The following is a 144,179-nucleotide window of genomic DNA, read 5'->3' as shown; positions in this document are numbered from 1 at the left end:
TCAACCGACTGAAGCTGTCCACGGCAGAGACACCATTGTCATAGTACGATAAGATAAGCTCTCTTTCCATCCAGCAGCATCTCGCTCCACGCCAGTGCTTTGTTTCGACAGTAGTTTTGTATTCAAATGTGAATTGTTCCCCCTGCTATGAAACAGACTTAGAATGGCTTAAACTTGTGTTTATCCTTACCCAAACCTTGGCCTAATTTGAAGCATACGCAGCAAACAAATCGACTATTGTTCACCACTAAAGCTTCTTCTCGCCTTTATGTTCTATGTCAGAATCAAAGATTACGTACAGCTTTGGAGGTGATATTGCCATTCTTTGTTTAGACAATGAATGCACTAAACCAATAACTGTGTTTTGTGTGCCGACAGCGTCATTTCAAATGGCAGTTTTAGCTGCACTGTGACGGGGAGATATGTGTTTTGGGGAGTTTCCAATGGCCCTGAAATAAGGTTTTCAGCTGCTTAAACATGGATCTGCAACTGTTACCAAGACTACACAGAGGCATTTGTACCAAGACATTAACTTTCTCTAAAACGCACACACAACAAACACAAAGATGGCACTGCCAAGGACACCCCTATAAATGATGAGAAAAAAGGTGTATCTCCTCATCCCTGGCATTCTGCTGTCCAGCCTCGCACCCTCTGTCATCCAGTTGGTAACCAGGGGAACACCTGTAAGTTCTCCTTTCACACAAAGTGCTGACATTAACAGTTAATTGCGCAAAGAGAGATGCAGAATGAACACACGTTTCACCTGCTTTTCTTAAAAGCGTGTAAAACGTGCAGCATCAACAACGAGACGAGTTCTGAAATGTCTACACTTACATGAACTTGACTTCAGGATACATATAAACCGTGAAGGCCAACTTCTCCAGCTGACAAATGTGAGATGCTGTGACAGATCAAGTGATACAAGGCAGGAGAAATGACGACAATCTTGCATTGTGTGTGTTCAACTTAAACCACTTTGCAGTTTTCACTATCTTGCCATATTTATCTGTTGTTAAGTAATCTTCTTTTCAACAAGAACTCATATAGATCAACGTCACATTTTAAGAGTGACAAACTTGCATCAGGTTTACTGCACAGACTGGATGCTTTCTGCTAATGTGGTCTGAATGAAAGTCTTACAAAAGACATAGTTAGGAATATTTTAAATGTTTCTCTCAGATCACAAACTTTGGACACTTTGTCCTTTTTCTGTTCTGCATTTCATTTAGCCTCTGTCTAATGATCACGTCTTGCATCACATGTTCAAACTCGGTGTCCAACATTTGTCGTGTTCGGTGCGCAACCCAGATCTCCTCATACAGTTATGGATTAAATGACACTTTAACGCACCTTTTTGCTATTCAGTGATGAAGTTTTTCGATTCCTTCAGGTAATCGTTACAGCAGTTAAGTGTCCGTTTTATCCCGGTGTGTGAAGGATGCTGACCACTTAAGACATAGGTTCCCTCTCTTCTTAAAGCTGAAATGAATCGCGCACGCTTGACTTCAATGACCATAAATTTAAATCCGTATTCTATTATTCTAATATGAGGGACTTTAAAAAGGATATGGAAATCAAATTAAGGCATGTTATCTTGCCTTTTTCCTATGAATGTGAATGAGGGGCTAAATGTCCACCTGTGGTTCTCTGACCTTTGTGGCTCCTCTGCTGACTCGGCCCAGGTGAGAGCATGTTGTGTGATGCAGTGGTATCAATAATGGAAGAAAGGCAGCCGCCTCTCTTTGGCTGCTATGTGGGTCAGAGGAGGCTCTCTGTGGATGGGGGAGATTGATGAAGAGCACCAGGGAGAGCGGCAGAACTCCTACCTCACAGCGGTTGCAAACCAAACTGCTCCCCTGCACTCGTTCAGTGGCCCCCCTCCTGTGCCGCACTGCCTGCCGCTCTTTAAATGACCTTCAAATTAGCCTTATTTTTCAGGGCCCCAAACCCTTCAGGGTCTCATGGAGCACGGTGTGTCTTTTTCTCACTCTTTTTTCCTCTTGCTTTATCTTTTGTTATCCTCCTGTTGACCACAGATGGAGCAGAAAACAACAGTGGAGAAGAGCTTATGTAGCAAAGGTGACAGATTTTCACTCCTTTTGTGTATCTGATGTAATCAGAAAAAGAGAGCTGTTATGTGTGCTCGATTATGCAACAACACATTTTTTTTTACCCTTTTATTACACCTTCTCTTTCCAAAAAATCCCTTTGTCGTGCATCCTCATTTACACATCTGCAGACAGAGACATGTGTTGTTTTGAGAGGTTTGTGAGCGGGGTGGTGGATGAGGGTCACAGTGGGAGTTTCTTCCACTACATCACAGAACAACAGTCTGTCAAGCCAGCCATCCATCACTACAGCTGAGGTTTATGTACACACAGCAGGTCGTGCTGGTCCGCTGTCCAGGCCTGATGCAGAGCCCTTTATTATCCATTTGCATTAAGAGAAACACCTCCCTCTAATGGATCTACATGACCCACACAGCTGAGATTTGTGTGGTTATGTTTTGCTTTCTAAGGATGCCTATCTGCAAGTTTTGAATTATGAACCTTTGCTCCAAATGTAGGTACATTATGAAAAGACAAATGAACTTACTCCGTCTCTCACTACACCTGCACAGTGCAGCCTTAAAGGTCTCTTTATAGGGTACAGGCATATGTTGGATCCTTTAGGGGAAAGCTTCGAAATAAGTTTTCATCACACTGGGATGAAGCCTGATCCCCCATACACCTCCACATACAGGCATAATACACTTTATTAGCACAAGTAGTATTTGTCCTTTTTAACAGACCTTGTGCTGTAAGTTTAACTTACCAAGGGACGATAATGCACTGACTGCACAAGTTGCCCTAAGTTTCTCGTTGTTTACTGTTCTTTATACGTTACAATAACGCCCACTGGACTTTAAAAATGTATCTTCCTTACACCTTGCACTCTGTGAGTTGTTACACACATGAATATTTTTTTCTCATAGTCCACTGCACAGCTCCTACAGTACACCTTTTGTACATTTTTTAGTTTTTTATATTTTTATATTTTACATTTTTAAATTCTATTTTATATATTGTAAAAGCTTCTTATACTGTATTATTTAAGTTGTTGCTAGTTCTGCTTTATTTCCTTGTTAATTGTTTAGCACCAATACACCAAGTCAAATTCCTTGTATGTGTAAATGTACTTGGCAATAAAACCCGATTCTGATTCTGATTCTGATTAAGACCATACATATGACAATTTACAAAAAAAAAGAACCTTCTTTGGTACCTGAGTTATACAATAATTTTTTGTCTTCTGAGCGATTCTTGTAATAGCATATTCCATAACGCCCTTGCTCTAACATATCATTACATTGGATTAATAATTAAATTGATATAATAATGTTTATTATTCGGCAGCTTGAAGCAACAAGCCCAAATTGGCCACTCTGAAGCTGGTGAAAATCAGGAGGACAAGAGAGAGGCTTAAGGTGAACGACTAGCAGTTCATTCTAGTTTATAATAAGGCAGCAAAGTGAGGATACAGATGTCACTTCTGTCTGTCGATCAATGTTTACAGAGACTCCAATTGGGCTCAAAAAAAGCTTTTATAGGCTCCTGGATGATGTAACTACTGCTTGCCACTCTCCACCAAGGGCCTGTTTCAGTTGCAATATAGATATTATTGATTAAGATAAATAGATGGAATATATGAGGATACGAATAATAAACATATCTCTTTCCTGGTTTCCCCTTCTTATTCTTGAATATCCACCGAATATATGGAGCTAATTCTTCAGCTAGCCTGATGGAAAAAATCGTCAGATGGGATTATAACTCACAGGCACCAGGAGAGTTGGAGAGCAAACATCAAGGGGAATCAAGTTGGAAAACATAATAAGTCATGGTGTTAGCTGCGGAGTGAAAGAAATGGTGTGAAAATAGGAAAGAGGACATTCAAAGGTGGGGCATGACTGATGGAGGAGTAGTATGGGGGCTTGTTTCTCCAGAAGGGCAAACCTGCTCTGATTGATTGGATGTATTTCAGAGAGGCCCTCATGCCCATTTGCTTATGATGCTGGAATGCTTTGGTAGCATTTTGTAAAAGGAGTAAAGAAATGATAAAAAAAACAGACTATTTTGGATGAAAAAACATTAAGAGGGGATTAGGAAAAAGGTCAAGTTGGGCAATGGGATGAGGATCATGATATTATTATATTTAAGCAGAGTGCTTTTTAACCTGCATTCTGGTTATTTTAGTCTTTAATGTTCTAGAGGTAAATATAATTTTTTTTGTAATTTGGGTGCATGCAGTATACGATGAAGATTAAGGCCACGTGAAAGAAAATAAATATGAGGTTTTGAGAATAAAGTCGTAACTTGGCCAGAATAAAAACTTAATGTTTTACGTAGTGAAGTCATGAGAAAAAGTTGTAAGAGAATACGGCTGTTTATTTTCCAAGTACAAAATAAAAAAAGTATGAGAAAAAAGTCAAAACTTTACCAGAATCCTCAGGTTGCTGATTACACTTCCTCTCTCAGGAACAGACTCAGTGTCTTGCATAATCTTTTCAGAGTCAGGATACCTTTTGAAAATGTGAAAAAAAAGATGTGCCAAAAGTATTCAGTTATTTGTGAAACCTCTTCTAAAGTATTAACTTTGCAAGATGCTCCACATTCCTCAATTTAACACATGTTACAATCTTTCCTTTATACTCAAAATAGTAAGATATAATTGTTGTTGTTGTTGTTATTCTACTAATGTTACATTTTTATTAAATAAAAAAAAAAAGATTATGACGTCTACTTACAATATTACGATTTTGTTGCCCATGTCCCTGATTTTTTCTCCTTACTGTGGCCTTTATGCGTCATTGTAGTAAATAGAGTTAATGCAGCAGTAATGAAAAAAACTCTATTTGGACAAGTTACTGCAACGTTTCAAACAACGTGTCTACACATGGACAACAACACTATGATCATAAAGAATAACAAGCTGCTCTGTGAGGCTGAACACAAGTGAAAGTGTATTAATATGCCTCGTATTATTTGATCACTATTGTATTGTTCTTGCTTTATTTAATTAGTGTGGGACTATGTATCTTTGTTTTTTAACTTTTTGCTATTTTTGCTAATTATACTCCTGTTTTTGAGCTGTTGTAACAACAAAATGTCCTCCAATGGGGATCAATAAAGTTTATCTTTATGTTTATCTTTACAACATAATTCTAACACTAACATGCTAATGATGTTCCCTCACATCCTGGTGTTTTATGTTAAACGGTTATATCTATTTTTGCAGGTTTTAGGTCATCAGCCAAAGTGTTGGTCATGTTCAAATTTTGTGAAAGGGCAGGAAGGGGGGATGACGTGAATGTCTGAAGCAAATTTGAATGGTTTCATCTGTTAACTCTTCTCTTGTGGCAGTTCTTCATTACAGTATTATTATGAGAGGCTCGTGTACTTGGAGTGTTTCACTGCACTAAACTTCCTATCTAATCTCTCCAGTCCCTCCTGAGCAGTGTATGGCTCTGTTCCACAAACTACACCAGAAAGAAACACTTACTTCAGGAATGTGCTTCACTGAAGAGCTTTTCTCCATCTGGATTGAAGGGTTTCTGTTTCCTGACTGTCTAATATCTATCCTGAGAGGTTATTACACAGAGAGGGATATCATTCTGTATTATCCACAGCCATGATATAAAAACAATCATGGAAATGTACTGAGCACTTTGCAGGAATAAGACCAGCTGTTTGGCTGTTTTATTGGAGGAAAAGAGGATACATGCTGCTTCCACGTTGCACTCTCCTCTTTGAACTTACTTCAAACATTAGTCAGTGTGTGTGTTTAGTGTCATGCCAGCCATGTGGATGGCATATGCTAACATTGCAGTTGGGTTGCCTGGCTGGAGGTGTGTGTTGTGACCAGTAGCTCTCGGTTTTTGTCCCTGAGCTGTTACTTTGATGTGAGGTGGGTGGAAAGGTGATGACTGGGGGTGAATGTGTGTAAGGAAACAATTCAGATGTACGACAGAAGCTGCATGAAAGGCCCCCTTTTCTGGGCCCCGGCGACTACCTTACAGATGGCCAACGTCCCTCGTCCATTTAATAATAACAGTGCTCCGATCTCTCCCCGGGCCAGATGTGTTGAACCTCTGTGATGCTAAACGGAAACAAATCCGCCCGGCTTTACTCTTTAATTGAGCGCTGGAGTGTTTATTTTCTTGAGACTGTCATAATCGACTCCAAAAAAAACCTCAACTGTGAGGGCAGATTAGCCCATTTAGCACCTCTAGACACTGTTTTCCACATGAGACGAGTCTTAAGTGCAGTTATGCTGGTGGCAAGACTTCCACACGGGACCGGCCGCATCTTTAGTCACTCCTTATTCCTGTTCTGTGATCTTGCACTTAGAGGCACCCCTTGTAAAAGCAGCAGTCGCAGGGAGGTCGCCCTGACATCTTTATCATAATTGCCCTAAATACCCCCATTAGGGAGGCTAGCCAGTATCCTCAATAACACTAGTCATCCCTGGTAGCACTGGTGCATCTAATTGCCTGGGCCCTTTTTTGAAAGATTGCCTGACATCAGCACGGTTCCCTGTGGGCCGGCCCTCTTCATTCTGTGTCCAGCAAAGCATATCGTTATCGCAGCCAGCAAAGAGACCCGGCCTCCCTGCTCCTGGATAATTAACTGTCTGGCTTAACTGCATAATGGAGAAAAGGAACATTGGAGGTACGGTAGTTATTCACGCAGGCCTTGGAGAGGAGAAGTATAAGACAATACTGGGGTCATCCATGTTCACCATTTTTCAGAGGGATGGGCGATAACGTAGAAGGCAGAGGAAGTCATATCAAGTACAGGCTGGTTATGGAGGATTGGTTTCATATGATAATTAGGCCCATATGCTAATTGCTCAGGAAGCTTGATGAATTTCTCCACTTCAGTGCTGGCTCTCCTATCAGCCATCCCAAACGTCCCCCACTTCAAAGGCTCAAACCATCTTTGCATAGCACTTCATTCACTCTGTGTCTTTCTGCTGCACAACAACAGTCCCTATCAGTGTGCACACCCTCCTCCCAAAAAAATAAAAATTAAAAAAACACAACAACATCAGGAGGCGGGGGGAGTAAAGGGGGCGTCTGCCTTTGTTTGACATTTACAAGTCTCTTAGTGAAACGAACGATGCACACCCTTGCCGAGGTGTGCGCATACGAGTGTAATTAGAACACGGGCAGGCATGTGTTTGTCTTTGTGTTGTTGTATGCTGGAGGTATCAAGGACACGTGCATTAATGAGCACCTGGAGAGGAACAGCTTGTGTCTCCTGGTTAGTGTGACCGCGAGCAGGGCGCAGACTCCTTCACTGACTCAGATGACGTGACTGATGGAGGGGGAGGCTTCTGTCAGATCTGGGGCGCTCCCAGGAGCGGCAGTTTGTCTCGGCTGACAACCGCGGCTCACCAAAGGGGCCCCTCATCCCACACATCAGCTGGGAAAGGTGAGAGAAGGTGTCGTCCTTCCCTCTATATCTCGAGCGCTGCATCTTCATCTTTTCCTTTTTCGAAAAATTCTTATACTTTTTTAAAAATGTGCATTTTCTTTTTCAGTGTATTTCCTGAACCTTACACGGGGAAACACAGCCATATATACTCTCTATATATCTATATCTATATCTATTTGAACCTACACCTCTCAGGTGTCCATAAACTCCTCTAATCTCTGACTCAGAAGACAACATGTTTGTTCTGGCTCACCAACTAGTCAAAGACATTTTTTCTATTAGCGTAAGTCAGACCATATTATCATCTTAACTTCGGTCAAATGAGGATGAAATATCACACAAATGTCACATTGATATTTTGTAAGTGGCAAAAGAACAAAGAGGCAGAGTCTTATCCTCAGTTACATATGGATTGAACATGATACATGTGGGAGCATGCAGAGATATGAAACAGCAGCTGCTTTTTTAGAGTTTGGCATTGCTTGAAAGTGATGGAAAAGTAATAATGGAAGCAGGAGCTCATAGACGCAGAGAAATCCGTACCACTTCACAATCATAACACTGTGTTTGTGCTGTGACATTCATAATAACTGTCTTATTAGATTTGCTTTCGTGGCATTACATTGCACTACTAATAGAATTACATTTGCACCGCTAATAGCATTACATTCACTCGAGCATCTCACAACCTCATCAGTACACAACAACAAAACCCGGTCTTGTTCCCTGAAGAAGCTCTGACAGAAAACACAGAAATATACCAACACGTGGAGTGATATGTAAACATGGAAACTAACAGCTCTAATCTTGATTTGTGACATCTACAGAATGAACATACTCATTTAAAGTCCTCACTATGATTACAACAACAGCATCACATTCAACCAGGATATTAGATACAGATTAAAGCAACAATATGTAACTTTCCCACCTTAACATAGGAGCATTTAAGTCGATCGTATAGTACAATGGCTTTCAACAGGGAGACTAGTGTCTGCTATTAGTACTATGTTTCACTTTACCGTGGTTATCTCATGAAATGTAGGAAAAATAGTCACCAGAAGCTGCTCCAATTAAATTCAAATAAAAGGAAAAATGACCACCTGTAACGTTTCAGGCCCTCGCCCTTCATCAGACATCCACACAGGTTTCACACAGCAGCCTTCAGCCGTCTCTGTACTGTTTGATACTGTGGCTGAAGCTAAGAGACAGAAGAGGATGATGACGGATGAAGCTAAGAGGAGAAAAAAAAAAGGGATCTCCAGAACAAGAAACCCAGAGAGGAAATATTGGACAGGCATTGATTCATGTGGGTGAGAGCTTTGTGTAACAGCAGCTTAAACAGAACGTTCAGACTTAGCATACTACATATGCATATACTTGTTACACTAACCCAGCGAGTAGGTATTATGATCATTTTCACGGCTAATTGGAAAGCAACAGTCTGACAGCAGAGTGTACATCCCTGCAGATATTATTCATAACAGATTGCGATGTAACATTAGACTGTACTGTTATCGGTGTCATTGTTGTCTCTTGTTTGGCAGCTTTACTGGGTGCAGAAAATCATCAAACGCAAGTTATGTCTCATGCTTGCAAACGAATAGATACTGTATATAAATCCATGTTGTGTCAAAAAGTTCTCTCTTTTCTTGTCGATCCTGAAGTTAACTTTATAAGACAAAGTGTGTAAATATAATCCTTACAACCTTATCTAAACTAGAATTCAACAAATTAGCTTCTGCAGCCATCAGTGTTGGGCACGTTACTGAAAATGAGTTACTGGTTACTACTATCAAAAAGTAATTAACGGTGTTAATGCATTATAAAAGTAACTAGTTACTTGGGAAAGCATAACTTTTTTTTGCTTCAATACTCACATAAATGTTCACATCATTTAGTGTTGCTGTGGCAGAATTGTGCTGTGACAACTCGCACATTTCAAATAACAATGGTAGTCTTTGTCAATATGTAGGTATTATACCGATCAGAACTCTGAAGGCCACGGACTCAACAGTTGATGTGAAGCACGTTACCGACAACATACCCATCAGTCTATAAGCAGGGGCCATATTTGAGATACTGACTCCAACTAACCTTAAAAAGAGGCAAATTTGGAAGTTAAGGCGGCCTTAAAACTCCTGGCAAACAAACACTAGGTACCTGTCAGTCAACTCAGCCGTGGTCTAATTATGAAAATATGTGCAGAACTATCAGCCTTAAGATAATCACACCAGATGCACCCCATTCAGTTTTTACCCCCCAAAAAAATCTGCTGAAGAAATTCACATTTTAATATGGAATCTAAGGGAATATCTTTGCTTTTGGAGGCAGCCTCTAGTGGACACTCAGGGAACTGCAGGTGTTCTTCTTTTTTTTTGACAATTCCGCATTGGCTTCATTTTTCAACAACTATGGTTGCCGCTTGATTGATGTTTGTGAATTCTTGGAAAACTGTCTCCTGATGAAGATAATGGTATATGATTGGTCCTAAACCACTTCTAAATGGGCTTTGTCCTGGTATTGAAGGCATTCTGTCACAAAACAAACAGAGTGCTCTTACTTTGAAGGTGGCATAAAAACAAAACTTTTCTTTACTTCAATTGAAGTTTTACAAGTTGTAGTCAGTGATGTGTTCCCCAGATTTCAGTCTGCTGGTGTCAGAGCTGTTGGTTTTATAGGTACACTGGCCAGCTTGAAACACGTAATACTCATAGAGACTGGAGCAGAACATCTCTGTATTTGAAGATTGGAAAATTGGAGCAGCACCCCAACAAAGTCTTCTCTTGTTCTCTCTTTGACTTCTTTTTGCCTGCTTTTGTTCAGCCCCCTTGGCTTTGGAGAGTAAAACACTTGAGTCTGAAGAAAAGGCCCCATCCAGAGACTATGCTCTGTTTTAGCCTGAATGAGGCCTTTGAGAAAGAGTTCTCCAACCAGTCGGACTTACATCGCTGGTTGAATCTACTTTGACTTGACTGTGTTCAAAGTAAAATGTTTAAAATCTGCTAATCCGACTCCTAAATGCTCGAACCTCTACAGATTTTCACAGGGTTATTGATAAGGTTCTTTTTTTTTTCTCGCAGTTCCTCCTCAGACAAGTCGTTGGGGACATTTGTGCTTGTGTTACAGCTGCCCATGTTTACCATCCTCCACCTCAGGCTCTTTCCACTGAGAGAAAGATGCTGGCAAGGGTGCAACTCTGCAAATCCCACCTGGATGTGGCATTTGTAATAAACAACCTAGGGGCATGGCTGCCACCCTTTCTCTTTCCAATCCCAGGACTCCTCCTCGAGCCCCTTCAACAGTGCTCATAAGCTCCCCAAACAGCCTCGTATTTGTGCCTTGATTAGTGCCATAGAAATTGTGGTGTGTTATTTCACAGGTTTCATTTGACATGGCTTTTTTTTTGCTGCTTGCTCTCTTTTACTTTCTCTTTCACACACACTCTCTTCATTACTGTGATAGCACATGAGGGGGAAGATAGAGTTATTCAGGGAATTATCTGCCTCATTGGTGCCATATCTCATCCCATGCTTTTCTGCCAAATGGCCGTGTTTCCATGGAGCCTGGCTGTGTTTACTGTGACGTGCCATGGCAGAGCCCTTTCTGGTACAGAGGGACTTAGCACACAGCAGTGGAGGGTATTTCAGTCCCCGTTTGGAGTTTTGGGGCTTACTTCTGCAGCTCTCCCCTCTCCGCCCACCTGCTCGCCTCGCTGTTCCGTCACTGGGTGCCCGTGTCGTTCGTGCGGGCCCTCCTGGCCCTGTTCTTAGACAGACATGGCTAATTGAAAGGGAAGGCTGCTCTCTGGTGATCAGCTCCGACAGCAGCGTCTTGCCAGAGGTGGGTGTGCCACCCCATGCTGAGAGTTTTCACAGCAAAATAACAGCGCTGTCGTGAAAAACACAGACCGTGCCACGATTACCCGGGCAGTCAGCCAAAGGAGCCAGATGAATTTTTACGGACAGAGAAGAAAGAAGGGGAAACCCACTTTGTCTGCTTTACGACTTTAGGGAGGGGAGCTGTGCCAGCATTTAGTGAGGAATCTAACGAGAACTTCTGTTTCATTCAGGGTTAATATAAAATGAGACTACATTTTTTTTTTTTTTTTAAGGAACGCAACAATTAATGATCCTGTTTAATCACAGATGTACAGTCTGACAGTTTCTTTTGCTTTCCAACAGTTCAGAAAAAAAAGGACTGTTCATTGTTAATATTCAGTAGTCAACAACACATCCCTTTGTCATTTAAAGCATACTGAACTAACATTAACAAAGTTGGTGACTTTTAAGAATGATATGATTGCATAGACTCTGACGTTTATCCATCACGAGTTACGACTAGATTGTTATTTTCAGGTGATCTGTTCCTTTAAATCAGAGTTCTTTTCTGTTATCCAGCAGATCATTTACATTCGCTTTAGGTTCTTGGACAAACAGCACCTCGCAAAAACTTTTTCTTGTGGTCTCTTTGGCCGCTCGCAGGTCTTGCCCTCTGCCCATGTTAGAGGTGCCGTGATCCAGAGTGACATGATGCACCCAGACAAGCGGGGACCCTTCAGCAGGCCCGCTGTAGACAGCTGTGATTACTGCTGACAATAATTTATGGTCCCCTCAGATTGGAAACATGAGAGCTGGAGATAGAAAGGAAGCACCTTAAGATATAAGGCTGAGGCCACAGCTGCTGTCAGAAGCAGGACTCCTGCCAAGCTCTGCAGGCCTTCTGCCCGTCCAGACTAACACCAGCTCTTATTTGACTGTCTTTTCTCTTTCTTCATCAGCTTCTTCCTCCTTTTATTTGCCTTCTTAAAGCCCTCCTCCTACATTGCGTCTCTTGTAATTTCAATCTTGCAATCACTTCTCTGCATCACTTTCTATTTTCAATCAAGATCAACCTAAACGTCCATTATAACACCGAGGTTCCCCGTTTGTAACGATTGTCTGGAATGAAAAAGAACCACATTCATCCACCCTGGCCGATCAGGTGTCTCTATAGTAAGCTTTTCCAGCCCTGAGATTACCATGCTAATCCTAACAAAAGCAATGTGCAGCTGGTTTGAACAACTATCGGTACCATTGTTTGTGTTGTCATCCCTGCTGGATTGCACTCATGAGGAGGAACCATTTGACTGGATTTGCCTTCACTCTTCCATTGCCATATCCAAGGATGAGGAGCTCTTTCTCCAAAATGCCGTTTGTTCTGGGTATTATGTTCTATTTCTAAAAGAGGTCTTAAACTAAAGAGAAGGGGTAGCAAAGCTCTCGCAGATATGAAACTGAAATTAAACAATCCCTAAATGGAATTGAAAAGATTGAAATTGAAGTAGATGGGATAAAAGCTTTAATACATTTAAATAAAATAGATTTGCTTAAAAAAAGGGTTACCTCAAATCTTTTGAATGTCCTCTGTGATTATTGTTCATGCTTAAAACTAAAAGGGACCATGTTTAAAAAATATTCATTTTGAATGAAGTCTGAAGGAACTTTACACTTCTAAATGCTTTGCAATGCGATTACATAATAGTTATATATATACTACTCTAGAAACACAGTATTGTGGTTTAATGCACAGTGTGTCATCGACAACTATTTTCCTGTGAGAGTCCTTTTTTAAATATATATATATGAATTAAAACTATGTTGTTAATGATTATACTTTGAACTTTGAAAAAAGACTAGGTCAAAATACTTCAGATTTTGAATTTTACAAATGTGATCTTTGATCTTTCCAATTTCTCTTCAAGAAGAGGGAGTGATTTTGGAACGGCCTCGACAAGAGCGGGGATGGAATACTCTGCTGATGACAAAAAAAGCACGTTATGAAAAATGCATTGATAACAAAGAAGCCCTTATAGACCATGAAGGCTATGTTTCCCTTTTGTCCAGTGTGTGCTGGGACGGGCTACCACCCTGAACAGAATTAACACTCCGAACCTAGATTGGTAATTAATTTTTTTTTTTTTAAACAGTCGACTCTGAAGAATAATCAATTTTATTATCTGAGTTTGTGTTGTAAAACCAGCCACATTAAACTAACTTTTCAAGATATCAGGACCAAACATTAAAATGCAAGTATCTGAAGATGCTGTGCCCTCCTCCTGTAGGATTGATGTGTTGAAATTAAAAGTGTGAATCATACATGAAGACTGAAGGGTGGGTGGTTTTATATAGGCCTGCATACCAAACTGAATTAATTGGCTCCATGATGAGATGCATAGAGAATGTATGTAATACAGTAACTGCACGGCTTCATCCTGTGGGTTTATTAATGTAACATCATGAATCTCTATAAACATCCATGAACACGGTCCTTAAACTGAAGATCTATAACGTCTGCAGAAAACATCTCCAGGTAAAACAAATGAAAATGTCGGCACTTCACAGCTGCTTTAAAGCCGTAACTCTGCAGCGTAACCAACCAGGTTATGAGTTTGGATTAAGTTACCATGGTGATCTAACCAGGTTAAAGAGAGCCCGCTTCATGACATGGAAAACTCTGACTTTAGGCTTAACCTCTTATCTTGCCCCCCCAGCTTAGACTGATCTCTGTGGAGTGGGTTGAAAGCGTGTGACTGTAACCCTGATGAACACAGGAACTCTAAACACAGAAAACAAGGGTTCACTGAAAGGACTTTGTAGCACCAGTGCCAGTTTGTGACCACTTAATAAAATATTTCTGATGGTCAAAAACTGATAAGTTTCACACAAATTCAAAAAATTTATTATTTTGACAACTTACTAGCTTTTCCAAGTGTTTCCAGTGTTCATGTCTTTGGTCCTGTGGCTGATACATAGACAGGTTAGCGCTAGTAGTCCGTCACTTTGAATGCAACGCTGAATTTATGAAAGTAGTTTGCATGCAAACCAAGGTAAAGTATACAGAAGCATGCAATTATGATAAATGTGCATTTTAATGTGTCTTTGATTATGGCATTGGTTGAGTTTGAATGGTTTAAAGTGCAAGTATTTCTGTTTTTGTAGCCAGGCTCATAGACATCAACCAACAAATATATGCATTGCTGTGACAATCAACATTTTTATTGTTTTAAGAGCCATAGTGAAGACAGTTATTAATTACTGTGTCACCTCTCAGGAGAGACTCGAGGGTATCTTGCCATTGAAAAACAAATCAGACTATTCTTTGTACACACTCTAGAGCTTTGAAAACTGATATAAAAGACAACAAAACAACAAAGCATGTAGATCTGTTAACACGGTTTAAGATAACTTTTCAATGATATTTATTGTGTCTATTATTTTATTAGAGGATACAGAGACTGAAGCCAACATTATGGCAGAGTTTCAGTTTCTTTTCCTGCTGGTTGTTACCTTCAGCTTGATGTTTTTTAGCTCACAGAAGGCTGATGCTATCAGACCTGCTATCTCTCTTTCTCTCTCTCATCTCCTCCTCTCCCCCTTCCGTCTTTCTCGCTCACATTCGCTCTCTGCCACCTGCACACCCTCACATACGCACACATCGATGACATAAAAAGACTGCTTTCTGATGAATAAATTTGTATATTTTAGAACCCTATCCCTGTTTCAGCAAGTATTCTCCAGAGGCCGTGCCTTCTTCTCTCCTGAGTTCCCCTGCAACCCAGTGGAGTCATTAGTCTGCTTGCTGTGTTGAACTCTTTAATCATCTGTGTGTTACATAAAAAGAGGACTATTCCTCAGTGACACACAGCGGCATGCTTGGCTTGGTCGGGGCTTGCTTTGATGTGTATAGGCTGTTGTGTTGTGTCTGCACTATAGGCTTCTTCAGGCTCAGTTTTTCTATTTCTCTGTGGAGGTGAGATAAGATGTCAGTCTTGTTGCAGTAAAGATGTAACTGTGGGTGTATAGTTTTCCACTAAATAGGAGCATTGAGCCTTTGTAGACCTACATCCTACAACAGTGTAGTCACAGGTTTGTTCCTCTGCTTATGGTGCTGCCTGCATCATCTTCATTTGTCCTGTGTGAAAGTAAAGATACATGTTCCGGCTACTCTGTTGCCCTTGATTTTAATTCACATGTTTACAAGACTTAAAGGCAGAACCAGTAGCTTTTTCCTAAAAAAAAATTAAATAATACATACCTGTGACATATATATATTCATATATATATTCTATATACTATAAATGTGACTTGTGTACCTAACAAGTACACAAGTTTGTAAGGTGCCCTTACTTCAAATTTACAGATACACATGTGACTATTTTCTTCAAGTAAAAATTCCACTGTCACAGGTGCTAAGGAGTTTTACTCCAAAAATAGCTTCATAAATAAAAGTTCATCAATGAAAATACGAGAAAAAATAGCTCAATTTGCATTTTGGACCATTTCTTTATACTGTGTGGGTGTGGCTTATCACATTTTGATTGACATCTCCCTGGCTCTGCTGTCAGTAAACAGTCATTTCAATTTGTCAATGAATGGTGAATTCTTTGATATACATATCATAGTTAGTAGTTAGCATATTCAACATTAGCTGAAATGCCCCTTTTTGTTCTCAAAGCTGAATGCATTGCAAAGTGATAGCTTTGTAGTATTAGAAGTGCCTTAAAATAACAGAGCTTAACCCATGGGTTCTACATTTCTGTTCATATAGGAGTCTGATTACATAAAAACTTGAAATAAACTTAAATGGTTATTTTTCTGCTTTGGATTCTGAGTCTGTTAAGATTCCAACTCTTATTTAAACAACATTTAAACAGTATAGTTACAAGGATTTGTAGTGAGACTTCAGGGGAAGGGACCTTTGGAAGCTGCGGGAAGAAATGGGGCAGTTTGAAGCCAGATTTAGAGTAATATCTCATTTTAAATTAACATTATAGGATTAGACTGTTGTGATGTCATTATTTAGTCGTAACCATCAATATTTGCTCATTTTCTCACTAACCTCCATGCCAGCTACTCTCCCTTCCCTGTTGGTCTCCGTGTGCTCTCTCCCTCTCTGTCTTTACTCTAAATATAACCAGTGAACATGCAAGAAACATTTCATTAAATTAGTGACTCGAAAGAATGTTCATACACCGAGTTAACATTAAGATTAGACTGATGTGATGTCATTATTCAGGCAGTCCCCCTCCCAGTTATTTTTGCAACTTAAAAAATTGTTTCCTGCTATTTTACATATTGTTCATAATGCGCCAACATAAGAAGAATTGAAAATATTTCTGAAATCTCATAGAAAATTCAGACAAATAAAATAAATAGTTTTATTTATAAACTCAAGGAAATTCTTTTTGCGCAAGTTTCCTTCTCCTGAGATTGTGACGGCAGGACCCGCCCTACTCCGCCTCTGATTGGTTTGTACTTGTTGCCTTTCGTTGGGTTGGTTAGAGTTAGGCATGAGGACAGATGATTGGTCAGAGGCGGGCGTCAAGTACAGCAAGCAGCAAGTAAGGAAACATATTAGAGGGGGGAAAAATAAAGAGGGGCAATTTATGATTCTCATTGTGTGAAATGTGAAAGGAGCAGCGTGTGACCGTGTGAACGTGATTAATTGCGTGACTCTCACGGTCAATGCATGAGACTTGGCAGCTCTGTAGTTAGTTCTGGATTTGGCTGTCAAAAGGGCTAAAAACTAAAACTAAAACATGCAAAAGATGTAAATAAGATTTGTGGTTAAGTCTTAGTTTTTTTTAAAATTTTGTTCAAATTCAAGGTAATCTCATACAAGCACACATATGCATACTCACCAACATGTACACGCTGCATCCATGCTCCACTGGGATGGAGGCAGGCGCCTGCTGCCATGGTATCAGGTTGCAGGTCTGTCAGACACAATAGTGAGGAATTGCCCTGCAGCTCGGTCTGTGAGGGCAGAACAATGGAACCGCAGTGCAGACGGAGCAGCAGAGGGCACGACCAGCCGATCTGTCAGCCTGGCAGGGCTGCACGGGCTACTCAGGCCCCAGACCCTCTCCTCGCCCATACAATGGAGAGCGAGAGGTCAAGAGCAGAAGGAAATGGAGGGGAATTCCCAGCATGCTATAATAAAATGGAGTCGTCTATTTTAGCGACCGAAGAAAGAGGACAAAGTCGGGCTACACCCAAAATACATCATAAACTTTGAACGATTACAGTGAAATCATTTCAGTGGGTCAGTGTGCAGCTGGAAATAATCAATTTATGGGTCAGCGGTTCACTCTTCGGACCACTGCTTGTAACTTTTGCGTGAATGTAAAAAGGCTTTTCTGTCCAGCAGCTGAACTTGTATCACGAGACCATAACCGTACTCTCGTCATGGTTTTCAGAACTTGTTACTGTAAAATCTGTTTTATGACATTTATAAGTGAGAAAATGTTTTCAACACAAGCCACTCTGAACTTTATTGGAATAATGTTAAGGATTTTGTGGCATGCATCTAAATAGTCAGAATTGAATCACGTCAAGCCATGACATCCAATAAAGCTGAGTGTGACTGATCTCCTACACCACTTACAGAAAGAAGCATATCTCTTAAACCACTTCTGCTCTGAGTTTTATGCAGCACAACCTTAATATCTTCCGTCCTGGCCTTTTATCTATCCAGCACATGTACACTGGCTCGATCTGTTAAGGCGTTTAGAGGAGGCCGTGTACAAACCAGGTCCTGAAGACGGCTGCCCTCACATTGGTGGTTGAAGGGGGGCTAGTGAAAGCCAGATTTTGTTAAAGCTCTTAATAAGGCACAGTGTGATATAAGCCCGCAGGCGGCAAAGCTCTGTGTGCAAACACTTCAACAACTCATGAGATAGGGCAATCTGTGTACGGAGCAGTGGATGGTCTAACATCTCTGTTATTTCACACACGACCCTATTTGGCCTCTCTGATATCCTTAATTTGGTAGCAGAATTTGATATAGTGCTGCAAATATTTGCTCATGCACACATTAAGTCTGTTTGCCTGGTATGTTACGATAAACAAACCGCAATGGTGTACCCAATGTCATAAATGTTAAACAGTGTGTGCAATTATATACTTCACATATCTGGCCGTGCACACTGAAAGCACGCTTTGTGGAAGCAAGCTCTATTTTGACAGATCGTTATTCCCCTTCCTGACCACCGAGGGATACATTTAGAAATTAACTGTTTATGAGATGCCCAGGGTGCAGGGCAAACTTGAGCCTGTATTTCAGTGTGAAGAAAATAAAGATTTTGATGGGAGATTTTCACAGTTTCAGGGAGCGGAGAACATATTAAAATGCACTGAGAAAACAGATGAAAGTGTCATTGATATCTCAGATGCTATAGATTTGAGTGTGTGCTGTATATGATGTTCTCCTATCTGCATTGTTTCTTTTCTGAATATATCTGTGTAAGGACTTTTGATCTACTTTCTGTGTAGTTTTCTTGTCATCACTCTCTGCCTCATAAAAAAAAAAATCCTAGACCCTGTGTCACATATCATTCATCATGAAAAATAAGTTATAGTATTGTTTACATGTCACTCATTACCAACCATCTAGTTGTTTGTTTGTTTGTTTGAAAGGTATCTAGCAGAAGGGCAAAAGACAAAAAATAAAGACAATGTAGGAGTGACAAAAACTGCAGTTCCTCTAGTGGCCACTTGAGGCTAACTATACAAAAGGGAGTCAATGCCCATTAAGACATCAGTTAGTCATTAAACTTCTGTTTATGGGTCGTGCCTTTTGGGATTTTTCATGCAAATATGGAACATGTGGTTTGCTGTGTGGTTTGTCGTGCTGACAGACTCTGCTCCAGCTTTTTCCAAGACTGAAAATCCAGTATAATATTCTTTAAAAGTTAGAACCAATTAGCAGGAATCCGTGTCTGCCCTCCCTGTGCCTATTGGAAACTTGTTAGCACAGTCAGTGTTTATTGTACATTGATTTAATTGTGACAGCCTGTGTGTATGAGTCAGGATTAAAGATGGCTGGCAGAGGCCGTTTGAAGACTGGTTATTTTTCTTACCCAGTTTATTTTGTCAAGCTAGCGCTTGTTTCTTACCAAAGATGTTTGAGAGCTGGTGTTACTCGCACAAGCTCTCCAAGCTTCCTAAGTTCTGACAACTCTAATTTGTGGTTAGCTAATGCCCCAAATAGAATCTCATTCTGAGGGAAGCACTTCTGTTAACTAGCTAATTAGCAAGCTAATAAATTAGCCGTGGGCTTTCACTTTGTAATATAGCATTTGCCAACATCTCAAATGTTGTTCCACCTTCTTTTTTCAAATAAAGTCTCTTTAAGCTCCAGGAAACCAACATGGCAAAGGTCAAAATGCTGTAGTTGGGGCGAATATGAATACATAAACAAATGAGTAAAAATCCAGGTGGCTACTTCCACTGTTTATGCAGTCAATGAAAGAGATGACTTTTTAAAAGTTTGATAACATCTACAGTACCTCTTGTTCCTTTGGAGGGTTGAATGCACTCTATGCAACGAGTATCAGACAAAAGTATATCACATGGTTTAATGTATTGTCAATATTTCTTCCTGATATTCTACTTCAGGACAAAAATCACCCAATATTTCATTGGAGAAGAATTTTAATTTCAAACTGTCGCAGTGATTAAAGACCTCAAATTCAAGCTGCAAGTTGAAGGAGCGAGTGTGCAGGATCAGTAGAAAGAGTAGCATCAGCGCTCCGCTGTATTTGGATTATAAGTCAACATGCTTTTAGCAGTGCTGCTTGCTGAATCAGCTGTTTCTTAGTGAGGATAGTGAACGATCTTAATCCTATATATAGGTAACCTTCTGAAGGAGGAAGAGTACAGAATCATAGTGTAGTCTTTATAGTCGGGCAATGTTTAGACAAAAAACAGAACATATACATACAGGAGGTTAAAATCTTTTGGTTTTGAAGCTTTTTTTCTTTCTTAAGTTACTTGCAGACATACTGACAACCACTTCTGTACTGTGAGGAGAAAATGAGTCCCATTTTCTGCTGTGACTTTATAGCTTTCTCTGTAGAAATACATACAGTATATACCCAGCAGATTTTAGAAGGCAGCCGAAGTGTTTCCTACTTCTTGATAGTTATTCTGAAGTAAGCTTTTCTCAGACTGGTGACAGCTTGCAGTACATAAGTGAGAGCAGGAGAAGACAAAGCACTCTGTACTCTGAGGCTGTGTGTGATTAATGACAGAGGTGTGTGTTGCAGTGGGCACCCTCGGAGCAGCTACAGATCAGTCTTCCTGTAAGACAAATCTGACACTCACCAACTCACCGCCCCACCTGCTACCCCCTCACCGCCATCAAACCATGGGCTCCTCACAGCCAAGTGCACCCAGCACGACATCGTGCTCATAAATCATCCCAAACAAAGCATGTTTAATCTGTGACGCGCAGGCCTGACACGCAAATTTATTACCTGTTGTAGGAAAAACTGCATGTGCCCCTCTGAGTCAAGCCTCTATTTACCTTTGAGAAACCGGTAAAATACTGGAAAGACAAAGTCTGCAACAAAGCAAGCTGATGATGGCAGTGTCTTTCAGGCTGAATTCGGGAGACAAAGCCCAGCTTTACTCAACCATCCTGCCGCCTTTTCACGCCGGATGACATGCTTGCACGACTTTTTCTCGACTGCACTTGCCAAAAAGATTTAGGGATTTTTCTCAAGCACATTTGTAAAACATGAATACCAAATTATCTCATGTGGATTAGAGTTGGATAGCTGCTCTATGCCTGGTGTGAGTCATAATGCTTAAGAAGAACTGGGCACCTACTACCTACAATTGTGTGATAGGGATTTTTTTTTTTTTTTTTTAGAAATCTGCCGTGCAGTAATGGAGCATTGTGAGGGAATATGCATGGAATATTGTACTCTGTGTTTGAAGGCAGTGATACAGAGAATGTAACCGCAAAACAAAACTCTTTGTGAGAAGAAAATGTTATTTCTTATGTTTCCAAAAAATGTATATACCTACAGCATTGTATATTATGGTATATTACAGCATTAAGTGTCTGAAATAATCTGGAACACTGTGTCTTGTCTAAATGCTGCCTACAGGTAAACAGTGACATTACATTCAGATATCTTTAGCTTGTCTGCTATACAGCCTGACAAACTGAATTACAGCAGCGCTAGCTTGACGTGGAATCGTAGCTAAAATGCCTTGAAGAAGAACTGGCTGAAAGGCAGAAATTTAGAGCGGTCTCTCCCACACGTTCCTTTTGGCAGATTCTCCTGATCCTGCTCGTCCTCAACATGTCTTTACACTGTACATGGTGGGAATGAGAAGTGATGGCACCTGCTGACTGGCTCTGGCGATGTCAGAAACTCACACGTACAAATACACATACACACAGAACAAGGTTTTTTTTTTTTGTTTTTTTTTTGTGCCTATGATGCAATCAACCAGTCAGAAAATCTGACAGTGAGCTGCTTAAGAACAAAATGATCTTTACGCCTAAAAAAAAACAAAACACATAAAAGTTTTACCCCATCAAAGTGCGTTGGAAATAAAATAAAACCAAAAACAATTACAACAGGCTCTGATTTAGAAAAAGGAAGACATTAGAAGGTGTCTTGTTCCATTTAGCGTACAAAAGATGTACGTTTATAAGTATTAAATTGGCTAATATCCCCCGGAAACTTATGACATTGTAAATTACTCGAGTCATTCCAGGTGATTAATGGAATAATACTTGAAATTAGGGACAAAATGAATAATGGTAAGAGCAGTTTCATTCCTGACCTTGTTCAATTTTTAATGAGCTCAGTACAATGGAGACTACATTTTATAAATGGAGCTATAGGCTCATGTGAATATTGGAGATAATTAAACAATGCCTTTATTATCTGGATCTTTGTACAATTGCAAGAAGAAAAAAAAAAAAAGGCAGTGCGTCAAGTAAACAAGACAGGATGGATGTTCAGGTCTACTCCGTCTCACAGTTGATAAGCATTCAGCAATGTGATAAACAGAGAGGAATACTTGAAGGAACCCAGGAGACGGAAACTCCCAAGAGAGATCATCAGCTCATCAGAGGGACCTTTGTGTGCTGTTGTTCTCTGCCTCGGGAAGAGCACAGCCGCTCCGCAAAACCTACTGCGACGTGTCAAAGTTGTACAGCAGTGAGACATAAAGAAGAGGAGGAAACATCACAGAGCGGTGGGAGAAGTCGTTCCTATCATTAAACCTGTATAACAAATACACTGAATCTGCATTGAGTTGAACAGTTTGACTACATTTTGACCACAAAACATTTCAGGCCCCTTCTCTACTGACCCACATTCACTAGATCTCGTGGCTCTGTTATCTGCTCCACTTTCCCAGATGAAAGTGACACCATGAAGGTTGCCACTCCTAATGTCAGTCCTTCACATTAACAGTTGTGCGCTCACCTGCACTATTCGGAGCTTTAATTACAGTGGGTAATGAGAGAAGAGATCTAGACTGTGACACAAGGAGTATTTTTAGATGTTGATCTTTATTATCTAACACGTCGTTGCGGTCTCCTCAGATGTGACTTTGTTGGAAGAGTGAGAGAGTAAGCGTTGGAAGAGAGAGAGTTGTAATCACTTTGAAACCATCAATTAAACAAATCAAAACATTCTGAATGTAATCTAGGCTATTTGAGTAATTAATGATGGCAGCTAATGTGTACATTTCTTTAGTTGGTTTCGTAAGGAACTACAGAGCATGAAACCGTATATTTCAGAGTCATGAGAGACTCCAAAGTTGTACAGTGAGTGGAGGACGAGGGATTGGCGAGAGCTTTTCAGAAAGTCTGTTTTAATGAGCCTCAGATAATTAAATGTTATTTCAGAGCTCTGTGGTCAGATTGATGTCTCAGAAAACTGAGGCTCAGTGATCTGTCTTTTGCTTTTCTTATTTACAAAATAAACATCTATTTTTTTTCTCTCTTCGCTATCGTAATGTACATCAAACCTGACTTGCATAGCCTAATAAAGCTTGCCGCATGCGACGTGGTGTTTTAGTCCCTTTTTTTTTTAATTGGAGAAAAGAGTGTCTGGGTCTATTTGTGGTCTGGTGCAATGTTGGAAATGCCAGCTGTCGTGCATCAAAGCCTCGACGGAAAAAACCCGTCATTTGAGCACATCCCTGCAACTTGTTGAAATAAATCACTGACTATGTTATGATAAAAACACAAATTTTCCCCTTAATTTAAAACCAACCCTGCATGGACATTTAATCAATAATGTTAAAAAGTATGCTTTAATCTCCATGAAAGCCCGACGTGACCAGACCACAGTGAGGACTCACACCTAACAGATGCACATTTTTCTCTAAAACAGTTCACTTTGTTGTGGAAAAAATATGTTGAAGATCTTTTTGCAATTATTTCCAGCCTTCTTGTGAGAGCAAGAAGAAATCCTCAACACCTTCCAGAGTTGTGACTGACAGCTGTGGCTGGTTAAGAGAGCCGCTGGCCAAGCCCCATCACGTAACACATGCCCGACATGTCTATGTCCATCTGGGGTCCTACCCTTCAAACCCCAGCACCCTCGCTCTCTGCCGGCAGAGAGACCGAGGGACAAGAGGAGGAAGAGGGTGTGAAGAAGACAGGCCTCTCAGGGCTCGGAGGGGAAGCATCCAAAGCCAGCTGGTCTGGCTTTGAGGTAAATCGAAAGGCGGAGTGAAAACAAAGGCGTCTGAGAGAAGATAGAGAAAGTCAAGACTTGCAGAGGGAAGAGAAAGAGATTGGAACAGCAGGATCTTTGAAAGCAACAACAAACAGGTGAGACCCAGGTGTCAGGAAAGGTCTACATTATGACACCTACAACTAGAGTAATTTCATGATTGCTTAGATGAGTCTTATACATTATTGTGTCTTTTGTGTGATTGTGTGACCAAATGTAAAATCACTTCAGGTGAAACTTAATTAGCAGATGCTAAATAAATGAAGTTGCATATTAACTCACACAACTGTTTTTGTGTTGCTGGCATCACTGTGGGAGGATGGGAGGGATGCATGCCGACACAAAAGTGCTGCTAAAGGAGATGCTGAGAGCAATTTGGAGCCTCTCTGTTGTCAGTTGGCATCAGCCTGAACTCACTAGGAACCAGTGCACAGCAGAAACTTTCCTGACTGAGAAACACTTCAAGAAAACAGCTGGGGACTGTTTCTGTCTGATTCTTTATTGTCACGACTATTGTCACTAACACAGAAGGAAATAACACGCATGTGTGTGATGATAAACAGTGAACAGCAGTCAAGTTGTTTTCACTGGGAACAAAAAAGTTTCACGCTGAACCACTTTTCCTTACTGCAAAAGGCTTTCACTTACAAATAGAAAAAAAAAAAGAAAAACCTTGCTTAATTACTAAGATACTTTTCTCAAGTGATGATACAGCAGTTTGAATGGGCCTATGTGTTTGTGTAGCATGTTTCCCAATAACAGTCAGTTGCAATTACTCCTCTGAGTTACAGTAATAAGATTCTGAAATGAAAAACTTAATTCAATTTTAAAAAATTTAAAAAATCAACTCAATTCGATGGACAATGTCTTCCCTGTGTATAACATGAAAAGATGAACGAGTGCTGAGTTTGTACAAAGCAATTTTTTTTTCTGATAATCTCAGAAAGCAGATTTTTTTGGGGGGCAATGGAATGTACATTTAAAGGAGCGTACATGCATGAGGTGCTGGGCTTTGAAGAGAAGTTATAATAGCTGCTGTTGCTCTACATTTTTGTCACATGTTGCGGAAAGAAATGTACATTTTGTGGTAGTTATTTTTGTACCACAGAAGCACATTTGGTCTCAAATTTTTTATTTTTTTTCCCCCCCATGAAAGTTTTCAAACTAATCTTCTAACTAAAGATTGCAGTTATGTTTACAAGTGAAAACTTTTCTAAATTCCCTCTTATTTAATCATGAATGGAAAGAAAGATACATAAAATTGAACTTAAAGAACATAGGGCAACAAATAACATTCAAAAGCTACTGTACATGTAGCTAAATAATAATAATACGTTGCCCTACAATTTATCTGCATTCTTAGGTGTGTGTGTGTGTGTGTTTGTGTGACAACTGTAAATCAAGCATTACTGTGACTACAATAAAGACAATAACAGTAGTTTTGTATTTACACTATGGGTTGTTTTTCTTTTCCTTTGTGTGCACATCACGTGTGACTCTCTCATGATTTCTCTTTACCATGCAGATACTATAATGGACAATGGCCTTTATGTCTCTCCTGACCTGTTAAAACCTGGCAGGTGGAACTCTTGGGTGCTATAACCGTATTTGCTGGAGCAGTTTACACAGTCAAACAAACAGGGTCACCAATGCTCAAGTTAACTGCGGAGAGTCCACCCACATAGCCTCATGTGGCTGTTAAGTGTGCACTTTTTTTTAACCTGGACAGAACATGGCCAAGAGACAGGAGCCTGATAATGGACACTAACTTTAATAACTTTAAGCCCATATTGTTGAAACTCAACCAGTTTGTAGCAAAAACCATTACACAGAATGGAATAAGACCATTGTGAATTTGACTTATATTTAATGGATTGGTTGTCAATGCAGAAGCAGCCTTCAGTTGCCAGTATTCACAGTTGTTTCTTCCTCGGCATAGAGCACTTGAGAATACTCAAGAATGAGGACTGAAGTCTGAGTGACTGGTATAAAAGGACAGTGTTGTACTAGATTGATAAAAATGAGCTACATACTGCAGCAGACAAACACAATTTAGGCCTAATAAACAGGATCTAATTAGGAGAGGAGGTCTTTGTCTTGTTTTACTATTCAGCCAGGGATATTGTGCCATCAAATTACTGATTCAAGATACCAGATTGCTCCGACTACTCAACATAGACAGAGATGTGTGTGTGTGTATATTTAGGCACAAGGTTAGTCTGCTATGCTTTGTACTATCACATTTTAAATGAAAGTATTTAAAGTTTCAATTAAGTACTGTAAGTTTTTGTAAGGACATCTCAACCCAGATGCACCTCAGCTACCCCAAAATGAATGGTTTAGGTTTGCTAGAGCTAAAAAAGGAGAAACCCTGATCTTCAGCAACTAGGCTATGTTTAAAAAAAAAAAAAAGAAATCACCCACTAATAGTTTTTTGCTGCTCCAAATGAAAAATAATCTTACTGTTCAAACGGGGGATAACAGATGTATCTTTAATGGTGAGTAGCCTACTTTAAGAGCATGAGTCGCTGGTTGTGAAACTACTCTCACTGCCTGATTAAAAGTTATGTAGCCTACACTACTGCAGTAGTAAGTAGTCTACAGGAAGCAACATTACAAAGTAAAGTTCATCATGTATAATCTTACTGACGAAAAACTAGAATTACCAACAAAAATTACTAAAATATCAACAGAATAGAATAGAATAGATGTTTATTGCCATTTGCACAGGTACAGGACAGTACAGGTACATTGGAATTTTTTGTGCTTTTCTCCCTGAGTCAGCTTCTACAAAAAAGTTAAAATTATATATAAAATAGAATAGCAACATTTAAACAGTACTCACTCATTAAGGGTGTAAATTTGTCAAGTTGGAACTGTACTTATCGCTTTCAATGGTTTTTCTATCAATTTATAAGCCTTACTTTAGAGATCCTTATTTAACTTACTTGAGACTAATATGTATTTTTAAACATTGTTTTATATTAGGATAATGTTTCCCTGCTCAGTGTTGTGGAGTAGAGGAACAAAAGTGCAGAAAATAGAACTTTAGTAAACCGTAGTTTATTTGGCCTACCTCGATGAACCTCTACGAACTTGTGTAAACAAACCATGTTCAATAAAAACAGGTAACCCTGGCCTGTATTTGTAGTTTTATACTACTGATTGGATTTCTTCGAAATAGTCTGATTGCTCATGTGCTCGTAGTAGACCATATCTTAACCTGACCTCACCATCATCCAATCCAAATATAAAACTGAAACAGCAGCTGATAATTGTGCGAAATAGCTCTCGCCCTTGCTTCCAGAAGACGGTAAAGCCTGTCCAGTAGGCTCCACCAGTTACCACACCTCCTCCTGTGATCCTTGCATGTACACGTGACCATCTCATATGTGGGTGACACGAGTCCCCGCCTTCTTCCTCTAATTGGCAGCTCAACAGACGCTGCAGCTTTTGATTGGCCCAGGGAGACGTCCTTCAAATCAAATTCCTTTTTGCCGTTGTCTTAGAGATATGACGTCAAATGTAGCTAATGTGATGAGGCCGAGCGGAGTAATTTGGACAAGTAGCTATTTTGTCCAGATGTAGTCTGTCTTGAAGAAACAGATTTTTAAAAAAATGACAATTATTTCTTTTTTTTAGATGGTTGTATTTGCATTAGTCGTTCCTATCCGTAAGCTCTGCCAAAGTTTCTAGAAGTTTGGTTTGTTTATATCCTATATTCCCCCATTTAAAGTGAGTTGTTATTCTAAGGACTATGACACGAATCAGCAGTTTATGGAAAGCAACTAAGCAATGTTACAATAACAGGCATGCTGTAAAGCGGGCTACCTACTGTATATGAAGCCATTCTCACTATTTGCGTTTTTCCAATATAGGCTACTCCTGGGACTTTCACTACTTTTGTAATGTTTTGACGGCGGAGTGTGCGCTTGTGTCTCTCTCTCTCTCTGTGTGTGTGTGTGTGTGTGTGTGTGTGTGTGTTCCTGACAGAGTTAGGGAGAGAGAGGGAGGGAGGGAGGGAGCAGCTCGTCAGATAAGGGGAGGAGTCTTTCACTGACAAGAGGGAGAAGGCTTTTTCTGAGTTTGTCAGCTCCCCCTAAAATAGCAGTCAGCGTGTAAATGTGAACTGAAATTACGTTTATCCACTGGAGCCACCGATATAGAGTTGTCTATAGGCTTCTCGGCGTCTGACTCGGGAGTAAAGGTGAGTAACGGAAATAGAAACAATGTTACGGAGAGTGTGGCAGCGCGGCATTGTAGCGACAGAGAGAGTGAGAGTAGAAAAGCGCAAGAGGGAGACGTAGAGTGGATTTGGGAGACGGGAGACATTAACTGTATATCTCCTAATCTGTTTGTTCTTTCTATTTACCGGGGTACATGTAGAAAATACGACACAGCACGACTGCGAAAAGCCGTTTAGTGTCACTTCATAGGCTATGTTTGAGTTATTAGGCAAGCCTTTGATGTCGCACTACGTTTGATCATTTTAAAGGGCGCTGTTGATATCAGAGAATCAGGCAGAAACTTTTTTAAAAAGGAATCTTCCTGAACCTAACGCGTCGCTTAAATGCCTTTAGTGTTGCTCTTAAGTGATGGTTTATCTGTGAAATTATGTGATTCTTAAAACTCCCAAAAGATTTCAACGTGGGACTGAAAGAGGGGACTTGTTAAACAAACGCATCGTGCGGAGCAAAAATAGTAATCAATGTGTTGATACTGTTGAGCTATTACAACAGCAGCAGGCTGTACAGTTCTCAAAGTGAATGTAATTGAAGTTTTATGTCTGATTCTGGGTCTACAGGCAAAGTTTTATGTTTACATGCAACTTTTAAAAACGTGTAAAACAGCCTGAGGTGTTTTAACTTACCACAAATGCTAAATAAAATAGATTAAATCAATCTTAAATTAAGGACTTTGGCAAGAAAGGGTTGCCAGTTTTCATAATTGCGTGAAGTTAATTATAGTGGAAATCTAAATGGTGTTGGACAGTTACTGCACATTAACACCATCGTAGTTGTTTATCACTGTACATGTTGTTGCAAGTGTTGCAACTATGTCATACAATGATATAATCAACTATAAAGGGAGTCCACTTTCTAAGCACAAGTAATGACTTGATATTTTACCAGCTATTTGAATGCTATCCTGTGCTTAGCCTCTAATCTCCTTATTTTAAAGTAAACCAGTCTTTACTTTAGTTAAGAGAGGTTGGATGATGGTGGTTTATGAGTGGTTCATGATGTTTGTGAAATAGTAGTTATTTTGATACTTTCTCCATAAAAAATGAATAAAAACTACTTTTAAAATCTCATAAAGTGATATGCTATGGAACAATGTACAATATGTTTGTAATAATCTGTATCGGTAGCTTGACATGAGAGCTTTTGAGAGAGAGAGAGGGGATCTGTGCTGTGTGACAGTTCTTTGAATCTCCGCGACTCCTGTGACCTTAAGCCTTGGCCGGTGAAGGCAACAGCCAGCAGTAACCTGACCTTCTCAAATGTTTTCGAGTGAATGTGTACAACACACGTCTCGTTAATATTGTACCGAAGGAGTCATTTTTTTATGATTGAAGTTGTATTTTGTGACCTCCTTTTTTTTTTTTTAACAACTTAAATTTGGATTATAGGTTTATTTGAGAAAAGATTACATCATTGCATCTATGTGGTGGTTTGGTGTTATTCTACGGGTAAAAATCACATTTGATGAATTTTGCCAAATTCAAACTCACCTCAAAAGGTTTTTGTACTCTGCCTTAACCCTGACATTTAGTATTTTATCACTTACAGTATGTTCTAAGTCCAGTTAATGACATATATTGTTAAAGTAGTCCTTCAGGGATCAGTTGTTTCAGACGTATTACTTGTATTTTTCACTGCACATGTTCATGTTATGGCGGCATGTACATTAGCAGCTGGTTGCCAGTGATTTCTAAAGCAAAGGCAGTAAAGCACCCTCCAATCTGCAGTCATTAGCTTCTGTGCTGCTCGGGGCCTGGCCTGTAATGGGCCTTGTTGCTCATGATCCACATCACGTGAGCTCTTATGTCTAATGTGTGGATGAGGGCTTCTTTCAGTGCCGCTCAAATGAATATCATTTTAACAATTTATGTTGTCTATTAGTCAGAGGAATGAATATGATGTCTGTGAAGGCACAGCTAGAGCCAGTATTAACGTCTCTCTTATGCATGTGTTGAACTGTTGCTCTAACCTCAGAGACCCCAAATGTTCTACTTTCGTATTACTCAAGCACACACACACACACACACACACACACAGAGGTTTGATTATTTATCTATTAGATCTCCCTCTGCATCATCTCATCAACAATATTTTGATGAAGGATGGCAAGCTAAATGGATGATTTTCCCGCGATGACTACCTCTGTTTACGCAACGTTTTAGCCTTGTTACATGTTGTGTTTGTGTGCCCCCCTGCATGTCTCTGTAAATGTGCGTGAGTGCTTGTTAGTGTCTTAGCACAAGTTCTCAGCGGAAAGGGAGAAATATGAGGTGGTGACGGTGTGAGGAACGGGCAGCTGCAGCATCTTTTACTGCACTTCTCATCCCACTTCAATCTCAGTGTCTCAGCTTCTCCTTCCAGGAGAAATGTGGAGTGTGTGGGCGAGTCGGATCTGCAATTAACGCTGGTTGTCAGAAAGAGAATGCTGGCGTTTACTCGATGCCTCTGAATCACTGAGTGAAAGTCTTTCTCCTCCACCCTCCTCCTCCCAGGACATTTCTGATTTCCAAGAAGGACAAAACACCAGAAAACTGAAAGCCAAGGATGTGTTGAATTCAAAAACAAGACAGATTCTGAATATTCTTGGTCTGATAAAGAGGATAGTGTATCTTTGATTGTTTGGTAAGCCAATATATTCTTTGTTTTTAACTATAAATTTACTTATAAAATGACTGCAGTTTTGCATTTTACGTTTTTTAAAGTTGTTTCAATGTGATTGCGACTATTTAAAAAATCCCTTTTGCCTTACCTTTTGTTCTAACATTGACTTGCTGTTGTCTAAGAGCTGAAGTTCAGTCGTCTGACAATGAGTGTGTCCTGGCCGGTTTCGTTAATGAAACTTATAAAATGGTTCTTAAACGTCAGAGTTTGCGTCAGGGAGGCAGTTTATGAATTTAATATTCATAATATTTACTATTTTTTTCCAACATCACTCAGAAACAAAGTGAGTGTCAGTTTCACATTGAAACTATTCAACCTCTCTTTAACTAACAAACGCATCTTAGCAACATGATTCATTGTTTATTGGAGCGCTATCATCAATATGGAGATTCCAGCGTTTTCCTGTGAGACCTGGAGGTTGGATGCAGAATTTGGAGCCTTGCAGATAATGTTTTAGACCGCAGTTAACTGTAGACTGTCCCCTGTAGACTAAAGGGAAAAGTCTTGTGCTGCCCTTTTTGTGCAAACCTGTACTGAAATTTATGGCTTAGACTTTTTGAGTTTTGATCAAGGCAAGAGACAAGTTGTTTGAGTTTTCTTTTGGTTTGGTTAATGCTTTAAAAAAACGTCATGTTGGGCCTTTGATTTTACCTGCTACATGGCTTTGGTTTTGGGTGGTGTTCCTTTGCTGTCTCAGTTTGGTACAAGTGTGTGCGGTGTGTATTAGACCAGACGTACACGTGCTGTGATCATGAGCCATTGATATGAGTGTGAACTGTGGGTGTCAAGGCAGCCTCAACTTGCTTTATAATGTTCACTGTTTGAAGTGTTTAACTCAAAGTTTATGGAATTCATTTTTAAAACATTGAGATCCAGTCAGTACAAAACAGTTTCAAAAATCTTTGAGTCAATTAAAAAAAAACAACATATTTTAAGGTTATAACATGTCAAAGTATTTATCTTTAACAAAAGCCCTAATTACTTTGTAAAATGATGAAGCGCCAACCTTAATAAATCGCCATGACTTGATTTGACACTTGTAATAATAGCCCGCTGTAAGCTTATAGAGGGTAAATGTATTACTCGCTGAGCCCTGTTTGTATAGCAGCACAGCTAATAGTGACCTTTCAACTGTCCTGCCCTTGACTGAGACCTCTGCTGGTAAGCCACCTCTTTGGCTCACTCAGCACATGTGCTGCTGAGCGGGGCAGAGCAGCTTATGGCCGTGCCGTCTTTTCCTGTCCCCCCCCCCCCCCCCCCCCCCCCCCCCCCTCCGCTCTTCCAAACGAGGCCTGACTGGATGGAGGTCTCTTCAACTCTGCAGCCTGGACCACAGCGGAGAATCAGCAGGAAGAACCTGGAGCAGAGCACTGTATGGCTAATCTGCTTTCACACCACTTCTGATTGTGACTGTGATTAGAAACGAACATATAGAGTCGCCAAAGTAGTGTCCTTAAAGAACAGAATAGTTACTCCATATCATGTATTTACTATTTAAAAAACAAACAAAGATAACGCTACCAGCTACTTTGATGAGTCTTGACAACAGGCTGCTGTGTTGTAGCATTTGCACAATTTGTAGTTTGGGGATGGCAGACTGTGAAGCATGCAGCGGAATTAAGGTGATGACTTTGAGAATACAAGTCATTTAGCACCTTTCTATGATACCTCCTCCTCCTTGTTTGTTTTTCTAGACTGCAAAAGAAAAACCACAGTTTCACACCGTTCATCATCTTAAAAGTGAGTGGGCTCTACACTTGGAGGCCGTGTAACCCCAAGGTGTGTTTTCCTGTGGTTTGGTTTGTCAATTTTAATCATCTCTTTTTTTTTTTTTTTTAAACACATTTGTCCGTATAAGATACAAAATGGTGAGGGACTTGGTTCCTCCGTGCTGGTGTTAAGTTGGTTCTTGTAGAAAGCAAAACTATAAAGGAAGTTAAGAAAGACATCTCTTTGCTGAGTTGCATTTTAACTGAATTTTAATGAGACTTTGAAAAAACATAAATCAAAGGAATACATTATAATCTAATTTACTAGATCAAAAGATCTCCCATGATTGCTAATATACCCCACTGTATAGAGTTCCTGATGTTCTGCTGTAGATCTTAAAAAGCGTCTCTCACTGGAGATTTCACCGCTCTGCCTTTGCACAGACTCGTCTGAGTGGAAGCAAACAGACAAACAATTGAATTATGTGCAAAGTTAACTTTCTTCAAAATCTGGTTCACTCTGTGCCATGAAGCTGTTTCTTGTTATGATACCAAGTGCTAGAGTAGTTTATTTGAATCTAGATTTAATATAATGCTGATACCAGTATCTGCACATCTGTGACATCTTGAAAGCTATCAACTTAAGGCACTACATCATAATGTATTAGCCCCAAATCTCGACCCATTCGACCCATTCTCCTTTAAGAAATCATTTATTTCATGGCTTCCACAAGCAACTCCTGTTTTAGAGCCCAAATAAAGAACAGTGATAATGTAGAGTGTTACTGTCGAGAGTCTATAAGGCTGTATTTTCCAAAAATTGGTCAAAACACATATCTTTTATTATTATTTTTTTGGTTTAAAATCAAGGTTTCACTGATGCTGGACGTCATGGAGACCCCTTAGGTGCTCCTGGTTTCTTTGTGTAAAAACTTTCTTTTAGTTTAGCTTTTCTTATGTTCTGAGTTGTGCCATAGAATAGTGATATCAATCTTACAGGTTATTAAAGCCTCTAGCTGTTAAATATTACCCATAATACGTTTTTTTTTTTTTACAAAGTCTGGGGTATCGGAGGGTTTCTCTGTATCAATTCTGGAGCCAAGGCATCAATATTAGGATTAAAAAATGGATTCACAACTTCTCTATATGAAACAAGAGTTTCAGCCTTTTCTACCCTAATCTAGCCCCCTTTTATTTAACCCAAGTGTTTGTCAATGACTGGTGTTGTTAATCCAGCTGTGAGAGCTGCGTGTCAGCTCCTGCAGCGAGCACATTGACTGAAAGTCCAGTAGCTGCTGGAAGGAAGACTTAGATCTCCTGCAGCTGCCGGACTGGCCCCTGTGGCCTCCCGTGCTGCAGGAAGGAGGCCATGCCTGCGATATTGTTGTTTTTCTGTTTGTCTGAGGAGACCATGTGAACCAGGACAGCTGGGGGGGATGTGATTCCTCCCATTATTCCTGCAATCACACATCATCCTTACGAACTGGGAAGGGGAAGTGACCCAGGTCCCCTCTCTGCTCTCTGGATGCTGCTCCAGTCCACCGCAGGGCTCTGACTGCTGGTTCAAAGTTGCCTTCCTCTCTGCTGTGAGGGCTGAACTCTCGCAGCATGAACACTGCAATGCCTTATGGGTGTACTTTTTAGCCAACTTGTTATACACGAGGTACCATTTGGTGTGTTCTTGGTCTGTGTGTAGATACATTTTGATAGGAATGTGTTTTGACTCGCTCATTTTTGGGGGAATTTTAACTCTCATCACTACCCCTTTTACAATACATGTTGTGAAACCATCTTTTCAAGACAGAAATGATACCAATATCTAGCCTTTCGTTTGGCCGATACGATACAGTGAGGGCTTAAGGTTTTGTAAGCGTTGACCTACATTACACCCTCTTCTAGCATAATGTGGTTTTTTGTTTGTATTTGTTTATTTTTGGGGTGAATAAAGTTTTTGGTATTGGATCTGTATATAGACTGGGATCTTGCCAATACCCAGTAGTGATACTGCTTTCTAGGCTGCATCACCATGGCCTGTAATGATGCTGGTTTCATTATCAAAGCAACTTACAAAGTGTTTTGTTTAGAGATGGACAATTCTCATTTGTTCCCCATTATTAGTGGAAACAATTTAAAATGTTGCACCCTTTTTTTCTACTTCTGTCAGTATCTAGGTTTTTTTTTAAATCAAGGGCATTCAGAGAGTATTGTCATTGAATCTCCAGTCTCTAGATCCCAGCTCTCTATAGTGTGACTGTGATTGTGAGCGAGGTGTTGAGTCTGCCCGCTGTTTGTGCGTCTGCCCGTCTGTCCTCTCCCTCTCCCTCTCTCCCAGTCCACTTTCCATCTGTGTGCTGTGGGTTTGCAAATCTAGTTGAAAATGGTGTAGTGTTTCCACCTGTGAGCTGTTGCCAGCCTGTGTTCATGCTCAGACTGGTGTTCTTGATTTTGTTTCCCTCCTCCCCTCCATCCTTAAGTTGCTGGCCTGACTGTGAGGGGGTTGTTCAGAACGTATGTAGGGGTGTAGGAGAAGGCGGGGAGTGTACCAGCAGCTGACCCAGAGACTTGGGACCAGAGGCGATCAACAAACAGTTTGACTGAAAAGATTCCTAAAGAGGCGAGCAGCAGCAGCAGCGCCTTTAGGGGTCTCTCTTTCTTTTACTTTCTCAGTCCGCCTCCCTCTCTCTCCATCACACTGCTTGCACACAGTGTTCATGTGACAGCTAGCACACATCATCTGATTTGGGAGTAACTGTTGGCTGCAGCTGCAGAAAACCCCCTTTAGTAAATGCTGCTCATTGATGTTAGCAGAGTTTCTAATTGAGATCGACATAAAGATGGAAAGGCTTTCTGTTAAAACATATTGTTAACATTAAAGACTCTTGATTATTCACCATTAAAACTATCTCTCAGTATGACATAACCAAAGTGTGTCACATTTTTCTCTACGACATATCTAAACTATTGCTTTATCTGAAATAAAATCTTACTTTTCGAAGTGAAGGAGCTCCTTTACAGACTTATTCTATAACAAAAATTCTAAGAAAAAAAAAAAAATCAATGCTACTTTAGCCAGCCCCTTTCACTGTAGTTATGACTCATGGCCATCCTCACTGCTCAGATTGCATAAACCTTTTATGTAATGGAACACTGTGGGAAAGAGGCATCGAGTGGAAGACAAAAATGGGAAGACAAAATCAAATATTTATCTTTGTGTTTTTCATTTTTTTACCATTAAAAAAGCACATATTCTCTGAAGACGGAGTAAGCCTAAACAATATGGACTATGGGAAGAAAACGGTTTTTATTTACTCAAATCTTACCGCTGATCATTCAACTCCAGGGGAGGAGTGAATATCTAAAATCTTGTTGTCTAATCTGGGTCCACAGTACGTTCAAAGACGTGTTGAGATCCTGTAAAATGTGCTGCTTGCTGAGACACATTATGCATGACGTCCCTAATATCCTTACACTGTGGATTCCCCCTGGAGGAAGATCTTGGTTCATCTTCTCTGTTTACCATTTCTGAGTTGCGGCGGTCTGTGAAACATCAAAAGGCTGCCATGGCACTTAACAAAGCTTGCAGGGTTCCTTGGAGGGTGGGGGACTGTTGCTCCCCATGGCGTTGGCATTATTATTGCTCCCTAGTGAGAAGTCCATCTGATATAGACAACCATGCAAATCACCACATGCCATCGCACACAAGGAAGACCACAGTACCACCCGAAAATGCCATACACATTTTTAAACCTCAAGGACCATGCAGGCACTAGATTTACACTATTTGTGCATTTGTGTTTGGGTGTCTTTCTCAAATTGTTTTATGAAGGAGAAGAGATTTCTGATTTATTTCTACTCCAGATGTTTATAACAAATATATAGCAATTGAAAATGAAACTAAAATGTCACCCAGAGGTGTAACTTTTCTTTTTATCCGAGCAGTGAAATTGTGACACAGGAAGTGTTCGTCCATAAAGAGTCCTGAATACTGATGTTGGTCCATGTCAAGACACTGACTTGTTAAAGTGACATCCTGTCGTAAGGACTGTGGCTGATGGAGGGCTTAGCTCAGAGATATAGTGTTAAACCAACGGCGTTAATATGAAGTGAGTAGCTAGTCATTAGTGTGTGAATTGCATTTTACAGATACAGCATGACATACAGTAGATTGCTTGATTAGGAGTTATTTGCAATGGTCAGGAGTTAAGTTAATAAAACTTGAATGAGGCACAATCGAGCTTCACTTTGTGGCACTGTGAGAAAAACTGTAGCCGTAGCAGTTTGAAACTCTAGTAGAAGATGACCATTCATGATGATCCTACAGTAAACTCACAGAGCTTAGCCTCCAAGTTTACAAAATAGAATTAATCACCCAGCGATCGTTGAAATCCAAAAAAGTATTTCAAATGAAATTAGTTCTGAAGGTATTTTAACTCTCAAACCACCAGCATAGATAAATAATGTAACCTCTTTTATAAGTTGCAACAATATTTCCAAATCCATATGACCAGAAATGACATGTGTGTAGTTATGACCTCAGATGCCCTCTAAAGGCATTCCTAAACCAAAGCAGACGAAAACAACTATCTTAAAAACTGTGTTTCTACAGTGTTTATACATTAGCAGTAGAATGTAAAATAACAAAAAAGATATCTTCTAAAAGGCATTAAATGATCACCTAGTCTAAAAGAGATACTCGTACTAGTCCCAACGCTTTATAACTCGAATAATAAGCTAATATTATGTGTGAAAACGCAGAATTCTAGAAAAAAAGCAATAGTCAAAGTATTTGAGAATTTCCTGATTTTCTTACTTTGAAAAAAAAAGTGTAAATGGGGCCATTCGGATTGAAAATACAAAAATGAATTTGGCATAGTTTAATATTTTCTTTTAACGTCGTACACAATTTTGGACACAACTTTACTGTTAAATGACCTTCAGGGCTTTTCAATGACCGCCGGATTGATTTTTTTTCCGATGCGAAGCTCTATAGCTCAAATGTAATGATAATACTTTCGAGGCACCAGCTATAGGGCTACAGTCTGACACTTAAGTAACTGTAATGCATGTCTATGAATCCTCAGTTGTCAAGCACATTCATTTTTAATGAGACATAATTCATCACCCCGCCCTCAGCATCAAGGAAGTTATCATAATTTTCTTTGTTCATAAAAGTTTCACTCAAATGTACATCTGGGGATTTACCTTGAGAAGGAGAGTAGCTTTTCCACATGAAATGGATATAACTGTTCAGAGAGGGTCATCTCTTTATCCTTGAGAAACTGAGATTCCACTCATTGGCTGCGCTCGGAAACCTGACTGACGCAAATGGATCATTGGGAATAGAAGTGTCCCAGCAGTAATTATGTTACAACGCTGCTGCCGCACACTACCACAGAGGTGGGATGGGATGGGTATGGGGCGCTTCTTTGAGCCTTGTTTCTCTTATACCCTTCTGCACAGTTAACACAGTCATACAGCCTTCCACTATCTCTCACTCTCTTGTTTACGTTCCGCTTCTTTTTCACCAACACTCACCTGCTGTTAAACCCAAACTCGTATAAGTTCAGTGGAAAGTTTATGACTTACATCTTCCTGTAATGTCTCACATATGTCTCATCTGTCTGTTGAATGACTCCTATACTAAGCCAAAAGTGACTAGCTGATAATTTCATACCATATTTGTCACTCTGTTGTCTTCCTGGTCTTTATTTCTCTGCCGCAAAAAAAAAAGTCTACTTCTTATTTCCCTCCTATCCAGGACTCTAGGCGCCTAAGTCAGTTAGAAAAGAGACATAAAATTAATGTAATGTCAATGGAGTTTTCTCATGAAACCCCAAGGCACTTAGTCAAAGTCACCTTGCATAGTCCTCTCATCCCCTGACAGTACAGTGAGAGTGAGATGGAGGATGTCTGTCTGCTAATGCTGTCAGTATGTGATGTCCTTTGCTTATTGGTTGTAATAACCACTCGTTCAGATTTCGTAGATTAGATACTTGTCTGGTGTTTATCTGAAGAGCGACATCATTTCCATTCAGTCGTCTGTGTAGCGCCGCCTATACCACGAAAAACAGTCTCATTCAGTGAGAGCAGGTTCATCCTGTGGGGTTTTCTTTCCTTTTGATGTCATTTTGGAGGTGATAAGTAGCTTTCCGTCTCCCGGTCCCTGTCTTACAACACCATCCCCCCCCAGCCCAGGCAAGGTGCTAGCAGCGTGGAGGATTGTTTGAACTTGCATTGATCCAATGTGGGATTACAGCTGGGTCATTGGAGAGTTGGACTGAGCTACCAGTCATCAGGGCAGATTAACCACTCGCTGTCTGCCTGGCTGCCATTTCAGTGCAGCCTCTCAGTATACTGGCTTTGTGCGTGTCCCCACCACACAGGTCACTGTCTCCTTTTGAACAATGCCTATTTATGTCTTACTTGATTGAGTCAGTTTTAGGCTGATTTAATAAGTAGAGCAAATATATTGCTTAATGAAACAAGACCAGTAAGATGACCTTACAAGGGTTTAAATCTGTAAGAAACATTTACCAAATTCAATTTTACAATGTCAAGATGTTGGCCTGCAGGTTTTTATTTAGCGGGCATATGTATTAAATTTTCTTTCAACAGCTTCCATATTCTAATTATTTTAACTTCTCCTTTAAATGTTATTCAAGTCATACCTCAGGAGGAAAAGTGTCACCCTAAAGCACGGCTTTACAGGGGTAGGTGAAGTGCTGCAGAAAGTCTGAGTTTTGCACACTGCCCCACCTCTCTACATTTTTCAAAGCCTCCTTTTTCACTTTTTTTTTTTGTTCGAATGCCCTTGCAATAGCTCTTATTAATTATATCTCATTAGTTGCCTTGGAAACTGAGGTGAGGAAATGTATAACATGAGTTCAAAGAAAAAGAGAAGAAACGGGAAGACAGAAATTATGAGAAAGACGAAGAAAGAGCTAAAGAAAGGGAGAAAGAAAGAAGGGGGAGGGTTTAAAAGAGGGACTGGAGAAAGTGGTTGTTGAGGGATCAGCCGTGTGTCAGATTAGCATCAGGAGACATTAACACTAGTGATGCTGCTGGGGCCACAATCCTGCCTTTCACTGCTGGAGAGGGAGATAAGCGTGCTCGCACAAAAGGGAGCTGGAGAGGGAGCGTGAGAGGGCTGGCTTGCCTCCACTCCCCTCAGGCCAACAGCCCCCCATTTACAGGTGCAGCACCTCCTGATGAAAGCAAGAACAAAGAGGTGGATGTTCATTTCCTGCTGCGCCGGTGTCAAGGCTCCATTGAAACAAAATCGGTAAAACTGTGGATTTAGGCTGCCTTGCTTTTGTGTCTTCAGCCTGCCAGGAGCTAATCGTAACTGAGCCTCAGTGTTGACACTTTGAGTTCGATACACTTTAAAACGTTGTCATGGATTATTTCACAGAATCCCTGTTCCAGTGCGCATCAGATTACCGCGCTGTTGCATCGTATCAGACATGTAGTTCTATGATAGTTTTCACTCCTCCAATGTATATGAACATGTGTTTGGAGAGCCGTTAACCACTCTTGTGTAACAAGTGCATGATGGAATAACAAGAAAAGGTCTGTGCCTGCTCATTTTTAAAGTAAGTGACTAATGTGCATGGCGTCCAGCCTGTGTAATGATCCTTCCAGTAAACATAATAAGCACACAGAGCCAAGTCACAAGAGATGAGCCTCTCTGTTGTTGTTTAGTCTCGAACTTACAGTCAGGAAGGTAATAAGGGAAGGGATCAGAGGGGAAGGGTGTCCCCAAGGTGGTCCCTCCCTTTCTTCCTTCTCTCCGTCGCTCCCTCTTACTACCCCTGCAGAGGGCATGTAGAGGGGGGGGGGGGGGGGGGGGGGGGGTCCTGAATAACAGGAAGTGGAGGGGGCAGGAAGTTGAGTCTTGTCTTGAGATATCCTACCGCAGGCCTGTGGTACGATACTGAGACTGACGCTGGCCTGCACAGGAAGCACAACTGTCATGGCTCCGCTCCAGACTTTGGCTGTTGTCCATCACCTTCAAGTGGGTGCTAGCGTAACATTTTCAATAACCTTTATTATACTTGATTTTATTTGGATTTGCATTTTGTTAAACTTTAAAGTGCTTTAAAGTCGGTTGATATGCAGTTTAATTATGTTACAGACGTACAGACTGGCCTCATTTCTTACTCATTAGCTCAACCCTGCACATAGATCCACTCTATAATTGTATGTTACCTTTAAAATGGGACAACAGTTAAGGGAGGAATGACTCAACTTAGTGCTTACAACAAGAGAAGGAGGAGGCCGTGCTGCTGGATCCAGTAATTACACTGGGAATTGAGCATGTTTTATTGATTGTGAAAGGGCCGGGCCTGTCACCGAGCCTCCCAGTGTCTCCATGCTCTGTCTTCAGGGGGGAAGAGGAGGCAGACTGGCCCTCCTTTCACCTGGCCAGTCTCACACCTCGTCACAGAGGATCAAAGTGGTCCTGTTCAGAAAACAGATGCGATGCTGAGTTACTTTTATAATGTGTTTCTTGAACTGCCCGTGTATTCAACAGAAGGCACAGTGTAAGACGGGGACTCGTTCGGTCAGACATGTCATATTGACTTTCTGTCGGGGCCGATGTGGTCGTTCCTATGGCGACGTGTTCTATGAACATTGATTTATGTGCTGCAAACCTTTTGGTAAGCAACTTTCAGAAGTGCTGGACTGGTTAGCATTAAATATGACCAGGTGTATCATATCAAGGTCTTTTAAATGTACATGATAAGAAGCTGTGCTGCATATATCCCACCATACAAACAAGAAAAGTTCTGCTACTGTAAACCTTGTAGTTGTAGTGGAAATAACCAATTTCTTAAAGTATTTTTTTTGAATTGGCTTGATTATGATTTGCTGTGGAACTTATCCACTGCGACAGAGAAACTATTTATGAGCTAAAACATCCGTCATGTTTTCTCGAGCAATTTAAACCTTGTTAGATACATTGCAAATTTATATCATCCTTGAGTAAATCAATTGTTGAATAAGCAAAATGTAGTAAATCGCCAGCCTGGTCAGTTCCTTTTTTTTTTTTTTTTTTTTCTCTGTTTAGAAATGTATATTAACATTCAAGTGTTGTGCAGCACAAACAAAAAGTAATTCTAGTAGTTTTGCTAGCTGACTGTTGTAGGGGTTAAATAGAAGCAACTTAGAACAAACAAGCTTACTGACCCAAACTAATATTTACAGAATTATGTTTATAGAGGTGCGACATGTAGACATGTATATCTGTTTGTCTCTGTTCCTTACCAAAAAAAGACACACACACACACACACACACACACACACACACACACACACAAGAAGAGAAGCACATGATTAAGGCCACAAACAGATGCTCAGTGCCACTCTTAACACTCTGCAAGTGTCAACCACTAACATATCTGCCACAATACTCACATTATTTTATTATACTCTGACCATCTCCTGACATGTCACTCTGCTGAGAGGTGCCAGCTGAAGGTGTCAACTTAGTTCCGGTGATAAAATTTGTATTATTTGATCTACAGTGATGTATGATGTGATATGATGAACCGCAGTATTAGATTACAGTAATTACTAAAAAAAAAAAAAAAAAGAGGTCTAGACAGAAAGATGTTTTAGCTTTCGAATAACCTGTGATGAATGTGGATTCTGAGTTTGTAGAGCAGCACACCTGCAGTCTGAAGGCCCTCTCAGCCTGTCATTTTGTATAGATGTAAAAGTCATGACACGGCCTCTTGTGCCTCAAGAGTTCAACTGTCCCGTTGTGACAGCTCGTCTGTGTATAGAAAGGACAAGATGTGTGTATTTGGAAGAGTGTCTGGATTCTTTGTGATGTTCAATTTATGATGTGTAAACTTTTTTTTTTTTTACCAATGAGCAAGACCAAATAGTGGAGTAGGTGATTGTAAATTCAGATGTATTGTATCTGATACACTGCTCGCTCACCTTCCTTTTTGAAAACCCTTTCACATGCTCTCAATGAACAGAACTTGTTGTGGTCAGATCCAGTTTAAACTGATGATTACAGATTTGTCCTCCTCAGATAAAATCCTCTATGCACCAAATTGATAGAGAGACACATTCATGTAAATTCAACAAAGTTTTCAGTGTGATTTAAAAGCATGAAGTTTGCAGCTTGCTCTACCACTCTGAGGATGTTTCAGGTAGGAACCCCCCCTCTGACCTCCTTCTTATCTGACTGCTGCTTTGTCAGTGTTTAGAAAATGGTGAACAAACAAATGTCTCCCTGGCCTGTTGTGATGTGGTTTGGGGAAATTCATTGCGGGGGATCGGGCGGTTTCTTCCCTGGCTCAGACAGCCGTGCGTGGGTAGTTAGCGAGGTGATCTCAGTCGAGTTTTCTCTACAGCGGAGCCCCGATTCAGACAGCCAGACACCATAATGCCAGTCCATCTGTAACCCATAATGACTGTGTGCCACTGGAACTGGTCATTTTCGTTTTCACTGCCAATTCGGCCCCTGGCTTCCTCCCTTCACAACTGCTGACTGCATCTAATGGCCCGGGTTGTTAACCTTTCTACATTTATACTCAAGGGAAATGTAGTTGTTTAGACATTTTCTATTTGCTGGGTCTAAGTGATGGATGTGCCTCCAGGGAGGGGGGGCTATATCTCTTCTTGTAGAGAAGCAGAGACAGGACAGAGTTAGATGTTCCCTGGGGCCCAGCATGGTCCAAACACTGGCCAAGTTACACGCTCATGTGGGAATACACCCCCACCCACCGTGCCTCCTCCTCCTCTCCCTCCATGGCTTCTCGTCCAGCCCAGGAGATTTCAAGAACTGTCTGCCCAGACTGGGTGCTCTCTTAATCATCTTAAGGGCAAAGCTGGCATGAAGGTGTGTCAGCTCAGGAAGAGTGAGGATTGGTTGCTATGTTGTCACGGGCAGGGTTAGGTAGAAAAACTTTCTGTGAAGGTTAACGTAACTTCATTAAAATATCACAATATATTAAGGGTGCGACGATACACTCCGCTCACGAGACAAAACGATACACATTATTGGGTTCACAAGAACGACACAAGGAGATATTTAAACACTTTTTTAAAAAAAGGCTTAAAATATTTGACTGGAAAATGTCTTTTATCGGCTCTAAAGTCAAAAAATGCAAAACATTGCAGGTCCATTTTTAAATGTTTTCGCTAACAAAGATATTTAATGTTCAGTTTTCTGGATCGACAAAAAAAAAGAAAGATATGTACAGTAAAACTTTTCTTCTCCTCAGCTGGCCATTAGTCAAACTGTGCATTTAAACAGCAGTAAAAATCTAAATGCATCTCCATGTGTTTTAATGTGTCAATTTTCTTCACTTTATTCTGAATGCTACAATTCCAATAATAATAAAAATACAAGCTGTTAAATACACCTGAACTCTCTTTTTTCATTTAGAAAGTGCTTTTAAAAATCTGAGAACAACAGACTGTGATAATATATAATAACAGTATTTATTACCAGCCATCAGGGACAACTTAGCAAACAAAGAAACATTTCTGTTAATAACAAGTTTGCTGTAATACAGAAATCTTTTTAAAAATCACTTTTTTTATACTTACATGAGCTTTGACAGTTTTGTAACCCACACACACACGCACCTCATTCATGTAGTGGATGTGTGTGTGTCTGCACAGGCTGCACAAGAGCCAGACAAAACAAACAGGGAGAGTTTGTTAGGAACTATATCTTCAGTTTTTAAGAGCAAACACAGCGCTTTGTAACAGATATTGTTTTTCTAAGTTTACAGCTGCAGTGTACAACAGGCTGTAACGTTACTAACATGAAGTTTCTGATTGATGTTATATGCAGCCACAAGCTGATACTTGTATGATAAGTTTACACCATGTGGATCTATTTCTGAATGTGCTATAGAACAGAAAACAAGCGCTGAGTGCACGAGGAGTCGTTGGGTGTCAAGTTAACTTTCTAACCCATCTCTGTCTTTCTTTCTGTTTTGTCCACCTGCAGATTGTGGTGTCGAGAAGAAAGAAGAAAGAGTGTGAACCAGAAGAGCGACTGTTGCACAATGTGCTAGGAGAGTGGGGGAAGAAATTGTGTTGTTTTTCTGATATTGTCGAGGTGTCAGAGAGAACAGAAAGGACCCAGCCATGGGGCGGAAGAAGATACAGATCACCAGGATCATGGATGAGAGGAACAGGCAGGTGAGTGTCACAATGCTACATGTCTCTCTATCTGTCTGTCTGTCTTCTCTGAGTGTCTATATCCATCCATCTAGATACATGGAGAGTTATTTAGCACTTATGTAAATGTTTGAATACAGTTAACCAAAGAACATTGAATCAAATCAGTTGGAACCTTAAATCATTGAATTTCTTGTATCCTTCTTTTGTGTTTGACAAATCAGTCCACTCGGTACCTGTCTGAACGTTACAGTCGTTTTCTGTTTTCCTTCCTGCCTTGCCTGAGTTCAGCAGCTGTCATGGTGTGCATGGATCTAAACAGACATACCTCCCTCCCTAAAGTCCCCGCCAGCTGAACAGGGACCATGACATTTCTTTGTCAGTGCGGTCATATTTACAGACATGATTCCCCTGCCACCCTGCAATTTCAGCCAGAGAAGTTGATGAGGCAGCAGGAGCGCCGGGCTACAGCGGGGGCCTCATGGCGTGGGAGTGAGCTGAGGGTAGCGAGGAGCACAGCGGGCTGCCTGTGGCCTCCCCACACTGTAGGGCTTGTCCCCTGGCCTGGCAGGGGACAAGCCCTCTTGGGGCCTCTTTTCGCTGTAGCCCTATGTGTTTGCAGCTGTTTGGTAGTAATTAGACACAGCCACTGCACCACAGCACCCTCTCATTTGCAGGGTGGGTCAGCAGGACACACAGCACCCTTCTCTGCCTTGGCTTCACTGGTCCCGGCTAGCCGCAGAGAGGGAGAGAGCTGGAATTCACTCTGTCTGCTCATGTTAAATATAAACTCCTAAACAGCAAAACACTTTCAAAACAGCCTGGGACTGTTAGAAACAAGAATAACAGGCACGGTTATTTATAGAGAAGGATGGTTTCGTCCAGAGGATACATAAGAATCTTCCTCTTGGTAATTTTGACCAATTTCTAAAGATGTATGGTTTCCCATAGCTAAATATAACAAGTCATGAAAAAGCTAAAGACCCAGCTCTTTCATGAACACCTACTAACTTAATGATGATGGTCTCCATATTATTGATGATGATGATGGTTGTGACAATGGTTTTTTGTTTGATAACGACGACTTATAAGATGGTTTCTATACTGATTAGAGCTCTCAAGAACTGCCCTCAATGTTGTGCTTTGCCTCTGGTCACTTCCTGTCAGCACCTGTGTGTCCAGTCAGACTCAAAGCTGATCGTTTGCTCTTACTGACATTGTTCCCTTTTTTCTAGATCCTTGCTTGTGCTGTACTTACTCTCTGATGTACGTCACTTTGGATGAAAGCGTCTGCTAAGTGAATTGTAAAATTGTAGAAGTAATGGATTATTTACAGTAAAATGTAACCTGCTAAATGTATCTTATCCTGTGAATTGCACTGCAACGTAATAAATCAACTTCTTGACACAAAATCTAGATTTGGATATGATTTAACTAATTAATTAATTCCACCATAAAGTCCCTTAGAATCTTCTGTTGTTACTTGACTTTTTCTGCTGGTTAATATTTCTATTGATCAGAGTTCTTGTCCCTCGCAGAAGTTGGATCTTCATAGCAGCTTTGCGCTATAGAAAAATGGTAGTACTAAGAATGCTACAATTCACCAATAAGAATTGAGTTCTTAATATAGCAGTGTAATACAGTTACTTAACAATCCTTTCAAACACAAGTTGCATCCTTCCACGCTTGGAGCAACTTTAATTTTGCTGTGCACTCTGTAGCGACTGAACTTCCTCTTGCTACGATATGGCACTAGCTGTCTGCATCTACCTGTAACTGTCAGACTAACACTTGTGCCATGTGCAATACAACAATCCACACTGTGGGCAATTATCAGTGTAACACCTTGCTCTTGTTGGTCTCCAAACTGGAGGGCAGCGGAAGACCCTCACTTCTTACTGCTGGTATCTACACAGGATGCAAATACCCTTTGACATCAGAGGGGAAAAAGAGAGGACATTTTTATGAAAACAGGTTGTCAACTGTTTCAAGTGTGATCAAGTTAACCTTCAGATGATCCGTTCTCTATTCATCAAGGGGGGGGGGGGGGGGGGGGGGGGGGAGAGAGTGAATAGATTTGACTCTATTGTTTCACAGAAAAGCGTAGCCGCCAGAGAAAGACGTTGCCTGTTATTAATGTGCTTCCCGAAGCCTCAGTGTTTGCATCAGATTTTAAATGTCTCACTGAATAATTTGTGAGAAAGTTTATCGGCGGAGCACAGGCTTTTCTGCTCGCATTTTGTTTGGTTATAGCTGGCTCAGCACAAAAATCGGTTCTGACAGTAGGCCACCATGCTAAAATAATGCTTTGGTGTAAAGTGATGCCTGTGTGTATCATCCTCTGTTTTTTTTTTTTTCCTGGGCCATGAAGCGCGTAGTGCCATCTCTCCCTGGGGCGCGCTCCTAACCAAGGGGGAATATCCATTAGCATACGCTCCCCGTTGTTGGGAGACAATTTGAATCTTTATCTGCACACGCTCTGCTGCTAGCTACCAATATTCATAGCATTAGAATAAGAGAACTCCTTAAGTGGACTAATTAGATGGATTGCTATAAAGGATGTTGTGTGGGGACAACTGGGGCTCCCTTGCATTACCACTGCATGTTCTTTAGGCGGGCTGTTAACCTTTGAGGATTTATAATACACAGTGTGCCAAAGGCCGAGGGGGTCTGTAATTGCACACTCTATCAGGACCTGTGAGTGCACAGAAGAGACAGGCAGTGAGCTTAGCTGATAGTTTTATAAAATGTAGCTCTAAGTCATTAGTGCAGTGTGTTATTGACACATTCTCACAATTTAGACTAATAAAGTGCACGAGGAAAAATTGCATAAAATGTGTCCGAAACTGTTGATACATCAGCATTAAGTGCAGCTTTATGCTTGCACAGAAGTGTGTGTCTCTGCTTTGTGAAAGTGTACAGAATGAGACATGAAGGCAGCAGAGGTCCTGTCATGCATACTGTAGGATGGTGAAGAGAGTGTTCCTTTGCGATGCCCTGCATTAGTTATGATGGTTCTACAACACAGCCGAACAGTCATCAGGACTGACATGCCGATAGCAAACGGGCGCCTGAGAAAAAAAAAAAAAACAGACAGCCCAGCCCAGTTAGATCTTCCTTATTCAAAGCTTTAGAGGCAATGGCATTATCTTTTGATGCAAAATCTTGTCCGTTTGCGGTCACACATGCAGCTCGCCCCGAAATTTTCAGGAAGTTTTCAGGAGTTTTTGCAAAGCGTCAAAACTTGTCAGACGAACTGTCATGCTGTGCAAAGATCTACTAGGAGAAATATGGTGGAAAGGGGAGCGTACACATTAGCCCCTGTAAGTTATTGTATGAAGCAGCTGTTGTAGCCCAGTGAGCAGTGTCTAGTGACGTCCCCTGGATGCCATTAGGCGGGCACACTGGGGGTAATTGCCCAAGTCATTAAAAGTTTGATGATTTTGCTGCTTGGTGGAGGGTTGCCTGCCCTTGCTGTGGCTCATTTTTGGATTTTTTTTTAAGCGCTGGCACTTGAGTTGCCTGTAGGCACGGAGCAGCTCTCTGTCTCGCCTTCTCTCCAGGGAGCGACACCTTCCCATAATTCAGCCTTCACCCAATCCTGAAGATTTGAGCGGTTGTCATTATTTTTTTTTTGACAGGTAAAGAGCTCGTTTATAGACCATGAACAGAACAGAGGAACATTGTTCGATGTGACAGAATGTGGCATGTGTTATGATTGTTCAGTATGATATGTAGTTGGCATAAAACTGAGCTGAAGCAGCTAAACATGAAGTTAAAGTTTGAATCTTTGTTACAGAAAAGGTGTTCAGCTTAATGCCACACTACAATTTGCCTTACCTTGCCTTTTGGAGTTTTTACACTGTTGTCAACACAACAGTCTCCTGTGGTAATTACAGTTTTCATACAGCTGAACAAGTCCTTAGTTTGGATCATTGTTGTTTTTGAAAACACAGATTTCAACGGAGACGTAGCTTTGTTTTCCTAACTAGCATGTCACTCTCTCCACTAAACAGGATCAGTCACGGGCTACTGAAGGTTTCAAGGTCAATCCCACTCAGTGGATGAGGCCTCTGCGTCCTCAGTTGTCCAAATAGGGATCCTGGGGCCGTCCTCTCTCCCAGTGAGAACTGATCCACGCAGACAGTCGTGCTGGCCTCGGCCTGTCTCCCAGGCCTGCACACTCTGGCACTACATAGCCAGGGCAGCAGCCACAGGGCCTGGGTCACTCTGCCAGCTGGTGCCAGACCTCTGTGACTGTCCATCCCGCTCTCATGTCTGCCACGGGGGTCGTCTGAGGTGACATGAGGTTCTAATAAGGCCGCCAGCTCCTCACCCCTCTGAAGGTGTTAGTGACTCAGGCATCTCCTGCCATGAACCAGTCACAGCTGCACTCTGAGTCCCAGATGTCTTGTTTGTCATCTTGGCACCTCTGCCTGCGGACAGACATTGATAGACCTCGTGATTGACACTTCTGCTCGTTGTGCGAGTGTGAGTGGGGGTTTGTCGAGGAGTGTGTGTTATTATACTCTGTGGGTCTTTCTATGGCAGACACACTGAATAACAGGTAATGTCAGCGAGGCCTTTGAGAAGAAGTTGGAAATACAGCAGGTGTGAATTGAGAGTGACATTGTGAGGGCTTCCTAGAGGGTCAGGCTTTTCAGCATGGCACAGTCTAAATGAAATTCTAGTCACTGATTTATCTGGCTTCGTGCGAGCTGTTATCAAAAGCAGAGAAAGCTGGAAGACCTCACGTCTCTGGAAGTTTTGTAGGTTTTCTCTCTTTTAGCCCTAACAGTTGATTTTCTTATATGTGCCACTAAAAGATCTTGAACCTGGTACAACATAGCTTTACAATCCTGATGCTAATCCTTACATTTGGGTAATACATGAACTAATAATGGACCTAGACTACATGTGTACCACATTTTCTATAGGAGGGGCTGACATTTTTAAGACCACATTGAGTGTCTTTATGGGTGTTTTTGACTTGGAAAGCTCTGTCACTGAAACCTCCCACTTGACCTCAAGGATGTCTGTGGTTTTCCACTGTCTCACCATCAACCAGAGAAGATATCTTTGTATATATTGGGCTTCATGCTCTGAAATGTTTGTGTCGTGATTTTTCCTAGTGAACTAAGCTGAACTCTTCACTTTTCAAATAAAAGGAAAAAAAAAATGCACAAAATAGCCTAGTTCTTTCCCTTTAAAAGTGACTTTGCAGATTAAGAAAAATAATATAGTTGTCACCGTTATTGTAAGTGTGAGCAGCAGCTGGCTATCGTAGAGTTACTGTGTTCAGGAGCCAGGGCAAGAAGCGAGTCTCGGTGCTGCAGCTGAGGCTGAAATGAAGCTGTGGCTGGGTCAGCAGCCCCGCACTCAGCACTCTGCCATGCATCCAGCTGGAACAAAAACCTCGCTCAGCGTCTCATCCAGCGGGCTTCCTGCTGTAAGGTGACATCTACATGGCTTAACAACCACATTCATCTGCTAAAGAGCACACAATTTGTTAATCATTTTCCCCCTCGTGATTGTTCCTGCTTTCCGGTTGGTTAGGCAAACAAACAAAATTTGCATGCAGGTAAACGGAGGGATTCTGCAGGTGCTTACAGTGGGTAGGAATGGGCATTATGAAGACCTGCCTTTTAGAAACTCACCAAAATGACACCCATTAAACCACACGATTCTTTAACTGTTTCACCTAAGAATGTCTGTGTGTGGATGGGAACAGATTCTCCTGCATTTAAACCTTGTCATTTCAATAAAGGACATTTCATGTTTTGGTTTGTTATCTGGGCTCGAGTAACACAGCTGCGTTGAATAGAAAACGACATGACAGCAGGCTCCTTAGTGTCTACCGTAGGAATAATGGTTCTGCGTAATTACCTGTAGTTTGAAGCATTTGAAATGTATTTATCATAGCTGGAGTAACCCGACTTGCCTCGGCGGCTTCATTGACACTATGGAACACATAGAATTATGCTGCATTATAGCAGTCAAACGAGGGTATAGCCGCAAGCTGTGACCAATTAAAGTTGAACAAAGCCAGCTCATCTGCTCGACTCCTCTCTTAGTAGGTCAGAGAAACTGATGAAGAATACAGGCTCATGCACTCCTTTGGGGCTCTGAGCATAGCTTTTACTCGCAGCCACGTTGTTTAACACACATTTGACAAGACACATGCACTTAAGGACCGCATGAATCTGAAGCCACGATTTACTATTCTAGGCAAACAATCATTAGAAAGCCAAAGGAGAAAACACCTTTATTTCTGTCCTTCCTTCTTGTGACTGATGTTTTCGGCTTGAGAAATGACCGTATAGCGTGTGCTGTAAAGAGGTGGTGTAACATAATGACATGTGTGTGTGCATGAGTCTAAAGCAACCACAGAGACAGAGCTGCAGAGATACAGGACAGAAAGTCACTTTGCAGAGAGGGGTTGCGTTACCATCGGAGTGATGTATGACCCTAAGTCCCATCTGAGGGCTCATGTTACAAGGCTTATGCTGCAATACACAGATAGCTTTTCCGTATATGGAGTCAGGGGCTACAGTAATGTATGGACCCCTGTTGTTGCCAAAGCTCTGACTCAGCTGGCTGACTCGTGCCTTTTAACCCTGACCTCTGTCCTGATAACTAGACATTTCAGACGTGCACAATGTCATTGCGATCATTCCTAAAGGAGGGATGATCTCGTTATCTGTCACCTTGGTTACAGTGACAGTGTTCTCAATTAATGAGACTGTTAACACTGCTTTTATCCCTTGCTTAACCTACATTGCACTCACCAGATGGAACTATTTCTAAATACTTCATCCACTGACTACTATGATTGTACAATAAACATAGGCCTAGTGGAGAAATAAACTACCAAAGGCTTACCTAGAGTTTACTGTTTTGCAAATTGCATGTTGATGTACAGTTTCTCATTTACCTTACTTGTCTTTGATCCTGTCTTTAATTAAAAAAATAAACTTTTTCCTGTGTAATGCATGGTTTTTGTTGCCTGTGTGTCCCCCTCAGGTTACCTTCACAAAGAGGAAGTTCGGCCTGATGAAAAAGGCCTACGAGCTGAGCGTGCTATGCGACTGCGAGATAGCCCTCATCATTTTCAACAGCTCTAACAAACTGTTCCAGTACGCCAGCACAGACATGGACAAAGTGTTGCTGAAATACACAGAGTACAACGAACCTCACGAGAGCAGAACCAACTCTGACATCGTAGAGGTGAGTGAGTGTCGTCTCGTTGCTTCATGAGGAAAGAGCTCTTTCACAGCGGGCCTTTTCCCTCGCTGTGATCATTTTTTCTTCTTTATGTTTGGTTTTACAAATTCAATGTCCTTATTCATTAGATTTTGGTTAGATAGATTATTTTAGCACAGGGTTTAGACTATGAAATACATATTTTTGTGACAACCATAGGCTTCAAAAGCTTTGCTCCAAGGGCGAGTCTTTAAATAAACGAGAGGCATGCACAAGTAACAGTTTCCTTCTCGTAACCATGCAGATAGGACACAGGAGGTCTGCTCTCCCTGATAAGTTCAGCTTCTCTTGCGCCCGTCAACTGACATGGAAAACGTCGTTGCACACATTAGCTGCTGACCACCACTGCTGCTTGTGTTTCCTAGAGATATTGTACCTGTAGGGCTCTTGCTGCTCCTCATCACAGACCAACAGCTCGACTACTGCTGCGGTGAAAATACAGTGTTTCATACATTCCTTAACGCTCTATAAGACTCAACGAGCACTTGGGGTTTCTTGGCAGCCCGTGCATGCCTGGCGACTAGCGGAAGATTAAGCCACTTGTTATGCTAGTGCACAAAAACTGTCAGCCAAAAGTGAAAAAAGCCAAAGTAAATGAGAATGATTAGGGATACATCCTGTTCCGAATGTCTTTCATCGGCTTCTCTGCCTTTTCAAGATCTACTTATAGAGTCTGATATCTTCAGTCTGACGAATATAAAGCATATACAATGTTTGTTAATTCCCTTTAATGGCCTTCCCTCATATCTTGACACTGCTTTGTGTGGCTTTTAGTTCGAAAAACACGTAGACTCTCTTTTCATGCTTTAATGTCTTTTTTCAAAAACAATGCAGCCTTCTATATTGTAATACTTTTATTGCCACCACCCCGCTGAAACGAACGACTTTTTTTTTTATCGCTGATGTTCAATTAAAAGAAATCAAGTGTTCAAGACATTGACATTGCACGTTTTCAAGATTCCTTTGCTTTGGAGAGACTTTCACTTGGAGAAATTAGTGAAATTACATGCAGCATAAAGGAGTCAGCTGTGGCCCATTATCTTTTATTCATGCCGCTGCTGCTTGTGAATTACCTGCTTGGCAGAGCTGCAGAAAGAGTGCTCTGGCATCCAGTAGACTCATGCAGTCACTTCTCCATCAGGGGCCCCCGTCCGAGCTGAGCAGGGGCTCACCTACATAAAAAATACATGGATGCATTCCTTCCTTACGTAACAGTGACCACAAATTTGTTTTTCCCCTCGACTCTGGAAGCTGTCTTAATTGAAACAAGCAAACAAAATAACATCCCATACTCAGGAATCAAATGGGGGTTACTCCTCCTGCAGGCTGTTCTGTCCCATGTGTCTTTGGAGTATCAGTGTAAGTTTACATTGGCGGCTTTATTTTATGTAGCACCAGTGATGCTTTTGCTGCTTTTTCCTATGCAGCCTCTCTGTGTACCACTCTCAAGGAAGCTGCCCCTTTCTGCACAAAAGGCGAGAACAAGCCGCTGTTGTCCACGCTCACTCGGCCAGCATCTTTGCAGATATGCACAAACCCCCCCTTCTGCCTGCTGGCTACGTGTTCAAGGTTCAGAACTGAAGAAACGGAGCAGAAGTAACCAAGCCAGTCCACTTCACAGCATCTCCACACGACCCAACTAATCACTAGAAACCGACGTCGGAGTTAGTTTATTATCCGGAAAAAGATACGACACGACCGTACATTAAGAGAAATTCAAACCTTTTTCTTGTCTTTGCGCTATTTTGCAGCAGTCTTGTAAACTAAATGAAGGAGCTGATGCAATTCTGTTGATGGGAAGAATCCAACCCACCGCCCTTAATTAAGTGAAATGGGCCGCACATGAGGACGGTTACTGTGGACACTTATCCAAGTTATTAAATTGTGTTAAAGCAATCGTTGCCATGTAAACAACCATGTGCTCATTTGTCTACTTTGGGAGGCCAGAGAAACCCTCTCCTACTTTTTTCGTTTGTGAAGCTTGTTCCGTGAGAGATACTAAATCAAAGGTCACATTCCTGCTCAGTAGTACCATCTGTAGATAAAGGCCGAGCTCTGCAGTGTGGGAGAACAGTCTCCATGTTTTCCACAGATGGATGCATGCCTGGGACACAGTTTGATAACCCAGTGGAGGGCTATGGACTTTGTCTCAAACTTGGCTCGTAGTCCAAAGCAGAACTGTGAGCTCCGATATTCAGTGGGTGTGTGTGTGTGTGTTTGTGAGTGTTTGCATGCGTCGACGGTTTTTATCTTACCAACACTCCAGGCAGCAGGTGAACTGTTGTAGGCAATCTGCACACATGTAGCTGTGTAATCTACTGTAGTGTATGACACACAAACACATCAAAATGCAAAAAAGAAAGTCTTAAAAATTAAACATTTTTAATTTAGATGCTGTTGTTAACTAAAAAAAACAACATTCTAATAATAAAAAACAGTATAGAATGATTGTGCTCATTCTCCTTTGCTGCTATTCAGACTAAAGGAAAAACAGGTTTCCACAGGCTTCTTCTTTGAGGGCCACGTTTGCTGTATCTTTATTCTTATGATGTAATTTCTCCAGAAAATGGGCTGACCATCTCAAACTATGACTGGATATTTATTTGCTTTGTCAGAGGACTTGTGTTAGAATCAACTATTTGGGATGTGTTGCAACAGGCTGCTGGCACATTTTAAGGAGTGTAGTAGTACTTTTTGTTTCTAAACAAGTACATACTTTGCAGATTTTTTTTGATAAGACGAGGTGAGGATGAGGGAAACGTGTCTGGACTCATTTCCATATACATTCAAAACAATCCCATTCAATGTATTTTTGCAAGTTAGACAATTTTTTATATTCTCTGAATCATGACTTCGGAGAGTGGAGCGAAAGGGTTAATAAATGAAACAAGTTATTGTAGGCTGTGTGTGTGTGTGTGTGTGTGTGTGTGTGTGTGTGTGTGTGTGTGTGTGCGTGTGCGCTCATGCAAATACCACCACTTTATAAGTTGCATGGGCCACCTCAGTCAAAATTCTGGACTCCTTCTCCAGATCAAATTCTCATCAACTTGCAAATAATATGGTATTTAATATATTCTTGTTATTGTGACCCAATGGAGTACTCATGCCTGAATGTGTTGTGTTGTTGTTCCTATTGTGCTAGGTATTGGATTTTGTTTACCCCAAATGAAAATGCTGCTGTTAGTCATTAGATTAATCTAATAATATTTACTCTTCCTTCCCTCTCCGCTATTGGAGCTAATGAGATTTTGCTCATGCTACACGATAACCTCACACTGTTCTCAAGCACACAGAACCATCACTGTGTCTCTATGGAGAAACCTTAAAATTACACTCTTAACTTCACAGGCATCGTTTAGCATTTAACTGTCTTCTCTTTGAGCAATTCAAAACTTTTAGATATACGGTAAAGATTAGGATAAATCGGGTCTGCAGGCACACGCTATTGACATAAAGTCAACACTTAAATCGTAATAAAATCAAGGCTGTGATTTGTCTTTAACCAAATTTCAAGATGCGATTGAGTGAAAAACCGTCGCTTTTGTAATTTAAAAAATGGACTGCACAATGGGCAAAGCTTTGCCTTTTCACTGCTCCTCAAATGTCTTTTCCCCTGATGATTTGTGAGAGTAAACAACCAGCGTTCATTCATATGCTGCTTATCTTCCTCATAATCAAGAGGGAGGGCCTTTGTCAGGAATAAACAGACTATTTACTCTCTGTGTATGAAGGACCCTCAGTGGGAGGAAAAAAAAGCATAAAATTATCAGGTAATTTCCATAAGTTTTATTTCATGATCACTATCATTTGTTGTTATAAATTTATCATATTAATAATTCAATAAGATATGAAAATTTCGACCCAAACTGAATGCCAAGCCGAGCAGCTGCCCTTTGCAGATTTTCCTCTGAGAAAAGCTTTTTAAACAATCACAGTGAAGCTTTCATTTTCCTCATTTCACTAACAGACGGAGATAACAATGCATGAAGGTGCAGTACCTACTTTGAGAAAAAATAATATTACAAGTTATGGAATGGTACCTTTATGGTGTTTTAAAACTGAATAGTAGTCAAAGGTAGATTCAGACAGGGGATGTTTATGTTGTCAATCAAAGGCCGAGCAGTGATTAAGACTCATTTCTTTCGTAATGAATGCAAATTGGCACATCTGCTATGGTGGGCTTGCTGTCCAAACTCTTCAATTAGCATGATTGACCAATTATCCTCCTGCTGATGGCTCACTGAAAATGGAAGATGTGGAAAGAGAGAGAGAGGGGGGGGGGATGGGGGAGGTTGAGGAGACATGAGAGAGCATGAGAACAAATGTAGAAAAACTGCACTGTAGATTCATTCAGTATATCAGATTATTTATTTGCTTCTGATTTGCTTTTAATTCACTTTGAAAGGATACTCACTTCAACAAATAAAACAATATAGACAGTGACAAGTTTAATAAAAAAGGTCAGATTTTATTAAAACATCTCTGACAGAGATGAATACCTCCAGATTGGCACCTAACAATGCAGTTTAGCCATTCAAAGCATTTCTTCAGATTACAACAGACACAACTAACTGCTTAACATCTTCAAAACATCAACTCACATTAAACAAAAACTACATTTGCATTTGAAATCTGCCTTTGATTCTACTTTAGCAAATCTTCTGGTCAGATATTCCTGTGAAAAATCTAATTCAGCCATGCAATCATTAGTGACTCTGTAAACTCTGATGTTGATGATATGTTATATATATATATATATGTTGTGTGCAGCAAGTTTCTGTTTATTTCAATATACCTTAAATTCTTGAAGCATATTGGTGAGACTAGTCTGAGAAGCAGTGGAGAATATTCCTGGATATACTGTAGAGCCCGTCCGATTACGATAATATCGGCCGAAATGAACTTATCCCGTGCCTACTGGTATCGGCTTATTCTATCGCCGATGTAAAAAGGCTTATTCTATGAGATTTTATTTTTTGTTTTTATGTAGTTTATTTCTATATTTTTTAATTTCTAATTGTATTGTTTACAGTTGAACAAAAGCCTTTATCAGCCACATATGTTATTCTGGCTCGTCTTCATTATAAATCTATAAGTGTGTTTGATAACAGCATTTGAGGGATCAACGCGATAAATGTGTTTGTACCTCTAAATCGATCATTCTCTAAAGATCGGAGATCGATCTCAGAAAGATATTGGTTGATATTTCGGTAACAGATTTTTTCCTCTTCTAATATCAACATTGGCCCCAAATGTCCCATATCGGTCGGGCCCTAGTGTACTGTGTGTATATAGTTGTGATACAGAAACATTACAGGATGGTCCATGAGGCTCAGGTCAGCACTCAGGGAAACTATCACTACCACTGTGTGCTCTTGTGTAATGGGCAGCTATATATAGCCCACAGCTAATAAGGCAATAGAATATTACCACGGTTAATTATTCATTACAGTTCAATGACAATAATAGCTGTAAATGATGATAAGTTATTGTTGATCATTAAATGAATAGTTGTCTAGTAAAACCTTTTAACGTGTCACAGGTTAAATGAGCTTTTATTTCACCATCGTGCATCATTTGGAGGATGTTGTGTGCCTTGGTTTTCTTTTGTGAAATGTAATGGCTTTTATTGTTTCACATTTCATTCAAAAATTATTTTGGTTCAAAGCGTGATTTAACAATCGTTTTTGTTGGTTGTAGTGGTGGAGAGGCTGTGCAGTGTTATATCTTGAGAGATAAAATAATTCAAACATTCAAGATAAATCATTATTTTCATAGTTTAGAACTGCGTTATCTACGTTTGTGTTTCTTCTTTCTGCGTCTGATCTCTGCTGTGTGGGTGTAAATCTAAAGCACCGTCCTGGTCTGCACTGTCACTCCAATGTCAAGAGAACACAGTTAAAAGCGACTAAAATAATAATCTCCATTGAGTTAAATAAAATGTTAAGATAAACAGGCAAGGTATATTAAACTTTTAGATTGATTTTTTTTTGCCTTTTGCCAAGTTATCTGACTTAATATGTGTCTTATTTTGAAGGGCTGTTGTTTGTGCTCTTAGGGGAAAAAAAAAAACTTGTGATATTTGTTTTCTACCATCTTTCCGAGAAACCATCATACTAGCATTTCCAGGAACATTAAATAGAAAGACAAATCAACATTTCTGATATGGGGAAGAAACACTTTTCAAGTCATCATTCTGGTTTGAGAAAAAAAAAAGAAAGAGATCTGGTTGTCTGACACTGAAGTTGTTCATGCTTCTCACTTTATGTAATTGTATAAAATCGGTCTTATGGTTCAGAAAGGGAGAACAGAAGTCTACATTTAAGGACAACAACTGGATTCTGGGCTCCATTTTATATATCTTTCAGATACAAAGAAACGTGTTTTGGCCTTTACTAAATTTGGACTGTGAACAATGGGAAACGGGCCAAATCAAACAGAATACTGTCTGGTGAAAAGGAGGGGGCATTTAGGACAATTTTTGTTGTTATTTGATAGGTTCTGTGACTTCACTGTCAATTCTTAATGACACTTTTGCCATTATCTCCCCACAACGCAATCATCATACTCCTCCTTTCTCCTTTCTGTGAGCTCACAGCAGCAATGATGAGAAATCCCTTTTTATCTAAATCAAATGTCATTGCTATTGACTTAGACTTATTGGATTGATGTTGATTTTTCAAGGCTTCAATATATGTGAAATTTTCTGCAGGCCCATTTTTATTATTACAGAAAAAAAAGTATGTGCACTTCTGCTCTCCTGTGATTTATTGGAGTGATATTAAAATGATTTTCTACATTTTCATCTTGAGTATCGGTCACGCACATGCACTGTAGATTATCCTAAATAAGACGGTATTATCTTAAGTGTGATTACTGTTATGAAACTTTGTTTATAAATGAATGGATTGTTTGTGATACCGCCTTGTAGGACGTTTACTCTGTTTGTTTCCATATTCATGCTAAGCTTTGCCAATCAGTATGTTGTCTATGGAGACGGTGGTGAAGTAACAGCATGGGCGGTCATTAATGTGTGTTTCTGAAATCCTCTTGTTTCTCCTTTTATCTGAGAGGAAGGTGGAATGTGTTGTGAAGACGAGGTATTTCCCATTTCCTGTGTGCTGAGAGCGTTGTGTATACCTGAGCAGACATTCCACCTTTGGGCCTGTGCTGGTCAGCTCCAGGGTTAGCATGTGTTTCCAGTCAAAACAAACACTCTCACTGTTCACGCTGCACCAGCTTCTATTTTCAGACGAGTGCAGTAGGACAAGTTAAAAATAGATAACTCGCATATGTTTAAGCAAAAACAGAGTGAAGGGTTATCTTTGTTTACTACGAATCCACAACTGATGATGTTAGTTACTGTTTCAGTAAGTGGCGTTTGTAAAGTCAGCCCCATACTGGATGACAAAATAAAACCTGAAACAACATTAATAATACAAAAGTTGTTATTAATTAAGTCTTACAAAATGCTTTTTTTTTTTGTTGAGGAAAATGTAGTATCACATTTTCTTTCTTATTCAACCCTTTTATAATAACCTCATAGTCACAACAAAATAGCGACCTTGATTATGTTCCATGTGGGTAGGGCTAGGGGTTCTTTGTACCACACTTGTAGATTTTGGATGTAGAAAGTCAGGACTGTCACAGCAGAGTCCAGGGTTCAATCCAGCCTCTGGTTACAGCTAACTGTGGTAAACATACGGGAAAGAGTGTGACTCTGGTTTCATGTTAATGTTAAATAACTTAATAACAATAGAAATAATTACTCACTTGGTAACACTTTATTTTTTTAGTCCATCTGTAGACACTCAACAAACTATCGGTAGATATTCAGTTGCAGGTCAACAGTGTGTCAGTTGATATTCAACAAGACTCATTCAACAGTTACATGTATTCAACTTCCTGTCAGTAGACTACAAGGTGAATTTTAAGGTGTTACAAGATTGTACAAAAAGTGACAGTCAGAAGACCTATTGACTGACATTCAACTTACTATCTGTAGATTTTCAACTTCTTGTAAACTGACAACAAACTACTCTGACTCAATCTGTCAGTATGATGTCAACATATGATCAAGATCATGATAATATGACCTCATTCACGAGGTTTCTCACTCATCAAATGACTGACTAGTCACCTCGTGATGACACTCTGTTGATTGTCAACTACAGATTTGATTAATTGACGATCAATATATAAGCTAGTAATTTGTAGCTTATATATATATATATATATATATATATATATATTTGTTTGACTATCTGTTGATTGTCAACATACATGTATATATAGATGACCATCAGCAGACTGTCATTTGTTATTCCGGACTGAACATTTGTAGACCTGTTAGGACTATCCAGTTAAAGTGAAAAACAGTTGGGAACAGTACAAACTCTATAAACTATCAACAGACGATTAGTAGGCATTAGGAACTAAACATTTGTAGACACCAGTCAGGACTTTCCAATTAAAGTGAAAAACAGTTCACATCGTTTTTTATAGAGAATACTAAAACCAAGAGTTTGCAGTTTTTGTTAAAAAGAAAGTGACAAATGATTGACATTTTATTGACATTTAAGTGACTTCACACTTCACAAGTCAGCCTGATGCACTTGGCATTCCCTCAAAAAGTGTTTTCTGTTGCACATTTGATAAATATATCATAGATTTGGTTATAAGAGCTGGGTGGTTATACCTTTTTATTAGGGGGCACAAATTACCGATCGCATCCTGAACAGCGTGATACAATTATCGAATTTATGCCAAATATCAACATTTTATATCATAAAATACAGCACTCTAAAAATATTCCCCTGCTCATATGACTTACTATGTCACTACTTCATGACTCCACATACAAAGTAAGGTGTTACTGTAATAAGATTACATTTGTCTGTAACACAGTAATGTAAGGCATTACTGTTTCTAACTTCAGTAATCACTTTACTGTTAATAATCAAACAATTATCTGGTTATACTTGTGTTACTTTAAGTTCTTCATGCACGCATACACAACACTTATCTGACATAACTTGTGTGACGTTGGCACGAGTCCTTTAAGGAGGAAACAAAAAGGGAACAGCGGTTCGGATCAAAACATCTTCTGAGGCTTGAAAATATTCAAAACTGTGCCCAGGCCGGAAAACAGCCCTCCACTGCTGTGCTCTTGACATCAACTCTTTCCAAGCATCTGCTAAAGCAACATGCTAACACGGGGCGGCAGTAGCTCAGCCGTAGGGAATCGGGACAAAACAAAACATTCAAATTCAAAAAATTCAAAGCTAGTAGCCAAAGACCCCCTGGCCCTGAGTGATGCTCAAGATAAGAGCATAATGATGACACTTACCAAGCAGCCGAGGCTTGATTCTTAACAACAACAGGTATCAACCAATCAGAGGTTGTCTGAATTTAACAGACGATCATTATCGTGGGTCACATATCGCGTATCAAATGATACAGTATGGTATCATGAGTTAACCTGCAACTCCAACCCTCCTTATTATGCCATCTTTCTTTAGTTAGTGTTAATTCTCATGTTCAATAAATTATTCATTTATCCCTTATGGAGCAGCGTGGTGAGGGTTGTGTGTGCAAAGTCTTCTCTCTCCATGTGAGTGAAGCAGTATTAATGGTTCTGTTGCGAGCGACACGCTGGGTTTCAAAGTGCCCCTTTTTGTAGGACAAGGACTCCTTTTCCTCTGGGCTTTTAGTGAAAAAGGGTCACCAGTCCTCTTTTGTAGTTTTCTCAGTGTAATGAAACAGTTGAGGTAATGTTCAAACTACTCTGTTATATGTCCTTGGTTATGGAACAGACACACAGTAATTGTTTCCTGATGGCAGAGGACTAGCCTTTGATTCTCAAACTGTAAATGTAATTTGATTATTGGAATAAGAGCAGCATTCAGTGTTTAGCGATATTCATGCATTTTGTACCTTGGACAGTTTTCTTTAGAGTTGCTGAATGGTTTAAACTATGACTCAAATGATCAGGTTTGTACATTTCAAACCCATTATGAACCCCACCTTAACGTTTTATGGTGGCTCTGCTCTCCATCATGATATGCTTGTTACCAGGATACCGCTAAGAGATTTTTGTTTTTAGCACATGTTGTATGTCCTTTACATCAGAGCTTTTTTCCACCCTCTCAGCTATATAGCCGATGTCTCATTTGAATATCTCTTAAGAGGGCCTCACGTGAAAGGAAACACACAAAGGAAACACAAGCCAAAGTGTGTTCTTCTAAACATTAGTTTCCTTTTACACTATGAGCCAATACTCAAATGTCTAAATTAGGATATGTTCTATCTCAAAATCTGACACTTGAAACATGCAGGGTTTTTTTTTTACACAAGAGAATAACACTCATATGTTTGTATAAAGCTAGACTAAAAAAAAAAGTTGTTTTTTTTCAGATTCTTTTCAAAATTGTGAGTTTTTTTACTTCAGAATATTTTTAAAATGTCATGCTTTATTTTCTTGAGGTCTCTAAAAATGTCTGGCCTGCAGACAGGTATACACACTGCATACAACTTACACACATTAAGCCATTAATGAGCTTTAAAGGCTTTATATGTGATTTTTCACACTTAAATATAATATAAATCAAGTATATCCTCTGAAAATAACTCTGTGAGTCATGACTGTCTACAATGGGTGTAACACCCGAGTCCCACTGTCTGTGATGTTTTCAGAGTTTTCAGAGTCCTATCTTCACTTTGTTTACATCGTTGGGACGGCAGCTGACTCCTCCCCTCGTGTATAAAAGTTGTTTAATTGAGGGACTAGAGAAAAGAAGAATAACATACTGTACTCACTGCTTAACTGTGTTTCTAGATCACGCTCATTTCAGGTAAATTTACATGCAGTGTGAAGATACGAGCATAACAAAGATCGCTAGCATTAGCATGCTAACACAGCAATGCACCGCGAGTTGTTTTGGTTTCATGCTGGTGCTCAAGGGCGACATCTGCTGGATCAAAAAATCACATATAAAGCCTTTAATTAAACCTAATTGACTAGGCTATATTGCAAGATGTAACACAAAATAAATGTAATGTCAGCAAGTACTTAAAGTCAGTACTTTTTTCGGGGAAGAGTAAAGCTTATAACAGAAGACTGATGGCATCTTGTAATGTTCTCAGTGCTTTTCAAAAACTGTAAACTAAACCACAAACCGGTCAGTGGTTTGTGTTGGTACCGTCCTAATGAATTAGGTCAGACATTGAGCTGACCTAATTTGGCTTGGTCTGAAAACAAAGCATCGCTTTTACTAAGTATCTTAAAGATCATTAGAGGCCGTGAATCCGCCCTCTGTATGCTCTTCGCTGACCTTGCAGGCCAAACGGCTGAAATGAGACCTCGCGTTCAAACATGGCGGCTTCTGTGAGTTAGCTCGTGCAACAATCAGCTTGCCCTTGTGCCCCCCCCCCCCCCCCCCCTCCCTCCCTCCTTCCAATATGTGTGCTGTGCGGTCCAACCCCTCCTGCCCAGGGGCGAGGACAGAGCAAAGCCTGCTGGGATAAGGGGGGTTAGCTGGCACTGTGCCACCTTCCCCTCGCTGCCTGACCTGACTGGGGGCAAAGAGGGAGGCTGCTGTGTCTCAGATTGATGAGGACAGGTCTGTGGTCCGGGTATAGAGTGTTGCAGAACAGACGTCCTGCTGGCACATCCTGCCCTCTCTGCCACTCGCCCCCCAACCCTCCGTACTCGCCTTATCGGAACTCCTAATTGTCCTTATGAATATTTTAGAGGCAAGCAGGAATGGGAGTTCAGGGTTGGGGGTATGGTTTCAAGGGCCCTGACAGCTAATGATCCACTCAATGACCATAGAGAGGGAAAGAGAGAGAGATGGGAGAATGGGAGCAAAGATGGTTGGAAAGATTTTCAATAATCTATATGTTAATGTTGTAGTATGGATTGTCATTTCTATACTTTTTTAAAAATGCGTTCAACCTTTTATTAAGGTGGAGTGTGAATAGTACATGTATAAGTTCTTATTGTTTTTCATTGGTGGATAATGATGACTGTAGCTTGCCTATCCTCATTTTATAGTTTTATTCCCTCTTGTCTATACGCAAAATTCACAGTCGGCTGATTGAGACTGTTCTTTCTGACTGCGGCTTCTAATAGCTTTGTCACATCAGTCATTTACCACGCTGTCAAGAGGTGAGAGCTATGAAGGGACTGCACACTGCACAGCACGGCCTCAACAGATATAGCGTGAACGAGTCGGTCCAGTGAATGGCACAAGAATACCATTGGTTTGTTCCCTCGTGTATCCATCACTGCCCAAGTGAGCGTGTTGGTGTGCAAGTTGTTTACTTTGGACGAATAGATCACTACCTGTTTGACTCTGAACCAACCGTTCTGCTCCACTGACCTTTTCAACATGGTGCTCATTTTCCCTTTATTTCATGCTTAGGGTGAAATTATATCAACTCAATTGCTGGCTTAATGTCAGACCACTGGGTCTCCAGGTTGAAAGTCCTTAAGATTTGGATATCTGACACAATTATTATCCTATCATCACGTCATCTTCATTTATCAGCTACCAAAAGACAATGAAAATCTGGAGATGTTAAAACTGGCCATCTTTCAACATATTCAACATATATGATGACCCTTTAGCTACAGGCGGACTAAAGCTAACGTTACATTCTGCTACTAACCTGGTAATATTATCGTTAAAGGCTTTATATGCAATTTTTTCATCCAGCAGGTGTCGCCCTTGAGCACCAGCATGAAACCAAAACAACTTGCGGTGCATTGCTGTGTTAGCATGCTAATGCTAGCGATCTTTATTATGCTCGTATCTTCACACTGCATGTAAATTTACCTGAAATGAGCGTGATCTAGAAACACAGTTAAGCAGTGAGTACAGTATGTTATTCTTCTTTTCTCTAGTCCCTCAATTAAACAACTTTTATACACGAGGGGAGGAGTCAGCCGGCCTTCCTGGCGATGTAAACAAAGTGAAGATAGGACTCTGAAAACTCTGAAAACATCACAGACGGTGGGACTCGGGTATTACACCCATTGTAGACAGTCATGACTCACAGAGTTATTTTCAGAGGATATACTTGATTTCTATTATATTTAAGTGTGAAAAATCAAATATAAAGACTTTAACTAAGAAGTATCAAACAAGAACAATACAGTAATTATAGTGATACAATAGGGATGTAATAAATTCCCTATCTAATGTAGGCTAATATACTGTTCATTGAATAAGTGTAGGACGACATAATGTGAGCTATAGGCGTAGTTGATGTTTATGGTAACTGGTGGGTTTTACTTTAACAAATGTCCCTCTGGATAATTAAGATCTTTTTTTTTCAGTTTAGGGAGAAGTGGTGTGATGGAAAAAGATTGTCAGATCCTCATTTATATGACTTGTAATATACGACATTATTACATCTTTTTAGCTTCCCATCATGAGCCTGACGTAAAAAAAAAAAAAAAGGCCACCATTTGAGCATAGGGAATTGTCATTTCTGTGTCAGGTGGAATTGAATGTCACTCTGTACTTTGCTTTTATAATAACTCCCAATACAACAAATTCCAAATAAAACGCAGACAGTCATGTTGAGCACTTTCCCCCTCCCGCTGCTCTTCCTGTCCACTGAGTAAGTAGACAATAGAGACAGCTGAAGGAAGGACATGAATCCAGCTTCATATCCTGATATCAGTCCACTCAGTAATGTGCAATGGTTATGAGATTAAACAAGATATGTCTGGGAATTACAGAAGTTTCCCTATCTAACAGCCCACCACTCCCAACTCACAATATGTGGTAGGACACAGAGAAAGAGAGGAAGCTCTCAACATTACAGTAACCTTGTGCTTGACTATGGCATACAGTGCTTAAAGAACAGCCAAAAAAGGCTTTTATTCACCTCAAGTGAAGACTACATCACCACAGGGGGAACATGCTGGTAGTGAAAGTCTCTTAAGATGTTATATAAGAGCAGAAATATTCCTTACCAGATAAAAGCCTTCCTATCAGCCGCCTCCCCATGCTGATTTCCTAGTGCGTTTACACTCAAAGAAGCCCTTTGATAAGCACATTAGATGGAACGGCCTGGACACAATGGTGATGTCATGAGGATTAGCACGCTACCTTGCTTAGTGTAGCGGCGGGCACAAGGGCTAATTCACAGCACTGCAGGGTGAAAAGCTGCGAGACCTGGCTAAATTGTGGGAAATGAGAGCGGGGCGGCTGCAGAGCAACCGGTTAAAATATAGCTTCTGTGTAGGAAGGCAGGAATAAACACAACATACATTAAACATTCATGTTGCACTCCACTTTAGGAACATTTTGTGAAATTTCCTGCTCCGTTGCCATTACTCTACAAACTGTCTTGCTGTTCGAGGGGCCTGTAATCAGAGCTGTGGTGGAGCAGTCAGAGGTCAGGTGGTGCTCTGCCAATAGTGAACGCTGCTGTAAGTGAACGTTACTGTGATTCAGGCACAATGGAAGAGACTATAGAAAAAAAACAGCCTCTTCATGCCTTCCTTTCAGCCATCTCCCCCACAGATTTTGTAGTTCAGCTTTTATACCGAGCCACTATTTATTTCACCCTGCCTTCTATTCAGGTACAGTACTGTGCAGTACATGAATAAGTCAAATGCAGAAAGCTCTCTTGACACAGGAGAGGGAGAACATCACAGTAAAATTGTTTTTTCAAGACTCACAGCAGCCGAGTAAATTGCTTGGGCCCATTCCACTGGAAGTACTTCTTAAGAAACAGGTGATGTAGGTGGCTTACGCAAGGGTTGAGTTTTATTTTTAATCCATGGAAGAGAGTGTTTGCTTCAATTTTGAAATAAAAAAAAGGTGAATATTATGCTTGAGAATGAATCTGAGGTTTGGGAACAGATTGTTATGCAGGTTCTGTTTGTCTGAATTTGAATAAAATGGTTTGTAAGATTTCAATGATGTGGCCTTTTTGTCCATACTTCAAATCTAGAGATGGATTGGTTACTATGCTGATGTCTCCTCCTTGGTTACAGCTGGGTTTGTAGTCAGGACTCAGGTGGAGATGACATTATTTTTCTTCAGGGTAAGGAAGCCTCAAGGCCTCCTGCAATGGAAAACGTTGGAGAAAGAAGTTGAAGTATCACACAAGCCAAAAGACAGACAGACGCACACACACACACACACACATGCACACACTGACAATAGTGCCCGGTTGGTTTGACGTCAGCCACTCAGAGTCTCATTTTTATTTGAAGAGCCAAATATCTATCAATACAGGTTTGGACTGCTGTGAGAAAATAGCCCCTGGCCTTGTTCCCACTCATCTTTGTGAGCCTCTGAGGGCCTTGTAAATAGATTACACAAGTTCCCTTGTCTATGCTCTCTACACAGCCTGCCTTTGGTAACAAACAACCCATATCTGCCATTAGAAATGCTACTGAAAACCCAAACCTCAGCTATTCAGGCTTAGCCAAATGAACTCTCCAAAGTAAAACCCCCACAACTTGACTCAACATTTGAGAGGCATTTGGTTCCGTTCAACTATTAGTAGTATACAAAAAGAAGTTTTCCTTTCAATAATTACTTTCTTTTTTTGCATCTTGTTAGTTTGCCCTTTTCTAGGTCAGAGCGCTGAAAAGTGAAGAGCCCCAGATCAGCATTGACATGTCAGAGCAAAGCTGATCTGGGGTCGGGTGGCCTTCAGGGCTCCATGTGGTCCCTTCTACGGCCATGCCTGTGCGCGGCTGCCTCTGATTGGCCAGTACGGTGAGCCAGGTCTTGACAGGTGTTTGGAAGAGGGACACCTGTTTGGCCATGTGCTGATTTAGTGATCCATTTACTGGGAGCTGTAGGAAGCTTCTGCGGGACGCTCATGACATGCCAAGTCATTTAACAAAGAATTTCAGCCATGCTTTCACAGGCCTTCAATGTTGTAGCATTAAAAACACCACATTGATGAATTAACTCTTCACACTTCAATCTCTATTGCACAATTTTTCAAAAGATAATATGCATTGTAGTGCTTAGTTTCATGTATCACAGAGGAGATCTAAGATCTGCCTGCCCTTGTCCGCTGCTATCTGGTTCCCCTCTCACCCACTGTGCAGCCTCACCCCTCCCTACATGTCTTGGGCCAGTGGGTGCGGTGTGCTGAAGACTGGCCAGGCTCGTTGTGAAACTAGAGCAGCCCTGCCCAGCTCGCACACAGCCGTGCCCGACCAGTCTGACCAAGATATTCCCATAATGAGCAGGTTTGAGATTTAAATTTGCAGGTTGAGATCAGATCTTTGGCTCTCTGGTGGAGAAAGTGCACAGTCTAACCCCAGTAAACACAGGCCTTTCAGGACCCTAACTAAAGAGGGTTTGTTCAGTAAACAGGAAATGAACCAGCAAGGCGTTTTCTTAGAATGAGAAGAATGCCACTGCTCTGTACCACACCAAACAGTAATCCATCTTTGGTACAGTGCTGGCCATTCATTATCCAGAGGAGCTCTTTTCTCTTCTTGGCATTGCAGACACTGAAGTCTGAAGACTTTGCGGGTGCTCTTCTGAACTTCCTTATTTCCGTCAAATGTGCAAAAAGCGACACATTTCTGTCTGTGTCTGTGCAATGCATGTTGACATTATTCTTGTGCAAAAAGTAAACATTGCTCAGAAAATGCATGCATGGGGACCGAGGTGTTTAAATTTTAATTTGTTTATATTATAAGAGGCATTTAAAGGTTATGGGCCGTGTCTTAGGAAATGTAACTTGAACTGAGGTTGTGGTGAGCAGCCCTGGGTTAGCCGCATTGTCTGCACAGACCTTAATGTAATGTCACATCTCTGTTAGAGGATGTAGCAGCTGTAGAAACACCCCCCACCCACCCACCACCACCACCACCACCAGAACTCACAGACATTGCACATACGCACCACACACTGCTTCTCACAGAGTTTCCCTTCGCTTCGCTTGCACACACCATTTTCCACTCTGTTAGGCGATAAAGAACAGACACAAGAGAGCGAGCGTCTCATTAGTTGTAGGTTCCTCTCCTCTGGCTCACACTGTGACCCCTTGCATCCACAAGAGTCAGTGACCTTCCTGTAGACACGAGACCTCCGAGGCAGCTTAGCAGACAGGGCAGGGCGCTGCTGTGGACCTGCAGTAGCCTGATAGAGGAACCTCGAGAGCCACACATAAATCATGTTTTGATGTACACTGCCTTGATATCTCAAGCTGTCACATGCTGTCAGCACGTCTTGTTAACGCCGCTATTCAGAGCTGTAATGAGGAGCAGAGAACAGCCCGTATGAAACTGAGCAAAAGAGCAGTGTAGCTTTTATATCTTCAGTTGTACAGCATTTTTTTCCCCCTCTGAAATTGGAATCGGCTTTTTATTGCACCACAACTCCCCAACCTATGCAGTACTTATGAGCTCTTTGCTTATACAATAATTGCTTAATTTCATGCTCAAATAAGCATCTTTGACCACATTTGATTATCCGCTTTATTCTTCACATGCATTCATTGTGATAAGATCCCGCGAGTGACAACCATACCAAATCGGGACAGTCTTAAAGTGCTCTGCTGTAGGATCTCCTTATGCAGAGGTTTCTTCCAGCTGGGTGGCTCATGATGGCTGAAATGTGATGAAAAATGCAAAAAAGAAAAAAGAAAAAACACACTTGCAGCAAGAGAGGGAAGAACAGGAAAGGAAGGAGGGGGGTCGAGAAGGAGAGAGAAGCGGGATGAAAAAAGAGGAGGATACATTTTTTTTTTGTCTGGACACTTTTAAAGATTGGAAGGATATAGAGTGACACGTCAGTTTCCCATTTCCTAATACTCTTGAGTTGAACTACAGTTTAGACGGAGCATTGGTGTAGCAGCTTTTGTGATGCAACAAAACAACTGAAGGACAGATTACACTTCATGCTTTTATAGATATTATTTTGGTAAGAATTTATTTATTAGCTGATAAGCAGCACAAACACAGAGCCACATCTTGTATTCTGTTTCTTTTCAACTGTGTAATTTCATTTCAGAAATTGAGAAACAAAGGCCATAATGACTGTGCTAGTCCCGATCCAGAGGACTGTTTTGGGCACAGCCCCCTCATGGACGACCATTTCGGCAAACTAAGCGAAGAGAGTGATTTAATGTACAAGCGCTGTGGTGTAAGTACTTCCTTTGTCCCCTGCTGTTTTGTGTTGATTCCTGTCTTTATGTTGATGTTCACTACAGGCGCTAAACAAGAAAGAACACAGAGGTTGTGATAGCCCGGACCCCGATGCCTCATATGTCCTCACTCCTCACACTGAAGAAAAGTATAAAAAAATTAATGAGGAGTTTGATAATATGATGAGAAATCATAAAATCGTAAGTACTGTAAATGCAACATCTTTGCTTGGCTTTGTGGCACACAAGGATTTTCACTCTTATTTTCATTTAACTTTTCCTCTTTTTGTTACCCCCACCCAGAACTTCTGTCAACCTCTTTCAGAACTACTCTGGCTTACGATTAATACCCCCCTTCACTGGGTGTGCGTTTGTTTATACGTTGATTTGTTCAGCAACTGATACTTTGGCACACCCTGATAAGATCACATTTCATAAGAACAGGTGAATCGTTGCATGCATCTTGCTGGAAAGATTACACCACAGTATCATGTTATCAAAACTCAAACAGGAGTCGTTTCTCAAACACATCAGTCATGTACAGTAATGTGAATGCTCGTCATTCAGATAACCATGTTCTGTGATTTAAATACCCTTATTCAAAAACATACATTACGTTACATTTACATTTCCAGTTTTCTTGATGATGTAACTTTAACAATTTCTCCTTTAACATCTTCTCTTTCAAAACATTCTAGTACAAACAAGTCATTCCCCTGAACAGTTCCAGCACGCTAACACCACACTATCATTTAGCATCTTCCCTCTCCCTCATCAAATACCACACTGGCTCACCCTTTAAAGTCCCTACAAATCTTTTGTGATCTTATCATGCGTGACAATATTAGAATTGTGCAAGAACATAGTGCTTACTAAGCAGTCATTTTCTCTATGTTCCTTACATGAAGAGCATCACTTTGCCATTAACAAACTAATGATAACACCCGACTGGCTCACTGGATAATGCTATGATGAAACGTTCTCACTGCCACCTGTCATTCTCACTTACGCTTTGCACAGTCAGCACTTTGAAGGTAAATGCAGGTGAGTCACGACTCTCGTAAGTTGTGAGTCCCTGTTTCCCCTCTCTGCTGTGGTGAGAAACACAACGACACAGTGCTTATGCACAAGACAAAAGACTGTCCAGTGCTGACTGCTGCAATGCCAAAGTGATCACCTGAATGCATGTTTTTTTGGATTTGTGTTTCCTGTTTTCTCTGTGTTACAGTAGCACTGAAGATGTGTGTATTCTATGTATGATGATAATGACAATAAACTTTTTTTTGATGGTTATCAAATGTCACTCAAAAGCCCTCAAATGTTAGGCAGAAATGATTATCTTATTTTGTGATACAGCAACTGTCTGGTTTAAAAGGTGTAGTGTATCCTTCATGGAGTTTCCTAGTGTTTGCACTGCAATTGATTTATTAATGATATTGGATTAATAATGCATTGCCAGTCACTGACCAACCACCAGACGTCATGTTTTTGAGTGTGTATGTAATCATCTGTGTTTGTCCTTCTGTTTTAGCCCTCAGCGTTGCCTCAGCAGAACTTCTCAATGCATGTGGCGGTGCCCGTTTCCAACCCTAATGCCATGTACCAGCAAGGAGGGCCTCTGGGCAGTCAGGCCCTGGCTTCAGCCACAGTCTCCCTGAGTGACAGTGGGATGCTGTCCCCTCCCCAGGCCTCTCTGCACAGGAATGTGGGCTCGAGTGGAGGCCCCCAGAGGCCCACCAGTGCAGGCAGCGCAGGTTAGTAGGCAACAATTGTTATTTAGTCTCGGAAGATCCAGACAACTCAAAGGTTATTTTATCTGGTGCATTAAAAGCCCCTTTGTGTGTATGTGTATGTGATTACATCATCTTTTAATCTGATGTTTTCTATGTTGAAGAATTTGATAGTAGTAGTAAAATGAACGTGGTGGTCATTAGCCTAGCTCGTAAAAAAACAAAAAAAAAACGAACAACAAAAACAACTAAATAACTAGTTCCTCATTCACCAGAAAGCATTCATGTTTGGTGTATTTATAGTAAGATAAATGTAAAATTTAAAGAGAGTGTGAGATAAAAAAAAAACATGAGTGTAACATGCTATTAGCTAGCCACCATACATAACAACCACACAAAAAACTAAACACCATAGAGGAGTTTTGGGCAGATTTTTTTCACTCAGGGTGGAGCCAGACTCGTCACTTGAAACTGAAAACTTTGTTATAGTTGAAAAGAAAACATAGCATAACCACTAGAATCAGAGCCTGGCTTTTGTAAAGAAAAAAAACAACAACTAACTAACAAGAAACAACTTCTTACGATCAGAAATGTTTTAACATTTCTTTCATTTCACTTTGTGATTATTTTTGATAACAGAAATTTAAAAAAAAGTAATGAGTGTTATTTGAGAGAGTTGCAGGCTTTACTGCCAAACTATCTGCTAGCAACAACACATAACAACCCTGAAAAAACACAACGCCTTAAACTGTTGTCACACCAGTGATGTACACCAGGATAGGAATTTGCCCTCCCTTCATGCTTACCTTGGCTAACAGTCTTTTGTTTTTGTTTTGTTTTTATTTACTGGATACTCAGTAGAAAGAAATGGTTCTGATGTAATCGTCTACAAGGGAGGGAACAAGAGTAGGCTTGTTGTTTGAAGTGTTCAAACTTTTCTCTTCAGATAACTTTTGAATTTCTTTTGTTGTCTCTAATACATATATATATATATACATATATATATATATTTTCTAGGTCTAAGATCAGAAAGTCACATCATACTAACACCCTCACCCTGTTTTTTTGTGTGTGATATGGTTTTCACACCCTCTGATATGATCATCACCACACTATTGACTGTATCAGCATTGGTGGAAAAATGATGTCAGGCTATGCTCATGCTTGTGTTACTGGTCTGACTCAGTCAGTCCAGATGGCTTTTGCAAGAGTCGGCTTCACTGCATACGATGGAAGAACAAGCATCAAGGTGTGAAATATCTCATTCAATTTTAACCACATATCGGAATTAGCTCACACCTTCTCATTTATAGGGGATTTACTTCATTTTTTTTTTTCCAACAACTGCAATTTGATCATTTGCTAAATGGTCACGATTGTGTTTTTATTTTGAACAAACGGGGCACACATTTTCTGTGTGTTTGATTTCAATATCTCTGAGGGTTAATATGTGCTGTGAGAAACTGTAGATACATTATGAGATGAATGATGACTTCTTCAGTTGAGTCTCCTTAGTGGAATGTTCTTTTTCCCATATCCAACTTTACAAACATAACAAACCTGCTGATCACAGCATGGTGTCGCCCCTCTTTAATCATATATCGAAAAACCCCTCACCATGAGGACACTGGCAGGAGCACATGTCTCCCTTTCGTTTGCTGTGAAGATCGATCTCCGTGACATTTTCATGTCTGCTCAGGCATCTCTGTCACATGTTCTGCTAGCTTGCAGAAGGATGCAGATGGTTAATCATATCACTCTGTGCGTCTCATTAGGTGGCATACTGGATACCACAGACCTTTCAGTGCCAAGTGTTGTGGGCTCCAGCCCAGCGGGTAAGTCCTCCCGGAGAGATTCATTAGCTCTCTGTAGCTCTGCCCAATAGGCCTCCTGCTAAGCACGCGAGCCGGATAGCTGTGTATCCATCTGCGATTGGTTCAAGACATCGCCATTATCTCTGACTGATGGCGCCTTTTACAGACTTCATTCCCCCTGTATGCAAAAGGAATACATGTGTTGCTTCACCCAGCGGAGGAATTGTATGATACGCTTGTTAAATGCACGTTTGAGAGTTGGGAAATGGATCAGCAGCCTTCACACAGTCGGGTTTTTTTTGTGCTTGAAACCAACCCCTGTTACCAGGCGAGGCAATTAGCTATCCAACCGACTCTGGCGGGTAAATAAACGCAGCATTTTCCTTTAAACTTGTCACCTCTATGTAGCCTTTCCTCGTCCTGATTCCTTTCCCTCTATTGACAGGTGCATCTGTTTACCCCCACAGCTCTGGCAGCCCTTATATGGCTGGAGAGGGTCTGTAAGATGCCTAGACCAGCATAACCCTGTAGGTATTTGAGCCATGACATCCCACTAAGTCCTCAGTACACAATGACCGAACAGCCTGTCATGGCTGCTATGTGCTGTGTGAGAGACTGAGGCAGGTGGAGTTTAACTCTTCACTTGTCTATGAGCTTGGTGCTTGAATGCTGCATGAAGTTACAACATGGTTAGATATTTGTTCTTATATGTTTTGGAAGTCCATAAGAATATAGGCTTACAATGGGATATTTTGGTCAGATATTGATCAGAACATATGGAGACCACCTCAGATCGGTTTTCAAAGAGCCGGGTAAGATTTAAGTTCAGGGTGTGGTAACGGCTCTGGGTAGAGATAAGATCTTCTGCCAGGGGGCGTCAGTGTTTGGCACAGTGTGTGCATGCTGCAGCTGTTGTTTGTACCAAGTGTGTAGAACAGCAAGAGACTACAGGGAGGGGAAACCTCTCCAGCCCTGCTGTCAGATGACCATTCCTGACATAGCTCTGATTTTTCACAAGTAGCAGCTATGACCACAGCAGAAGCCTTTCAAAGTGGCCAGATGGAAGATGCGCCGTGTGATATCTTCTCTCCTGTTCACTGGTGTCACCACACAGAGAAGATATTACTTACATGTACATGTACAGGAAGATTTCTTTTTAACTCAGGGCAAAAATAGAAATGACTTCCCAAAAAACCACTGTTGGAGTTATTATTTACCTTCTGGCAGATTGCTCAAATTGCCGGACTTGGAAGTGGCATATGTTGATGTCACGGTGAACATTATTGGTGAGATTTTTCCAGCAGAAGTGTTTCTCTTGTTCTTTCTTAAATAAGCCATCTGCTGTTGTTTTTGTCTAGCTTTTGGTTTTAGATAATGTCTTTAAAGCTCCACTACACCCTCATAAACCCCACTCTTAAAGTCTCATTTTATAGTTTTATGACCGATTTTTTCCCCCCAACAACTCATACAATTACAGCGAATTAAAAGCTCTGATCCTTGACTTGTGAGCTTTGAGAACAAAGTTGTGGTGAACAGGAGAGGACTTAAGAGGCCTCTCTCTCTCTCTCTTTCTCTCTCTCTCTGTGTGTGTCTCTCTATCTTTCTTATGCAATTTGAGCATTACAAGCTCTTAAAACTCAATGAAAAACATGTTTGTAGGTATTCAGAGTTGAAATGTTGTTCATGTTGGATAAAACAAAACAATAATGTGAACTGTTTTGTCAGTTTTTTCTTAATCAGCAACCTTATGGGCTGAAAAACGAAGCCAAGGCAAAAGCGCCAAAATGTGTCTGCAGTTTCTTGAATGGCCACTTGAGGCTGGTTCCGAACACTATTTGATCACCATTGAACTTCCTATTAAAAAAAGCCCAACTTTACAGCAGACACTTACATGCCAACAGCCTGGTACATTTTTGATCTCAGCTTGGTTCCCCTTTCACAAGAAAGGAAGAAGAATGTTAGTGTATTAACATTTTTTGGATTCAGTTCACCTATGTACACTATATGAAGCCTTCAAAGTGTGCATCCTTAAGATAGGAGCTGCTGTGGGTGACATATGGGTGCCGCGAGCTGTTTGTGGTGTTACCTCAGCATATTCAAGTTCCTAAACTTCTGGCCTTTTGTAAAAAAAAAAAATATGGCCACTTCTGAGATGGCGTTGGCCAAAATTGAGCATTTGAAACGGAAGTCAAAAAATCAATAGGTAATGTCATGGTGTCCATGTCCACTTTTTATATAAAGCCTATGTGTGTGTTTTTCTTTTCTACAGGAAAAGAGTTGAGGGGAAGAACAATCGTTTACCTCCTCTTCACATCCTGTCCGTTCTTAGTTTTTCTGAGACACAACAATAGGACTGTGCGTAGCGTCTATTATTAGAAAATGTGTTTTTGGAGGGCTTGATTCAACATCTACCATTTCTCAAAGACATTTTTACCTGAACCTGACGCATGTGGGATGCTGGGCACAATAAGTCACTGTGTTTTCTTTCCCTGAACTCCAAATGAAAACTGAATGTTTCAGTTGTGAACACAAGGCCTTATGTAATGGCCCTGTCCCAGACCGTGTTAATAATTCAGGACAATGAACTGAAACTAAACAGCTTTCAGCATGCACAGATTCCTGCCAGGGAGGATTTATTGGCACTACCAGTCCGTTAGAGGAGTCTCAGTCTGGATATGGAAAGAAGTCAGGCATCAGAAAAAGCCTATTGAAATGTCTCTGCTGAAAGGCTTGGTCTTAACTTTTGGCTGTTACCTTGGCTCGAATACGTCTTTGTGGTCAAAGTCTTTGGCAATGACTTGAAAAGCAGTGTGGGATTTTATCATCATCAGACATCTGAAGTTATAATCAGAGACACTTTCCAAAGATATGCAAGTCATATGGGTTAATCCTTTTTGAATTAGCCAGTTAAGTCAGTACTTAGTGTCTGTCTGTCTGTCTGTCTGTCTGTCTTTGCCGTGTGTAGCACTTGTTATGTGTCCAGTATCACACTGTTATCAGAACACATTATGTTGGTTCAAACATAAAAAAATTAAATAACTGAAATGTTGATAAACACAGAGTAACTACATTTCAGAATTAGTCATTTTCAATCATTAACAATGAACAACAATGGGCTATTTAGGTATTCAATTACAATTAACGTTTTTCTGAATCTGAGTTTTTCAAGTTTTGTGAATGTTTGGTGTTTTTTTTGCCAGGTTCTTATGTCCTCTATCTTTTATTTTGTCTCCATGTTTGTAGTATTCATATAGCCATCATATGTGTGAGCAACATTACACCTTTCTCTACAGATTGATTGTCTATATCTGCGGAACACTTGGACAAATATACATATATTTTTCCAAATCAAAAGAGCCTGTATCAGTTTCAGATGTATTTGTGTAAATAATTGAGCTGCAGCAAAAATGCTTTGTACGTGAACACAATATAGCCATCACATGCTGTGTAGGAAAGAAGTATGGAGAAGCATATGTTTATGCATTTTCACTATAAAAATCACAATAAGTCCAAACAGTTAAAGGACTGGCATCATTAATCGGCTGTGTTATATTTGTATACTGGATTTAACAGTTTTAGGACATTGTGCACGCTATCTAACTGGTGGAGCTTGTGTGATGAGGTTGAGCTACATATTAGAATGAAGTCATCATACATGTTATAAGTACATCTGTGCTTTCCCAGCTATGACGGGGGGCGGGGGGGGGGGGGGGGGGGATTTCTTTGTCTTGTTTTTCTCATCAACAGCCTTCAGAAAGCTCTTCACATGCAATAATGCTATTCTGAATAATTACATTCCCTTACATGAAATTGTATTTTGGACTAACATCTTATTCCCACTCAATGACATCTTCACTGCTTTAAATCAGGTTGTCTATTTTTAGACTCTTGGACGTTTACTCTGTTAATTCTGTAAACATTGTTTTCTTGCGGCAGCCAAGTCTGGTGTGATCAAAGCCAAGCGCTGATGGGGATAGCTGCTTGTATATACTGTTGATTCAGCTGTGTGATACTATTGTTGGCTTCATAACTGTTTATTTGACCGTGAATTGTTGCTGTCCTTATCTTTAGTTAGAGGGGCTATTGTTCCATTATGTTCCTACGCAAGGGCCTACTCATTGTGCACACACTTTGTGTTTCAGTGGGATACACCACACACAATGGAGAGGTTAGCAACTTGTTGAAGTGTTAGTGATCTGTTGATGCAGTGCTAGATACCATTCAGTTTTCTTTCCGTTCTTTTCAGGATTTACACATGTATGTATTTCTAAAGGATACATTTATTTTGCCTTACATAATGCCACTGCACATCTTTTCGAAATTGAGTGCACTACAATCATTTGTTTTTCATAGCAAATCATTGCTTTATTTCTATTGGCGTCGATTTTGTGGAATCTGCAGAACCTCACTGCAGACCTTGTTCAGATGAGTCACACAGTATATTGCAAATGAAAAAAAAAAAAGCTCTCTAGGTTATAAAACCTTGAAGGAGTCATATTTTTTGTGAAATCTGTCTTTTAGAAATGAAGCACTTGCACCGCTCTAACAATTCTTACAGGTCATTTTGCTATTGCAGTTTTTCCTCTGCATTATTCTGTTTTCATTAGAATTCTTATTTGTGAGTCTCAGTCATCTCAAACAACACATACCTTCTTATTGACTGTAATGATCTGCTGATGAAGCTTACATTTTGCATGCAGTAGCTGTCCAGAAGTGGAGTGGGAGAGATGAGGGTGGGTAGTTCCTGAAATAAGTTGGTGGGGACTCATTCTGACTTATTGTAAAAAAGGAAATGACTAACAACCCTCCTTATCAAGTTGTGAATGTTTAAGGGATCGTCTAACACTTTGCTAATGTTTGTGTGCGCCATGTTAAAACAACATGTAGACATCTTTTATTGTTTTTTATTCAGCTGTAATGGCTTCAGCTATTTCTTTTAAGCAGTCACAGTACATTTGCCAGTGAACTGCTCCTCCTCCCATGATACGAAGACTTGACTTTGATCCAATCATTCACGATAAAAATAAAAGGCTCATCAATTTTGAAATGGACATTTTATTTTTGTAAATGTGCAGGATAATTATCCAAGTCTATTAAAAGTTCCCAGAGGGTTGGAAACACTTAACGTTGCGTGCTGCGGCAGGAAAAACAACACTGTGTGAGAGTGCTGCTTGATGACTGAGAGTGTTGTCAGTCACAGTCCGTGGTTTGATGATGTGTTTCTATCGCTGTGTACCTCTGCAGGGAACGGTTTTGTTAACCCCAGGGGCTCCCCAGGCGTCCTCAGCTCATCCAGCGGCAATGGCCTGGGTAAAGTCATGCCCACCAAGTCTCCCCCGCCCCCTGGAGGGAACATGGGAATGGGAAGCCGCAAGCCAGACCTAAGGGTTGTTATCCCTCCGTCTAGCAAAGGGATGATGCCCCCACTGGTGAGTACAAAGCACACCACTGCACAAAAAAAAACAAAAAACACACCAACTAAAGGACCTTCGAGTATCTCTCCTGTAGGGAAGACAAGTGCCTTGTTCAACGTCTCAATCCAGACATTAATCGCAGAATGTCTTGCAGTATTTTGCTACAAATTATCACATCAATGTAGCATCGTGCCGTGCCAGTGAGGTTGTCACCTCACCAAAGAGTATCTGCCAAGTGGGAATCACGCACAGTGTGCAGAGCTGAGCGGCATCGCTCTCGTGCTCTTGTTTTTCTCAGATCGCCTCCATTGAATGTAAATGGAGCCAAGAATCTGCAGCCCAGGTGTCATAACTCTCACTCGATGGCTCACATTTAAATGGAAGACTTTCTCTAATGATAATAATAATGAAAGAACAGGGCGTTCTGACCACAGTGAGCACCTTAAGGCAAACTACAGACCTCTGGTCATAAATCAACATACAAAAAAAAGCTACAGGCAGGGGATTCTCAGACACTGTGCAGATGATATGCCATTTCAAAACTGTGCTTGTTGCTGACAGCAACAGGAGCCACTCCAGGAAAATGATTGTGTTTGGTAAATAAACCTCGGGTTACTGGGGGTGCTCAAGCTTCAACTGGCCCTCGTGCTTTATTTTAACGTCTGCGCGTTGCCATGTCTGCATGTGGAATCAGTAGAACATGGCAGGTAGTGTTGTGAGAGGTCTGGAAGAGGTTATGCTTTGGCTTGAGGTCGGTTCTGTTCTGCCTGAGCGAATAGAGCAGTTTCAAATGGTAAAAGGCTGTGAGGGCGCAGGCTGTGGCAGGTCTGCAGACAGCCTGTCATTAGGCCATAATGGTATTAAATTAATCACATCTCAGTGTGACAGAGTGTAGATGAAGACTTAATCAGGGGGCCAGGGTGTGAGCCAGATAATATCTTGTCGCCCTTGTCGTGTCTTCCTGCCGCTATTGATTGAGTGTGGGTATTAAGACGGACCCGGTCTGGTCGCTGTATGTTCCGCAGCAAGAGAAAAGATGGAGGACGGGCTTCAGGTTTCTCTTACAGCGCAGGGAGGAGTTGAGATACTATTTGAGAGGCGTAGTACTATGCAGTCATTTTTTTTTGAGAGGAAACCTTCTCTTTGATTTCTGTTGCTTACATGATAATCTCTTTGTTGAATTCAGAATTATTCTGCTGCCTTACTGTACTAAACGTACTTTCCCTCGGTGAGTTTTGTCCTGCAGGACCTGACTGCTGATTCCTCATCATTGACCACATAACAACTTTATAGCCCAACATGCTTAAACATTAGAAAATCACATTGAACATTTATAGATAATGGCCACAGTCTTGAACTGAAGATGAAAACTTTGGTGTTTTTTTTTTTTTTAATGAAAAAGTTAACACCAGACTATAGGAATAAGAAGTCACCCACACCTCATATTACTTATAACCTCCAGTATCCAGACTGCTGGCTCTTATTCCAGAGCGATTTACAGTTGCTCTGCTACTTTTTCGGTAACTCTGCCTCTCTTGTTTTCTTCTGTCGGGATCAGTCGGAGGAGGAGGAAATGGATTTGGTGAGTTTTGACAAATGCCTGAGCAAATGGCTAAAATGTTACACGCTTCCGGTAACCAGACGTGCTAGACAAAAGGGAGCGATTAAACAGGAGACTGGCTCTCAGAACTGCCTGCAATAATACATAAGAACAATGTTTGTCACTGCATGTTTTGGGTTTGGCCTGTGAAAATTGCCTCAGCCTGTTTAAATTGCTAAATGTTAGTCATATACCACAGAGAGTTTGAGGAAAAAGAGAAAAAGCTAAAGGTGTAAGTTTCTTTAAGATTGTTTTTTTTAAACCGTAACAATAAAGTCACTATCTGAAACATTTCAGAAAAAGGGTAGAAAATATAAATGATTAATACTTTTGCTAAGGAAGAGAAGATTACGTCATCTTTAATGATATCATTCTGTGCGATACTTGGTTTGGGTGAAGTCATCTGGCTGGAGAGTGTTGGAACAATGCGAGGAAGCCATCAACTACATTATGATGCAATGCTGCTTCAAACGTAGCCGCTGGCAGCTGCTAGTCACATTATATTTGGAAGATTTGTTTTCGTATTGTTTCAAACTATGTCTGCTTTGGATTAGTGTAGTAGGAGGTTGTGCGTTTTCGTAGCTCTCACGGCGTAGTCTGCTGCATGACCACACTGTGCTGTGTAGGTGTGATTGTGAGGACGGCATGCTATAGTCACTGCACTAAAAAACCACTGGAGCCTCACTGTACGTCACCGTGGGATTTGAAATGAGTCATTTATTTAGCTCTTTGCACCCGCTCAGTTAAAAGCTGTTAATTTGATTGTGAAACCTCAGTTTGTTGCACTCGGCGTTCCTCACCTGCACTTTCCCCCAACAGGGTCCTTTTTCATATCTAACAACGCCTGTTTATGCATGTCAGTAATAAACTGCACTGTTTACATCTCTGAGTTCTCTACAAAAAAAAATGGAAGAAGAAACAAATGATTACATTAATGTTTTAATTAAATTATGTAAAATGTTTTTTAAACTGAAATCCATCTATATATATATTAAGCATGTGGTTACTACTTTGAATATGGGAAAAGTTTACCTGAAATTAGTAAATACACAAACATTTAGTGAGCCATGTCTGAATAAATGTCTTAAATCTCTTCCCCTTAAACACAGAAAATATTGTTCATATGTAAAAAAAATTCACATACAGTAAAGTGTGTAACACAGAGAGACCAGAATACTGTCATGAAGTTACACCACCACCTAGTGGCAGCATTTAGTAAAGCACTCAAGCATCTGACAACCATGTGTTTCCAATATGTCAGTACATCAATTGCACACTCTAAATCTTTGTATTAAAAAACTATAAGAGGGTGTTGTGTTTTAAAATCTCCATTAATGCAATTCCCATGTTTTATTATTTGTATTTATTTTATTTTTTCTGCAGAACACCCAGAGGATAAGCAGCTCCCAGGCCGCCCAGCAGCTGGCCACTCCAGTAGTGTCTGTCACCACCCCCAGCTTACCCCCTCAGGGTCTTGTCTACTCGGGCATGCCCACCTCCTACAACCCTGCTGGTGAGTCTGGCCTCGCTTCCCCCTCAGACTAACACAACAGCCTCAGCTGTGACTCTTTGTACTGTACGCTGTTGGTTCTTGCTCTCTTCTCAGCAGCATACAGTGTTGTAGCTGCAATGTGAGAGGAGTTCTCACTGTGTGTGGCTGCTTTTGTTTTTACAGAGTTCTCCCTGAGCAGTGCAGAGATCTCCTCCCTTCAGGGCTTCAGCTCTCCTGGGCTCTCGCTGGGCTCCATGTCGGCATGGCAACAGCATCAACTGGGCCAGGCAGCTCTTAATTCTTTGGTGTGAGTAACACACTTTCAAACAAAGGCACATTCTCCAGACACCCTCACATAAAAGCAACACCCACTGTGCTCTGTGATATCATGCTGAATCACACATTTACATGTTCCTGCCGTTGTTGCACCTCACTTTTGTAGTCTCTTCTTTTTTCCAAAACTGAACACAGAATGTCATGCTTTTGTTCTCTGCAGTGGTGGAGGTCACCTACCTCAGGGCTCCAACCTCTCCATCAACACCAGCCACAGCATAAACATCAAGTCAGAGCCCATTTCACCGCCTCGAGAGCGCGTCACCCCCTCCGGCTTCCCCCCTCAGCAGCCGCAGCAAGGGTCCAGCCGACAGGAGGTTCTGGGACGTTCACCTGCCGACAGCCTCAGCTCCTCCTGTAGCTCTTATGACGGCAGTGATCGAGAGGACCACCGGCCAGACTTCCACTCCCCACTTGGGTTGGGCAGACCCCCAGCTGGCTCCGAGGACAGGGAGAGCCCCTCAGTCAAGCGCTTGCGCATGGACACGTGGGTGACATAAAGAGCCGGGATCAGGCCTCCAGTCACCAGCCAGGCAGAGAGGGGGAGAGGGAGGGGTGAGACATGGAGACAAATGAAAGAGCAAGGGTTCTTAGAGCTATCATTACTATACTATTATTCAACTCCATTTCAATTTGTAAGACTGAGTGGCAAAATGTTACAAAACATATCCACATAAATAATTCTCAAACTGAAGCAGGAAGATTTAAAAAATCTCAGTTAGCTGGACTGAATAACGTGCACAAACAGGTGGTATCAGGTACTTGGTGCATTACATATTTGCAAGTGAGGACGTTTAAAGAATAATCGTTAAACAATAAGTGGTAGATTATCGAAGTCACCGGTCTAGACAGACACTTACATGTAATTGCTGTAATGCTGTTGTGCTTGCAAGTTGCAAACAAAATCTGAAAAATTTACGTTGCTTTCAAGCTGAAAAAAACCCTCGAATATGATGAACTATCTTTGAAATCATGCTGTAAGACAAGACCTTTAACTCAAGTGGCCTCGTCTCATTTATCGATCAGTTCATCAGGAAATACAGAGAACATGGAGTTAATTTATACTTTATACTACCAGGATTTTACATGCAGTGAATTAAACGCAGCAGTTGAGACTACTTTAGTGATCAAATGAAACAGTACTGTTGGTGGTAAAACAAAAATAGCAACAGAATTATTGCAATAATGACATACTATCATTTTTTAATTTAAAAAGAGTAGGATATATAAATGTGCAATTAAGAGAATGCAAACCTGTCCAGTTGAACTGGTGAGAAAATCAACATGTTCACAATTGTGTAACAGTTCATCAGTAATATAAGCCAAAGCTGTTCTTTTGTGTTGTTTTGTACAGTTACTACAGTTTCACTCAAATGCACCGTTTCTTTCATCGTAGTTTTATATTTTATTGTGCTTCATCACAAACGGTGTAAGGTCATGTAAACCTGAATCAATATCTAAAGCCATGAACATTTGCTGTTCTGTTTGTACAAATGAAAATTTGAGCCAAACATTTTCCTCTGTTGTGTAAATAAGGACTTTAATATATATCACCAGGGTGATAGTACATACTGAATGTACTGTATAATCACCGTTTTCAAGAAAAGTATATTTTTGTGGATTACAGCCAAGTTTACAAGAGTAGACCCTTAAAAAGTAGATCATTCACTGGTCAATATTTGCTTTTTTCTTTTGTTAATTTACTGTAATCTCTTCAAAATTGAATATACAACATAACCTCCCATGTGTGTTACTTCCAGATGGTTGACTTGTTTTTTTTCCCCTGTCTTTATTAGTGGTGATTGTTTGTCCTGAAGACATTGTATTAACAATGCTGTGAGGTTGAAGTTCCACTTGTTTTCATATATTTGTGAAGGATGATCACAAGGCTAAGGGAAATCGGGAATAGGGTTTCTTCCCTCCTATTGTGGTAGCTCTTCTTAGTTGTATACCAGCAGCTGCTGAATACACTGCCAACATTCAAACCCAAGGTCCCAGCCCCACACTGAAGAATAATCTATTGTTATTGCATGTAGCTCATCTGAAAGACATGCCATCTCTCGAGCCCGTTTTCCCTATCCTGTTATTGGTTCATAGAATTTAAGCAGAGGACATATATGTGTTAGAATAGGCTGCCGACCTTCACTCAAAACAACATGCCTGTGCCCGTATGTGGTTGTAAATATTGCAGTCTACTTGAAATGTGAGTCATAATTATGTACAAAAAAAAAACTCATGTATTTCCTGAATTGACCGTGGAAATTGTATCTTACATCAATGCCCTATTACTAAAAAAGAGTACTATTGGATTGGGAACCTTAGAGCTAAGAGAAGTGATAATCCAAAGGAGTTTAATTCATGTACGATGGAAAGTGTCTTGCAAAGACAGAAGGGGAGGGGGGGAAGGCAGTTGTGACTTGTTTTCTTCTCCATCCTCAAAGAAGCTAATAATTCAGCAGCTGATTCATCATTATAACATCGACAACAATGCAATGTCATTGACTTCAATCTCACTGCTGGATTGCACACATTTGTATGAGAAGTTTGCTGTACGAGAAAGGTATTACTCTGCATTCACTGTGACATATCCAGTGTGCTTTACTGAGGTTTCTGTTCTCTGCGACCCCATCATCAGCACCATGCTAGTTCTCAGTATGCTCCCCTATTGATCTATGCAGCTTTAGCCCCCCCAGTTCACACTGACATTAAACAGACTATGATGTCCCGACATCAGGTCATTTTTTGAGTCCACAGAGCATCAGGAAGAAGAGCATCTGAGGGTTGACTGTTAGCATTAAGTGCCACAGCTGGACACTGCTGGACTAAACAAGTTCCATATGATACCTTTCATTACATGATTGATTTGAATAAACCCCCAGAAATATTTTCTTTTTCATATACATTACTACAAAATACTTGACATTACAGTAATCCATAATACAATCAGGTTTAATATAGCTGGTTGAAATAGCAATAATGAAAGGCTACAACAAAAAATGTCTGCCTTTTTTCGGGCAGCACCACCTCCTAGTTGAGCACACACTTTAGCACTTAATAACATATCAGGGAATTTTCTAGTTTCTCTATTTACCGAATATGCACAGATAGGAAATGCCTTATCCCAAAGAAAAAAAACGACAGATTTTTTTCATTTTATTGTCTTTCATTTAAAAAAAAACAAAAAAAACCCACAAATGTATGTGAACTCGACCAGACCTGCCTCCCCCTCAGAAAAGACTCGCACTCTTAACATGCACAGTGAATGCACTGTGATACACTTTGCTCTTTTGGGTCTTTGTCCAAATTGTGCACAATTGATGAATGTGAAAGGAGACGGTAATCAATGAACCTTTGGAGGACTTTTCTTCACTTTGCTGTGTAACAGTACACTGCTTTGCTTCATGGCTTTTATAAACAGAACTATGTGTTTGGTAAGTGTTTGTAGCTGATAGTTCACTTAACTGAAGAAGCTGTTTTCGGTTTGAATGCTCAGACCGTTTGGCGGCACAAGCTGGACTTTGTTGCCAATAATGAAATTATTTGTTTCCAAATCGAAAGATTTTAAGTTGACCTACATTTTATTTCCCTTGAATGTGTTATTTTATTTTCATCATACAATAAATATTCAAGTGAACTTTTTATTAAACAATTAACATACTATGCTAGATATTGTTGTACAAATTTGTATTCTTCACAAACGTACAAATATTGGCTTTTAATGTGTAATTTAGGTTATCTCTCTTATTCTGTATAAAATGAAGTAAACAACTCTTACATAGAATTTGTTCTCCTGTGAAGTCCCAAACAGTAGAAACTGTCAACTTTATTAAACACCTCAGTGTATGCTCACTTCGAACTTGATGTCTATCAATCTTTGAATTCTGTCTTTAAATTTCATTTTATAGACTGCATGCATCAGCTAGTACACTGAGGTCACAGTGATTGGCTCTCAAATAGCGATGAAAATCACACTGTTTTTGCTGTAAAAATGTATTAATTTCTTCATGCAGAGGCCTATTAGTTATCTCATTAAACATAATGTAGCATCACTGCAGTTTAGAACAATGATCACAAGGGAAATCTTGCTTTTGAAACCTTACCTATTTCAATGTTAACGTTTTCAAAATGTAAAAAAGAGTTACTATTATGATTTTATTTTTTATTGTTGGATTATTTTACCACCCAGCAGAAGATGTAATGTTGTAGCTAAAGTCTATTATCTAAATCATATTTTAAAATGAAGGGATATTTCAAACGAAACATCCGAGCCTGTGAAGTAAAAAGTAACTGTCAGATATGGAAATATTTGAATGGATGTAGGTACTTGGCCTCAGTCTTGTTATTATGAGTTTCTTTTCACCACGAGTTGACAGCAGTGCTTTACAAGACGAGCCCGTGCATTTCCACATTACCACCAGCAGGAGGCGCTGTAATACAAAACGTTAAACTGTAGTGTTGCTTCCTGGCCCTGCACACTTTCATGATACAGTCTGAGGTAAGTTTGATAAACCATTAAAGTTAACAGGTTTGGAAAAATTAAGAAATGTATGAACATTAGGTAAACACTACGTCCCTATCCAAGATAGCACATAGTTCACCGTCGACTGTGCCTGTTTGGGGGGCTGCAAATAATATGTAGGCCTATATTATCCACAAGTGCTCTTGTGTTTTTAAAACAAATAAGGTCAGTTTAAACTCTAAAATATAGCCTACATGTTAAAATGTTAAAATGTAGGCTACCTGTGGTTAATTGAAATTAGAAAGAAGTGTCAAAGTAAACCTTAACTTGTAAAAATCGATAAGTTACTTAGGCTACATTTTGCTAACGTTATAGTTACCTCTCTTGAATTGTGTCTTTTTGAACACACAGGGAAAAAAACAACTATTCAGGCTACCCAGTATTTCCTCTTCAGTGTGTTTTTTTTTTTTCTAAAGGAAGAGTTCTGCGTTTAGCATTGCGTAAGGCCAGTGGATTTCCTTGTTAAGGTTATCCAAACAACTAGAGAACAGAAGTTTGACTGCTCATTAAAAGTAGCCTATTTTACTCACAGGTGCTTGCCTGATTATACATTTTGATGCAAAACTGAATACGCATTTTAACATTGTTGCATTGCTGGTGTAGCCTATGCATAACACTTGGGCCACGCATGACAAACCCAAAACATAAAACACTGCAAGATAAACGGGTCTGGGTCAGCTGTGTCGTTTACAACCTTACTCTGTAATGTTTTCTTTTCACTGTGAAGGCCTTCATGTGCATTACTCAGTATTTGTCCCTCAGTGCATGTACTTGGCTTCCTCTCCATCAGACCAGCTGTGCTGCAGGCTGGAACAGCTCCAGTGTGCATGTGTAGAGTAACCAAGTAGGATTTGGGGCTGTTTGAGTTGTGTGAGAAGAAGGGCGACAGGCCACCTGCCATAGGGGCTTGCCCTGTTTCGGATCCCCAGCCCTGCCTTTCAACTGGAAGCCAAGTTTGGGGTGCTTTCATGTGGGCCTGATCTCTTTAAGACATCAGCAAATATTGAACAAGACTCAGTCCAGACTCAAACACATCTGTTGTCATACAGTCTCCACTGTTGTGCACCGGCAATGAGGGAGAGAGTGAACACCAGCGGGTCTGTTGCATTGGCTCCCATGTGTGGACAGAAAGCTAGAGTTTATACTTTGTAAACACAAATGCTCACTTTTGACGAGCTCGGGCTAAACCATGTTCCACTGTCAACAAATATGTGGCTGCGTGAAAGAAATGGAGTCTGATATGACAAGGCGGCCCCCGAGCGCCAGATCCCTGCCGAAGATCGGGGGGATGAGATAAGATGAACAGATAGCCAACATTTCATATGCCTCAGCCGTGTCGTAGAATCCATCAGCAGTATTTTGGGTCTGTTTTGGACAGATAAGAAGGACAGTTGTATTGCAGAATTAGGATAGATTATGGCATTAAGTATTTTATTTTTTCAAACACTTGGTCCTATGAAGAACCCATATTAGAGGAAGTGTAATGCATGCGAGTCTTAAAACTAACAAATAGCTCCACAAATGCAAATAAACAGCTAAATATTCAAATCAACATTAAACAGACTGTTCCTACTTGCTGTGCTGTGAGCAACTGTTTCATCACTGTATCAGTGATTCAGTGTGTGTTTAATGTCTCAATGTCTTAATAGACTCAATATTTATCGTAAGATTTTCTTCTAATCCTACCATACAGTCAAAGGATCCCAAATATCTGATCCTAAAGTCACTCTGTGTGTTACTACATACATAAAAAAAAGACTTTGGGAAGGGCTCATCACTTTTCTCTGCTAGCGTCAAAGTCGTTGAAACTCACCTGGTGAGACAGGTATGTCAGGTTTCACCCGGTTTCGCCTCTCCACCAATCAACTGTCCTCTGGCAGGAAAGTGAACTAGCTACATTTTGTGTTGCTCTAGCACTTTCATAATAGTTATGATGTTTGAGCCGCCTCTCAGGAAATGTACTGCTTCCCTCAGTGGATACTAACTTAGTGTGTCGGTTTGCTGGACAGGTAAAGTGAAATGTCTTAATTTTGACTTGATACATTTGTAAAGTTATGCCAGTTAGTGAAATTCAGGTGACGTTTTATTTCCTCAGAAAATGTATTTGAGATCATATGAAAGTGTCAGCGCTAAGTTAGATTTGTCTTTGATAATGTAGCACCTGATCTGACGCGGTATTTGTTGAGACCTGTACAGAAGTTGTCGAGGTAATTACTAAGACTTGACTCCACACAATAAGACTCAGTTGACTCAGATGGCTTACGTCGATGAAAGTTTCTTGCTCAGTCACATCTGCCGAACTTTTTCGAAAAGGCATCGCATATATCCCAAAAGACGTTACCATCATCAGGGTCACATTGACCCACCTAGACTGATCTGTGACGTCGATTACACTGGAGCAGACAATAAGTCTACCAAACATCCTTGCAGATATCAGGAAAAACAGTTGACACTCTCTAAGCTGTACTTGGTGTCACTCTGTCAGGTGTGACTGACATTAGAGAACAGTGAATAACCCTAATTATATCTGTACATTATAATCTGAATAACTACAGAAGTAAGTAATACAAAGAATCTTGATGTCCCTGTTTGTTTAATTTTTAATCTGAAAGGAATCGGTCACGATGGATGTTAAGAAAAAGACCTTCTTGGAGAACTTGAGGCTGAAAACCAAGTTGGCCAACCTGAAGAAGCCCCGCAAGAAGCCACTCGCCAAGCAGGGGAGGAGGCTGGCCCATCGGCGCAGTATTTCTGTACCAGACTTAAGGTTTGTGCCAGGTGAATCATATACAGACAGCGCCTTGGGGTCCACTACCTCAGATGCCAACTTCTTTGGCGTCTCCCCTGGTGTCAGTGATAATGATTCAGTTGCAAGTGGTTTGACTGCTGATGGACCAATCTTCATGAACGATTTTGCCCCAGTAACGAGACTCAAAGTTCCCCGGGATCCCACTGTGGCTGCTTTCAATAGAACAAGTGCACCTGTAGAATCGCTCACCCTGTATGAGGAATTTAGCGAAAGGATCACTTCAGAGAACAAGGTGATGACAGACAGCGTTGATGCACCACCAGGCGAAGAAGCCGAGGGGAATGCGCCTAAGTTTACTTTTAACCCTATTTCTGCACCAAGATCTGTTCTTTCACCAAGACCAGACAGAGTGGAGAGGGAAAGTCACTCTGCTGAAGATTCCTCAACGCACAGGGTGCCTTCAAGTGCTGTTGTTTCAGCGATTGCCAGAGCGAGCTCACTTGGAGAACGAGAAAACCCTTACCCAGAAAAGCCGAAAAGGCCGTTATCTGGATTAGGGACGCCGCCAAGAATCAGAGACAAATCTGCTGCGGAAAAATTGTCTCTGGTGTTGGATACTCTGGAAAATACAGATGGCACCTCTGCGGACTCTGCCTGTGTCACTCCTAACGAGGATCCAGTCAACATGCCCTGGACGACAGAGTCGACAGAGGAACTGGAACGAGAACCTTACTCCCCTCTTTTCGTTAAACAGTTCGAGATGGAGGAGGCTTGGCTGGAAGACGCCCAGTCCGAGGAACCCCAGGAAGAAATTGAGGTTAGTTTTATACCAATTGAAATCCCCTACATACAAGGTCAGAGAAAGTTGTTTTTCGTTAAGTTGTATTTTTTTGGCAAATTTTGCATTTATTAAATTGGACAGCTAAAGGGAGACAGGAAAGGTTGCTCTGAGAGAGTGGGGGATGAAATGCAGCAAATGGCCAAGGCCGGATTCGAACCCATGACGGCAGACTATGTACATGGGGGCATGCCACATAACCGCTATCCGATGCCCCAATGTCATTTGTTGTTGAAGTCTGCCAGCACTTTGAATCTTTTGTATTCACTTATCAATTTTATTATTTTTTTGGTAAAACATCTAAAAAAAAAAGACTAATCCAGATGTGATCAAAAACAGTTTATTAAGAACTCCAACTTATATTACTAATCAAAAGTATACAAGCTCTAGTGCCCTTAAAATCTGATCTGAAAGAGGTTGTGTTGAATAATAATAGTATTATATTTAAAAAAAACAAAAACATATATACAAACATATATCTTGTTGTTATCAATGAAGTTTACTCATTAAGTTACATGTGATATACTCTCACACTGGGCATATTTGCATAGTTATATTTCACTTTCAAATGTTTTTCCTTTCCCCCCCCTCATACTTCAGCTGTAAACATCAGAGTGGCCCTCAGCCAGGCATCTTTTAGAAATTCCTTTTCAAAGTCTGAGTTGAAATGTTTTTTTTTTCCCACTCTCACATAAACACTAGGACATGTAAGGGACAAAAACAGTATAGGTGTATCTGACTATTACAGAAACAGAGACTGTTGTGTTCTTTTTTTTGTCCAGATGCCTCTGAGATACGGAAACTATTCAAAAACCCGTGTGTCTAGTTCTAGGAACTGTGTCGTACAAAAAGTATGCAAAACCACCGATAACATCTCACCTCGCTGTGCTGTTGAAAATGTTCACTGCTGTGCTGCTGACCAGGTTTTTGTCTCTGAAGAACATTAGCTGTAGTCACTAGGAAACTTTTGAGTATGTTTTAAAGTAAAAAAAAACATTTCCAACAACAAACTTTTAAAAAAAGATAACATGGACAACAGGATTGTTTGCACACCCAGATATTTTAGCTTCTCTGTACTAAAGTAAAAGTTTGCATTCTACTGTTTCATAATATTAAATCACAATCTTTTTCCTCATCTAGCTGTCCAGTGAGCCCTGTGATTTGTTCGATGAAAATCTGCAAGATCCCCTGGAGAACTCTTTGCCAGCGGGGCCTGAGGTTCAAGTGCCCCAACCATTCCAGAGATATCTCCTGGACATCAACCTGAAGCAGGGGAAGAACCTGGTCATCCGAGACAAGCGCTCTGGTAGGTCAACAACCTGTAGGAGATCCATAAGGCCTTTATAGCTGTTCTCAGTCTGGGAGTATCTGTCTCACATGGATCTTTAGCAGATAATTACTCCCTTTACAAGCTAACATCAAGCTGTTGTCTTGACTGTGGGGACTTTTTGAAAACCCCCTTTGGATCAGAGCAGATCAAGAGATATCATATCAAATTTCTTGTAAAGAAAGCGGTTCTTTTGAGTGTTGGCTTAAGATTGAGCCTTTGATGAAACACTGCATGTATACATACAATGCCTATACATCGTGGTAATCTTTCAGTGCTTATGAACCAGCAGACAGTTGAAAGTAGAGAATGGGAAAATGTGTTATTGTGTATAAAGGCAAGATGGGCTGTGTTCAGTTAATGCCTCTGTTTACTTGTAAGGATGACGTCTCATGTGAAGTTCCGTTTGTACAAAGAAAAAAAAAAACACTACAGAAGAATGCAGTCAGACCAGTATGACGAAAGACAGACTGGTATCAAGAAATCAGTACTAATTAAAGAGAACACACAATCTGTACATGAAACCGCGGGTATTAAAAACAACTGATTTTAAAATGGCATGCCAGATGAAATAGAAGAGGACCCCTTTGCCAATCTTAATTGGCAATCACATCTATAATTAGACTGATGGGCTATCTGAAAACAAAGCCTTTGTCTTAAGAAGGAAAAGTCGTTATCACTTATCCCACAAAATACATTGTGCACTATTTTGTTTATGTGTTCAGGTTTGATGTTAAAATTCAGATTTTCTCTCTTGTCCTGCAGATTATTCTAAAGTGCATTTGGATTATTCATTTTATTTGATTGTTATTAGTACATTTTAGACATTTTGTAAAATCTATCATCAACTTTGAAAGGCAGTTTTGAATTTTACACATTTGAGTATGTTTATGTTCATGACTTCAGATTTATTACCCTTTGAAAATGATGTTGACCCGGGTAAAAGAAGACAGAAACACTAGTCTCAATTAGTCAGCTCTGGGGAAGCAGTGACACCCGGTGGCCTCAAATGGAACTACAACATTTTTAGTAAAATCACATGTTGTCCTTTACTAGACCTTACTTAGACTGATGAACTTATTCTGTAGTTGAAACTGTTATACGACAGAATTTCATGCTACATAAATCTTAATCCATTAAAAATGTAAAACCTGTAGGGTGGTCACAGCCCCTCCAGGACCAGTTCCCTACTCCCTGCTAGTTGAGACCTTACTTTCCCTGACAAGATGGCACCAAGATGATGCATTCCCCACACGCCCCCTGTCTCTCCACTGTTTGCCCAACAATCAACCCCGTGCCAAAGGCTTACCAATGGCATACATTGTCATTACATATTCTAAAAGGACCCACGCCACCAGCCCCCACTCCTTAGTTTTTTGTTCTCGCCTTTTTTTTCCATTAATTTCCATCGTCACCGTTCTCAGTCATGCCAGAGCTTTTCTCCTTGCTAGCTGCCACATTCTCCTCCTGTCAAGTTGCCTGGAGGTTTCCCTGTCACAGGCTGGCAGGGTGGAGCTGCTGTGGGTCCTGCCTGCCTTTGCGAGATGTTCATTTGGAGTGGGGAGCTGACAGGCCTGACAGCCCATCCCCACAGGGCCTTTGTCATGTGATTCAAGCCTCCCTGCAGGCTCTCTCAAGCACCCCTTTATTCCTCTATACAAATGAAGGCATGGGACTGGCTTTCATTTTTTTGGCCAATCTGCATGCAATTGCAGAAACAAAGAAGTCCAATACCCCCACTCTACTCACTGACAGACTTTCTTAACAGGCTCGGGAGATTAACACTGGTTGCTTCTCCATTTTGGTTTGTGGTTGCCTCATGCTGGCGAGTGTTTCTACTCTTTCACAATTAAACAGCTACATCACTCTGTTTTTGCCATGTGTGGGGTACACCTCATTCTCACATACCTCCGTTTCTCACACAGCCTGCATGGGGGACGGATGTGTAGGTGGATGTGTTTTAAATGTGTGTGCATATTTCATACATACTTTTATCATTTGAAAAAGACAATATGTCCTCCAAAGGGATAAACAGTTTGCATTAAATATTTCACTTTCACCATGAATTGCCATGAAATCACATGTGTATATGCTGGGATTGTTCATTCATAACAGTTAAGGTAATTACCACCTGTGTCAGACAACATTAACTTGCTCTTTTTCTTTCTATTAAATTTAAGGTACCAGTGATCCTTATGTGAAGTTCAAACTTGAAGGGAAGCAGCTTTATAAAAGCAAAGTGGTTTATAAAAACCTGAATCCACGGTGGAACGAGTCCTTTAGCTATCCTCTTCGTGACAGGGAGCACATCGTGGACGTCCGGGTAGGCATTGTTTGTTTGAACAGAAGTGCATTATCAGAGGTCACGTGGCAGAGAACACAACTTCAGTTTATAATCTCAAGGATGTTTGTTGTTTTGTTGCAGGTGTATGATAAGAATCGGACCGCTGATGAGTTCATGGGCTCCAGCATAATTCCTCTTAAAAATCTTGAACTGTACAAGTATGTAAATATATATATATTTTTAATTATTTAGAGAATACATGATCATAAGGATATTACTCAGTGTTCATTCCTTTTATTTGTCATGCCTTGTCTGTCTCCACAAAGAACCTATGAATTGGAGCTGCATCTTGATGATCCAAAAAGTAAAGAAGATGACATGGGAGTAATTACTGTTGAAGTCTGCCTAATGTTTCGAGATGCCACCGTCAAAAGAAGCCCTGTAAGATTATTTCCATGCTATGACAAGTTTTTCTTGATGCAGTTTTTGTTTTGTCCCTACAGTCTTATTTGAGAAAAATTGAACTGATTTATGTAATTTTTTTTTTTTTTTTTTTCCAGAGATGGCCACAGCGAAAGAACAAGGTATGGGTTTTATTCATCATAACATTTATTTTAAATGGAATTTAATAAATAGTTTGTAGAAGGCCTAAAGTATTCTTGAATCCGGCTTTACATTTGCCTTAATCATGACCACTAGGGGGCAGTAGCTCACTGTAATATGATGCAACAAAGAATGAGGTGTATGCTCAGGACTCAGGCTTTTGTGTGTAACCTTGGTTTCAGCACAGCCTATTTCTTTTGTGGTTTTATTTTGATCCATTTTTTTTTTTTTTTTTCGCAATGCATATTATTTTCATTGGTATCATTTTCTGGAGGGAAAGTATAGCACAATATTACACTCTGATCAAAACCAAAATAATAATATTTACTGAATACATTGTCATGAAAGAGCCCTTAGATGAGTGCTATAGAGCATTATTTGGTTTTGTTGTAAACAAAGTTCCATTTCCTCTCAAGTGGTTTTCAATATATTGCAGCTGTAATTAGATTCAGAGTGAAATTGGAGGTTTGCTGTTTGGGACTTGCACTGCAGCGAGTGGGTTTATATTCACACCTATGTAGTCACTACATCTGCCACTGTTCAGTCTCTTGATGGTCCAGCCGACAATCTCAATTTGAAATGAGATGACAAAGGAATGAAGCCTTTTTTCATACACATTGTAGGCTATCCGCTACAGATGGTTAAAGATACTCAAAGGGAGAGGGGAAATGTGGGATGGGGCTCTTCGCGGTGTTCTGCTGCCTAAATCACAGTGCTAATTTAACAACGTAACAATGCCATTTTTTTTTTCCTGGTTCATTTTTGACAAACGTACAATATCTTATTGCATTTAACACCTATCCTGGAAGTGCTGAATACCCAGCTCTTACAGCTCCACTCCCCCTCTTTCTGAACATCGTTTTCTCCCTCTGTGTTACCACCACAGAGACAGGGAATGGCAAGTGCCTAAGTTAAAACTCTGCTGTGTGATAGTGTTTCAAACAGGAGGGGGTGTATGGGAGAAGTGGGAGAGGAGGGGGGGGGGGGGCTCTGCTGTTCGAGGCATGTTGCCAGTGCGGGATGCCTAAGATCTGCAACGCTGATAATTCCCAGGCATAGTGGGCAATAACCCAGATGTTAGGATGTAATATCACAGCTGTGGATGGACAGTGCTGAGGTACCAGCCAAATGGACCCGGGTCTGAGCTCATCGTGCTTGTCCCCATGCTGTCCCACCATATGGAAGCAATCGCGCAGCCCTTTTAGGACCAGGAATAGATTCTCTTTAGGGGCCACTTACAGTTAAGTGGAATTGTTTTATTGGCCGCTGAGATAGAAATGTGTCCAAGATAAACACTTGGGATGACTTGGCTGAGGCCTGTTTTATATCGCTCCTCCACTCCCTCTGTTCCTCTTCTTTTGAAGGGGGCTGATATTTATAGGGCTGCGCCTGTGGTATTCCATGTTAATTCAGGTCCCTGAGATGTGCTTTGATCCCCTCCGGATTGGGTGGCAATGTGGGTTGCGACCCCGTAGTGAAGAGGAGGGGCCGGAGTGGCAGGGGAGTTGTAGCAGGGCCGTTTGAAGCAGCGTCGCTGGGGCAGTCGAAGGAGCCGGGCAATCAAAGAGGCTAGAGCAGATTACGGCCCTGCTCTTTAATTACAGTCAGCCCTACACCACCTCTCTGCTGTTTGTTTTTACAGCCCTGGCCTATCACCGCATGGCCTCATGGGAACTCTAACATGGAAACATATCAAGGCCTCTCTCTCTCACTCCCTCTGTGACACAGGACAGGAAAAGTGGATTATTTGCTCGGCTTGTCCTTCATTGCCAAAGAGTCCTCCAATGCACGGCGTCATTTTTTGAGTTTTAGAGTTTAACTTAGGCCGAGGATATTTTTTATTTAGCTAGTTAAATTAAAGTTAGATGACCAACACACAGTGAAAATCTGAAGCAGGCCATACATACTGCATGTATGCATAATTTGCTGATGAGAGAGCTGTGTGGTTTGCATCATTACTCACTGCTGCCTGCTGTCTCTGGTGCAGTATGCCAAGTGTCCTGCCTCCCCACACTCAGTCTGTGAGCCAGTGATGAGTGGGACTGTCACACTCAGGGACATCTGGCTGCTTGCTGACGTCCCTCTCTTCCTCTCTCTCCAGGAGCCTCTGTGGTGTGGCTCGCCTGTCAGTAGAGAGGTGCTAATGTTCTCCAACAGAGATGTGCTGTATAGTGTAAACCTTTGTCCTAGTTTAATGAACTCTGTTGAACATGATGAGGTGCCAGTGCTGAGGCAGGAGCAAGGCAAACAGAGGGGAGTGAGTGCACGGGGCTTCCTCACACATGGTGCTTCTAAAAAAAAACTTTAAAAAAAACTATAACTGTCTGACTTTGCCCTGCAGCAGAACCAGGCCTCACCAGCTCAGCGGCCGGCCGAAACGCAGAAGAATCAACCGAAAAACCAGACGTGGACTGGGGTGCTCAATATCGGCTTAGTGGAAGGACAGGACCTGCCTCAATATGGCAACGGGGACGTTTACGTCCGCTTTCGCACGGGTGATCAAAAGTACAAGAGCAAGGTTGGACTTTTTTTAAAGTCTTTTTTTTTTTTCCTTCCCCACTTCTACAACTCCGTTTCTCATGCTCCTGGGTCTTTTAAAGTCTTCTCTTTATACTTCCAAGTCTTCTCCCAGCCTCTTCCTTTTACCGCCCCGCTTCTCTCTCTCAGCAGGTGCCTGTCAGTGACTCACCTCCACCTTGGCTCACTGGGCCATGGCAGAGGCAGCTCATTAGACTGGGCAAAGCTGCCACTCACTTCTCCCTGTGCTTCAGGCGCTGGGCTTCATTGCCTTAATTTGCATACCCAGCATGCCCTGTTCATCTACCTGTACTTGTTGGCCTCCCCCCTGATGATTCCTCGCCGCACTTGTCTTGTGTTGTCGTGTTATTTCTTTGTAAACCCTTTCTGCTTTCCTCTCCGCTTGTTTGTTTGTTGGACAAAGCTGATTCTAATTGGAAGCTGTCAGTGTTTACAATCCCAGAGTGGCTACTGAGGTGTACACATACAAGCACACACAAAATAGAATACACACTCTCAACACACCTCTCTTTCTCCTCTCCTGCTTCACTGTGGTCGGAGTGAAAGAGGACTTAATCCACCTGTCATGAAGTAGCTTCTCTGTCGGATAATGCATTAAAACTGACATTGGCATCAAAGTGTGTGTGTGTTTCCATAATACTGTACGTGCTGAACCGGTGTCTTTACTGCCCTCAGAGCCTCTGCATCCAGGCCAATCCCCAGTGGAGAGAGCAGTTTGACTTCAATCACTTTGAAGATAAGGAACATCTGCAGGTGGAGGTCTTCTCAAAGAAAGGGAGGAAGTGTGAGGAATCATGGGGGATGTGAGTATTTCCAGGCGGATAGTGTTAATTTTGCTCATATTGGCCCGAAACACATAAGGCAGACCTAGTTGGCCTCATGTGTTTCAATGGAACTATTTTCCTTTTGTGTCAGGTTTGAGATTGACCTATCGAGACTTCCACTTAATGAGAGGCAGCTCTACACTCATGTCCTGGACCCTGGAAAGGGCAGGCTGGTGTTTCTGGTCACCCTGAGACCCTGCTGGGGAGTCTCCATCTCTGGCACTGAAACAGCTACCTTAGAGAAGCCTGATGAGCGCGACAGCGTGGTGGAGAGATTTGTAAGTTCTGTTTTGTTTAAGTTCATTGAAAGGTAATTAACAAGAATGCAAATGAATTAAATAAAATCAGTAGCTATCCCCCACAAATCTCTGTTTAATAAAACGTTTTTTTTTTTTTTTTGCAGAGCTTGAAGAATTCATACAAGACAGTGGGGGAGGTTGGCTTTCTGCAAGTCAAGGTCATTAAGGCAAATGATCTTCCTGCAACAGACCTCAATGGTAATCAAAAACTCGCTTCTCTGTTTTCCATTTTCATACTCTTGGCTCTCTCTTTACATAAAAGTCTAACCCTTTTTTTTTTGTTGTCATTCTTCAGGAAAAAGCAACCCCATATGTGTAGTTGAGCTTTCAAACGACAAACTTCAAACTCAAACTATCTGCAAGACCCTGAATCCAGAGTGGCACAAAGCCTTTACCTTGTGAGTAAAACATCTTGGAAAAAAAAAAAAGAACTTCTGCATTTTTTTTCTCTGTTTATTTGTTGTGAATAACAAGTTTATCATTTCCTCTACATTTCAGTCCAATCAAGGACATTCATGATGTGGTCGAGTTGACTGTCTTTGATGAAAATGGAGACAAAGCCCAAAACTTTTTGGGGAAAGTGGCCATTCCATTACTGACTGTAAGTGGAGGTTTTTTTTACGGTCGGCCATTACATAACTTCTGTGACCATGTACATGACTTGCATTTTATTAGCTAATGTACACAATATAAATTATGCATACATTGTTAAAGGTCCAGAATGGGCAGGAGATCTGTCTGTTCTTGAAGAAAGAAGACCTGGGAAGTGTCTCAAAAGGAACTATCACACTGGTGCTGGAGGTTATTTATAACAAAGTAAGTATCTAATTAAATATGTCAGAGCTTGTTGGAAAGGTGGCAGCTTACTGCAATTTCAAAATACGAGTTATACTACAGTATATTTATTTCCTTATTTCTCCTCAGGTCAGAGCTGGCATCAGAACCTTCAAACCGAAGCAATCAAAACTAACCGAGGAAAATGTGAAGTTCTCCAAAAAGGTTATCTCTATTGACTTTTTTTTAGCAGAATTTAGCAGATGGAACAAAAAAGAAGCTTGCCAGTATGTTTCTCTCACATCCAAGTGATAAAGTAGCCACAACAAAGCCATACATGGTCATAGTTTGGATCGGACATAGTCAAACTAATTACTTTAATTGGCTTTAAACATTTAATTTCACGAGTGGCAAGTAAGGGGATTTGCAGCTCCTTCAACCTCATTGCTATGTCATAAACATTATGTCCAGTATCAAACGATGCTAACCAGCGTTTTGTTCCAATTATTTCCCATTAGGTTCTCGCCCAGAATATATATCGGGTTCGAAAAATCAGCACAGCAGTTCTGTACACGTTACAGTACATTAAAAGCTGTTTTCAATGGGAGAGCACGCAACGGAGTCTAATAGCCTTTCTGGTAAGTCATTGCCTCGCGTTAATGAACTCTCTTTAAGCCTTAGGGCGAACAAGTTTTGTCCCGTTTCACTGCAGCCCTGTTTTAACTCTTTCATTTTATGTGAATTAGATGTTCTGGAAAATCTTTGGTTTAGCCGTTTTTCTCTCTGCTAGTCTTTTTCCCATGAAAAAAAAAAAAACAATGGCTGCCTTCTGTTTTTATCCCATGCGTATGTGATGGATGTGCTTTATCCTTTAAATCAAACCCCACTTGGCTTTCCCTTCAGTTCTGATGACATTAGAGTGCATTTGAAGGGGTGGGGTTTGGGCGTTTGTACATCTGACTTCTTTGCAAAGCCTCCTGACCCCGGGGACGGTGTAAGGAGGATCACAGTCTCGGCTTCCTTGGGTGGAGGGGTGACAGTCTGCCTCCGAGATTTGAACCTTGTTTAAATGTCTCTGTTTAGCAGATTTTAATGAGGGTATGTGATCTAAGGTCCTAAGCTTAAATAATCTTAAATCACCCCGTGAATCCCCCTCCGTACAGCACATGTAATGTCATGATTAAGAGTGTACACTTGCCTTGAAAGCCCTGCCAGCGCCTTGTCAGGGTGAGGAAGCGGTCACAGACAGGGTGTGTGAAGAACTCTCCTTTCACCGCCTCTCTTCTGTCTGCTCTGTCTCAGAGTGACATGCAATTCATACCTGGTGTATTCTATAAGCCCTTCTCACTGATCCTGAGGTGCAAATCCCCCCAGGCAATGGCCGGGCTCAATGTATCACAGCCTTTAGAAGAGACAGACAGGCAGACAGACACACAGTCAGGAAGACGGAGAACAATGCAGGCGATTGTATAAGGATAGAGTGGGAGGGAGGCTACTATCTGGGAAAGAAAGTTAGAGCAAAGAAGGAGGGAGACAGTTCGCTTAGAGTGCGGTCTATGAAGGCAGATAGCGAGGAGCTCGGAGGCAGGGATATGGGCAGGAGAGCGGGAGGATAGGCAGGCTGACAGGTGACAGGTCAGCGGGATGGGGGCCATCTTCCTCCACCTATAATTAGATCCTCCGCGGGCGATGGGAGTGTGTGGGGGCACACTCTAATCTTTCATTTCCACTTCAACTCCACCTGCTGTTTAGGACTTGGGCACACAAATAGAGATCTTAGAATGAAGTGAAAAAGACTCACACACTCACTAGTTTCATCCTCCTGATACCTATTGTTACTGCAGCGCACAGATATTCCGATCTTATTTTTTTTCACAGTTGTGCGTCAGCAGGCTGCCTGTCAGTGCAGATGGTGGTCTTATGACATTCATTTCGGCTGCTTTGTCCTTTTATTTAGAACAACTGCTCAGTTTTGTGGCACTAAAACCAGCACAGTGTTATTGTCTGCTTTTAAAAATAAATCAAGCAGAGTAGTCAGAGCAGAGCTTTTCGTCTGAGAAGAGGTGTGCTTCAGAAAAGTCTAAGTGTCGAAGGTGCATGGTGAGAATTGCCCAGAGTGAATCCGCTGCTGTATATTCATCACCCACTCATCAGCGAGACTGAGAGTTCAATGAGTGAAAAGTTCTTCTTTTCACTGAATGATTATATTCTAAGCAAGTAACCAGCACACTTAAAACATGCACATCACTTGTGTATATTTCATGTAATTGATAGCAACAAGAAAAAACTTTGAACCTCGTGCTTCCGTTTAGCAGTCAGTGAGGGCAACAACAGGGTCTTCTCTGACTGTCATTACAAGCCAAGTGCCGTGCCATCATCCACACTAGTGGCCTTGCCCACTCCAAGGCGAGCCACTTCCTCCTCCTCCAAGTCATCATTTGCAATTAAGTTAGTGTTTGGAGCTGTCTAAAGAAGCATGCCACTGTGTGCCTTAATGAAAGCAGCTCCCACTCCTATCTTTATATCTTTAGGCAGTGGTAATAAGGTAACTGATTCAGACATTGACAGATGGCCTCTGCTTGCCTCTCAGATGTGTATAATTATACCACTAGTGCCTGCTCTTTTCCACAGTGGCAGGCAGCGCAGGGCTTCTCAGGGTATGCCAGTAGGAAACGCTGCAGTGGTGGGTCTAGCTTTAATATACATTACAATACATTATTTATCAAGCCGGCAGACCAGTCCTACCCTTTTACACCATATACATCCTGTAATGCATTACCGCTGCTGTGGTTTCTACTGGGACTGCGGGACGCTCGCGTAGTGCTTTACCAGGAATACTCAGCCATTATATCACTCAGTCCCACAGGCCAATTTTCTGACCTCCACGCAGCATGCAGTCTACATTTGTATCCTGTTTATGTAGATTTCGTGTATGCATTATGAAGTGGTTGTTGGTGTGTGGTGTGTAAGGTATTCATATTTTGCATGAGGGATCACTGCTCAGGTTCACATAAACCAAGTGAATGGGAAAAAACATAAACAGTTTTTTTTTTTTCCCCCTCAGAGAAGTTTTCTTTGTTCATATCAAGATAACTTTTCCCTCATGAGTGGCATTTAGAAAACTTCACACGGAGGAACATTTAAAATTAGCATTTACGGGGAAACCTTGCATAGAATTGAGGTATTTGCAGTGTTGTTCGTGTTTCCAAGTGCAGGAGGTTACCTGTTTTGTTTGTGCCATCTCATCTGCTGAGTCCATTCTGTTTGAAGTTTCCTTCCGTTTTTCAGCCAATGGGAAGCAGTTTTAGAAATGTTTCTTTAATTAGGTAACAAAAAAAAGCAAAAGAGAACTTTTTCTCACGCGTTTATACAAAGTTCTGGCAAATCCTCATAAACATTATCATCACTGGACGGAAATCCAAACAAGAAATTTAGATTTTTTTTTTTTTCCTCCATCCTCTTGTTTATGCTGGAGTAATGAGCCTGGGATCTGCGCTTTCAATAGTTTGACAACAGCATGTTCCTTTCTCTGAGAGAGAGAAAATGTGACAGCTAAAATCTTCATAAAATAACCGTCTTTAGATGTGCTTTTCACTAACACTGAGCGAGATGAATGTGCTATACATCAGCACTGACTGCAGAGGGGTCACCCAGAGTTCTTTGCTGCACACAAGAACAGGACCTGTAGATGGAGCTACAGCACTGCTGGAAACATGAGCGGAGGCGCTGTGGAGATCGCTTACTTTTTCCCCAACAAGAGCCATTTGTGGGAACAACTTGGGAGTGAAATCCTCCATTCTGTGCATTAAAACCAAGAGACAAGTTTCCTCAACAAAAAAAAAAAAAGTAAGGGGGAACAAATCTAAATGAGCATGAATTAGCCAGCCAAATTAATCTGCTTCAGAAGTTAAAAGTTGAGAACAATTTTGATTTAGATGAAATGGAAGGAAAAAAGAAAAAGGATCATTTACACTTGAAAGCTGATTTTGAGCTTTGCTGTCATTAGAGCGCTTTAAGTATTTAAGTAGAATTAATATTTTAACATATGAGGAACCTCATCTGTCAGGAGTTAAGACTAGAAAGAAACCTGTATACCTTATGTGAGTATTTGAACCGTTTTCTTTTTGACACTGCCAGGTAGCAACCGCTTTAGACATCGTTTGACAGCCTGTGAAATGCTGATTGCCTCACATCATACACTGTAAAGATGGCATTTGATGAATGTTTGATGCGGTGCAGCTGTAAACACACTTGGCAGCTGCTGCGGGCACTTTTTTTTTTTTGGGAGAGATGATAGAATTGTCGTCTGCCCAGAGGAGGGCAGAACAGGGTCAGATCTGGCTCCAGAGGTCTCAGGAGACCACCTGTGCTGAGCCACAGCAGTCGGGGCCATTAGCCAGAACAGCAGCCCAGCCGAGATCAAAGCCGTAATCAGACTTGTCATAATTGTTCTTGTTAACACTGTCCCTGAAAACGAGATCCTTTGTGAGTCTTGGATCTGCCTTATTTGTGTTTTTTTTTTTTACTGCAATGCAGTGTGGCCGAGCTTTCTGTGAGAACACTGAGAGAACCGTGCACGCCTGTGAGTTCTCTCCTTGTTTCTGCTTTTCATCTCTTTTGTCTCTCTTGGAAAAAAGTTAGAGGCCTTAAAGGAGTGGGTTTCTTCAGTCCCGTGGGGGTTGCACTCTCCATCTCCCTGGCTGTGGGAGTTCTCACAGACTGCAAATGTGTTGAGTAGGGGAAAAAAAAAAAGAAAAAGATCTGAAATCTATTAATTATTAAATGATAGGCTTTGACTACTTGCGAATGGCCAGCACAGCCTCCTGATTTAACACAGTGTTATTATTTAGCTGCCCTGAATGACTGTGTGTCAGCTGACAGCTCTTTGGGTTGGCTCAACGCTGTGTGTAACCTTGAAACATGTCCCCTTATTAGTGGGATTAATAAGCCTTCTCTGGTGATATTCACTTCATTAGAGCTGTGAAAATCTCCCCATTTTCACTTGTTTAAGGACATGGATTTCAGTTTTGAGAACACATTTGATTTAATTGAAGTGAATCACATTCATTATTAGTAAGCATTATTAAACAGCGTGAAGTAACTTTTAAGTATAAACAAGTGTCGAGCCTTCAGATTTATTATAGCTGACTGAATAAAAGTGTTGCCTCCCGAGGAGCGGTTTTATCTGTGCATCTGCTGCGCTTGTTCTTGTACTGATGCTTTGTTCAATGCATGCTTCAGCCTCGATGAAGTATGCTCTGTGTTTAACCCCAATGTGTGCCATATCCTAATGACTGCCTTTAACATACTCACCACAATCGTAGTCACAGAGGACACCTCTCCCCAGGCAGCTGAGGCGGCGACCTGTCCGCCCTTGTGCGTGGCTGTTCCGGGGACCGGTCTTGGCCCCGGCGCGTTAACGTGCATGTGAGCCGAGCTGACAGGGAGAGAGAGAGAGAGAGAGTCCGTGCCACTCCCTCCCATCCCTCCTCGGGGGGAAAAGGCTCACATGGCAGATCTGTCACCCAGGAGGTCGCTCAGTGTTAACGCTCCCGACACGGATTAAACACTAGTGGCCAGTGCAGGAGTGTGGGGTCAGTGTAGCCACCACTGACAGGCACCACTGGGCCCCCGCTGACTGCCCTGCTGCAGTCCCATACTGGTGCTACTCTTGGCCCCGGCATGTGTCAGACAGTTGGGGAGACAACCGCCAGAGCTGGCCCTGTGAGCAAATGCTAATGTTCTATTTCGCACGGTTGCTTTTTTACACTGCTTTTAGTCTCACTTGTAGACTGTAAAGATATCCTTAAAAGCTGGATAGTAAAGTTATTAATTATTACTGACCAAAGCTTTTGTTGGCATTGGTAAAACTGTGAAAAATATACTTACCAAAATTTGACTATTTGGCAGCATTGGTACGGTTTATTTTAGAGTTTTTACTTTACCCTTAGGAATATTTTTTTTAAGTTTATGTCTCAGGGTTTATTTTTAAATTGTATTTATTTATTAAGATGCCAGTACAATTGTAAACAAATAGGAAAACACTTGACCAAATATCTTAAGTACAGTTAATATATCAATGACACTGTTTCCTTATTCGATTTCAAAATTGAAAAGTAAATTGCATCACACTCCAAAACTGGTACATCTGATTTTTGCCTGCTGAAGAGGGACACTAGATTCCCCCAGTTTATAGCTCTCACTCAATATAGTCTCCCCCTCTCTCTATTTCCCCCCTCTTCCTCTCAATTTCTCTTTCTCCCTCTTTTTTCTCTGTCTCTCTCTCTCTCTCCCCAGTCAATAAGACTTGAGCTGAGCATATGTGAAATATTTATTCAGCGTTTGCTCAGAGCGCCATAGCTGCCCACACACTCTACCTGCCCTGAAGAGAAATCTTATCTGTGCTTCCTCTGCCTTCGAAAAAACCCCTGAAAGCCTGTCCCCACACTGGCCCGAGCTCACCACAAATTACATGTCTCATTGCTCTGCGTTTACAGCTACTTTAAAGCCTGCCGCTCCTGTCCCCTACATAAGCCCTCAGCAAGACTCTGTTTCAGCCCGGCTGAAAAAAAAAAAGAAGACCTGCGTGAGCTGAGCTGCTACTTGTGCCTTTGATTCATTATTAATCTCTCCTTTTTATTTTAATTGAGGACGCATTGCAGATTAATTCTATTGCCCTTGATTTTTAACCAGAAAAACTACAACCCTATCATGTTAAACAGTATTCATGCTGAGATTTATATTTATAAGTAAAAATCATTTGAAATAATTTGCTTTATTTATTTATTTTTTTTATCTCATACTTGTTCTTAGTAACATCCACAGATTCTGTCCTTTGTCCTTTCACAAACAAATAAAAACCCAACACAGACAAGCAAACACATACAAACACAGACCCTGCAGCCTGTAGTCAGTCTTGTTAAACTCTTTTAGTGTATGTTCATGTAATCTGGCATCCGTCCACAGCCCCCATGACTGACCCTCATAATGCTGGCTGGCGCTTTTCTCACTTTGTTTAGCTTTCCAAGTGGAGTGCAACTGAAGAGAGTAGTGAAGATACAGCCAAGATTAAATCTGGTGTGTGTTTTATGATGGTACATAGTATTGAAAATGAGGGTATTCTTTTTAGAAAGGGACCACCTTAAAAATAGTGGAAAGGTTCTCCTTAATTTTCCTTTTTTTTTATACATCTAGTAATGGTATTGTATGGCATGAGTTTGTCTCATCACCAGTATATCCTGATGTGATGCATATATTTATGGGCTGTTGTCTGATGTAGTGTTTAAGGAGAGCATTTGGCAGTCTTGCAGTCGGGTGCCATGTCTGCCAATCAGTAGTTGGGGTTGGTAGACTGGGCCACCACCTCTTCTGTTAATCAATTTACAGGATGGTAGAAAGTCTTATAGATGGTGTCTTTGTCCCTTTGTTCCTGTTACGATCCCTTCTCCCTCTCCTGGGAGAGTGTGGGTGGTGGGAGCTGCCGTGCTTGCTCAGCTTTAAGTTATTTTATTCACACTTTTAATCGCTGAGTGCTTTATTATTAGGTGCTGGATTCTGCTGGCCAGGGGATCTGCATGGGAAGGCGAAGAATGCATTTAGTGGAATCATATTAATGGCACTATAAAACAAATCTGTCAGGCTGTTCTTAACCCTGCTGGCAGAATTGCTCTGCCCGGGGTTGCCCCCTTCTCCAAGCGCTTACAGGTGGCTAAGGAGAGTGCATCTCCATCATCTACTCCACCGTGTGCTAATAGTTTTATTAATTCATTCTTTTTTTTTTCCCTCCCTAGGCACCCTGTGCATAATCACACAGACATTTTTCAGCTAAATGGTGTTTGTCAAGGGAGGTTTCCTACATTAGAGACACTCCTCCAAGACACACATACTAACACTTGTTCAATTACAAGTCGTTTCGTTTTCCAATTCTGCCTTGTATAAACCTAAAATACTCGGGTATATCATTAATTATCACCTGGCTTGTTTTTGTTTGTTACTCTATGTCCTGTTTGGTTAAATAAATGACTGTTTTACCTCCCGTGCAACATCTTAGCAATTCGGAAATTCAAGGTTTTGCTTGTCATGAGCAATTTGTTAAGGGAGGGGGGGAAAAAATGTGCTGTCGCTCCCTTAAGACCGGAATGGAGCTCCTCTTATGTGGCAATTAAAATGTAGATTATTTTTTTAATACAAATTTACACTTACGCCTGAAAGGTTGCACTTTGTCCAACATGTCCTTTAATCACTCAGCAGCTTGCTAATAAAACATAAACCACTTAGTGGGGAATTAGTTCTGTCTCCATTTCACAAGAAACTCTGGAGAATGTGAGGAGACAGGGGGAAGGTATAGTCCTGCCTCTGCTCATTACTGCACAAAAATCTGACGGCAGAGTCTCAGTCTGTGCACCTGAGTGAAGGAATCTGAGAGGTTTTCCCAGATGTTTCTCTCCACCGTTTTTTATTAGTGTTAAAATAGCATGTAAATCCTGAACACATGGGCTGACATACCATGAGGGAGGAATTGAGAGAAGATATTTCTGACAGTTTTGGTTTATACCCTCATTTAAGCACTCAGTTTAGACACAAGGCATTGTATTTCTGTAGGCTTTTATCTTGTCCACTGAGCCGGAACGCGGTGAGCAGAAATTTGCATTAGTGGGCGATTATGAATACCTGTGACAGATTCTCCCTGCCGGCTCCCTGGGTGGAAATGAATTGGCTCCCTCTGTTGACTTGCACAGGAAGACAGAGACCAAGCAATTAGACTTTAGTGGTTAATGTAGCAGCTTTTGCAGGGAGGGCAAGGAGGTTCAACATTCCTGCTGGGCTCATGTCAGTTTCCAGGCACATTTCCCCTCTTTTCTTCTCCTTTTTTTTATGAGAATACTGGGAATATGACAAGCTACCTGTCCAGCAGCCAGCTGAATTCCTCTGGGGTGAGGAGAGCGTCGCTTTAGAATCCTCTCATGGGAACTGAGGTGACAACACATGACGTAGGTTATTCATAACAGAGAGGGTATGTACTGCACCTTCCTCTGTGCATCATGCATATTCATTGTTTACCTTTTTTTTTTTATATCCCCCACCAGCTCTAGTTTGTTGCTGCATATGTAATTCAGACGAGCTCTAATATGAAATAACTATAACATGGTGTTCATGTTGTACATTTTTTTTTAAATCTTGCTCATCCTGCTGGGGTGCTGCATGACGCTTTGGCTCACATACGGTCTCCCAGGTTACACTAAGGGATTATAGACAGTCAGTGGTGAAGCCTAGGGCGGTTGGGCCAAAGTGTTGTCTGCATTACTCATGGTTCGCCTTCCCCTGGTGGCCATTTGAACCTACGCCTTGTGTGGCAATAGGTAGAGTGGCCCCCAGAGCAACATGAACGGACTCTGTACAGCCGCTATGACAGGAGCAGTCTGCTGTTTACAGGCCTGCTACTGAGGCCTTAAGGCCCCAGTGCTTCACATCCTGTCTCAGGCTTAACTCGAACATATTGTTCATACTCGGAGCAGCCTCCAGCTCTTTGAGCTTACACTGTGCTGCCATTGTGTTAGTTTAGCTTTGCAGTTAAACGCAACATTTGAAATGCACTTTGCAATATAAAAGGGTCCAAAAAAGTAGGAAGAATCTCACAGTTTGAAAGAACAATTTTGTATTTAAAGTGCGAGGAAAATTTCAAAATTGACATTGTGAAACAAAAATGGACCATATGTTGGGTGCATTGGCACATAATCACATTATAATAGATATGAAGATTCAACTTGCTGTGGGGGGACATCTTTATTTCATCCCTGTCAACCTGCTGGTGTGATCCTCCTCACATGTTCCTGATCATTTCAGTTGGAGACAGACTCATTAGGCTGTCACTAAATGGGTTTAAATGCAGCCGTCCAATTAGTCCTCTGCTGTGAAATGCAGTGGGTGTTGTGCAACGTGCTTAGCACCACTCCTTTACAGAATTATGAGGGATTACTCATTCAGTGTGATCCATCTTATTTCTACCAGGGGTCTTGGCTTTTCTCAGTATCCTCGCCATGGAGGGGGTAAATGTTGCAACTGCTTCTCCGGTTGCCATATGCGCCCCGTCAGACAGCCTCGCTGCCTCACCATCTAAGAGGATTTGATGTGCTAGTTAAAAGACAGCATACCATGCCTATCCATGTCATACTTTCTGTTCAGCAGAAAGGCACCCTGCCAGCACAGTGTTATTGGTGTATATAAATAGGATTTCAAGATATTAAAAGTTGTCTCTGAATGTCTGTTACTTTCAAACCACTAAGAGTAAAATCTGTTGCCATCGGCTATAAATCTCAGAGGATTTACAGTCTGTAGAGCTTTTCATGAGATTTAGGATGTGGTTAAATCCATTATATACTTTGTTTTGGGAGCGGGCACATTCAGATTTGATAACTGGGCTTTCAGATCTCGGCGTAGTATGATGGGCTTTGCGTTATACTGTCATGTCCTGTCTCCTCAGATCTTCCTTCTGACGGTGTGGCACTGGGAGCTCTTCATGCTGCCCCTGTTCCTGCTTCTGCTCATTGGCTGGCAATACTTCCAGCTCACCGCGGGGAAGGCCAGCTCCAAACAAGACCCGGTGAGTGACGAGGACTCTGCACTCTTCATCCATATACATCTGCAGACACTTGCTGTTACAGTGCAAATTAAATCTATATGGCAACCCAACTCTGGTCTGTCGTGATAGAATGAAATCCTTTTGATGCACATTTAATGCAGTTTTATAGTCATGGCAATTAAAAGCTCTTGCACTTGCATGTGCAATGTAAATAACAGCAGATGTTTTATGAAATGCATCTCACAGTACAGTCAGGTGTAGCAGTATTCTCTCTTTAACTAGTTTCTACATTGTCTCAATGGGCCCAATAAAGCACCAAGCAGTAAGAACCACTTAAATGAAATCACTGTAAATGTATGTATAGCCTTTAGTCTGTTCATACAGTGTCACCACATCTGTAAACACAGGACTGCAGTTCTCCATAAACACACCACCATCTCCTCTCCATCTACTGTTATGGAAATTATGTTTGCCCTACACATGTCTGTGAAGGTTAATGCTGTTCACACTTCCGACTGCCCCCCAATTTCACTGTGTTGTAAGCCTTCTCACCGGCCAGCCAGGGGCCTGGCCCACTCACACCCCCCTTCCTCAAAGCAACGTATCCGGCCCTGGTGATTGTGTTTATGGCTGTTGGCAAAGATGCTGTCCCTGGGCAATGCTGAATCTAAAGCTCACCCTCATATCCAGTGTGCACACTCTGCCACCCCTCTGTGACCCTCTGGCCGGCAATGACACAGCCCTGTTCCCAGGCAATGTCACAGTGTGCACCACATTGGGGTCAGGGATGACTTGATATAAAGTGATCTAGGCAACAGCATCCAAATTAAATGTGTTTTCCCCCCCTCTCTTTTCTGTTTTTCTGTGCTTATGTTGTGGAGAAATGAGATTGCTTTGGTGTGACAGTGCTCTTGTGAGGAAGGCCCTCATTCACCTCTCCTTTTGTGTGAGGTCACCCCTGTGATGCAGTCTCTATGGAAACAAGCCTCTCCCAATAGGGGTGAATGTACTCAAAGAAAATTTCATTACTAGGTGTTTGTTAAAAATGCTCCAGTGCCCACATGTCCTGTCCGTTTGAAATCACCCACTACCCTTTATTTTCTCTCAGGTGAACATAAGCACGGGTGATGACGAAGAGGAAGACGAGAAGGTAATTCATCTTGTCTCTTTCTAGCATTTTAGAGGATAATATGCTTTGGTCGAGGATTAAACTGTTAATATAAGAATATGTTTAAATGTACTATAAACATGAACTGTTTTAACATTTCACCGTGACATATCTCAAAGCTTGTGTAAAATGTTTTTGTTTTGACAGATGGGTGAACCTTGCTAACATTTCTTATTGAAATTTCTTAATTAATAACCAAGGTTCAATGCTCTCGTATGTACAAATTCTTGCTCGAGCAAATATATCCGGGATTCTTAAACAAATGAACCCTTGCTTCTTAGAAAATAGAAAATATTTTACACAGAACCCTGCAGGTGTTCGTCTTGTTTGTTTAAGAATAGCGACAATGACCGACTCATCACAAGCTCTTTTAAACTAAGAATAGAAATATTTTCATGCATCCCAAAATCAGGGCAACATCTATGAAGCAGTTGTAGCATGTAGCTCTTTTTTTTTTTTTTGTGTGTTCCTCTGGGTATTCAGTGTCACTCTGCAAATGTGCCCCGCTGAGACACTGCATCCCTTTGGAAATCCATAAATCAAATTAAAACAGCACCATCAATTACATTTTGCACAGCTGTTTGGGACAAAAATCAGTCGATATTTTTGTATCATCATTGTTTAAATGGGAGAGTGATGTTGAGGATGACCTTTTTACTGCTAGAACAAATAGAAAGAAGTACGTTAACACAGCAGTAAACAGTACACGTCGCCCCAAAGGTTATCAGACGCTTCACTCGCTCATTTGTGAGAAACCATAAATGGTGATGTTTATTAACATGTCTCTCTAGTGTCTCTCGCAAAACAAAAACAACAGGAAGTCTTTAAGTAGCCTGAAAATTATACTTACCCTCAGCACATAATATTCAATTAAACTCATCCCACTGTTTTCTGCAAAGCAGGAAGAGTTAACAGGGATGTGTATTATTGCTTTATGGCAATGAAGTGTGGAGCTAACGCAAAGCCTCCAAGCAATGACCCTTGTGCTGCATGTCTAGGCCCAGGATTCATATCCATAATGCGCTCAATATATTCTGTTGTGATGACCTGGGGCTGCGGAAAAAAAAGCCAGATTCTTTTAAAAACACAGGCACATCCACCAAATCCTGTCTGAAAGGATGGGCTAATTCACAGATGAAACTCGCATGATATGTCTTTGCGTACAAAGTGGGGAAACTGCATTTGCTATCATTGCTATGAACAGGCAAGCGGGTGCTTAAATAAACAGCATTGAAACAGAAAATGTTGTGTGTTTATGAATATCGAATCAGGCAGGAGTTGGCTTTAAGCATCAGATACAATACAATTGCTGCACACAATGGTTATTACGTTTTTCTCTACCTTGAGATCTCGACACAGAAATGACGAGCGTTAATAGTTGGAGAGATGGCGGTGGCTTTAGAAAGGTTTTAAGACTCTCTCAATACGTGGCGTGCGTTTCTGAACTCAGCCTTCGCCTGTTAAAGCTGTTTAAAAGGTTTTCCTTGAGCCTCCTTAAGCCCTTTCACACTCCGAGGAAATGAAATATCTCCTTTCATTTACTAATTAAGCAGTCACCCATGTTTGTTTTAAGCTGTCAGCTTTAATTTAAAGTGGCTTATTTGAAAGTGTTGTTATGGTCTCGCTGTCACTTGGATGTGGTATCATGCAGTTAGATCAAGCAGGGTAGCTTTACACCTCCTATCAAAGTCTTCTTTAAAAATATTTGGGGTTAAAGAGTGATCAGTGTTAAATTTGACAACTTCAAAGCAATTGCTTTTTTTTCCCCCTTAGTCTTTTCTCCAACATTTGAATAAAGGCTTTTTCCTCTGAGAAGGTTATGATTACCACTCAAATATGTTCTTATCCCCCCCCCCCCCTTTTTTTTTCCCCCTGAGGAAGGAAATATTCAAACCTCAGACAGAGCAGCAAAAAATGTGAAGGCATGACGTTAAAGAGAGACGAAAGGCAAGGCAGTGTTACAGCAGGATAATACAGAACAGATTCTCTGCCTGTGAACAAATCTGTCCTCGGGGGAAAGAGACAGCTTACAGATTATGTGTGGGCAAAGTGACTTCCCTTTGGCCTTAGGTATCAATTGTGCAGATAGATAATATTTAATGATAACATAAAGAAACAGAAAGGCAAAACAAGTCCATAGATCTCCAATAGAAATGAACAGGGAAGATGAAACAGCTCTTTCATTGCCCCCCGGCTGGCACTGCTGGTCTGGGGTTGCCTTGCTCCCAGAGTGTAGCCCAGGGGAGTTGGGGGGGGGGGGGGGGGCAGGGTGAAGAGCTGGTGTGGGGTTGCGAGACTGGGCTGGGGGCGGGGGGGGGGGGAGTTAGTCCATCTCTCACCCGATAGTCCACATTCACCGCTGGTTCTCCTTGAGACCCCCGGTCAGACATACTGCCTTTGTCACAATCTGCAGCTCTCAATATGTGAGAAATCACACACGGACCCGCCGTCTAATTAAAAGCCGCTGAGAGCTTTTGTGGCATTTTATCTCAGCAAATTGTTTGTTCACTTATTTTAGCTCCATGTGAGATAATTTGCCAGGAACACAGGTGTTTTTCATTTAGATGCACTTCTTATCTTTGTCAGAAAAGTCAGTAGAAAAATATGCGGTCCTAGAATTCAAATTTGGCAGCGTTTATTCTAATTAAAGTGATGCTAAATGAGCTTTTTTTTTTTTTATCCCAGCCTTTGATAACACCCCACATGTCTGTGAAAGTATGTTTACCTTTGCGCGGGAGATCAAATTGGTTCTCCATTACTGCACCTTAAAAGGAAGCTTTTACAATTTTGTCTGGAATGAGAACATGATTTCGCACAGGTTTTCTAATCAGTAGACATTTAGGAATTATTTAGTCCATCCCCAGTTTACCCATCCCTTTTTCCATTTCCGAAGGAGATCTTTCATTTATTTTTGTTTTCTCTGCAATCGTGTTCAACGTGAAAGAGAAATGAGCAAAGATGAAGAATATCATCAAATGACTAATGTGGGAAGGAGCAAGACTAGGAGCTTTGGTCGCTAAGGAGATGGAGGATTTTGAGACTTTTTAAATCACATGAATAATGATGGATGATGAGAGTTCTGTCTCCATGCATACTTCAGAGAACATCTATTTGCCTGTTTTTTTAATTCAGAAATGAAAGACAATATGGATGCGCTTTTTTTTTTCCTGTTGGAGCTGTATTTCGGGGCAAATTCACCTTTACATATGAACTTACTGAAGTGAATTTAGCTTCATATCTCCTATGAGGTTTGAATTCTAAATCATGTAATTAGACTGCTTAACCAGTTTCATTGAAACATATGAAAAGGAATGTGAGTGTGTAATGAGTCTCCATAAAAAAGAGAGCTATCATGTCTCAATGCACGGCTCTCTGGGTCCAGCAGGAGCTCAACAATATGTATCTTAATGGCTTTCAGCAGACTCTAACAGTGTTCCTCTTTTCCAAAACAAACTAAGAATTAAAAGCTTAATGAACTGCCGATGTAGAATCAAGGAAACACATGAGGTTTGCTCATTCCCCTCGATACAGTGGAGGAAGTAAGATGATGCATAGACCTAGATACTCCTCTTCCCCTAAGATGAGACCATGAGATCTTAATCTCAAAACGAGCATATTTGTGATAGTTCTTCCTTTTTTGGACAATGCGGAGCCTCCAGTGTGAGTCCGAGCGCAGTGGGGGGAGGCTCTGCTAGTGTGGGAATTGCTCTCTTCCTGCGCCTTTCGTGGAGCAGAGCAGGCCTGACAGTGGGGAGTCTCTCTGTGCTGGCAGTGAGTGTGTTCCCAGGGGTGGCCTCATGAAGCTCTGATAAAGGCATTCTGTCTGGACGCTGTCAATGCACAGACTGCGGCTTCGGCTGACTTGTAACATAAACATATAGACGTCTCAGGCCTCCTGTTAGGGTCCCCCCCCCTCCCCCCTCCCCAACCCCACACACACATAAAAGAAAAACACTCATCTTCCCTTCTCACTCTTCCCCCCCCTACCCTCTGTCATCATTGCTGTCATTATTTTCTCCTTTTGATCTGAGGCTTCTCAAGCCTCTTTAGCTTGTGTTATCTTAGTCACTCCTCTGCCTCTGGAAGGCTTCACGCTAGTCCTTATTTCCAGCCTTGATGTGATCCTGGGGAAGAGAAGCCCTTTAACCCCCTAACATGTTGACTCATTGAGTCATTTCATTTTTTTATGTACGTGTATTTAGAGCAAATGATACTTTATGTGCTGTGTTACTTCTGGCAAAAATCAAACGAGAGGATGAGTGAACGAGTACCAAACCAAGGATTTTCTAACGGGGGTTTTTCGACTGCACAGAAGCGTTAGGATCTCACTAATTTGGAAAAACCTGTTCAGACTTATCCTGTGCTCGCTTCTGGAATGAAATCTTTCCTAAGTTGTTGCGGCCCCCCCCGCTCTTCTTGTGTAGGTCATCTAGTCTGTCTGATTGCAGATGGCCATTTTGTGTACTTTTCATCTACCAGAGAGTCTTGATTGTGCTGCACTTGTGCTGCAGCTCTATTGTGTGTGGCTGACAAAAGCTGAAATCTCTCAGCCATCCACAGAACCGCGTCGGAGCACTGAGTCTGTCTCATCCTCAAAAGCAGAGTCTGAAGATGTACTGTGTTTGCTCATTATGGGCCATTCAATAGATAAATCACACATAATGACATCGCAAAGATAAACTGCTCTTTGTCTACCCTGCCCAACAATTGACATACGGTGTACCTCATCATTGTCTGATCTTTTTTTTTTCTTCTTCCTTTTTTTTTTTTTTTAGGAATGCGGGAAAAAGGGTTTGATGGATAAGATACATATGGTGCAGGAAGTTGTTCTTGTTGTCCAGAATGTTCTGGATGAAATTGCAAACATCGGAGAGCGGGCCAAGAAGTAATTTGACTATTTTTAATTTCATCCTTGAAGTATTTCTATTTAAAATGAACCTCTTAATAATAATGATGATGTACATTTTACTGACTAGTTTTTTTCTTTTTCAGCATATTCAACTGGTCTGTCCCATTCTTGTCATGCCTGGCCTGCTTGGTGCTGTTTGTATCAACAGTTTTATTATACTATATCCCACTGCGATACATTGTGCTGATCTGGGGTAAGTTCTACAACAAGCCACAAGTTCATACATGAAATTGAAAATATAAAAAAAGCAAATGCAATAATTAAAGTGTGCTGGATGAAGATTTAAAGATAACCAATTCCACTATCTGTTTCTTTCTAATCGTTCATCACAAAGACTAAAGAATTCTTCCAGATCGCATAAAGAGAAACTTATATTGCACTGTTGCAAAACACAACTCTTATTCAATGTTCCTAACTGTAAATCCATGATTTAATGAAGTACAGTAATTTCAGAACCCTGCCATCCCTACACCTCTGCAGACGCACACAGATCAGACAGCTGCAGAGGTTTACACTGTTCTGTGTGGGCAGATATAGCAGAGCCCAGCAGAGGCGAGGCCCAGGGTTTGTGTGAAAACAAAGCAGAGGTAGAGTAGTAAGCTGTATATAATACATGATGTCCTTGGGCAGTCTGTAGGCTCCTGGTCTAGCCTCTCATTATCTGCTGTAGTCATACAGAATAGACAGTCATCTCAGTGGTCAGGGAGATATGCTGCCCTTAACAGGCTCTCCTCCTCAAGCTGTAAGCCCACAACCACTGTACTTCCACACTGCCTTCAACACAATCAATACCAAAAAAAACCATCATATCAAACAAAAAACACACAGTCTGAGACACTCCTCTGCCTCCCCAGTTAACCCCCATCTCTGTGGTTTCAAGGCAAGCCTTTCAAGTTGCTTGCACATATTTAAGTCCTTAGGTTCTTTGTCTGCATGTTGAGGTACAGGCAGGAGCAAACTGTGAATATAATGGTCCCTATTACAAGACCTCAGAGATAGTGTTTTCTCTGTGGTATGAAGCCATGTGCAAAGTAAATATAGATGGGCTAGAAATGATTGCATGAAAAAAAGAAGAAGTTTTCATGACATGAAACCTGTTTTTCTAGGAAAAGTTATCGTTATCATCTGCGTAACTGATTTGTCTCTTGTCATATTGGACATGATTTCAGCATTATACAGTTATAAGGGGTGCAACAGATCACAAATCTCACATTTCTGATTGGATTATGGATTTGTTTCAGATCAGATCGTTGGTTGGCCAAAAAAATGTATAACTTTTCTGTGACTGTGAGTTTAAACAGTGCAACGAATCAAAATGCATCTTAATGTAGCACATCCTCAATTTTCTTCACTTTATCAAATCGAGATGGAATCAAGTCTTGACCTAAAGAAATTACATTTAATTTAATTGTGAGGATATTGACCAGACCCAGCACTAAAATAAAAGTCAAAATGGTCTTCATATTTCTACTGCAGATCTCCAAGGCATTATTTGCAGTACATTTACTTTACACCAGGATGATACGTTTTTCATTGATCTGTTGATCGCAAACAGCCTGAACAGTGGGGGGGTGAACCAAACAGATCACAGATCAACTATGATCCGCTGCACCACTGGCAGTAACTGATACACTGGTTGGAAGTCTATCCAGTACATAGATGGGGTTACATAACTCTTTTTAGAATGATTCTCTTTTACTCTGCAGAGCAGCACAGGTAATGCAGCTTGGTATGACACACTTACTTATTAATGTGTACTTGTTTTCACAGGCATTAACAAATTTACCAAGAAGCTGCGCAACCCATATACTATTGACAATAATGAAATACTGAATTTCCTCCAGAGGGTGCCTTGTGATGTTCAAAAGGTAAGGGTCCAATTTTACATACAGATAGGGATGGAATTCCCTAAAGATGTCTGCATTATTTGCTGTACCAGAATTCCCAAGTGTTGCAGAAATATATCCTCTGGCTTTGTTTGATTATTAATGGACTCTCGCCTCTAAAGCAGCCCTGGCCCAATTATTCCTCGGTGTAGCTCCTTGTAGTCGCCGTAGTGTCTGAATAAGGAGATGCTCAAACCTGTCCTCAGCCGTATTGCTGCAGCCTGCTCCGTTATTAGCAATTTTGTCTGTCTGATTGAAGCACTGTGACATGAAGGTTGGTGATTGGCCGAGGGCAGGCATGGGCCCCCCTGACGTCTCCGGCTGTTGTGTCAGCACAGAAACTCTGACGTGGCCTCAGTCACTTCAGGGTGGTGGAGTCAATTAATGTAGTCGTGAGTCCCAGTCGTGTTGCTGGGTGCCATATGTGATTACATATTAGCCATGGCTGATATGTCATTTGCATTTACATCACAGAGCTGAGGAGAGCTGTCAGGGTGCTGTAAAGCGGGTGCTGGGTGCTCGCCGTTCTCTGACTGAGATTTTTTGCTAGGCCAGGAAATGAAGTGCCACACAGTGCCTTCATCTCGCAGGTAACTCGCCAGACGGAATTCAGTGAGAAATCCTGACAGTCTGGATCTGGAAAGACACTCTCACCCCAGTCTGTTTCTCTGCTGCACCCTTGATGTCCTCCTGCAGCAAGCCATTCCTGACTTGTCTGTGATGTTGGAGGGAGCCTGTGTTGTTTGAGATTTGGCTGACTGAGTTGGCAAAACAAGGTGGTGAATACATTTTGATTCAGAATCCTTTGTATGTCTTCTTCCCCCGTTGGGATACAATGTTTGAGCTTTGAAAGCGACTCACTTTCAAATCTCATGGAGACAATACTTTTTAGCCTGGTTTAAAAGAAAAAGTACATCTTGAAAATAGCGCCAATCATAAAAAACAAAACACCCTTAAGATTCATCATAAGTGTGTTTCATTACTTACTGTGAAAAATAACCTTAACATCATATACACAGGAGACCCAAAACAATAGACCACATATTTTGTTTTTGTTGACTTAGAACTTCAAACCTCAGATAGGTATGGACACAAAAACACCACAAAGGCTGAAAATTGACTCCTGTCTTTCTTGCAAATGTGACTTGGCAATTAGTGCCTGCGCACATCTACAAAGTCTGCCTCAAACGGGGACTTCTGACAACGCTGTGTCTGTCCTGAAATAAGAAGCATCTGTCAGTTCTGAGGACAGTTTCATGTTCTGATGCAGGAGGCAGTCACTTTGTTCCCACATTCCATCTCCCATTCTAATAATGGACACCAGCTAATTAGCATAGAGTTTTTACCTTTATTCAACAGATTCACCGTATTGTTTGAGCTCAGCAAGCAGGCTTCAAAAGCAACTTTGCAGATTCCAGCTCTTCTCTTTTTCACTTTACCCTATGATCAGCCCTCTTTGGATGTTGGTTGTAGTTTAAAAAAAATAAAGGAAATATGGAAAACTGAATCTAATTTCTTGAATGTTAAGAAAATTATGATTCAATAACATTAATCAATCTAGCAAATATATTTGAACATCAAGGAATTTCTGGAAAGAGGAAATATATCTTGCACTATTCTTCATTTGTAAAAAAACTGAAAAATGTAAAAGTTTTAGGTTGAAATGTGATTTTTTTAGGCCTTTTTTTTTCCCCTGAAGAAATCAAAGTCCCATCAAGGGTCGATCTGTAAAGCTTGAGAAAAGTTACACATTTACCGATGCTGGCAGCATAAACAATAAGTTGCTACTATTCTCAGCTTTATCAAAGTTTTCTTTAGGGGACGTAGCTCACACTTTGTGATTATGCAGTTTGCTACTCCCTCACTGGCCTGGCAGGTCATCTCAACAGTTGATGTCTGTTTCTAATATTGTGACTGTGGTGCAGAATGAGGGGGGCGTACACTGGTACGGCACCCTTGACTCTTCAAATCCTTCCTCTCTGTGATTAATCCCCTCTGCTCCTGTGTTTAAAAAATGATTCATTACAGGCGAGCCCGCCTCGCTTTCCCCTGCACCAGCTCTCCTCAGGGGAGCCATTACCGTGCGCTCCACTGAGCTCGGATTACCTGCCTCTGACCAAACTCCTGTTTGTTTTTACAGGTGCAGTACAGCGCGCTGAGGGCGCCCACCAGCCAGCCGCGAAAGAAAAAGTAAGCTGCACAGACATGCAGGATGGAGGGCTGCTCTCCCTTTGAGTATGGTACGATGCTGTCCACCTGACAACAGTGCTCCAGTGCCAGCAGAGCTGTGACCCCACGCACCCCAAAGTACCACCCTAACTCTGCCCCCTGCTGCTGAGGGCCAGCCAGCCGCTCTCTGGCTTGTGTGTTTGCCACCCCCCTGACAGAGGCTGTGAACTGCAGCAGCTAGGGGGGCAGCACATGGCGCTGTCAATCACAAGCCTGGAGGTAAAGAAAAGAAAGGCTCAGCCTTCATCTTTGGATATAGTTTAGAAAAAGAATGAGAAGCTTACCGTAGACATCCTCTCTTAAGTTTTGTTTTTAACTCGATGAAACTGAGAAATTTGCCTAAAGGTTAGGTTTGGAGAAAAGTTTATGTTAAACAGGCTGTGGCAACATTATCCACGTGTTAATCAAATTTAAGGTCATTATGTTACATATATTCCTTAAGACTTGTGAATAATAATCAAAATAATGTTTTTCTACACCCTTATAATATTGCATCAGACTACTGTATGTTACTATTCTTATTGATTTAATGTATATAATTCTGTCAGCCTCTATATATTTATTGTATTAATCTCATGCTGACTTTTTTTAAGTTTTTGTATTTCAGACTGATTAATTTGAGTTTCCTTTTTGCAAAGTATCAAATCTTCAGCATCAAATTGAGACCTCTAAAATCCCAAATAAAGAGTCTTGATCATTTTTATCAATTGTTTTTTCTTTTCCCCCCACATAAGTGTTCACTAGTGAGGATGAATTACACCACTTCTTTACTTGAATACACAGTAAACACATCTGATTACACAACACAGCTATTGGAACAGAGCTCACACACCGGCCACCGCTGCGCCTTGGTTACCGAGCTCACATCAAAGCTGTGTGTCTCCACTGTGCTTCCTAATGCAGTGCTTTGTTGCTTTCTCACAATAACAGGGTCCAGATGAGAGAGAAAGAGCTCATCTCACAGAGAGTACTCCCTCCATCCTCAGCACTTAGTGCTCTACATTTCCTCTAAAAACACCTGGCCTATCTAATGGCAACATACACATACTCTGCTTTTTCCATCAGTCTCCCCACAATATTTTTTTTCCAAGGAGAGAGATGTAGTAAATCCTTTATCTATAGTCTCTGACGTATCAAGTTTATACACAGACAGAAAATTGCAAAACAGCTTTGGTCATTTTTTGATGTATTTTTTTTAACTGAAATGAACATTCAGAAAAAAAGAAAGAAATTCACTTTAAAATATCAGATATTTATACTGCACTTTTTCAATGTATGAGGCATTTGTGCTCATACACATCTGCATGTAAAGCAAAGTTTCCTGCTTTGTGTCTTTCTGATAGCAGACAATTGGCATGTCCTCTCTTTTAAAACTCACATAGAACTGATCTGAAGTTGGGCTGAACTGAGGCTTAGACCCCACCGATGGGAGTTTGTTCTAACTGATTGGGGGACTGAGCATCGCGGTCGGGTGCCCCCCCCCCCCCCCTCCTCAGCAGCAGCACGCTGGTGAAAGAGCATCCATCTGTGCTTTGCGAAGAGTTTGATTGGCTCAGGGGGACCTGGTGGAGCCCCGGGCTATCTCTTTTGACAGGCTGATAGAGACATCACTGGGCTCTCCCAGGAGCTGCCACCAGGGGTCCATTTCAAAGTGAGAGGGTGTGGAGGTGACCCTGAGCTTCTGACGAGCTAAATCCCACACACTGGCTGAGACCCTCCTACATTCTTGGCTCCATCGGGGCTGGGAGTGGGGGGCTTGGCTGTGCATGGGAGGGAACGCAGAGCTGGGGCATGAGGGGAGCAGGGTACAAGCGGATCCCTGGCAAGACCAGATGAATTGTCCCCAAGGGGTGGAACCAATTAAGCAAAACTTTCAGGGTACTTTTAGTCGATATTAAGCAAACAAACGGCTGCATCTGGACATTCAAACTGGTGATCATTAATGAGCCCAGAAACTCCAATTCAACACAAACAGTTAAATGAGTTGCTTCATGGGCATATACTATACTACTGAGGCAAATGCTACAGGTGACATTATGATTGGTCGTGCAGGAATACGGTTCCCTGCCTCCGAGCTGTCAAATCTTTGATTGTGTGGCGCTGAGGTTGTGGACTTGGATGTTCCCTGTATCATTCAGCCTGACAGGGTTACACTGATTGTCGATTCAGCACTGCACGCACCAGTGCACAATCATGCCACCTATTTAAACACACTTAAATAGTGGATAAACACAAACACGTAGAAGCCCCTTTTCAAAGAGGCTTAATCAGATTTAAGAAATTATTTATGTTGTTTTTTCTCTTGGGAAGGCAAAAAAAAAAAGAATCTCTGCAGAGGAAGTCACTGTGCAATATGGTCCCAGTGTGCAGTGGGGAAAATCCCTGGATGTTTTACAAGCCTGCTAATGAACATTTGAGCCACACAGCAGTTAACATTGTCTGATCACATTTTTTTTCCTCCAGTAGTTGTTGTTGTTGTGCATGGTGTGGCAGTGATGTCTTCATCAGGCTGTCAAAAAGGAAGTGCCTGCAGCTGTGGCGGATCCCCCCTGAGCCTGTCACACTCCTTGTTTCCATGGCAGTCCTTCAGGCAGCACCACAGGCAGGCTGTGTGCAAGGACCCATACAACCTGTTTTTTCAGCAGCCGCTCCTCTGATGTTCAGCCCCGGAGCGGGCGTCAAACTACCAGAGAGTGAGGAGAGAGAACACTGCAACCTTTCTCTCTGTCACAGTTCTGTGCTGCTTTAACAAAAAAAAAGATGCATAGCAAAAAAAAAAAAAAAGAAATCCTCATTTGAATAAGCCACTTCTCTCTGCACCTCCTTAGTAACTGTTACATGTGCAATGCCGTTAAGGTTCTCTGACCTCCTCTCTGAGAGACACACTGCGCACAGTAGGACAAAGTAAGAATAGCACGACTCGTGGTTGACTTACATGTGTTAGAGCTCGTCTGCATGTGTTATTTGGTCTGCGTGTACCACCTGAGAAGCGGGTCACAAAGATCAGGGACTGCACTCAGAGTCCCAAATGGCCTAAATTAAAGGTGCAGAGGTTATGGTCTGCCTCCAGAGAGAAAGTTGACACCAGTTAGATCAGAATTTGAGAGAAACAACACAGTTGAAACAACCTGAAAGAAGCAGTTTGAAACGGTTCCCTAATGATTTTGTCCATACGTTCAAATGAGGATTCATAGAGAGCTTTTATTTAAACTCCTGCTATTCCTTTTCTTCCTGATTATAACTCAACCAGACTGCGCTCTGCTTTATTCTCTCCCTATGATAGAAGATGTACATCAAGATAACCAGGATTGATGTCGTCTCTGGGAGTGCGGGTGGGAATATATCTGGGGTAGCAACACAGAGAAAAAACGGTCGTTAATAGCGGCTGTTTTCAGTACTTCCAGTTTACTAATAATTCATTTTGTGGCCCAGAGTACACAGCAGTGTTAAGACATGGCAAAAGCCGTAATTCTTTATAGCATCAAGAATAGAAGATGGCCTTTAAGAGCTGAAATGAAATCATTGGCCTTTAAAAGCATCTCTCTAAGGGGCGAGCTCTATTAATAAATTCAACTGATTCTGCTTTAATATTATTCAGAGTGCATTAAAATGAAGACAACAGCTGGGATCATGCTCAGTCTCTGGAGCATTGCTTGGGCCAATGAGCGCTGGCAAGATGCAAAGCATGTCTGAGCGTGGCCCTGCTCTGTGGACGGGGGGAACACAAGGTCTCAGTGTTACAGGTGCAGGTCTGACAGTTGCTGTTGCAGGATCAGAGGTTGTCGGGCACTGACATCGGCAACAGGACAGCTCCCGCCTGCCTCAAAAAACAATGTCACATGGGAGCAGACATGCGGCCACCCAGCCAATCAGGCCAGCTACACTGCCACAATCATGACAGAACTGCTTATGAGAAGAGCAAGAACCTTCAAACTGTTAAATGCTTTGTTAAGGGGGCTGCTAAACAGAATAGTTATGGGCTTCCTTTGTTAACTCAGAAAAAAATGGAGACAAACTGTTCGGAGGCTTTGAAAGAAAAAGAGGGGGAATAAAGTGTTAAGCTTTCCAACATTTGGCGTTACATCAGTGCCCTATAGTTAGCACAAGCGCACGCGTCGGGGAAACAATACAAAGAATAATTGAACCGCATATTTCATTCTAATTAACAGTGATATAACGCAATGTGACTCTCAGCCTCCTGAGGAAAGAGCGGCATATTTTGTTTGATGAATCTGCTAAAGCCACAGCTAGTCTCGCCGCCCGCTAACCCCTGGGGAATCAGGTATCATTAGAGATATGAACAGGTCTGCTTTTTGTCTCACTGAAAGAAAAGGGAAAACACATTTCTCCGTGCGTGCACACGGGTGAATGGGAAAGTGTTCAATATTAATAGCCTTTCATCAAGGACACAATTAGGACACCTCTGTTTGACACATTCTATAGGTTCTGAATGAATATGGATATACGGTCCCAAGGAAGGAGCCACTGGCTGCATAACAAAGTGAAGTCTCCGCAGAATGAAGAATGCAACGACATGACAATCTGGGGGCTGATGTATTTTGATCGAATGTGAATTTAAAAGAAGCAAGAGACTGTGAGTATTATTATTAGCCCAATTTATAATTCACGGCCGAGGGCAAGTTGTATATTTATCCAGATTAGCATACATGCTGCTACACAAACATACAAATGCAGCACATATATTACAGTCTCTCCACGCTACCTTTATCTGTCACACTTCTAAGTGTAACTCCTCGTACTCTTGTGGTTTAAAATGTTGTCCCTTGCAAGAGAACTGGAAACAAAGATTATAGCTTAGCGGCTGGTCACTGATCAGTCAGAGGTTGACACACTTGTAGTCGATCTGATTAGTGAGAGCAGTTTATGGGTGTGCAATTTTTCCACCGGAGTCTTGTGTGCTGAGGCTGAGGTGTGAAGAGGGCTGTGGTGAAGTGTGGAGACTAATCACGTGCGTCACCCCTGTAGCACCGTCTTCTCCCAAGCTCTGCCACGTCGTGACACCGGAGTCACGTAGCGACTGAGTACAGTTAGGCCCATTAACCAAAGCCGCTAATTATCAGCTCCTACAAGGTCTTTCAGCTCTCAGGCGCCGCGCTCTCTCATTTCTGATTAAAAACATAAATGCATGCAGGAAAAAAAAAAAAAAAAAAAAAAAAGAGGATCAATTACAGCGAGGCAGAAAAGATAACAGCCCCCGTACCAGAGTAATTAGGCCGAGTGTTTCATCGGAACCGCTCGCTCTGTGATGAAGGTTTAAAAGAGTCCAGTGGCAGAAACACCACAACTGTGTTTGTTTTATTTATGATGCTGCAGTGTCACCCACAGGGGCCCAATTAGCCTGCGACTGATGCCTCGGAAAGCGTCTCTCTGCTCCTCTTTGACAGGAAATGAAAGCCCCCTCGTGCTTCTGTCCTTCTGGTGACCTGCGGGCTTCAACCTGTGCAGGGCAGACCGGCCAACAGCGATGACTTCAACGTGCCACAACAACCTCCTTCCCTTCTTTCGGGGCCATTTGCCAGCTTATTTCAAAACCGTTTAACTGTGTCAACCGAGGACATCGCGGGTATAATGAGGCAGTGTTGGAAGCTATTTAAGCTACAGATTCACTTTAATGTCACTTTTTTTTTTTTCCTCCTGTCTGATTTTAATGGTGATGCTCTGTAATGTATGTAACCGCATTCCCAGCATTCCACACTCACATGAGGGAGCAGCACCAAAAGGAACAAGCCTGATTGCAATGTTGGCTTGAGCTCTTACACCGGCTTCAAACCAATTGTCAGAGTAATTTTCTTAATTAGCGGCGATGTGCTCTGATTAAAATGGTATTTACCAATTTACATCATATCAGCCGGCGCTGGGTTTAAATTGGCTTTCATAGACGGAAAGCATATGTTTTACACAAAGTGGGAGAAATAAAGCAGCAAATGATCCAGTCAGCCTTTGATATTGTTTTAAATACACTCCAATCTTTTTTTTTAAAGAACATGCTCATTTTATTGAGCTTCTCTTTCAGTCTTAAGAACAACAACGCAATGTAACAGCAGTCCGTCACACCTTCCTCCTCTCTCCATTAGAAGTACACAGTGTGTCATGTAATCCTTGATTTACACTCTCACACTAAGAGACACACACACACACTCACACAGACGTAGTTTATTAGTTTCAATAGACAAATGAAAAAGAATGTCTATGGTCCTTTAAGCAAGCAGCAAGAGACCAATTAGCAAGTATCTCTATTCAATTTCTCCATATCTCTACTCAGAAAGTGTGAGGGAGAGAGAGAGAGAGAGAGAGAGAGGTCTGGGAGGGGGGGGGGGAGGAGTTTGAGCGGCACAGACAGGAAGAGAGAGAGAGAGAGAGAAAACAAAGCCATCATCTCCCAGTGCTTGCCCTCCTCTCCCCTCTCCTCTGCAGCTCCAATTACTGGCTCCTCTCCCTGCCATCAGTATGCAGCAGGGCCGCTTCTCTCCTCCACTCGCCCCAGGCCATTGAATACGTTACCTCCGCTATGGGGCTCGGGGCTCAGGGGCACTGCGCCCCCTAACCCCCTGGATAATTTGGGATTCCTGCTCCTGCCTTGGAGAGCTGAAAACAAATAAAACAGGCGGATAAATAAAGAAATAAGGTTGCCTCACAAATATCCAGAGATCTACTGATTTATTGATTTCTTCATTCCTCTACTTATTATTTGTAAATCATTACTGATTCCCAGCCACCCACACCTCCTTCGTAAAACCTACGCCAGAGGAGGATAATGCACTTCAGTCAGGCCCGAGTTTGGAAGCGGAAGAAATATAGTTTTTAAAGTTACGTGTTTCCACATGTTACCATATTAAATATTAGTTTTTGTAAAACACTGTAAACAGCTTCTGTATTTTTTTGCAAGGTATCCAAAAAGTATGAAGGTTATTTAGTCCATTCATACTTTTTTTGCTTGATTATCTTCTTTTTGTTTGTAAATTATCATTTTTAAGCATATGAAATTTCAATGTTCAGTATTTTAAAAAATCAATCTTAAATCTTGTTTTTTTTAAATACATTTCTCAAACATCCACCGTAATGTTTTTTTTTTTATGAACACCATTGCAAGATGAGAAAAAAAACATTTTCAATCTTCTGCAACCAAAACATCTGCACCATGCACTTGAGGCAAGTCTATAAATCCGTTCAAGCTAGACCGCCTTCGGCTCAGATTTCCTCTCCATCTCCCTGTCTTTGTCCAAGGTTTAAGGTTTAGGATAGCTCACAGCTACAGACCATACAGTTCTTATTAAAGCTCTCCAGGTTTCAGGCACAATACAGACAAGGTGTGTTTTAACATCCTGTTTTGAAAGAACAAAAAAATGTTTTAAGGAGAACTTGTCAAACTATAAAGGCTTCATGATCTAGCCCCCTACATTACTACATGTATCAGTATCACGATGCTCAAGTGGACCTGAATGTGAGGAAATGCATGCAATCATGTGGCGGTGTGAATACCAAAGCAGTGCTTCAATGCAGATCTAAATGTATTTTTCAAAAGAGTCTCTGCGTCTGTCTTTTATGTTGACAAACACCTACACTGTGGTTCTCATGCAGTGGTCTGTGTCCACAGCTGCTCTGCCCACTCGCCTGCGAGCAGATGCATGCTCCGCTCTCTTTAAGGGAAGAGCTTCATGACTGACTGGATTGTTTTTGTGTTTTTTTTGTTTTGTTTTGGAGGTGGGGATAACAATGCAATGCAAAGAAATGGGGTGGAAATGGTGGCGTGAAAAAGGAGATCTTCCACTTCATTGTACAGCTCGAGGAGGTAACTGAGAGCAGAAACCCTTAACGTGGGCCGTCCAAGTGAGACAGCTCCCACATCGCAAGCCAGAGCGCTCGGGTCTCCTCGTAGTGACATTAATGCCTGTTTAATATGCTTCTGTTTCCCTCCCCCCCCCAAAAAAAAACAGTTGGTGTAAATGATTACTAGATTACTTAATGTAGCGCTGAATCGATGCTCAAACGTGTCCGTCCTTGCTATGCAGAGCATGGCGGGACCCGGGGAGCGGAGAGAGACAGTGAGGATGATACAGCCATGGGGGAAATTATGAGATTATTAGCACACACTGTTGTTACTCTTGGCTTCTTACGGGATTTTGTCAGTGGACGTGTCTCTGTTTTAATAGCTGGGAACAACTGGTCAGGCTCTGTTAAATCTGCCGGCCACATGATTTTAGATTGTCAAATAGTGTTTCTACAAATTCTACCATGATGTAATGTTAAGTGAGGTAATGCACTAACAATTACAAAGAGGCCGCTTTTTTACTTCTTTCTTCCATCACAGCTTCAACTTCAAGGCCATGCAATGCCGCCCCGTAATAGTCCACATGCAGAACACTCATCTGTTTGAAACAAACCACATACAAGGTGGAATTTGACATGCTCATAAAGTACCCTCTGCTTAAATGCCTTATGACAATGTTTGATTAATGACGGTCCACTCAGGGCTTAGCGGCAGAGGTAGAGGAGGCACCTGCTCCTCAAAGGCCACCTCTAATCACTCTCATCTGGACTCCCCGCTGACACACTAACCTGCTGTTTCTTACGAAAGGAGATCTGCCTTCCAGATCCTCAAACACTTCTCTCGGCCCCGCCGTATTACTTTCCCAATTCGGCCCAGATGTGACGTCCCCACTCTGCCACCCTGTTTTTTTCACCCCTCCGCTTTGCTTCATCTCATTCCCCCACCTGCTAGCTGACCCGCAGACCCCGGGGCCCAGACTCTCATTTGGTTCGCCTCACTCAAAGTAAAGTCCTGCTCTTTGAATCGCACCAATCTTTTTTAGCCTCAGCCTGGAGGGTCTGAAGTGAAGTCTGCAAACTATAGAGAGTGCTGGAATCTTACTACTTTCAAATCCTTGCATGCTGTTTGTGGTCTTACTCGTTCCTCCTGTAATGGACAGACAACCATGTAGAACAACTTGTGATAGTGCAACAAGTCGGTTAAGGAGTCATGCATGTAATAATTAAACTCACAACTATTCTTCTTGATCTCACAAACCATGATTTACACATTTAAGGCTTTCGGCTTTCGTCTTCTCTGGCTACAGACAAATGAAATCCTGCATGTTTTGCACCCAAAATCAAGTGTTTTGCCCTTAAAAAAGAAAGATCAATTGAAGCCAATAAAACATTATGAAAGCCATGTCATTGTCAGATGAAGAACACCACCGGTTAGCACTGACCGCCTGAAAGATCTCTGCTTTAATTGGATTGCTCGGCTTCCCCAAGCTGATGGACATGCTTGTCTCTCAGGACCGCTGGGCGTCTGTCTCCACTGGATGGGCCCCAGTAAATAATCTCTCTCCCCTAAACGCTTACCGTTAATTGTGTTTTTTTTCCCCTCTCTTCCTTGTTGAGATGTGATGGGGGGGGTTAGGGGGGAAGGGAGGGGGATAATTAAGACAATGCCTTTGCGCTTCACTTTGGAGCGGGGGGAGGGGGTGGGTGTCCCACCAGGATTGAGGCAGGTGCCTCTTACTGGAAGAGACTTACTGACAAGGCCTGTCAATCAAGTCTGCAGAGCTCTCCATTTTTTTTTTCCCTTCAGCTCTTCGGTGCTCTATTCCCTTCAGCCCGTTTATTCCAAACATGGTTTTAAAATGCCCACGATTTAAGCAGGTATAGCAAACAGTCTGTTAGGGAAATCAGCCCTCCGCAGCCCCCTTGTGTGCCTCGTGTGTCTCAGTGCCACTACAGCTGGAACGCGCTGGAAATCTTTTATCTCGCGGTTGATTTGAGTGCTTTAAATAATTACACTTAAATAAAGCAATGTAACAAAGTTTGAACAAAATCTACAGGGAGAGTTGCTGTTCTGTGTTTGTTTAGTTCTTTTATTCTCAGGGCGTTTGCCTTTACTACAAAAAGTAAGTTATGGATTCAGCGTCTAATAAACTCTGTAATAAATCAGTTATTCTTGTAACTGATCTGGAGGGCATTGTCGAACTGTGCAGCACTATAAACACATAACCAAGATAAATATGTAATGCGAAAAATCCCCACTCTGTGTCTTTTTTAAACTTGCTCCTCATCTAGCAGACAGGCTGGAAAGAGGTGCCAGCAGCTATTCACAGTGGAGCGGGAAAGCAGGTCAGGGAGTCACGGCCACTAAGAGCCACTGTGCTATAGAGTGCCACTGACAGGCTCGCACAAGGCCGGGGCCTCATCTGGCTTCCATGCCAAAAATTTAGGCTGAATATAGTCTACTGTGGAGGCATAGAAAAGATATCCTCCCCCCCAGAAAAGAATAACTGTATTCTTTAAGATCATTTGCACACTTTCAAAGATAAATAAATGTTTCATAGACGGGGAGGGGGAACGTCCACATGAAGAAGAAGAATGTATCCCTCTCCAACGTTCTCATGTAACACTTTTTGATTTGTATTTTTTGAAAAATGGGCAGCCTCCCGCTTCTGTGTTAAATGTGATATGGAGAGTTAAGTGAAGGGGAGAGTGGGTCTGAATTCCCCGGCAACCGAATAGCCACTCGTCACATGTAGACAGGAAATGGACAGCCACTTTGGGGAAATTCAATTCACTTGTCGTCCACTGTGAAAAAGATTGAATCATGTAGGCATTTGAGGTGATTTAATGGTGTTAACATACGCACAGTGGAGCTCCATGACTTAAGCTGCACAGTCTCTGGATTATTGAGTTCAGTGTAAAATCAGTCACTTCTCCAGAGTCCATTTGACTGGGAGAAACGGATGGACATAAGTAGGAATTCTGAAAGTGATCCATTTTTTTTTTTGTTGAGGGTTGTGGAAATTCACAAGATCTCACTTCCACTTTGTCTTTCACCAAATTCATTTGGGTAACATCAGATCTGGACGTGTATCAAGTTGCCATTTATGTTCTGATATGTTGAAAAGAAAGTGAATGACACATGTGCAGCAGGGGATGGGTGGGCTGAAGCTGCTTTTGTTGTTCTTTGATGGAGGGGGGCAGAAGGTCTGGTGCATTGGGGGGTTTAGCCAAAGAACATCAGATTTTTTTTCTTCTTCTGTTTAAACACTGGTGAAATGTTATCTTTGAGTAAAATAAAATGTGAAATCAGAACTCAGAAAGTAGGACTCTCCTAGAAGAGCATTTTAACAATCATACACATAAGCCCTATAAACACTGGTCATACTACATTAGAACAGTATAACTTATATAAATGTTATTGCAGATGACACGTTTTTCATGTTCCGATGTAATATTTGCTCTAAAGCGAGTTAGACCGAAAAACAGTGAATGATCTCATCCCTGGCTTTGACGTTCTTTATGGACATAATGCATATCCTGTTTTCTCCTGCCAACCTCTCTCCATTAACTGTTGTAATGTATCTCTGCTGGAGAAGAATGTGGCTGAAGGTTCTTTGGCATTAAGTGTAGATGATAAATTATGTTCATGCTGCTTTTCTCCTGCCACTCTTCTAATATTTGACTAAATATTCTGCAAATCAGAATCAGCTTTATTGACCAAGTATGCCTACACTTTAGGGCTGGGCGGCCAAAAAAACAAATCTCAATATTTTCAACATGATAAATATCTCTACACTATATTCTGTTAAGAAAATAATAACAAAGTCAGTTCTATGTCAAATCTACATGAGCCAAATGTCAAATATCACACAGACACTTTTTGCATGTCAATATGTCAGACAACATGAAAAGTGACATAAAATACACTGCATGTTGAAATAAAACTGGAATAATATTAAATAAAATTGCCCCATAAATAAATGAAATAACTAAAAAATGTTCCTTTTCCTGAATAATAAACGACGCACAGCTGTGTATTTTATTATAAAGGCTGTTTTTGTGTTTCGCTCAGGGAGGGAGAGAGGCGGAGCGAGGGTGAAGAGAGACACACAGTGAGAGGACAAATAGGTGAACCGGTGCGCAACATAAACTATATGGATATGAACCATATAGGCTTAGCCAGAATCTCATTTGAAAACACATCTCCATATCTTAAAAAATGGCACGCAAGGACTTTGACTTGGACTGACTGTTATAACAGTGACAAGAGGTTTGAAAAATATAGTCACTTTGCCGCAGCTGGCCTGATCAAGTTTTTGAAAGAACTGTAACTTTTGGTTAAACCCCTTTGTTTATGATGATTGTAAAAGTGGCTGGTAGTGGAGATTCCCCCCTTCAGAGGTGTGATCAGAAACAATCAAACATTCACTGTGTTAATATTTAATCCAACATAAACACATAAACAACATAATCAGACCGTGGTATTATTAATCTCAGTCTACTGGGCTGAATTATCGTCTATAAATATGCAATATGGAATCACATTTTCTATTTTGTCATCACAGCAAAGTTGGCAAAGTAATTTGTTTCATCTGATGAGGAAATGTTCTTTCCAAAATCAAACAAACCTTTTTTTTTTTGTTTTTTTTTTTGTTTAGCATCTTAAAATAAAAATGGTGTTTATTAAATGTCTGCAACATTCAAAACAAGTCTCTCAATGATAAATAAAACTGAGCGAACAACATCAACTTTGACACTTTATATAGTAAAGACTCTATAATGCCACTAAAGACTCCCACTGAATTTCTCCGAAGGACAAACTGTGTGTTGCTGTGTACGAGTGGCTGGCAGGCTTGACCTCGAGTTTCACTTTGTGCACTTTTAGTAAAGAAGTATCATTTAAAAAAAAAAGAGGTATTAAGTCATTCAGCTGAAGTTTTGTTAAATGTTGAACATTCACAGTTCGGTCCTCCTCACACAGCACAGATATGAACAGAGTGGGTTTCTAAAGACTTCCTCATCAGCTGCACAGAGCGTGGGAGTTCTTGTATCTGGAAACAAGCTTTAGCTGACTTTTTTCAGACTATAACAACATCCTCCTCCCTGCGCTCCGTGCACATGTCCTCTCACTCGGTGCATTATAACCCTGATGAGCTGACCACATCCTTGGAACACTTCACAAGATAAATAATTGAACTCTCAATAGCCCTTGATGGACAAAAATTGCTCCTCCAGCTGCCACTTCTTCTTTTGCTTTGTTCTCAAGAGCAACAACAACAAATGGGCCTTTGCAGAATCCCACAGTAAGAAAACACATTTCACAATGATAACACATAAGAGCCGGGGGTTTACAATACTCTCCTGCTCAGATGATTTGTGCCATTAGAGGTAGCCTATGTGTTGTACAAATAGTAATAAAGAAGCCTTCAAAAGAGCTATGTGATCTTAAAAGAGTGTTTTATCCCGGCACATGACTGATGTCACTATCATCAGTTATCTGTTAGCAGCTGACTTGTCTCTTCAGCAATCAGCAGAGGAGCACACAAAGGTTTCAGAGCACAGAGGAGGACTTTAAACAATAGGTGGCAGTGTGCTACCACAGAAGCCAGACCACAGGATGTACAAGTTTGTCTGAATGCAGTCTTGGCACAGGAAGGCTTGAGGCTGTTCTGCGGATTTAATTAGACAGAAACAGATACTCACATGTTCATTTCTCAGCTGCCTCCCATCCATTTCTTTACAGTCTGCTGGGGAAAAACGCTTTATGGTCCAATTGTAACTTTTAACTGTGAGCACAGACAGAAGCACACATTCTTAGTGAAAAGCCAAAGTGTTAAGACCTTGTTTCACACCTCCTGGAGGCAACCATTACAGCAGGTAGAGCTGTCAGAATCACAGGCCAACTGTTCAGATACACAAAAGAGAGGGCACAGACTTTTTTTTATATATATATATACGGACAAAGAAAAAGTATTGTTAAAAAAGTCTTGAGGAATCTTCCTGGACGAAGTCAAACATCCATCAAATACAATCATACAAACAATTTTATTAGATAAGACAGAAATGCTCGTGTCATATTTACACCACTTTGAAGACTTTTTTTTAACATTTTGAATTTATTACATTTAATTTTAACTTTAAATTTAGAACTGTGTACTGCTGAATGATGATAAAAAATACTCAAAAATACTCAAAATCATAAAAATGTATCATTAAGTTATGTGTCTCACATTTTTACTCAGTGTGAAAGCAGGGAATGCTAACACCGTGTATGCTAACATACATGACATGCCAGCAGAGGAACAAAGCATTAAAAAAAAAAAGCGGGGGTATAATTAAATCACAGGGATAATTCTGCAGTGTTAGTTACAGTAGGAGGAACAAGGAGCTAGAGAAATAATATTTAGACCAATGGGTAGTTGAAGAAGTGTCTCGGCCCACCGCTAACCTTCACATCCATATTAAAGCAAGGTGTCACTGCATGCAAATTAGAAGTAGCTTGGGAAAAGCACCGCTAATGAACACGGTCATTGAACTCCGTGCGGCAGGCTCTTCGTCAGATAGGTGCTCCATAAATAGTCGGCTTGGCCGGGAGCCAGAGGGAGAGGCTAAGGCAGAGCTAGCAGCAATAGGATAGGGCCTTTATTGTGTTATGACAGACAGAGGGGACGATCAGACAGGATAGAGATATGGGCTTTCCTTTCCAGATTAATTAAAGAAAGGATCAATTAACAGTGATGAAAACCATGGCGGCACACTGACTAGCTGATAGGCCAATCAAGCCTTGAAATGCAGAGTAGTTGGCATGTTTTATCTCTCCAAACTTAATTGCAATTTTCCAGAGGGAATGACGTGATCAAAATGGCGGGGTGAAATCAGCTCTACATGAAGAAAGTATTTATTGGATGCATTTGTTCTGTGATTTCAGCACTTAGTCTGTACTGGATTTATATATATTATTTCTCAATGTTTTCTTCCCCTGCTCACCTTTGTCATGCTAATTGTGAACACGGCTCCGATGTTTAACAGCAGCTTTTGCTGACTAGCAAAAAGCCCTAACCGAGGACAATTTGTCCTACTCTGCCCAATCATGCCAGATGCATGTGGTTCCACAATATGGAGTGTTCAGGAAGTCATTTGCATATTAGGACCTGATTTCATCTCTCCTCACCGCTGCTTCTTTACGGCAGGTTTTGAGCAGACAATGACCTTGCAGCAGATGAAGAGAACAGAGGTTTTTACTTCGGTCTTGTGAGAGTTACATTCGGGCTGCGTGTAGCATTTCAGGAGGGAAACCATGCAAACAAGAATGTGATGAGGAAGTTCACTAATAGAGCAACTGTTTGGATAACTAGTGTAACAATGACGTCTGACCCCAGAAAACAAAGGTTACACTGAGGCTGTTTGGTGTCATCATGCGCCCGAACCCCCACTTAACAAGGCTGAAAGTTAAGCAATAAAAGAAAAACAGTCAGACCTACTAATGCCCTACATGGAATCTCCTCTGTCTTGTATGGATTGTCAAATAATGCAATGAATTCAAGTTGCACACGTGGTCCGAAGAATGTTACCACTTGCTTGTTTTAATAATTTATCCAGTTATTATAACATTATTAGCTAAGATTAAACACGCACACACACACACACACACACACACACACACACACACACACACACACTCACACACTGCTCATTACCTTGGGAACACAGCCCACCAAAAGCTCATTTCCTGTGGAGGAAGACTACCTAACCCCGATTGACCCTCAGATATTCCCATTACCATGGGCCAATGTTTAAGGGAGAGCTTATTGAGCTACCTCAGCTGGAACACCCACCACTGATTTATGGGACTGCTTTGCTTTTTTAATGATTATCTGTTTATTTGTTCCCTCCACAAATCATATCAGAAACAAGGAAACAGAACATATTATTCAAATGTGCAAAAAAAAAAAAAAAAAAAAAAAGAATAAAAAGGAGTGTTAAGTTCCTTTGTTTGTTTTAAAATGAACACATATTTGGAGATTCCTTAAGGGATGTAAGATAAGTATGTTTCTCTTTTGGTTTAAATTCTATTAACAATAAAAACTTGATTTGTCCCCCATACAGTCTATGACGAATAACTCGAATACCGTCAGTCTTTAAAGATCATAGCGGTAGAATAAACGTAGTCAACCTCCATCCCTTGGACACCTTTCATTACGAGAACAAGAGCCTCGGCGTGGACGCTGTAACCTCTGCTTTTTTTTTCTGCCCATGTACGACCATTACGCACAACTAGAATCCTGGGATCTCTGCATGTCAGTTACTGCTGGATGGAGGAGAAGCTTAAGTGAGTCTGTCATGGTAATTATGGCGGACAGTTGAGGACTATCAGCTCCTCGGCTCACTCTCTGCCAGTCTGATCCATCCTGAACGTAAAGAGTCTCCTGTGAGCTCCGAGGAGGAAATTGAAAAAGATGCACTTATCTACCTAATGGCAATAGCTGAGCCAGATCACATGCATTTTATGGTGAGGAATAACTGTATTTTGAGGTATGGTTATCAGCGTGTGCCCTGTGGCTGTGTTTGATTATCAATCAGGCAGTGTCACAGTGTGAGTGAGTGCTGCGTAACCCAGCTGACTGCTTAAAGCAAATGCAATGTCATAGGATTGTCATTCATTTTATAATTTGCTTACTGACAAGCCAGTCAGTCTTTGACAGGAAAAAGTGTCTGAAAAGCAGGAGCCAACATCTCCCAGCACCCGTACGAAGCAGATATGCCTGTTTTTTTTTTTTTTTTTCTCATTTGTGCTCAGCTTGTGACAGCTTTCGGAGCTCGATGATGCCCTCCAAACAGAAAACACTGAAAACGAACGTACTCTTGTTATGGAGATTGACAGATTTTTGCATCCTGATTTGAAATGCCTTTTTCATGCCAATGCTGTATGTATTTAAGAGATATTTCTTAATCCACAGTGTTGGTATTATAGCACATTATCTCAAGTATACAAGTGACTCAAATGAGACAGTGGGACTCTATGAAACCAGAGTAAGCCACTAGATGTAATGGGTTTGTACATGGACATCAATGGTGAATCGGAGCCGTTTTACAGTCATTTATCTGAAAATGGCAACATAATGTAATAACATTTGGGAAGGAACTGTTTTGATTGGGATGGGATAGTCTGCCGAGCTGGAGTTACACGCTGAAAAAACAGTATTAGTGTCCATCATTTGAGGTAACTAACAGGGTTTCAGTTTCAGGGGTTTTTGGGGGAAATCAAATTAGTCTGCCAGACATCCAATTTGCGTTTTGGTTTAGTCAAATGTAGACGCTGCATAATATGCTGGAGGCCACAAGACAAAGAGGAAAGTGGCTCATTTGTGTTACATAACACAAAAATACGCCGCGCCATTGATGTAAAAATGGAAACTTTTACTTTGCTATGCACAGAAATGACCTACACTTGATGTGCCGAAGACCTCGTAATCAAAAGGTTCAGCAAGCTGCTCAGAGAATCCAGTGTGAATAATACATTTCCATTAAAAAGCCTCATTAAAATAATTGTTGGTCAATAAACTAGCTAGAGTAGGAGTTCGCCTCAGAACAGGCGTCTGGATTGTCAAGCTTCTGCGGTGAGCACAGAGTTCCTCCACAGCTAAATCATATCAGATGGACTATTGACAGCTTCCTGTCAATAGCTGAGCCCTCAGAGGGTTAGCTATTTGCACATTGACTGATTGACTGTTTCTTAATAGACACATAATTGGTGACAAAGACCTTCCAATGAAGTGTCATTTGCCAGAGCATTTGTGATAATTCACAGCCTGTCCCATTTTCTGTTGGACAGCGTCCCAAAGAAGGGCCGTGATGAGACGCATGAACCACCACACAGTGTCACACAGGCAGGAGAACATGTGCAGCAGTGTTTTTGTAAGCAATGGCGGAATAGCTCTTCACAATGAACACAAGGCAAACAAAGCAGATAGCTGGTATGAAATCTATAGACGGAAACATGGAGGATGCAATATGGAGCATCTCAAACTTTGACCCGCAATAACATTATTCATTGGCAGTAATATTACAAGCCGTCTCCGCTCATTCCAGGCTGTGGACAATGTTGATGGGTAGTAATTTTCACATGGCACTTTTGTTTACCTTATTTATCTGCTCTCCTGTCTGACGTAACCATCATTGCCTTTCTAAGGAAGACAAAGCATTTATAGTCGGCTGCTGTGATTGCAATGTAGTGCAGGCATTTAAAGAGGGAGGGAGAAAAAAAAAAGGAATAATGCCCCCGTAATCCTGCTGCATTTCACGAAGGCACTGCTTTCAAACCAGCTGCTTGGAGGATTTTTAACATCTATTAATGCAGAATTACTCCAATTACAAGCCTTCTTTGCACCAAGGCCCCCTTCCGCTGCCTGCGTTAGATAGTGCACACCTCTGGGAGCCAATCACAGCCTTCACAGCCACTGGCAGCAGATGTAAGCAATTTACTTCTGATTTCTTCATATTCAGTGTGAGACAAGCTCCTGGTGACCCACGACCCTGGAGCCTGCAGGATTCTAACCCTATCAAATTAAAGCTCTCTGCTCACTTATTCCCCAGCGCTCCTCTGGTGCTAAGCAGCCATCTCGCTGCATAGCAACGCCGCTCGGGCGTGCTCGCTCATACGCCCTGCCTCATCAGCTGCTATTAGGGAAAATATACAGTGCTCTAATTGGATGAGATTCAGCTAAGGAAGTGCAGTTAAAGGTCATTTTCCACCGTGTGCCTCCTGCTCTTCAGAATAATTTCTGTGTCCTCTGTCTTTGGGAGCTGTTAAACAATAGGGCCAAAGTTACAATCCTTCTATCTTTCTTCCTGACACACATGAGACGGAGTGGCACAGGCCGTGATGAGCAGCGAGTCCTGTGAATCATGTAAACAACACAGCCGAACCCTGACTGATGTGCTCCGTGTCAACTGCACACCTCCAACATTGGCTACCTTCACAGAGTCCCTGTGCCTATGTCGTAACCTTGGCGTTAGTCAATTTCATACATTTGCTGAAGGTTACAGAAGAGTAGTGTGTGTTGTGTGTTTCATTGCAAGAGTAAATTATATAATTTCACATTTCCAGAATGTTTTTTTTTATAGCTCACTATAGCCTTTGTCAAGATTGCCATCGACGATTCTAGCCTATACAAGTTATTTAACAGTAAAAGAAGCTTTTACACCCACACAAACTGTCAAATAGTGCATAATGTTTTTCCCTTATAAACCCCACTCTACCTACATTCTGTCAAATGTTGCACACAGAAGTGCTATCACATAAAAACATTTTGATTAGAAGACTATAAGAACCAAATACATCCCAGGTAAAAGGTCTGATAAGTTGTTAAAGCGGTCAGCGTTATGATGTCATCGTTCCTACTTCTAGCATTGACTAACTTTATTTTAAAGACGTGCTTAATAACGCCTGAAAAAGAATATGGTGGTTTGCTTTGCAAGTTCATCACAAGATTCACATATTGTCATAGATGAACTAACATAACAGTTTATTGTTCCTTACAAGATTTCTGAAGCCGCCATAAACAGCTCCATAATGACGTATCCACATCAGTTGTTTTATGATATGATCTGAAAACCCCTCATAAGATCCATGACCTTCTTAAGTCAAGGGCCACTTCATAAATAAATGATTCTCTCCACTGAGAGGCTTTAGTTCAGTTCACTAGCTTGTGATGCAATAATTATGAACGCAGACCTCCAGCACTTTCACTCTGTGCTACAGCATAATGTATAGATGCTAACAACAGGGCGATCAATACAGCAGAGCAATGTTCACATACTGAAGCGTTTCAAAAACATTTAATACTCATTTTAGACCAAAGGAAATGAATGGTGTGAGATAGTGTATTCATAACAAAACCCTACATAGAAGGTTCTTTTCATTATAATTAGGAAAGACTGATTTTTCAATTGTTTGCTTTTGATATGAAACAATTACTGATTTTCTCTCCCTGGAGCCACTAGATCTTGAAATATGAACATTTTTGAATGTGAAGAATCACTCAAAATAATGTTTATGATTCAACTATGATCACCACCCTATTCTTCAGGGTAAAAACACACCCCTCTATAATGTGGTCTTATTATTCTACCGTCTTTCATACACGTTATATACGGATGTTTTCATTCTCTAAACTAAGATCTTTCCTTCTCAGATCAACCCTTTAAGTATAAAATGCTACTGCGTCAGGTAAATTCTCCGTATGATCACTCACAGTCAAGCGGCGTTAGTTTCTACCATGGCTTAGAATAATTGCATCCATTCGTTCACTATTAGGGAAACAAAGCACTGCACACAACATTGTGTATATTCGTATAGTGCTATAACGCTTTGGAAAACATGTTGTTTATCCGTCTCTACCACCGTCTGATGTGGGCTGGTTTAAGCCTGGTTAGCTCCTTCAGAGTAATCTCCGCAGTTTTGTGTGGACTCACAGTTATTGGGGGATTTTCAAGGCTCCCCGTCTGCCAATTTTACAGCTGGAAGGGCAAAGGCCTTTTGAGCTCCACTGGAAAACTGCGAGACATTCAGCCAAGGAGAGGGCCGGGCTCCGAGTCCCACAGCTTCTCCCACCTTTTGTCCTGCCTGAAAGGCCTCACTGCCTGAAACGCATCACTTGACGCCCAGTGTTTGCTGTTGGGAAACCTGATTAAAGGAGGCGAGACGTACACATACACAGCCTAAGCCTATCAATGACTCTCACAACCCCCCAAGATACTGTATTTGTCCTTGCAGCTTGGGTGCTCCGAGTGAATGCTGCCGTCCATTGATCTTTGTCTGATAAAGCCGCCGGCGTGGTGTGCATGGTGCCTTATGGGTTTCATTCCACTCAGGCGAGTCCATTTCAGTGAGCTGTGGTTGAGCTAATGTGGGACACGCTGCGCCAGTCACGGCCTTTGGGATTTGGCTTAAGTGCTGTGCGTTGTGATGCTTTGCTCTGAAATTCTCAAGCACAGACAGCAATGAAAGTCTTTCGCACTTCTTTAACAATTCCTCTGTGTTTCTGTCAAACATGTAGGTGAGTAAAAACAAGGTTTATAAAAGACTAATCAGAGGATGTATTATTTAACAGCTGTTTTATTAGTGTTACTAAACAATTAGCCTCACACTGAACAGTTTACCAGCTACAGACTCAAACGGCATTCAAGAATACCTTTCTATCCACAAAGCACTTGTGTCTCTTTAAAAGAACGATGTCTGATTGCTGAGCAAACACTTCTGTCCAAGACATCTGACAGATGCTCTTTGAGTTCTATTGGCTTAGATCCTGCTGCCTGTCACCTTTCACATCTCAGTGGGCCCAGAGGTGACCTCTGTGTTGCCTCGGAGCACCATACGTTATTGGCTCTAACACAATCAAATGCACGTTCAGCATTTGGGGGTTGAAGCAGTGGCAGCCACAAAGGTGCCCTCGTGCACAGAGAGGGCCGACTCCTGTGACCCTTAGCACCTGAACCATGACCCTCATTTACAAGGAGGTCACCTCTGCAACAACTGCATTTACACAGGGTCAGCTAAGATGTGTGTACATCGAGAAGCTCTAAAGGCAGACCGATCTTCATCATTGAGTGTTTCCTGAGAGTGGAAGCAGCTAGAGAGAGAGAGAGAGGTCACGGCTGGGCAGAAGAAGCAACTCGATGAGAAGAAAGAAATTAACACCTTTATTCTGAAAAATACTCTCATACATATATATATATATCTATATATATATATCTATAGATATATATATGCATGCAGGCGTTAGGTCAATTATCACCACAGGAGATAGAGTGTGCATTATATTTTTGGTCAAAGGTGTTGCTACAAACTGAAGTGATTCCTTTCATTTATTTCAATCACATGAGGAGAAAAAATGAGAAAAAATGAGTGACCAACATGTCACATATTTTCCCAACTATATTATTTTTTCCGATATTACACATTTATCAACCATAATATAAAATTGACCAATAATATGTAAGGTTTTATGAAAGGAAAGTACTGCCATTTTTTGTCAGTAACATGAGCAGTCCATATTTCAGCCATGACCCCCCCCCCATTTTTTTCCACTTGACACAGAAAAGTCTGAAATGTGATGGCACAGAGATGTTCATTGTTGCACAGCGGCCCGGCCTGGCATACAGCTGTGCTGAAACAGTACTCTTATTGCCGAGACATCCCCATAAAAGTAAAAAAGGGGGGTCCCTCAGATCTGACCTTTGGCAGCTCTAAATGACATTAAAGGAGTGACATAATGCACTGTTTTATGGTTAATTAAATTCCCACAGAGGAGAGAATCAAGAGGAGCTTTACAGCCAACAGATGAAGTCAGATATTGTTCATCTGAATTCTAAAATCGGTATTTTTTTTTTCATCGTAAGTCTTCAGTGAGTATTATTCTTAGCACAAGGATGATGTATTTAAGTAATACCTTATGCTTCCTAAAATGAGAATTTATTCCCCTGCTTTTGTTCATCTGTCTGAATAAAGCAGGAATTTCATTTGATTCACATTCTGCTTAATACTGCACACACAGAGAAATTCACCTGTCATCTGCTACTCTCTCATAACACATTTATTGAGAGACAGACAAAAGGGAGCAAAAGAAAAGAGGAGGATATGGAGGGAGAGAGAGAGAGAGAGAGAGAGAGAGAGGAAATAAATTGAGGGAGAGGAGAGAGGAGAGAGGGAGGTCACAGCGACCGTGTGATGGTCGCTGACACAGGAGTTCAGCCTTCGGTCAAGGGAAGCAGTTGAAGATGAAGCAGACACACAGGCAAGGCTCTGTGTGCAGGTGCCCCCTCGCTGCCCCGCTCGCTTTCATCCCCCATCCACTCCCACATTGCCCCGCCAGCCCCGCCTGCTATCCACCAATCAGGGCACAGGGGGGCGGCGGCACAGTGGGGACACATCAAAGCGTTCGCTCGGTGAGAGGCTCAGGGCTGATGCTGGCACAACACAGAGGAGCACAGAAGAAAGCAGGGACGGCCAGTTAGAAAAAAGGAGTCCAAATGGAATGGAAAAAAGGAGTCTAAGCAGAACAAAACATTTCATTCTCTTCACAAACCAGCATTATGCCAGCCGAGCATCCAAAAACCCAGACACATTTTCTCACTGCCTTGAGCCAATGGCCCCCTTGAGTATGTGAACAAGGGGGATAATTTAATTAAGAAAATCCAATCTTCCAGTTTGAGGGAACAAAGTTAGATTTGAATGAGCGCAATATGTTCCCTCCTTTCTTTTTTTAAATTAAAATTTCATAGCTGAAATCAAAGCAGCGCTGAGGTGCCCCCGTCTCTATTGAGTGTGCGCTTTCCGAGCAGACGTGGTGATGAGAAAAACTGCTAGTTTTTCCATGTCCTCGAATCTAATTAAAAATATTTATAACATACTGCTTGTGGAAGAAGAATGGAATGGTCTGTAGGTGAATTGAACACCAAAAAAATGTGTTGTACTGTATCAGGAAGGCAGAAAATAAGGTTACTTAGAAAATGGACAAACTCAAATAATTGACATGTACAGTCTCACGTTGTCATTACACTTTACAAGTTTCATGATTTTTCAAAACTCATACACAGATATATTAATGTCTTCTCCCTGCTGTATGACCCTTCATGTCAGCTCCAAACTTATAATGACTTTCTTTGTGAAAGCGCTCAGAGTGAGGAGAGCTTTCCAAATGAGAAGCAACCCTACAATAATGCTGAGCAGCCTGCACACAAGTACCAGCCTCATAACGCGAGCGTGTCAAGTCCCTGAGCGAGTATGATGCACAATCCAGCAAGCTTTTGCATATGTTAAGAAGGATAATAGGCTCCTATGGGAGTAGAGGCTAAGGCCCAAAAGTGAGCATGACTATAAAAGTGCTATGAAGGGGATGCACACTACACAGAGAAGAGTTGGAGCCTCGGTGAACAAACACCACTTTGAATTATGAACTACATGGAGGAAATGAGGCAGCACTTGTGTTTACAATGCTGACGGTTTAAAGGTTCGGCATCACCTTCCCTAAGGCGCAGTCAGTAATTTGAACAAAATGTCACTCAAAAATACAAAGGGAGAGAAAAAGGAGAAGAAAGCCAGCGGTACCCTTGCTTAAAAGAACATCTTTTGATTTACTAAATGCTCTCTTTACTCACAGTTTCCCCAGCGGAGGCCGAAACATGAAGCGCAACATTAAGATCAATACTTAACAAAAAAACAGCAGCAACAAAACAACACCCTTGTGACTTTGTCGGAAATCGGCCTGCGAGGGAGAGCTTCTGCTGCTC

The 144,179-nt window shown here is 41.3% G+C and overlaps 2 protein-coding genes across 11 annotated transcripts; both read left to right on the top strand.

Annotated features, from left to right (window-relative positions):
• Window positions 1-23,881: 23,881 nt before the first annotated feature.
• mef2aa (myocyte enhancer factor 2aa) lies at window positions 23,882-86,421 on the top strand. Of its 9 annotated transcripts, none has more exons than XM_061035240.1 (11): window positions 23,882-24,116; window positions 44,613-44,806; window positions 51,809-52,012; window positions 70,256-70,390; window positions 71,721-71,943; window positions 73,695-73,754; window positions 78,978-79,162; window positions 80,706-80,729; window positions 82,131-82,260; window positions 82,423-82,546; window positions 82,736-86,421. In XM_061035240.1, the coding sequence occupies exons 2-11, from the start codon at window positions 44,753-44,755 to the stop codon at window positions 83,070-83,072; spliced, it is 1,476 nt and encodes a 491-aa protein (XP_060891223.1). In that variant the 5' UTR covers window positions 23,882-24,116; window positions 44,613-44,752; the 3' UTR covers window positions 83,073-86,421. The 9 variants fall into 9 exon arrangements, with proteins under 9 accessions (XP_060891223.1, XP_060891222.1, XP_060891224.1 ...); XM_061035239.1 differs by lacking the exon at window positions 23,882-24,116 and adding an exon at window positions 28,060-28,225; XM_061035241.1 differs by lacking the exons at window positions 23,882-24,116; window positions 70,256-70,390 and adding exons at window positions 28,060-28,225; window positions 70,057-70,188.
• Window positions 86,422-86,867: 446 nt separating this feature from the next.
• Window positions 86,868-120,801, top strand: mctp2a (multiple C2 domains, transmembrane 2a). 2 transcript variants are annotated; one of them, XM_061035237.1, is made up of 22 exons: window positions 86,868-87,067; window positions 89,704-90,657; window positions 91,819-91,984; window positions 94,186-94,328; window positions 94,431-94,507; window positions 94,616-94,730; window positions 94,850-94,873; window positions 97,234-97,410; window positions 98,106-98,233; window positions 98,346-98,532; window positions 98,658-98,751; window positions 98,849-98,951; window positions 99,052-99,154; window positions 99,268-99,369; window positions 99,478-99,552; window positions 99,846-99,965; window positions 109,808-109,927; window positions 111,015-111,056; window positions 115,850-115,959; window positions 116,067-116,176; window positions 117,754-117,851; window positions 120,010-120,801. In XM_061035237.1, the coding sequence occupies exons 1-22, from the start codon at window positions 87,053-87,055 to the stop codon at window positions 120,061-120,063; spliced, it is 3,117 nt and encodes a 1,038-aa protein (XP_060891220.1). In that variant the 5' UTR covers window positions 86,868-87,052; the 3' UTR covers window positions 120,064-120,801. The 2 variants fall into 2 exon arrangements, with proteins under 2 accessions (XP_060891220.1, XP_060891221.1); XM_061035238.1 differs by lacking the exon at window positions 86,868-87,067 and adding an exon at window positions 88,985-89,100.
• The last annotated feature ends 23,378 nt before the right edge of the window (window positions 120,802-144,179 follow it).

Source organism: Labrus mixtus, chromosome 4, assembly GCF_963584025.1.
Source record: "Labrus mixtus chromosome 4, fLabMix1.1, whole genome shotgun sequence".
Lineage (NCBI taxonomy): Eukaryota > Metazoa > Chordata > Actinopteri > Labriformes > Labridae > Labrus > Labrus mixtus.
This window is presented reverse-complemented; position numbering and strand designations above follow the sequence as displayed.

What these genes read in the sequence shown, in the direction of transcription:
- mef2aa (XM_061035240.1), top strand. Translation starts at nt 44,753, where the DNA reads ATGGGGCGGAAGAAGATACAGATCACCAGGATCATGGATGAGAGGAAC. An exon ending in TGATGAGAAATCATAAAATC is followed by an intron (nt 70,391 to 71,720) that starts GTAAGTACTGTA and finishes CTTCTGTTTTAG; the next exon opens with CCCTCAGCGTTGCCTCAGCA. An exon ending in AGGAGGAGGAAATGGATTTG is followed by an intron (nt 80,730 to 82,130) that starts GTGAGTTTTGAC and finishes TTTTTTCTGCAG; the next exon opens with AACACCCAGAGGATAAGCAG.
- mctp2a (XM_061035237.1), top strand. An exon ending in AACCCCAGGAAGAAATTGAG is followed by an intron (nt 90,658 to 91,818) that starts GTTAGTTTTATA and finishes TTCCTCATCTAG; the next exon opens with CTGTCCAGTGAGCCCTGTGA. An exon ending in GGAGTCTAATAGCCTTTCTG is followed by an intron (nt 99,966 to 109,807) that starts GTAAGTCATTGC and finishes CTGTCTCCTCAG; the next exon opens with ATCTTCCTTCTGACGGTGTG.